The sequence below is a fragment of the Haemaphysalis longicornis genome, unplaced genomic scaffold, assembly GCF_048455015.1.
Source record: "Haemaphysalis longicornis isolate Haplotype H1 unplaced genomic scaffold, Haemaphysalis longicornis Haplotype H1 scaffold_5, whole genome shotgun sequence".
In the NCBI taxonomy this organism is placed as follows: domain Eukaryota; kingdom Metazoa; phylum Arthropoda; class Arachnida; order Ixodida; family Ixodidae; genus Haemaphysalis; species Haemaphysalis longicornis.
In genome coordinates this window covers 33,137,030-33,267,224 of record NW_027526385.1, presented here as the reverse complement: position 1 = coordinate 33,267,224, position 130,195 = coordinate 33,137,030, and the positions used below count along the sequence as shown (strand labels likewise).

At 45.7% G+C, this 130,195-nt stretch overlaps 1 protein-coding gene across 2 annotated transcripts; it reads left to right on the top strand.

Annotated features, from left to right (window-relative positions):
* The first annotated feature begins 13,823 nt into the window (after nucleotides 1-13,823).
* On the top strand, nucleotides 13,824-129,350 carry LOC144138040 (fatty acid synthase-like). 2 transcript variants are annotated; one of them, XM_077670095.1, is made up of 29 exons: nucleotides 13,824-14,053; nucleotides 66,515-66,652; nucleotides 67,602-67,928; nucleotides 69,770-69,970; nucleotides 70,523-70,645; nucleotides 71,917-72,150; nucleotides 76,139-76,440; nucleotides 77,273-77,662; nucleotides 80,693-80,882; nucleotides 82,447-82,676; nucleotides 83,125-83,328; nucleotides 83,751-84,008; nucleotides 87,291-87,507; nucleotides 94,478-94,732; nucleotides 97,651-97,824; nucleotides 98,624-99,842; nucleotides 100,554-100,708; nucleotides 102,713-102,925; nucleotides 103,973-104,302; nucleotides 106,214-106,333; nucleotides 107,586-107,947; nucleotides 109,115-109,468; nucleotides 111,759-112,002; nucleotides 113,697-113,933; nucleotides 116,091-116,312; nucleotides 119,229-119,473; nucleotides 121,328-121,591; nucleotides 126,724-126,981; nucleotides 127,981-129,350. In XM_077670095.1, exons 2-29 carry the CDS (start codon nucleotides 66,520-66,522, stop codon nucleotides 128,092-128,094), a joined length of 7,575 nt encoding a protein of 2,524 aa, XP_077526221.1. In that variant the 5' UTR covers nucleotides 13,824-14,053; nucleotides 66,515-66,519; the 3' UTR covers nucleotides 128,095-129,350. The 2 variants fall into 2 exon arrangements, with proteins under 2 accessions (XP_077526221.1, XP_077526222.1); XM_077670096.1 differs by lacking the exon at nucleotides 13,824-14,053 and adding an exon at nucleotides 35,791-35,931.
* Nucleotides 129,351-130,195: the final 845 nt, after the last annotated feature.

Here is a 130,195-nt window from a genome sequence, read left to right as displayed (position 1 = left end):
CGTTTCTCAACGCGATAGTCCTGCATTACCCGCCGCAAAATGGCAGCAACGCCTACGGGCGCATTCCGCGAACGTGACTGCTTTGGGGCTTTGGAGCGAAGATAAACGCCAGAGAGAAGCGGAATGCGTCCGCGCGTTCACGGTCCAAGCTACGACTGCCTCTCGTGTTCCACAAACTGAGCTCGTCGCAACCGTCTGCCGTACACGCCACGAAGCAGGACAGAAGTGGTCGCACCTTTGCCGAAGCGACCCGCCAGCAGGACGTCGCTAGCCAGGCATATACACAAGACAGCCGCCGGCCTTCAAATCATACTCCTTTAGCTGCAGATTTCGGTGCAAATTTCACTTTCGTGTTTTTCCGATTCGTATGACACAGGAATCAACCACAGTTTTAGGTGCGGAGTACCGTACCTTAGGACCGCACCATGTCCGTCCGCGTCTGTGCGCATAGCATTTACAATCGCAAAAATCACACAGGTACCGGCAGGATTCGAGACTGTGTCTGGTAGACCAGACAGAGTTAGTGTCAGTCGTCTTACCCATTGGGCTACTAGCGTGAGTTAGTACCCGAGAGTCAAACGGCTTACCCTCTTGCCTGTAACGGGGCGGACTACCTTAGGACCTTCCAATGTCCGTCCGCATCCATCCGTGCGCACGCCACCATCAAGCGAAAATCAAACGAAAATCGATTTGAGCCGTGAGTTGCAGTTTCATTAGGGAATATTCAAGGTGAAACTCACGGCTCAAATGCAATGACGGTCGGGGCGCAATCGATGTCACTCGGGGCGCAACTTGGATGTCATTTCGAGTCTCCGTACTCTGCACCCTCGCCATCATCCACGGAGTGGAGAGGTTGCCATTTTTTTACTTTATTTTTGTAGCCAGTTTGAATCGCTTTGCACTTTTTGTTCGCTCTAGTGATGAAGGTGTCAGGGTGACGGCTAAATGACGATGCGCGGGTGCGCGCGTGTGTGGTTGTGTATCGCGTCTGGCGCTAACGGAAACTGTTGCGATGCATCGGAAAGCCCCTCTGATATGAAGCCAGCCAGCCAGAATGCCATGCATCGTTTTAAACGCAGTACTCTTTGCAAACCCTCCCAAAACCCCGTTTCAAGCACAAACGTACGTTCCTCAAAATCCGTTGCCCATAACCGTCTATTGGTCTCGGCACTGGCCTCGTGGCGACGGTTTCAGACATTGCTGGTTGTATTGGGGGATGAATAAAACACATTAAAAGAATAATAAAAGACATTTTCAGAATAACGGGTAACAGGCGACGGTAATTCAGGTACTGTCACAGCTGTCACGTCGCCTGGACAGCTTAGCCTTTAAGCGGCTGACATGTGCGTCCGAGCAATCCGGTTTGCGACGTGGCGCGGCAATTGGACGCGCGCAGTAACGGCCGATACGGCGGTCTTCCGGCAGCCAAACCGGTTCTCGGAGCGGCAGACGCCTGCGCAGGTGCCTGCGCAGACGTGTTTATTGCCGCTCATATGTTTCGCCCTCTACAAACCCCCACCTCATGAGCACTCTAGTAACCTGCAAACTGTCATACTAGCCAGCGAGGACGCCGTTTGCCACGCTCATGACTCAAGCAGATTTGAGGATTGGCTTGGGAAGGGATGCTGCTGGCCTCACGCCGTGAGGAATATGTGCAGAAGCCCCTCAGCGGAACTTGTTAAACAGCGCGCAAGCATCCTTTCCAGCGGCCCACGTCTGAAGATATACACTACATATCAGGAGTGACGCTTATAATTATGTACGGTGTCGCTCCTCGAACCTTTTCTAGAAGGATCGCACTGACCAGACCACTGCGCACACAGACATGCTGCACACCGTTTAATAAACCGCTTCGCCGTCATGTGACTGGACGTGCTGTGGCGTGGTCTGATGGCGGCCGATCGTGCCGCACATAAGACCCATCTGTAGGAGCTCGTGTATTATAAACACATGTATTCAGCGCATCTGCGTATACTTATGAAGCGCACACCTATAAAGCACATTAATTCTGTCATGCTCTACGGACGGAAAGACGGACGGACAGACCGACAGCTTTCGGAGTGAATTGCCTGGGCTACCTAAAAGCATATCGCTGAAAAACTGCAAAGGAAATTTGCCCCCCTTCAGTGACGTAACGTCGTGAACGATTAACCGCGACGCTGTCTGGCGTTTCCTAATCGCAAGGCTAATCTTCATAGAGCTTACGAAATCCAGCAGATAAATTCCCGTTTGCTCCAATTCATTTTTGCCGTTCTCCACTGCTGGCGCCTTGTACCGGAGCCTTCTTTTACTTTTGAATGTGGAACACTGCCACTAGAGGATTCCGCGAGCACTTTTTGCTTTTTCACGGTGTATTTTTATTCGATTTCGCAGACTACAAGCACCTATGAATTTATTTAAAATAACAATGCAAATATCACGTACCTATTGATGTCTTGACTCGCATATGCTTAATATTTTCTTTTTGCTCCTCCCCCCTTTGCCGCCCCCACTTAGGCCGAGTCGCCATCTTTATGTTAAAAAAGTTTCATTCATTCATTCATTCATTCATTCATTCATTCATTCATTCATTCATTCTTTTTGCTCAACAATGTGGATAAGTATTAAAATTGCCACCAGAGTTAGTATTTTAGGAAAGCTTTGCCTATATGAGCGTCTCGTTGAAGCCTTGTTGCTGCAAATTGCTGCAAGTATGCTTGGCACTTGTCCTACTTCTCGCTATGCTATGCCCTCTCTACATCGCTGCTACCGGGTTGCCACATTTGTCCCATGAAAGCACTACCAAGCACAGCTTCGCTGTTGAAACCTATTACCCGGATACTCGGACCCAAAACTTGGGTTCATGAGTAAGCGCAAAGCAATAGTAACCAAACGCTGAATATTTTGTCGGGTGTGCTTTTCCCTGAACAGACACGACAGCATGGGGACGTTCGCATTGTTCTTGCGCTCGGTTTGACACTGTAAAACCTGCGCCGCTGATGGTTGTAAGCCGGAAAATGTTTTCAAAGTATTCGCTCCGCTCAACCTTACGCGGGAGCAACAACACCACCGCCATAAGGATGGGGCATCGAAGCCAGTAGGAACGACATTCATGCACTGAATTTTGCCCCCACGCTCACATGACGCACATCTGCGCATGCGATCGAAAAAAGAAGCATTCACACGGGGATTGACGCCTACGCGTACGTTAACAAAACATATCATCTTCCCCAAACATATACTGCGCACACTCAAGGCCGGGAATTTATTACTCGCGTTTAAGCGACAAACAACTTCGGAGTGTACCGAATGAAATATCACACACAGAACATTATCGTCAACGCATTGCCGTACATCAACTTCTCTAACTGTAGGCTGTCTTCCTTTCTGGCTATCGTCTGCGATTTTTTTTGCTATTCAGTTCGTTCATTACATAATTTTGTATTTTATAGCTCCACAAGTTCAACTGCCCCTTCCATGCTTGGGAGTAATGCGCTTATATATTACTAAGGGCTGCATCGACAAGTAAGGGCACCGACACTTGGGTTGAAGGGGAAATAATGTCGGCTGTAGGCAGTGAACTACAAGGGACATCACTTTTGCTTCCGGCTTAAGCCTGAATTGCGCTTCTTTTAGCACGTTGATCATTGCTTCATAATAAGTGCAGAGGGCAAAAAAGGATAAGCATGATAGGAAGCACCGGAAAAGTTTAAGCCAAAAGAAAAATTAAGTGCAGACGGCCCTAAGCGGGAATAGCCGAATACATGCCTTGAAAAGGCGAATAAAACCCCTTCATAGCGGGATATCCGAATAGCCGAATAGCTGAACAGCGGAATAGCCATAGGGAATAGCCGAATACATGCCCTGAATAGCCGAATAATACTAGGTCGACCCCAGCTCCGCTGTTTCTCCGGCGTTGCACCATTAGTGCAAGCTGCGCTTATATTTTTGTTTACCAGAACGCTTAAACCTGGTAGCGGAGTTTACGCGCGCAAAATGAGCAGCTCACAGAGATGAGTAAGACATAAAACAAGCTGACAGGCGAAACCTTGGCGTATTTCTCAGCCTGAATACTGACCACTTTTTATGACACTAAATCTCAAATATTTCGAGGTCCAGGGGACAAAAAAGTTGACTTCGTTATAGACGGTGCTTGGTTAAAAAACGGGGATGATTTTCTCATCATGATCTGCAGTAAAGACCGCGAAAAAACGTCTAATAAAGCGGCCTTCAAATGCAGCAGTATCCTTATAACGACGACGTGATATTTTGGAATACCAGACCTTTAGAAGATGACAACACCTACTGGTGCCTTCAAACGAACACAGACCCACACGGTACGGCCACCCGCCCCACCTCCTATTATGCCACCTGCAAATTCGGCACCAATACCTGCACACCTTATTACATAACCTGAGAGTGCTCCTACACTATTTCCCTTGTCTCCATCCACTCCCCCAGCTATGAGCAGTGGGAAGGCATGCTGGCCAGCCCGGACCCCGACGATAGTTGTAAGCTTGCCACAAGGGCCGGCTAGGCAGGGACCGCCCAGGAAATACTGAACTAAGAAGACGTCCCATCGCCATGGGTTAAAAATAACTGAATGTTGGTTCACACACACACACACAAAATTCACGCATCTCTACGAAGTGAATCATGACGAGTAAGCGAAACACTGGGGATCGTTCTCACCGTAAATCACCCGTGGCATTGGCCACTCGCGCATGTAAATGAGTGACAACGTGTGTGTACAGTATATATAATTCCAATCCAATCCAATCCGATTCAATTCAGTTCAATCCAACCCAATCCAATCCAATCCAATCCAATCCAATCTAATGCTCCTCGAGCATGCGCAACACTGTACACGGACGCCAAGCCCCGGACAAAGCGAGGTCCTGAGGTGCTTGGCCCCTAATAAAGTTTACTTCTCCTCTCTTCTTCGATGGTTTTACTGGTTACAAATCTTGTACCCTTGCGACGCCTACATCTTCGTCTAAAGGCTACAGCTCTGAAGACTCTACTGTCACGAAGAGGGCATTCTTCTCTGATCGATCGGGGCCGGTGCACCAGTCGACGAGGAGGCTGACAGCTGTCAGTTTTCCTCGTCGCTGGAATGCGTAATCTGTCCTGTCGTTCCTACTCGTGCGCATAAATCAATACCCAAGTTCCAGTGCTGAACACGTGTTCTGCACTGAGCTGTAAGCGTACTGACGTAGACGGGGGAATAGGTCTGAACACGTGCAAAGGACGGGGGCAGTAAATCGGCCAATGAACTGTTTTTTTATCAACGCTCATTATCTTCCCAGTATTTTCTGTTATGATGTATCGAGGTGCTTTTAAAAGATGCAAAGCATTGTTATCTCGCACACCGCCTTTCCCTCTATATTTTTGCAGACAACGTTCGACTTATGTCTGAATAGTTACAATAGTTACATCGTTATCACACTTGCTTCGGTGTTTTATGGAATTGCTTGCGAACGAATGTGTTCCCTATTGATGCGAGAACACTGTTAATTACCGAAACAATCAGTAGTAAAGTCTTAAATACATAACTAAGTGACGTGGCAGTTGAGGTGTAATTATTAACGCAGGTGTTTATGTGCAACATAAGCAAATTTCATTTCCTTTTTAACTACATGGTTTCCCGATTGCCTTTACTGAAAGCATTTTCTTTCAATGCTCTCGAGTAGTTCTTACTATGTATTTGATGTTTGATGTATGATGATGTCAAGAGGTTTTGTCTTTGAATCGGGGTGATGGCAAATGTTGTCTCGCCTGCGGGGGTAATTCATCTGCTTCTGCTGATGTTCTTATAATCTAATATGAAGGATTCCTTTTGATTATGAAGTGAAGGTAACCTCCTTGTTATTTTCATATATTGCCGTAACAAGCACTACAAACTCTGAAACTCTGAACGTTACAGCAGGAATTGATGACATCGGGCCGTCCGAGACAAAGTCAATTGCACCATTTATCTCCAAAGTTTTGGCATATATATTAAACCTTACTTTGAGCACTGGTGTCTTCCCAAAAGAGCTAAAAGTTGCAAAAGTAACTCCCATATTTAAGAGCAGTGATCCAGAAAACCCATCAAATTACCGCCCTATCTCCGTGCTAACAACGCTATCTAAAATTTTTGAGGGTGGTATTTTGGACAGACTCGTTTCTTTCTTCGATATACATGGTATAGTAACAGACAGCCAATACGGTTTTCGAAAAGGGCGTTCGACTGAGGAGGCGTTACTTCTTATCAAGGACACAATATTAGCTAACATGGAAAATCGAAAATACACGCTTGGACTGTTCTTAGACATTAAGAAAGCCTTTGACTCCATACAGTATGACCTGCTGCTTAATAAGTGGTTCATTTATCGTGTACGTGGAATTGCCCTAGATCTTATTAAGTCCTATTTGCATGACCGTTACAAAACTGTGAATGTTGATGGTACAATGTCTTCAAAATTAATGTTGAAACAGGGTGTCCCACAGGGCTCGATTTTAGGACCTTTCCTCTTCCTTGCATATATAAATGATATTGTTTTGATACCCCATTCACCACAACTCATAATGCATGCAGATGACACTAATATTTTTTTACGTCTAATAATCTTACATCACTTGAAAGCAGCGTTAACGATTACATGCGACGCCTGAAAAATTGGCTGAAAAATAACAGGTTACAATTGAATGCAAAAAAAAACCACGTGCATCATATTTTGCCCTATAAATAAACCGTTATGCACCACTTGTAAAGTTATGTTCAATAACCAGCCTCTTGAAAGGGTTAGAGAGCAAAAGTTCCTTGGCGTTTGGTTTCAGGGGGAATTATCATGGAAAGCACACGTTGAACACTTATGGATAGAATTGGCTCGAACTGTTGGCACTCTGTACAAGTTAACGGCATTAATTCCGCTTTGGCTAAAAAAGCTTCTTTACCGGTCTTTGTTCTATTCAAAGCTCTGTTATGGTATATTAGTCTGGGGAACAACGACTTCCGGCAATTATACTAAAACAATTGTGCTACAGAAGAAAGTGCTTAGATGTTTTGAAAACTATCACGGAAACTACCAGAGTCTGCCGACATCTCCTCTGTTTTTGAAACACGACATATTAAAAGCAGAACAGCTGTACTATTTTAAGCTGCTGCAATACATACAACAAAATAACCTGTACAGGCCGGACGTAGATCACGATTCAGGTTATTCAATACGACAAAAAAAGAGGAGAATGCCAAAAACCAGGACAAATTATGGGAAACACACAACTGGATACCAAACACTCTTTATACTTAATCATTTAAATGGTAAAACAGATTTCACGCGTTCAGTAAGCGCGTTTAAACAGCATATTAAAAATTTATTGCAGTCACTGGGCCTCCACCATACCAATTGATATTGCCTGCTGTTTTTTTGTTCACGTGATCTAGCTGAAAATTTTTTCTTGCTTTCTTTGTTTTTGTGAATGGCGTTACCGTGCTTAGCGAAGCATTGTACACATTTGTATGGTTATACACTGTATTATGAGAAATGAGTTGTAAGCGTCTTTTTTTTGTATCGGTTGTATCAGCTGCTTTATATTATATTGTGAACTTGCTCGTATATATTGTGGATGTAGTTATTTTCTTGATGTTCTTTTACTAGACCAGTTGGTTTAGACTTTTTTTGCAAACTTGCTATGTACAGATACCCAAAACTGTCTATATCTTTTGCGTAAAATGTACACGCACCGCTGTCGAACTGCAGAGGGACAGAGTCCTCGTCAGGCGATTTAGCCTTTAGTCTCTGTCCCTGTAGCACACTATGTATTTTGGTTTCTTCGAATAAAGGATGAACGAATGAATGAATCAATACCCCGTACCTCCAGAATGTGCCGAGGAATTTCTCTGTCTACAGTGTCATAAGTTCTCTTTTGTCTTTTGTTTGTTACATGGTTATGTCCTGGCATGCCGAATTTTTGACGCACTCTTTGAGCCCAAAACTGCGGTCTTTTAAGTGGGGTCCTGGCCAAACCTACTCTGGAGTCCTCTCAACGGTTCTCTTTTCCCCGCCTACTTCCTCAGATTAGCTTTTGTGACTTGCATAGCAAGTATAAAAAGCACTTACATGTCAGTAATTGGCGTGTACAAACTCGCCCCGTCCTTCACTCCTTTGCTTTTCTAAATTACATACATGTTACCTTCGCAGCACTGCTTTGGAAGTTTGTTGGGCTTATTAGTGCGTTCAATGGCGCTAATAAAGGTCGTTTTGCTAGCTGGACCCAGTTTTGTTAAGAACAAACACACTGGCCTCTCAGATCTATAAGACAATTGGTTTTATGTTTACCGTTGGCCGTTACTGTTAAAAAAATACAAATCCTGATAAGTCTTTCTTCGATGTTGCGGACTTGGTAACAGCTCACAAAACATGTACAGTGCTTTAGTCGTACTCAGAAAGAAACCGAGCATCATTGGCGGAAGGGTTACCGTAACCGCTTACAAGTCAGCGTGGCTTTGGTTTGGCCTCCGGTGTTGGAAAATGCGCCTCTTTCTTCAAATTTCCACTAAAGGTGGCTGCGGACATGCATATGCACGCACCAATATTCGAAGATGGCTTGAGTGTATTTAAGCACTTTAAAGGCCCAAATGTGTTCGAACATTGTAACTGAATAAATTTTATTATGTGGGTTGGTTTTTCGCAGCGGGCTTGTCTCGCCCTGTCGCCGTTGGTTGAGCGATCAGTCCAGGGCGTCTCTGGCTTCTGCTGCATGCCTGACACGCAGGATCAGAGAACGTTATTCATGCTTGTTCTGGCTTGTTATAAAATGCTCCGCTCGGGCTGCACTGGGATCTGCGTTGGGCGTTAGTGCCTATTTGGCGCATTCTCATAGTGAAAAGTTTATATTATCTGCGAGAACTTGTTGAAACCAAACTGTCGGAGTGGCTGGCTTTGTTTCTCCCTCAGAGCCGTTACATAGAACCAGCTCAACGGTTTCGTCTTGAAAATGGCTACTGGAATGCCATCTGCATCTATGTGTTTTCTTATGGCGTTTTGAAGGCACGTGTCGCTTTGCGGCTGAGAGAGCACAACAAAATAACAAACTGCCGCATCCTTAATTTCTCTATAGAAGAAGTGACAACTGGGCTAGTTGGTAATGCATATGGGACATCTTGAAGGTAGCGCACTTAAACACGGACACTAGGGAAGAAACGGCAAACCACAGCGCTGACTCACAACTGATTTTTATTAGAACAGACACACACTTAAATACTACAACCTAAATCCATGTGACCAGACATCATGCATACGTCACAATCCAGCGTATCATTTCTAAAACATGACAGGCATGAAACAGACTGTGTGGATGAAGGCGCGTGTTATATTTAGGTTACAGAGCGATTTAAAAATTCAAACTCACTCTCATGTAAATGAATCGACGGCACACTAAAGCACCACACCCCCTTTTTTCTTATATTATATGCCTCAATAATCTCGCGTGTTAACTTATCCCTGTGCACAGATAAAATAACCGTTTCCTCGAACGGAGGCTCGCACTTGCACTTAGATACGTGTTGAGCCACGTGCGAGGAGGTGTCTCCTCCTAAAGACCTTCTGTGTTCCAGCAACCTGACATTGATACATCGACTTGTCTGACCAATATACACATAACCACAATTAAATAGTATAAGGTAGACAACACACTTAATTTCTCTTCCTGCTATGGAACACCGCTGGTGCCACGGGCGCAGTATGACACAGTTCGATTCCCCTGTACGCTTCAAAAAGAACGAGTCTGCAAAAAAACATGGTACAGATGTGGCTCGCTGGAGTGTCAAGCGGCTGCGCAGCTGTCGATGTACCGCACATATCTGACTGCGACGTGTTCGACTTTCAGTTCCACTAGGAAACCGTGCTCCGGTTTGTCGAAAAAAAGAAAGAAAACAAGCAGCTTAATCTATCCAGCTAATTGCCTGCGAGCGTCACCTGAAAAGTTGTTTCTCTCTCTCTCTGTGTCTCTCTCTCTCTCTCTCTCTCTCAACATTGCGCGTTGAGTTACTGTAGAAGGTAGAATAATGAAGGTGGCTGAACCTCACTGTGTATATTTCACAAACAAAAAAAAATGGCTCAGGTTTCGCGCTTTTGCATCTAATTTTTGCGAGCGAAAGCGAAGACTATGCGCACAACGTTTTGTCTCCGTTTGCCTTTGCCAGAGATTTCGCACCCTGCAGTCTAGCTATATCTACTGGCCGACTGAATTCAGCCTTTCGCTTTCATTGAATGACAGGCACAGGCAGCCCAGCCAGCGCGTTAGCGATAGCGGGAGTGCTGGACCAAGCACCGGCAGACGAGCTGTTAAACCCTCGACAAGTCACGTGGTTTGGTTGCTCTGGAGCACACGCACGGACGACTCAGTCGGCGCTGAGTGATCAAGCACAGGCGAAGCAGCCGTTTCAGCCAACGTTACTCACCTAGTGACGTGGTACCACGGCGGCGAGGTTCCGAGCGAGCGCAGCGATAAGACAGGCGCAGCTTGCGCGCCGCTGGCTGAAGCTCACCTGCGACGTGATGAATGACCTTGAAAGTTTTAGCCTAGTATAGCTTTCGCTCTATAATAACTCAGAACTTTATCGGGTGGAATGCGTTTGCCACATTGCTGCTTGGAATTTTGTGGTACGTTAGGCATTTGCTAAGATCCTTCTGATGGCCGCGGCTGGTCGAAGGCCTCCCCCATGGACTTTGAACCAAATGCGTGAAAAAATGCTTTCCCCGGAGTTATAAATGTACCTAATACATCGTACAGTTCCAAGCTTTATCATTCATTTATAGTCATCATCATCATCATCAGCAGCAGCAGCATCAGCTACTCAGGTCCACTGTAGGACGAAGGCCTCTCCCATCGACCTGCAACCCCTGCTTAAATGCGCTGCTCGCGTTCATTCTTTGACCACAGATTTTGTTATTTCGTCCCTCCATGGAGTTACTGGCACTCCCCTTCTTCTAGTTCCGTCTATCGGCATCCAGTATGTTACCCTGGTGGTGAACCGGCTGTCATTTTGTCTCAATGCATGGCCAGCCCAAGTCCATTTCTTTTTCTTTATTTGAACTATGATATCGTCAACTCTAGTTTGTTCTCTGATTCAGGTAGCTGTCCGTGAGGGTTAAGCCTATCAGTGTTTGCTCCATGGCGCGTTGGGCGGATCTAAGTTAGCTTTATAGTTGTTTAGTAACGTGCCGAGCTTCTACTTCGTATGTCATCACCGCTCGGATGCATTATTTTCATTATTTAGGAGTGTTGGCCAAGTGCATCCCAGCCCATACCTTTTCTGCGTCTTCTACTTGTTCTAGCGCTTAGGTATTCAGGCTAAAGAGGGCACTTTCAGCGTATTTCTTTATTCTTACTTCACATTTCTTCATGTTTATTTGCAGCCCCATGGCTAAGCTTTCTGATTGTAGTTCCTCAAGCATTTTTCCAGATGCTTTCCGACTCGCTGCGCAAGACTATATCCCCTGAAAGCCTCAGACGACTCAAGTATTCTCCGTTTATCGTTAGTCCTGCATTGCCCCAGTCAAGGTTCCTAAATACCCCCTCCATGCAAGCTGTGAACAGTTTTGGTAAGATGGGATCCCCCTGTCGTATTCAGCTTCTGATCGGGAACTATTCGCTTAGCTTGGGATGGATTGCGCTACGCCGGCATCCCTAATATATGCTGTCTATGAGTCTTATGTAGGACTCCTCTATTCCCTGGTCTTTCAATCCTTCAAGCACAGCTGTGGTGTTTACCGAATGCGATGCTTTTTATAGTCCAAAAATTCCGTGTAAAGGGATTACTAAACTCAGCGAATATTTCTATTACTTCATTGAATACATGGATATGGTTTGTTCATGAGTATCCTTTCCTAAATCCAGCCTGCTGTCCGGGTTGTTTGGAGTCTAGGCTGTCACTTTTGCGGTTAACTGATACTTTGGTAAGCATATTGTGAACAACCGAAAGTGAACTAGTGGTTCTGAAATTCTTAAGGTCTTTACTATCTTCCTACTTGTGAATCAGGATTATCTTGGTGTATTTACAGTGTGTGGGCACTTTTAGAGCCTTTCGGCACTCTGAAGATAGCGCAGAAACCTTTTCCAGTACAATCTCCCCTCCCTCCTTTAAAAGATTTACGGTTATGCAAAAAAATTACTTCAAAAATGAAGGAACCTCACACTAAGGCGTAAGACCTGAAGATAGCGAAGCTGTACGCAACCTTCGCGACCACCAAGATGGGTTAACTCTACTATCGCAGCCAATTCGCTTCTTCCTCGCTGCCGCAACGAGCTTTTCTCCATCAGTGTTGTTATATGTGTGATCTTTCATTTGTTTGGAAGTGATAGTCATTGGACATCACCTTGAAGGGGCGTACGCTATGACTTGTATTTATCATTCGGGCAAGTGTTGCCACGATAATGGCGAAAGCTGAAGCTTTGTTGGCCAATCTTTGCCAATATATCCCTTAGTGGGTATGCTTGGCTTGACAAACGGACGCCGCAGACGCTGGGCGATTGCCGTGAGGCACGCACACGCGAGCGCTCGGGATTTGCTGGGTATTTTTAACTGCAAACAGGAAAAATTACGATTTCCTAAACAGCTTCGCTATTAAAACGAATACTTTAACACACAGCGCAGGCGAGCGTTAGAAAGGTCCTGGACAATGTCGGTAACCTGCATACCACACACATTTTGCCCCGTGTTTACACTAACACTGTTCTGGTTTCACATCCTACCACACTAAGTACAAAGGGGAGTAAATATTTTGTATTTGGCCTTTACTCACCACTTTCTGGTGTGCGGGTTTCTACGCGAAGCACGCGCAGTCCAGGAAAATGCCTGCTCTGACATTTGTAACAACATAACAACCCTAGGAATAATGTTATAACCCAGTTGGCGCAGTGTAGTTCATTGCAAGAAGCAAGGACTTATCCCTGTCGTAACATGATATGAACCACCCCTTCCCCACCACTTGCGGCTCACACGCGGGTATACAGGAAGCAGAAAACCGCACATATCTGTCTGCTAAGATTTTGCTCCAACTCAGCCACTCTAAATTGTTATTTAAAAAGGGCTGCAGTTTAGTTTAATGTACCCTTTCCGCATGGCTACGGCGGCTCCCCGGTCACATCAGCAGCTTTCAACGTCATCCTTACTTCAGGTCTCGTGTGTCGTCACTCCCTGCATACCTTTGGCTATTGTAAAGCACATTGCAATAAAAGCTGCCATCATCTGCGCACGCGAAGCACCATATACAAAGAATCCGGAATGCAGTAAATTATCTGCTTTAATAAACGACTGTGCCTGTCCCGGGCTAATGGGGCAAATGTGCTCGAAATTCCCCCAACCAAATATCTACTCGCGTTGGCTTGATGTTCTGCTTCAAGAGGGCTAAAAGCTTTGACTTTGATGAAGGGCAGCAGGCGCCAGTGACATGCATAGAAACTGTTCTAAAAAGACATAAGGTGAAATTCTATATTTAAAACCTTTAATACCACAAAATGTGATCCTCTACGTCTACTCTGAAGCCACGTTGTATGCGAATTGTTTCAGTCAGCTTGCCAGGTACCTACTGGACCAAAAATAGGCATGTAGCGTGACCCTTATTGTTTTAAATATCCCACTATGGTAAAAATTTCGATCAGTACTGGCCGATTTTATATAACAGCATTCTACGTTATTCCATTCGCACCTGTTGAGAGTTACACACGTCTCGCGACAGTACAGCTACTGCCGACGCCCAGAGATAAACCAAGAGCTTATGTCTTTCCTTGAATCCGAAATGTCAACAGAACGATGGTATCCTGTGCGGAGGATATTCCTGGTTCATATGCAGTGTAGTAGGCTCGGGTGACGCGTGAATCGGATGTTTCAGTGGTTGGCTCTTGAACAAACACACCGGGAAGCAGATGGATGAAGTCTGCGCCGGTTGCATCAGTGGCAAACGACTCTCCGGCGACAGTCGGCAGCCTTGTGCCCCGGCGCAGAACAGCCACAGCAGCGGCACTCACGAAGAAGGATAGCGTGCTTGGCGTCGTCTGAAACAAGAAGCTGGAACTCTTCAGCCAGGTAAAAAGTATCTTTGCAGAAGTCAGACGTCCTGGAGGCTGATATTGTCTTAGTCGTTAAGATGTGAACGGTATAGAAACTCGGCATCAGTTAACCAGATGATGACTAGCCCGGGCTGCAAGTCATGTCGACTAGTTCTACTGACCAGGCTTTTGATGCCATAGCCATGACCTTAAATCCCAAATGCACAAGCGGCCAGAATGGTGTTGTAAGCATTCGTGCCTTTAATCAATTGGTAAATTGATGATGAGCTGTCTTCATAATTGTTCTGATAGCAATTCATTATGATGCCCTGCAGAAAGGGCCTCAGAAGACTTGAGTCAGTGCGTTAGCGTACAATGCAGTTCCATATGAAATGGTTTAAGACATCTCCAATACGAACATACATTATTACCGTGGAAAAAAGTAACGTATAATCGGAGCCGATTAATGTTCATGTTCCCTTATTTGGCGATTACTAAGCCACTGCTTGAGGCTTTCAATGTCGTTGTGGTGCGATAACGTTGCTTGAATGCTGACCACTGAGCTGAGTAATGTCTTGTAAGGTTTTTGTTTAAATAGTTGAACTCTTCCGTTTGAGGCAATGCTGTGACGGTGGCTTGAAATTTCTCTTCAAGCGGTAGCAACTTGCTTTCGTCTCCGCAAAGCGGCGTGATGGCTATCATGCCAAATGCCTGTACGAGGTGAAGTATGGGTGGCATGAAACAGTTTTCTTCTGCTCACTCAGAGTAATTTCTCTGTCATTGACATGGCATTTTCTTTTTGTCAACAATTGCCAAGAGACGTTAGACTTCTGCCCCGAAAGGTTCCAGTGGAAGGAAAAGATCAAGATGGGTGTTAGGGGTGTTGATATAGGTGTGATGAGCCATAAATTTGTCTAAAGCGGAGTTAAGGACCCCTACATCAGGCGTGCAGCGCTGGGACGGCATTAACGTTTCCGAAGAGCCTTGATTTTACTCTTGAACTTAATGGAGTTGATTGATGTCGTCGTTAGCTGGCTCTTCATTGCCACTTAGCATTTCAGTAGAACATATTACTGGCACATTTTTGGTGTAAAGGTACAAAATAAAGCGAGAAGACAAGCGCAAGGCGTCGTGGGAGCTGTAGACCTTGAGAGAGAGAGAGATAGAGAGAGAATAATCTTTAATGAAGTTTACCGACGTTAGCCGGAATAAAATGCCTAGCTTGCTACGCCAGTTGAGGACGTGCTGAACATTATGGCGATGATGGTGAGGAACTTGATGCGCACAGAGACGTCGAGTCATTTACACAGACTGGTCTAGACCTGTGGATTGCAGGTACTCTATCAGAGCTTTTGTAGCCCGTAAACACGTTTGGGACATGCCCACGGACCTAAAACGTCCTTTAGTTGAGTGTCCAGGGAAAGCGGCAGTACCATAGACACTGTGAGGGACACTATTTGCGCATTATATCGGTTACATTCACATAGCAGATGCTGTAGGGTTTACCCGCTTGGAGAGTCCGGGTGGCATTCTGAATTTGCAGTTCGGGTCGATGGAAGATTGCGGCACGTAATGACGTGATACGCAATCCCAGGTTGCTCGCTGCATGTTCCATGTCACGCTAGATGCAAGGACAGATGCATCTTTCCTGGAGAATGGTACGGATATTGCCGGTGCACGATGGTTATGCGCAATGGATGCAGCAATCTCTACCTCCACATTGGCATTTATCCCGCTATGGGCTGGAATCCAGTGGACTGCTATGTGATGGTGCGTTTGTAGAGCTTGAAGATGCAGGGAGCGTATGTCAGATACCTTATTATGCTGATACGACGGTAAGGCACTTTTTATCTCAGCCACCGCTGGTACTGTAGTGGAAGCCGGCTTCTGACAGGGGTACCCATTCCTATCTTCGACAATATTTTAAAGAAGCGAAGATTGCGACATCTAACGATGATAGTTTATTTTGATTATGGGTGGTGGCCGATTGTCGGAGATCGTGGTGCTGACAGCTGACGCGGTAGAACATCTGCTAGAATATAGTTCACTAACAAGACGCGGTGTCATGAACTGTGGCCTTCATTGCGGAGATGGTTCTTGCTTTAGCGAATGAACCGCTACGAAAACTTCAGCTTCACAATTTTATAAGTGTGGAGCGCAAAAAATGCATGAAACATATGAGCCAGTTTTGCGTGACGGTGAATGGAGGGCAAAGTTCTACGAGCAACATAATAAAAAAATTAGCGCAGCTTGCACTATGGGTGCAAGGGGGAGAAACAGCAGAGCTGGCGGCTCCTCTTCCTCCGTCGGCGACCCGGCTGTTAGACCTCACATCTATTTCCGAACTTGCCGCTGAAAGTTCTAGGCAGGCCCGGATCGTTTCGTCCGCAGGCTTTCACATCTCTCCTAATGTAGACCATGTTAGCACGCGCTCGAAACCGCGGCCAGATCCAAAGCCAGCGCCCGCGCTTTTAAACTCAAAGAAAATACTGTGCGGTCGGAATGCGATGATAGCTCAATCGGATAGATGCCGGTTCCATGCCGCGAGGGACCCGTGCTCGATCCCGACCGCGGAAATAGTTTGTGTTCTTTCCAATCGGCTGCGCATCGTAATGTTACCCGCCACTACTAACCCCTCACTCCTGGGGACTGTGGGATGGCCCAGTGGTTAGGCTGCCACTCTCACGGCGTAAAGGACGACCTTCCCAACTACATTTTTTTTTCTAGAGGTTTCGAGTTTTTTTTTTGGTGCGACGGACAGACAAAGATCGGCCTAAGCAGGTCTGCTGTTGAAACTCAATAATTGTGGGAGAAGTCCGATAGAAGCTTCGAGAAATTGGTGAAAGTTTAGCAAGGAAATGCAAATTACAGAAAGAAAACTCTTTCTGATGTCAGAGGTATGTAAATCCCATTCTTCTCTCCATTTGCTGAAATTGAAGAAAATAAAACGAGCAACGGAATGAGGCTGCTGAAATGTCGTGCCTAAAGAATCATGGTAGGAACCTATTCCACTTGGTTATAGTTCTGTCAAGTGGCTTCTTACTGTGACATGTCGCGGTTTCGCACCAATGACTCCGTGACGTAGTTATTGATGGTGGTTCGTACCATCGGGCTTCTGCCGTCTACCGAAGTAGTTGCTTTCCATTAACTGTAATCTTTCCCCTGAAGTATTGGTTGACCAAGTTCTGTCGCCATTACGTAAAAGTCATATTGTGGAATAGTCACTTATCATCAGATTGTCTCCAACACGTAGTGGCTGGTACAATCGGTCGCGATTTCACGTCAGTCATCTTGTGGGGTATTTTCTGGTCATGAATTGTCCCCTTTCTGCATAAGCTGTTGCTGGTCCCGTTCTGTCACCATTCCAAAATAGTAATCTAGTAAAAAAGTTACAGGTGATAACACATCACCGCTCTGCCAACCGATTTCGTGAGGTAGTTCCTGATTATAGTTTGCCGGCGCTCCGCACCAATAAAGTCCCAAAACAATTCCTATACGCTTTAACTTTGATGTGAATAAATCAGAAAAGTTCATTTTTCGTCCAATAAGATGCTTAAAATACCTAGCAGCAAATGCCGTCCGTGCATGATAATGTTTTAGAGCCATGTTTTTTGGGAGTCTTGAATGTCAAGTTCATTTGCGTTTGGTGTGGTCACTTGAATCTATTGTTGATTCTTTATTATAGTTTGTTTGCGTCTATTTCAATGGTTTATTTACGAGAGTATCGTCTGAAACTTTTATTCGTAGCGTATTTCGAATGTTGAAATAGAAGGACACCAGAATATGTTTGGGGGGTTGCAGGTCTACTGAAAACTTGCAACTACAGTTATGCAGGGATCTACACAGTTTTTCGATAGTTTGCTCTGCGGAAAAATGCTCCGCGATATTCAAGTATGGCAGGCTCCGTCCTCGGCTCAGAAAGACTGAAGGAACTGCTGTGCATCAGCATGTGTAGTGCACACAGCATACATACAGTGCCTATAGAATAACGCGATACGGGAACCTACCATTCACAAGTATCCTCACAGTGCAGCCCTGTTGTTGCCCCTCGCTTTTTCCTTTATGTTGGCTTGAAGATGCTTCCCCGAGGGAAGGAGGAAACGTTGGACAGAATTGTAAGGGCGACGAAGTTCTCGATACTAAAGACGAGTGCAGTGCATCGGCATATTTCTCCCTTTGTGCTAGGATCAAAGGCTAAGACGCAAAGCTTTGATACCGCTATGCCTCCATTCGGATGACCTTGTGGGTAACCGGGGTTGTCACATGGCATCATCAGCAGCTAGCCACAGACGAATACCAAAAGTAAAAAAAATTAACGATGATTTATTGTAGTGTAAATCAATTTACGCTTCGGAAGGGTTTGTTGTTTGGTTTGCACAGTTAAAACTTGAGAAATACGATCCTATAGTTGTTTACAACGGGTCTTCTAAAATATGAGCTGTTTGTGATTTCGAAGATAACAGCTACAACGAACAGCCGGCTGTGCTTCCAAGAGGGTGCGAGTGATTATTTGTACGTGAGTTGTGTTTAAATGTTTCACCGATAACGAACCTACTGTAGACAAGCTAGTAATAAAGCCTGTAATGGGGGTCAGAGCAAACTCCCTTCACCATGAGGAGGGTAGCCCCGAACTGCACGAGGTCCTGCCGGTTCCTTATGTGATGAACGGGTGAGCTGAAATTCGTGAGTGCTCCCGGGCAAGAGTTTACGGGTTAAATCATTATGAGGCAGAGACCATATTTTTGCTGAGGACAAAGTACGAAAAGTTATATAGGTGCAAGATTTTGGGGCCCACCAAAGGTATTCCGATTGTGTAGAGCAGCCCTGAGCATTCCAGTACAGCGTAGGTGTAGCTTTGGTGCGGCAAGTTCTGGATAAACAAATTACTAACCATGTTGTTCGAAAATATTGGCAACGTATGTTGAAGGTCTCTACACCGGCAACAAGTCAGAGTAAATGACCAAAAGGGGCAAAAGAATTGGGACTACAACTGCGAGAGTTGGAAAGCTGCTGTATTGATTAAAGCATGCGGTACATGGGAAGAGCACTACCGTACCTCTAGCATAAACCTGTTTGTAAGATTTTGGTAAAGCGCTATTGAGGGCATCATAAGTAAGGAAAAAAAGTTCTGGCGCCAGATTTCTGGTTTAAAGTGTTCCTTGTGACGTATGGTATTTAAGCGTGCGCTACGAACGTTGGGCAAAAATTGCATTTATGAGCTGAAATAGTTGTACGAGAAACCAGTTTTTAGACAGATTTGGTGGAAATTATGCATGTCCTTGATTACGTCTGTGTTTTAGACTAGACATTAATTTAAATAAAGGTACTTCTGGCAGCACCAAAATACTGGGAAAACAGCGAGAAATTGCCACGTTAACCGAAATATAAAAGTTTACTTAAAATTTACACAAGAAGCACTGAGTGACACAAGACATCAAACTTTTCAAACGCACATTTTACACTCGGTTGAAAAAAAAGTTCCCCGATTTCGTGCTTTATTCACTTTCCCCTTGTGACTTCTTTTTCACTGTGTACGTAGCACCAAAAACGGCTTTCGCAAATCCGGGAAATAGAATTTCTTACATCTATTCACAATCGGCAATTGTGGAACGTTGGGGTAGTCGGAAGAGTAGCATTACAAATATGAAAAGTTCCAAAATCATTACCGTGTAGCATGCAATAAAACAGAACCATATCCAGCCTTTTGAGTCGCCACGCAATACAGTCCTTTTTATACCATATCTTTATTCCTGAATGATGTAGCGTCATAGCTGTATCCCCACTAACATTTTTTTACCGCTCCACATAAAGTGCGATGAAGATGCCGTAACGTTTTCTAGTTCGCGACCAAACGGAAAAAAAGGTACAAATTGCACGGAATTGAGGCCATGATAGCATGCCGTAACGGCAGCTGTGACAGGAAGATCGTGGTCTGATTGTAACAGACCAATCACACCGAGCTAGAAACAAACAAAATAGGCTAGCCATGTGCGCAGGATGAGTCGAGTCCTTCCCTAGGCTCAAAAAACAGACTCCGGAAGCGTTGCGACAGCGCGGTTGTAATCGTCAAATGCGGTGCGGTACAGGCAAGGAAAAGCTGCGGTTCGTGATGCGTAAGCGTAAGCATGAAGTTAAGTATAGGTCAAGCGAACTGAACGGATTTTTTCAACAAAATCTGGGCGTGCGTTGCTGAGCAACCGAATCAATGTGACTGCTTTCAAAAGGCTTCACAAACATGCTACAAGGTCATGTCACGAACCCACGTCACGAACCCAAGGTCACGAACCCACGTGGGTTCGGTCCCCACTCTGGGCGCGTGTTTTTCTTTCTTTCTTTCTTCGATATATTAAAAAATGTTTACTTAATTAACCGTAGTGAAAAAGAAAAGAGCCTAACCACACCCCTATGCCTCCTTTGGCATTGTAGACTGCCGACCTATCTTTCTGTATTTCCTCAACGAGCCCTTCCTTACTATATATATATATATATATATATATATATATATATATATATATATATATATATATATATATATATATATATATATATATATATATATATATATATATATATATATATATATATGTGTGTGTGTGTGTGTGTGTGTGTTGAAGAACCAAGGCGAGGACCGCGGGACGTGAGCGAATCTTCAATGGCGGATGGATCATTACAATGACGGTGATAGTAGGAGGCAGCTGCCAAGCTACCTCTTCTTCCTCTAATATTTAACATCCTCCCGGCCGCGGAATAAATGTAGGAAGAAGTTTGACATAACGCCTAAAGTTCACTTGTCAGCAGTCATCCATTGCTTCTGCCTTTGGAATAGACAACAGCAAAGCCTTTTAGTCCAAGTTCATGTGAGTGGTCCATTGTGACCCCGATCGATGTCATGCCCGTATTAGCCGCATCAGGGTATTCTATACTTCCAACGATGCTTGGAGCGTCTGTGGAACCAGCGCATTGATGAATCCGACCAGAATAGGTTGCTCGTCTGGACCGTCTTCCGTCCTGGATAACGACATTGTAGTGTCCGTCCAAACTTTGTGGGACATCAGCGTGGGGTTGCCTGTCGTGTCTTAGAAGAATTCAGGTGTAGGCTGGGTCTTTTGATGTGTTTACCGATTTTTCTATGTAAGGCTTGTCCTTTCTTTCTTGACTTTCGGATCAATCGGCAGGTTATCATGCATTTCGGTGGATATTCATTTAGGATACGCGTACATGCTTGTGGTAGGTCCTTCCGGCTTCGCTGTTTTCGCCGTCTTCGTTTTGGGCTCGGGGCTATCAAATCCTCAACTTTGGCCTCGGCAAAGAGAATCAATTCTGTACTAGTGCTACCGCGATGTCGACATAAATTGGAACGCTTGGTGGATGAGTCTGGGGCTGCGTGGATGTGTCGGCTCATAATAGGGGGTTTGCGGTCAATGCTTTCTGCTTGCAGGTCTTCATGAGGTTGTCCGTTGCGCATTGTACTTCTTTTCGCCTCATGAAGACTACACGAAGCGGAAGCCTTTTCTGGTGCACCCACTGCGTTGTCGTTGCTCCGGTGACCAATTGGAAAAAGTTCGTTTTCAGGACTGAAATTGTCTGAACCAGAATCAGAAGCAGATGTCTCGTCAGGTGATGCCTTAATTCCTTGTTTGAATGAAGAACTCCGTTGCGTTACTGGTGTCCCCTGATGAGCTTCTTTGAAGGGTGTCAGCAAATCAATCTTCCTGTTGAGAGAGTCAGTGCTCTGTACTGCCGAGTCATTGTTGTTCGAGATACAATCCTGTGTTTTCAGTGATATTGTTGCATTGTTATTGTTGAAATGGTTTTCCAACTCGGGAAACAATCTGTTCATTCTAAATTTGGTTAACAGGATGGAATCTTCGAATTCTAATGCGATTTTATATTCCTCGGTTAAATGATCCAAGTCTACAAGTTCTTCAATACTGCTGTCAAACTTCTTTAGAATATCATGTGTTTCGAGTAGGCGTTTCTTTAAGAAAATGAGATTACAGATTGATGGTGACTCGGCGCTCATCTCAGTTTTGATGTCGTCAATCAGTGTGGTTACCATCTTTCGAACGAGGCTCCGTCTTTGGCAAAGGGCTTCCAGGTCCATTCTCGACGTCATTTATGTCTACGTGGTCGTCAGGAAGGATCACGGTCGGTGGAAGGTCGAAGCCGTTGTCGTTGACTTTTAGTGTCCGCGAGGCGTCCGCGGAGAATCGGTAAAAGTTGTTGAGGGCGTGGTATCCGGTACACGTTTGGTGCGTCCTCAATTCCTTGGGTTTCCTTCGCAGACGCTTGCGGTCGATGGTCAGGAGCCGTAGTTCCCTTGCAGCCGTGTCACTCACGTCATCGTTGATGGCGGTCCGCACACTCCGTTCTTCAACTGTGTAGATCTTCTTCTCATCCTGGTCACGGCACCATTTTGTTGAAGAACCAAGGCGAGGACCGCGGGACGTGAGCGAATCTTCAATGGCGGATGGATCATTACAATGACGGTGATATAGTAGGAGGCAGCTACCAAGCTACCTCTTCTTCCTCTAATATTTAACAATATATATATATATATATATATATATATATATATATATATATATATATATATATATATATATATGGCGAATCAGAATAGTAATTGACGGGCTCGTAGAAATAACACAGAAATAAGGGTTGGCAGCCAAGAAAACCTCGGAAACCTACTTCGGCTACGCCCCTCGTCAACGCGTCTACTCGCCACCTCCGCGCCAACGTTTTCCTCCTCGGGATGCTACCAACTTCCCTCCTGACTCGCGCCTGGCTAGACGTCGCTGTCCTTCGCCCTACCGTCGCTCTACATCGCCCTTGCGCCCGGCCTCTCACGTTGGTGAGAACCCTGCGGAAAACTAGATGCGGCAGTTTCTGGGGGTGAAACTGCGTCGCCAAGGAACAGTGCAAGTCCCCCTTACCGGCCATGGAATACGTTGACTGTTACAGTTGAGGGAATTATGGTTGAAGCACTTGTGGACACTGGCGCCAGCATATCTATAATTAATGAAAGTTTGTGCTCTAGACTACGCAAAGTGAGAACGCCTTACTCTGGTCCAGCTTTACGTGGTGCGAACGCCGCTATGCTTCAACCCTCAGGACATTGTACAGCGCGTGTGATCATCAACGGCATTCGTCATCACATTCAGTTTGCGATACTCTCTCCATGCCCTCATCAAATCATTTTAGGATGGGACTTTTTGCGATCTGCATCTGCTGTTATCTCCTGCGGAAAGCCGATGATTGACATCACCGAAACGGACCTTGCTAGTGTCGCTGACGAACCAGAGCTCCGCTTGACCTGTACTTCCGACTTTACCCTGTCTCCTGGCGAAGAAACCGTAATCTCCGTGGCTTCAGACGACATTGTTGACGGCGATTTGTTAATTGCACCAACCGGAAATTTCTTCGCTCGAGGACTACTAATACCTCCGTGCCTTGTCCGTTTTTCAAATGGGTCCGCCTTTCTCGCCGCAGTCAATAGTACAACCGAGACCATTTTGCTACCTCAAAACGCTACTATTGCTTTCGTTCCCCGCGATGACGCTACAGCTGTTCTTCCTCTCAGCTCCTTATCACCTACGAATAATTCATCGGATTCCAAATTGCAGTCTGCTCCTGCTGGTGCAGTTATCAACCCCGACCTTACTACAGAGGAAACCGGACAACTGTTGACCATGCTGGCCAAACACAAGACAATATTCGACTCTCACACCTCGGTTCTGGGGCAGACATCAGCGGCCACCCATCGGATTGAAACGGATGGTTCCTGCATCATTCGCCGACGCCCGTACCGCGTTTCGCCTAAAGAGCGCAAAATTATCCAAGAAAACGTCGACGACATGTTGAAGAGAAACATCGTTCGTCCTTCTGCGAGTTCCTGGTCATCACCCGTGGTGCTTGTTCAAAAGAAAGACGGTTCCGTGAGATTTTGTGTGGATTATCGGGCACTCAACGCAATGATTTGTACCCGATGCCTCGGATCGACGATGCTTTAGACACCTTGCAAGGAGCAGAATATTTTTCTAGTCTTGATCTTCGATCCGGGTACTGGCAGATCCCTATGAATGAGGCCGATAAAGAGAAAACCGCTTTCGCAACACCCGATGGACTCTACGAATTTAATGTCATGCCGTTTGGGCTTTGCAACGCTCCGGCCACCTTCGAGCGTATGATAGACAATGTTCTTCGTGGATTGAAATGGAAAACGTGCCTGTGCTACCTCGACGACATTGTTATCTTTTCGTCCATGTTTAAAGAGCACCTCCAGCGCCTTGATCAAGTTTTAACTTGCCTCAGTAATGCCGGCCTGCAACTCAACGCAAAAAAATGTCACTTCGCAAGTAAATCTATCAAAGTGTTGGGTCATGTTGTTAGCAAAGATGGAATTCGTCCTGATCCCGACAAAATTACGGCCGTCATTACTTTTCCCCGACCTCTCCGCCAGAAAGAGCTGCGCAGTTTCCTGGGATTGGCATCGTACTTCCGTCGTTTCATTCGCAACTTTTCTACAATTGCTTCACCGCTGCACAAACTCCTCGCTGCCAATTCTCCATTTGATTGGTCGGAAGATTGTGAGACAGCGTTTACAACACTCAAACAGGCCCTCACTTCTTCTCCTGTACTCAGCCATTTTGATGAAAACGCCCCAACAATACTCGATACAGACGCCAGTGGCCATGGTATCGGGGCTGTGCTCTTGCAATGCACTGCTTCTTCTATGGAAAAAGTAGTTGCGTATGCCAGCCGCACGTTGACGCAAGCCGAAAAAAACTATACCATTACCGAGCAGGAGTGCCTCGCTGTCGTTTGGTCTATTCAAAAGTTCCGGCCCTACTTTTACGGACGTCATTTCACGGTTGTAACCGACCACCACGCACTCTGCTGGTTGTCGTCCATCAAAAACTTAACCGGACGCCTTGGCTGCTGGATACTTCGCCTACAGGAGTACAACTTTACCGTGACATACAAGACTGGCAAGAAACACGCTGGTGCCGACGCTCTTTCACGTTGTCCACTGTCGTCCACGGAGGACAGTTGCTTAGCGTCTGCTCAGCAAGTGGCAGCTATCCCTATTGCCGTCGCGGAACATGTCAGCCCGGAACTCCCATCTGATCTCGTCTCTCTTCAGCGTTCGGATACGTACTGTCGCAACCTGATTGATCTTTTGGACGGTTCCGCTCGACCACCATACAGTCGCTCACGCCGCCAACTGAAAAAATTTAGACTCTTGAATGGTGGTGGCCTTTACTACTACAATTACCACCCTACCGGCGACAAGTGGGTCCCCGTCGTTCCGCGTTGTCTTCGGTCACACATTTTGCGAAGTTTTCATGACGACGCTACGGCTGGTCACCTTGCCTTCCAGAAGACATACGACCGCATCAAAAGCCGTTGTTTTTGGCCAGGCCTCTCAACCAGCGTCACCAAGTATGTTGCGTCGTGTGAACCATGCCAACGCCGCAAACGACCCACTTCGGCCCCAGTGGGGACGCTCCAACCTCTTCCGTGCCCTTCAGCTCCCTTCGATATTGTCGGGATTGACCTGTACGGACCTCTTCCTGTAACTGCAGCCGGCCATCGGTGGGTTGTCACAGCAGTGGATCACTTAACCCGTTATGCCGAAACTGCTGCTATTTCCTCGGGCTGCGCTTCAGAAATTGCTGACTTCTTTTTGCGGGCCATTTTCCTGCGCCACGGTCCCCCTCGAGTTCTCCTCAGTGACCGTGGACGAACGTTCCTTTCTTCGCTACTTTCTGAAGTGCTTCGAGCCGCTGACACCGCTCATAAAACTACATCGAGCTACCACCCGCAAACAAACGGCCTGACGGAGCGCTTCCATCGGACTCTTTCGGACATGCTTTCCTTCTACATTGGCCCTGACCGCACCAATTGGGACACTATTTTACCATTTGTTACTTACGCCTACAATACCGCTGTGCAACAAACCACTGGATTCTCGCCATTTTTCCTCGTCTATGGCCGTTCACCTTCTTCTGTACTTGACGCGTCTTTTCTCTCCGCACCTATCGCGCCAACAGCGAACCTTCCCGACCAGTTTGTTTCTAGACTGGCTCACTGCCGCAGTCTTGCCCGTTTGAACACGGTGGCTTGTCAGGAGAGCCGCAAGTCTCGCCACGACGAGAAGAACCGTTCGGTCACTTTTCAACCTGGTGAACAAGTTCTGCTTGCCACTCCCCTCCATGTTCCTGGATTGTGCGAGAAGCTCTTGCCCCGATTCATCGGTCCTTACAGGATCCTGGAGCAAACCTCACCAGTGAATTACCGCGTCACGCCTATTTCCGGTGTCACTGACCGTCGGTGCCGGGGAACTGAGATTGTACATGTTTCCCGGATGAAGCCGTTCATTCGCCGCGATTCCTCTATCTCACAGTGACGGCCAGGATGGCCGCTTCAGCCGAGGGGGAGTAATAGTGTGAGCGTGAAATTGGCAAAGAAGAGGGTTTGCAACAGGAAGCGGCCAATATCCCTTTTATGCTTCGTTGTCGTTTAGACATTGTGCGCGTTCATGATCACCTCATTTCATCTTCCTTCTCGTCGGTTGATCATCATCTCCGCGGCTGGAACGGTTGCTGTCCTTTGGTGTCCGTGCTCGGCGCTCGCAAATAAAGCGGACCTCAGGCGTTCCCGTCGACTCTCTCAATATATATATATATACGGTTCTGTGTTCTGTGCATTTGTATGAGTAACATATTCTAGCAAAAATCAGTTGGATTACTGAATCGGTGAAAGATTTATTTGAGAATCTTTAGGAACGCCGTTTTAGTTCCGGAATGCGGAATCACCTCGCTGGTGTAGGTTAGGGCGAAATCCAAAAACTACTTTTTAGGTATTCTTAAGGGCTACTTATATCAGCAAAAAGCGCGTCGATATGTGAATGGATGACCGAGAAAATCGCGAATTCGCGAAACCACAATTTCGCTCTTTTCTTTGGTTAAGAGGGCAATTTCTGAAAAACCCGCCTTAGTGAGCACCTACTCAATGAAGCAAATAAACTCGTGAAATTTCAAGTCTCTAGGTCTAACAGTTTAGGCTGGGCGTTGATGAGTCAGTCAGTCAGTCAGTCGGGCACTTGTTTTTATAGGTATATATATAGGAAAGGAGGGGCTCGTTGAAAATAACACAGAAATAAGGGCTGGCAGTCGAGAAAACCTCAGAAAGCAAAGGGGAGGATGTGGTAGATCATTGAAACGGATTAAACATTTGGAAAGAAAGAAAGAAAGTGAAGAAAAAATACCCGCCAGGTGGGATCCGAACCCACGACCTCCAGAATACCGGTCTGGTGCGATAACCACTACGCTACCGGCGGGGCGATTTTCCCATTCACTTTCTGGGGTATTTATGTTAGGTATGTTTGTTTCCTGTGCTTGGGGGTGGTAGCCAGCGCCATTCGGACTAATCGGGGTGAAGGGGACCTTCTTTTTAACCCCCGGGTCGTGACTCGAGTGTCTACGACATGTCCAGAGTGGTCGACCAGCTTTGAACCCTCTTAAGCTCCCTTTGGCAACAAGACTGCCAGAACAGAGGCCCTCGCTATGCATGTAGCGAATCAGAATAGGAAATGAGGGGCTCGTTGAAAATAACACAGAAATAAGGGCTGGCAGTCGAGAAAACCTCAGAAAGCAAAGGGGAGGATGTGGTAGATCATTGAAACAGATTAAGCATTTGGAAAGAAAGAAAGTGAAGAAAAAATGCCCGCCAGGTGGGATCCGAACCCACGACCTCCAGAATACCGGTCTGGTGCGATAACCACTACGCTACCGGCGGGGCGATTTTCCCATTCACTTTCTGGGGTATTTATGTTAGGTATGTTTGTTTCCTGTGCTTGGGGGTGGTAGTCAGCGCCATTCCGACTAATCGGGGTGAAGGGGACCTTCTTTTTAACCCCCGGGTCGTGACTCGAGTGTCTACGACATGTCCAGAGTGGTCGACCAGCTTTGAACCCTCTTAAGCTCCCTTTGGCAACAAGACTGCCAGAACAGAGGCCCTCGCTATGCATGTAGCGAATCAGAATAGGAAATGAGGGGCTCGTTGAAAATAACACAGAAATAAGGGCTGGCAGTCGAGAAAACCTCAGAAAGCAAAGGGGAGGATGTGGTAGATCATTGAAGGTCGTGGGTTCGGATCCCACCTGGCGGGCATTTTTTCTTCACTTTCTTTCTTTCTTTCCAAATGCTTAATCTGTTTCAATGATCTACCACATCCTCCCCTTTGCTTTCTGAGGTTTTCTCGACTGCCAGCCCTTATTTCTGTGTTATATATATATATATATATATATATATATATATATATATATATATATATATATATATATATATATATATATATATATATATATATATATATATATATATATATATATATATATATATATATATATATATAGCAGAGAAGGAATTCTTGGCTACTGTTTAAATATTCAAAAACTTGGGTGCGACCACTTGGAAAACACTAACAAAGACTTTATTTCGACAGTGTCGACCAGTGGCCTGGTCTGCTTCAGGGAAAATTACAAGTGACTGAATATGCTCTACGATATACACTTCACGAGAGAGGGGAATTTTGCCCTCTACCTCTCTTTCTTGCCAGAAAAGAAACCAAATAAATGAAAGCAAACATGTACGATAATCTCAGCGGCACATATACACGTCTCTCCCCAGGCGAGCGGCGATACAAAGCAAGGAGAGGGGAAAAGGAAAACAGGAGAAAAAAGGAGTATGAAGAAGGAGGCAATTAGAAATAGAGAAAAACTCACGCAGAGCGCGAAAAAAATAAGGTTAGTAGAGACGGAGACAAACGAGAAAGACGTACAAAATAGAAATAAGTTTACTGACGTTTCAGGGAGAGGACTAAGAAAGGGAGTCCTCTCCCTGAAACGTCAGTAAACTTATGTCTATTTTCTACGTCTTTCTCGTTTGTCTCTGTCTCTACTAACCTTATTTTTTTCGCGCTCTGCGTGAGTTTTTATCTTTTCAGACTATATATATATATATATATATATATATATATATATATATATATATATAGAAGGTCCCCTTCACCCCGAGAAGTCGGAGTGGCGCTGGCTACTACGTCTACCCCCAAGTACAGGAAAAAATTGCATTGACATAAATACCCCACAAAGTGGAGGGGAAAATCGCCCCGCCGGTAGCGTAGTGGTTATCGCACCAGACCGGTATTCTGGAGGTCGGGGGTTCGGATCCCACCTGGCGGGCATTTTTTCTTCACTTTCTTTCTTTCCAAATTCTTTATCTGTTTCAATGACCTACCACATCTTCCGCTTTGCTTTCCTTTGCTTTCCGAGGTTTTCTTGACTGCCTGCCAACCCTTATTTCTATATATATATATATATATATATATATATATATATATATATATAGAGAGAGAGAGAGAGAGAGAGAGAGACAGAATAAGGGTTGGATATTGTGGGTTTGGATCCCACCCGGCGGGCATTTTTTCACCACTTTCTTTCCGACTCATAAAATTCTTCATCTGTTTCTATGACCTACCGCATTCCCCCTTCTTTGCTTTTCGAGGTTTTCTTGACTGCCAACCCTTATTGTATCTTAATTCACCGAGCCCCTCATTCCCCGTTTCTGATCCGCTCTCTCTCTCTCTCTATATATATATATACAGAAAGATAGGTCAGCAGTCTACAACGCCAAAGCAGGCATAGGGGTGTGGTTAGGTTCTTTTCTTTTTCACTACTGTTAATGAAGTACACATTTTTTTTAATATACAGAAGAAAGAAAGAAAGAAAAACACGCGCCCAGAGTGGGGACCGAACCCACGCCTTTCGATTACATGTCGAATGCCTTACCAATTCGGCTATCTGGGCGACTGTGTTCTCCTTCACTTTCTGGGCTATTTATATTTACTAGAAGTGTATCTGACGCTTGAGGGTGGTAGCCAGCGCCACTCAGACTACACGGGGAGAAGGGGACCTTCTTTTCAACCCCCGGGGCGTGACTCAAACGTCTACAGCCTGTCATGAGCGGGTAACTGGCGGGAAGCCCTCTTATGCTACCTAGGCATCAAGGCTGCCAGAACCGAGACCCTCGCTATGCTTTCGCAGAATAATATAGTAAGGAACTGAGGGGCTCGTTGAGGAAATACAGAAAGATAGGTCAGCAGTCTACAACGCCAAAGCAGGCATAGGGGTGTGGTTAGGTTCTTTTCTTTTTCACTACTGTTAATGAAGTACACATTTTTTTTAATATACAGAAGAAAGAAAGAAAGAAAAACACGCGCCCAGAGTGGGGTTCGGTGCCCACTCTGGGCGCGTGTTTTTCTTTCTTTCTTTCTTCTGTATATTAAAAAAATGTGTACTTCATTAACAGTAGTGAAAAAGAAAAGAACCTAGCCACACCCCTATGCCTGCTTTGGCGTTGTAGACTGCTGACCTATCTTTCTGTATTTCCTCAACGAGCCCCTCAGTTCCTTACTATATATATATATATATATATATATATATATATATATATATATATATATATATATATATATATATATATATATATATATATATATATATATATATATATATATATATATATATATATATATATATATATATATACAGTTGAACACGGATATATCGAATTATTGTCTATATCGAACAGTGCAAACATCCCCTTGAAAAACCCATGCAAAAGTATAGGGCTGTTGTGCGCGTGTATCGAACTCCTGATCAAGGGCAAATTCGATATATCGAATTTCGCGCCAAAGGTGTCCCTGAAAGTTTGCTTCCTTTGATGGGGTGGAGTTGATGATAATGTTGACTCATCGCAGGAGCTGCCTGGCTTGAGGAGACAGAGGCGGCGTCGGCGGCATTATGTCCCTTCGATGGCCTTCAACAGCTGTTTTCACGCTAGCACGTCGGGCAGCTCCATGATAGCTAGAACGTGGATAGTGGTGGGGGGAAAGGACATAAAGGAGCAAAAGAAATTGACCGGAGGCACTCTTTTTCTTTGATTTAGCTGTTTGGTGGCTCGTGCAGAGGGACCGATGCGGGGTTGTATGTTTGTTTTGTCCAGGGCATTAATTTCCGAGCAGCTAAGGCGAGAATTCGTCGGGTGCAGGCTGCTTAAAAGATGTTGGTATAAAAGGCGTTCGGAATTCCTCGCAGTAGTTTTGAGGGCGATGCACGCATCAACGTTGACGTAAAGGCGAATGCAGCACAACCCGCCCCGGCTTTTCCGGAGCGTGTCGGGCGCAAAGCGACTTCGTTGCACGCCTCCAGATGGGGGAGGTGTTCGGTTCGGATACTGAAGTTAACGGCCCTCAGTGCCTGACAACGTTCCCAACCGCCTACTGCAGCCGAGATTACGTCAGCGTTAATCTCCTCTGTTGTGGCACAGTGTACAGCATTGATTTTCTCATTTGTGCGTTTTTGTAATCTTGAAGACAATTTGGCGAACTTTACGACGCAGGAGAAAAAAACAAGCGAAGCTCAACGACAATGCAATGGTAAATAAAGTGCGGTGGTCATCATGCTGCGGTTCGGATTTTCCGTGCTTTCAGGGTCAAAACGGTAAACTACCGTTTTCCACGACTTCAGAAAACTCTCAGAGATGTGCGGAGTTGTCAGATAATCTTCGGATAGGCTTATTTTATATATCGAATTATCGATATATCGAATTCTTTTGCGATCCCCCTGGAGTTCGATATATCCGTGTTCGACTGTATATATATATATATATATATATATATATATATATATATATATATATATATATATATATATATATATATATATATATATATATATATATATATATATGTTTATATAGACAGAAATAAGAAATGAGGATTGGTGGCAGTCAAGAATGCCTCGGAAAATAAAGGGGAGAGTGCAGTAGGTCATTGAAACAGATGAAGAATTTTGAAGGACAGAAAGGGGAGGAAAAATGCCCGCCGGGTGGGATCCGAACCCACGACCTCCAGAATACGCGTCTGGTGCTATGACCACTACGCTACCAGCGGGGCTGTTTCCCCTCCGCTTTCTTGGGGATTTATGGGAAGGTATTTTGTTTCCTGCGCTTGGGGGTGGTAGCCAGCGCCACTAGGACTATTCGGGGATAAGGGGGCCGTCTTTTTAGCCCCCGGGCCATGACTCATGGCCCGGGGGTTAAAAAGAAGGCCCTCTTCCTCGACTACATTGTATAGTTCTACTTTTCTGGGTATTTATGTGGATGTAAATTGTATGTGGTCCATGTAAATTGTATGTGGATGTATGTGGATGTTTGTGAATGTAAATTTAAATTGAGGAAGACTCAGCGAGCAATGGAATGGAGGATGATAGGTGGAACATTAAGGGACAAGAAGAGAGCGGAGTAGGTCAGGGAACAAGCGCGGGTTAATGACATATTACTAGAAACCAAGAAGAAGAAATGGGCGTGGGCAGGGCATGTTGTGCGAAGGCAAGATAACCGTTGGTCATTAAGAGCAACAGAGTGGATTCCTAGAGAAGGCGAGTGTGGCAGGGGGCGGCAGAAAGTTAGATGGGCAGATAAGATCGAGAAGTTTGCGGGGATAAATTGGTCGTAGTTAGCACAGGACTGGGATAATTGGAGATTAATGGGAGAGGCCTATTCCCGTAGGCGTACACGCGTTTCCTAGTCAGTACAGCCAGCCGTCACCTGATCTTGCTTATGGGGGTTATATCACAGCATAAACGTACCTAAAGCATACAAAACCACCCGAACTGAAATAAATAGCAGCCAAAAGGGACCTGCAATGGTTGAAAACCACGTCGTAGAGAAATATTCAACAGAAATAGCCGAAAACAACCTAAAAAGAGAAAACCCGCAAAAATGTACAAGAAGCAGCAGCTGAAATTGACCAAAAGGCAAAAAATACATGGAATACCATTTATAATGCAAAATGATGTCATAAATTGATTATATGCGTGATATCAAATGGTAATATTGAGATATTACAAACCCTAGAAAATGAAATAACAAAAGCGGTAACGCGATTTAAACCCGGGTTAGGATGTCTGCTTCGCAGGAGCGGAACTACAACACCACGAGAGAAAGCGGTTCTGAGCGATTAAATTGAGGGCCACATGCACGTGGACATAGCTTCAAACATGCCCCTAGATGGCGCCATATGTCGCTTGACTGTGCTGACTAGAAACGCCTATACGCTCCCCGGAGTGGGCGTAGATAGGCTGGTGATGATGATGATGATGATGAAATTGTGTCCTACGCTTAGGGGTGGTAGCCGGCGTCACTCCGACAACTCAAGGTCCGTCTTGGTTCTAGCAGTGTTGGGGCGACACGTAGCATACAAGGGTTACCCGCTATGCTCACCATATGTCGTAGACACTCAAGTCACGACCCAAAGGTTACAAAGCAGGCAACCTTCAGCCACGTCGACCCTCTTGAGGAACTGTCGGACGAAACCACACTCGGCTGAGGTGTACACTCTTAGGCAAAAGGGACTAAAAGTTCGTCCTTTCGGGGACTAACGGCCTCTGCCACAATCATTAGTCTCTTTGGGGACTAACTGCGAGGGGACGAACGGTTAGTCCCCCACCCGGATGGTCCGTTCCGATACTCCCCAAGGACGAACTGCGTAGAGTGCAGAAAAAAGAAAAAAACGCCAGCACCAGCAGGGATCGAACCCCTGACGCCCGGAATTATACACAAGGAACCCGACGCGCTATCCAATAAAGAAACATCCGCTAGACCACGCCACCGGGTGGTTCCTGCGGCAGGTAATATTCAAGTGTACAGCGTGCAGTTCTGTGCATAACGCAACAGATCCATTGCAACTGGTGCCCGAATTTCTATCTGTGCAAGCGAACGTGACCGCGTTTTGCGCCTTGCGCTTAGCGCTTTGCTAGGTTTAGGGACTATTGCTCAGTTCGATTCGAAGTAGAGCCTCACAACCATAGTTTTTTCGTAAATAACAATCAACTCGTCGTCGCCTAGTTGAGATAGGTAGCTGGGCGGTCGGACGACTCATTTGTTTCCGCACAAATTAGCCCAAGCTAAGTGCTTTCTTAGTGTTCGATACATATGTTAAGTGCTCTATGTAACGTATGTGAAAGGTGTCGTCTGTGTGAGTGTCAGAATAAGGAAACATGCCATATTTTCCTGCATCGGCGAAAGCGAATTTAGTGTTGCTTAGCCTGAATTCTTCAAATTCGCGTCGCTAGACGATTGCGACTGCGAAATGCAAGTGGGTTTTACAGCAGTTGCAGCATTGTCATAGCTTTGGTGCCCAAGGCAATTATGTACCGAGTGTAAAAGATAACTTGGAGACGCTTACCTGTAGCGAGCATTTTTGTTTTGCAGTTGTCATCAGCAACATGCGTTTTTTCTAGTCTGTTAAACATATACATATTCATTACTCTCAGGAATACACTTTTGCTATTGTCACTAATTTTTGAGTTACTGTTAAGGCGCTTGAAAGCTTTCATTGGCCGTTATTATCTCGCACGAATAGAATGCAACACAGCGTATCAACATAACCTCGCCGAGAAGCGTATGACAATCGCGCTTCGCCGCTCCTTGCCATTACCCGCCGCTCTACTAACCCTAGGCGATTTTCTTATAACTAACATCAATATTTTCTCCCGTGGCACCATCTAAAGCACCCAGTGACTGCAATGCCTTGTGTTTTGGAAATATAAAACTGTTCGCAGACATATGCGCGAAAGGGCAACGACGACGCCATTAGGGGATTAAGGACGCAACAAAGAGACTAACTGCATGCGTTTCGTCTTCCCGTTACTCCTTATAGATCGGCGGGGACGAGCAGTTAGTCCGAATTTATGCACACGGCACGTACTCTGCCGCAGATACTCCCTTTGAAGATGAACGGTCGCCCGCGAAGACTAACGGCTGTATATTAGTCCCTATTTTAGTCCTTTTTGCCTAAGAGTGTACTTAAGAAGAAACCTCACAATGGGGCGGGTTGTATTTGTCTCGTTAGACGGTGTTTCAAGATCCGTTTAGACCCTCGACTCCCTTTATTACACACTTACCGTTAGGTTCCGAGCGAACGCCCATCCCCGTAACATCACCCACCCCATTCAGGGGTGCAATATTCAATTTCCTAAAAGACCCCAGAAATCGTCCGCCCCCTCAAATCGATGTTTTTAGCGCCGATGAGCGAAAATATAAACGCGAATCATCTGTTCATGTGTTGATGCGGTCACTTGTTTGTCCTTTCCGCACTTGAGCCGAAAGTTCGCCCATCTGGTATTTTTCTTGATATCTCCACAGTTTTGGTTGGCGGTGCCGCCACATTTTGTAGTTTTTCGCACCGGACCCGAAAGATCACCGATCCCGTATTTTTCAATTGATATCTCTGAAACTTGGGTGGGCGTTCTTTTAAAACTTTACGGTAAGTCATTTGTGGTTGGGCATGTATATATTTTTAGTTTACCGCAGCACGCCACATAGGTAGCATCCACGCCTACTCGTGGTGATGCTTGTGTTTTCCAAACTCTGTCGGCGTTCTCAAGGAATTCCTCCAATTCTCGAAAACGATAGCACAACACTTAGCACTTAATTCATGGAAGAATTTATTTTCATAAGGTTACCCGTGTGTCGCGTTATTTTTTGTGCCATCAGAATCAGACGCAAGGCAATCTGCACTAATCTCTCACAGCCTAGCGTGGGAGGGTGATTTTCCGGTTTTTGTTCCCTCGCGTATAAGTGCACCTGTCCGTACTGGACGTAGGGCAGGCCTGTTTCGACTGCCTGCCTGGAAAATAAATTCTACAAGGCTTGTCAGAGCTGAGAGCAGCTGTGCGAGCAATTTGAAACGAGACTCCACAGAGTGCACTTGTGTAGTGAGTTCCATTTTCCAGTTCGAAGCACATCCACGCCGTCACTCGGGAGTACAGCTACATCAGTGAGCGTAAGTCACGATCGTTTATCTCAATGCGTGCATGGCGAAAACGCCAGTGGTAGCATCTGTGCGGATGTACTGATGGTAGCATTCAAGGCAGTTTTAACCAAAGTTATAATTATTATTATAAAAGGGACTTTTTAGATTTTGTTAAGGTAGATGTAATTGGTTCGTTTAGCCTTATCGTAAATATCTCTAGCGTAACGTAAATTATTAAAAATAATTGGACAGAACAAATTTTAGTTGTGAGATGTTGAAATGTACGATGCTACCTATTTCAATGAAGAATAGGTGATTAAAACGTTTGAAAAAAAAAGAATTATTCCATGAGCCTCTCTATAAAGTCTCATAACCCTCCAAGATGCGACGACAGAGTAGTGCTGTAGTTTTTAGCAAACATCAAATGGGTAATTCAGTGACTTTTCTTCGGGCACAAATGCAGTAATCCCGATCAGAACGGTGACCCCTTAAAATTAGTTTGACTGGGACTTTACACGGAATAAAAATAACCATAAGAGCAGCATTTCTTCCTGATTAACATAAAATAACTTTATCCGGTGTGTTTGCTCATTTTCGGAGACGAGTTTATTTTCATCCCTGTGAGTTTTACTAAACCGCCGTTTTTGTTGAAGTGGCAATCAAACTATTTGTAATAAAGCGCTTTTTATGCTTACATGTAAAGAAAGAGTGCACGTTATATAATTTATACTTACATATATTTGGTATTCATGACAACTAGAGCATGTTCGAAATACTCATTTCTTCGAAACCTGAATGGGTGTCTGTAATTATTGAGCTTTTATTCAGTCAACTTCAATGACACCAAAATAGCATTGCGTAGAGAGGCAAAAAGGAGAAGTACTCTCCCGAACCGCGGCCAACTTCCTCAACCCTTCCACAATGCACAGCTTTGACGACAATAAAAGAATCATGCAGGAAAATAAAACATTATACCATCACAATAAAAATCCTGGATTGAAAGCACCAAGTTACAATACAGCAAAAACCGAACTAACAGCACAGAAATGACCCAGGTAGAGTAATACGCTCCACAATACAATTCAAGCAAAAAATGTCGTTTTATAATTTGTTTTAGCGTGTTCAACGGGTTTGTTTGTTACGTTATGTGAGACATGACTGACTGGGTATAGAATGTTTTATTTTTTGTGCATTGTAATATGTTTTAAAAAATGTGGTTTATACGAGCGCGATTTCTTCGTTGTTCGTATATGGCATGGAACTAAGCAATGAAACGCGTCTCTCATAAATAACGCCTTCACTAATTTTCGATAACACGAAAAGCACCAATATTGGGCTATAACTTTAAAACGTTTCAGTGCAACAAGGTAATCCTGCCTTCGGCGTGCATCATGTATTGTGGGACCTTGGGTAAGCTTTGACGTCATCAATGCATATGCGAAACAGCAGCGGCCGAAGTATAGACGCCTGCGGTACACCTTTGGCAATTTTCGGCAGTTGTGGGAATACAACTGCGGCCAAAATAAGATTAATCACGTGAGGAAGAGCATCACAGACTAACGGATTATTAATTTCAGCAGGAGCAATCTTATTTATCCCTTGCGGCACATTCTTTTGTAATTCTGTAACTTAATTTCTAATTTTAGTAGTGTCCGTGTTCACAGAATCATAGATCGCTGCAATGTTGGCACAACCAGTGACACATGATCAAATTGCGTATATAAAGTAGACACTTCCCAAAATTAGAACCTGAATTCATAAGGTGGATGCTAATTAAATTTGGAAACATTCAGCCGTGAAGCATTCATCCTGGATTAATAACTCCGCCATGTCTCTACAGGTTATGGTAATAGTTGTAAACGTGTTCACAATTTCTCAAATCCTTGATTTATTTGTTTTCTTTATATATATGGAAATGTGTTGAGGTAATAATTATGATTGGAATGTTTTAGGCATGGTGGTAGCGTGTTTAAATACTTTTGCTACCTCAGAGCGTGCTTAAGTCTCCGGAGCACTAGAACTAGTAGTACAAAAAAGTTGGGAGTCCATCTATTGTTTTCCGTCCGTCAGTTACTACAAGCATACTGCATTATAAATACAAACTTTTGGTGTAACTAGCGCGCTCTGACCTAATTATTATGTTTAAGCTTCATTATTGTTAGTTTGTCGATAGGCATCCCCCCAGTGAATTTCTTCAACTGCGCCTTCAATCTGCGCCGATGATACGCTTATTTGTTGCGACTTTCATAATGATATGTCATGGGAACATGGAAAAATACTGTGAAATGACAGAAAAATCATCATGAACGACATATTTAGGTCTACTGCAGTACGAAGGCCCCCCCCCCCCCCCCCATTGACCTCCACCCGTTTGTGTCCTGTGCTGCCCGAGTCCGTTCTTTGCCTCCGAATTTTCTTATTTAATCTCTCCATCGAGTTAATGGCCTTCCTCTTCTTGTAGTCCCGTCTCTTGGTGTCCATCCTGTCAGTTCGTCGTGCCCCATAGGCAGCTCAAGTCCATTTCGTTTTGTTAACGTGGACCATGATATCCTCTATCCGAGTTTTCTCCCTTATCAAGATTTCTCGTTTTCTATTATTAGGCATTACTTTCAACATTATGGGCTCCATGGCACGTTGGGTGGACCTACGCTTTCTAATTGTTTGGTAGGCACCAAATTTCTGCTCAGTATGTCATCACCGGCATGACGCATTGATCGAATACCTTTTTTTTTGTAGGCGTAGAGGTATCTTACTCTTCGTTTTTTACGAGCGCTTGCGGACTGCGCCCCTACCCCGTCCTAACCTGCGCCAGATTTCTTCCTCGTGGTTTGGGTCAGCACTTATTCCAGTGTTTCGTCACCATTACTGCAAAAGGCGCGTTCAGCATGTTTACTTAGCTTTCGTTTTATTCATATTTATCCTTAGCCCCACAGCGAAGCTCTCTGATTGCAGTTCCTCAATCATTTTTTTGGAGTTGTTCTGCAGATTCACTGAGCAAGGCTATGTCATCTGCAAACCCCTAATGGCTCAAGTATTCACCTTGATGTGTAAGCCTACGTTTTCCCAGTCAAGCCTCCTGAATAGACTCTTCAGACATGCTGTGAACAGTTTTGGGGAGATTTTATCTGCTTATTGCACTCCTTTTTGGATGGGGAATTTATCACTTTGCTTGTGAAGGGTAATTCTGCCCGCGCATTCCTCATATATATGTCGCCTAGAATTCTTAGGTAGGTCTTCTCTATGCCTTGGTCATTTAAGGCGTCCATCACTGTGGCGGTGCTTACTGAATCGAGCTGTTTTTCATAGTCTATAAATGTCATGTAAGCTGGTTTATTATACTCTGCGCATTTTTCTATTACTTGATTGATGACACGGATGTGATCCATTGGAAAGTATCCTTTTCTAATCTCAACATTTTCCCTGGATTGTTAGAAGTCTAGACTGGCGGTTATGTGGTTACTTACTATCTTGCTAAACAGCTTGTATACAACCGATAGAAGGCTGATGGGTCTGTAGTTCTTACGAGCTTTGTTATCTCCCTTCTTGTAAACTAAAACCATGTTGGAATTTTTCCAGGCTTTTGCGGATCTTGAAGTCCTTAAAGATTGTGAGAATAGTTTAGCAAGTTTTCATGGTATTATATCTCCACCCTTATTAAGAAGGTCTACGGTTATGCCACTGTCGCCGGCAGCTTTCCCTGTTTTCATGCCCTTAAATGCCTTATCTGCATCGTCTTTCGTTACTGGTGGAACATCGCAAGCGAATTTCGTAGGCTTGGTAGTTTCCTCTGGTCCTCTGGACCCAAAATTAGCGCTTTTAGGGTGTCTTAAGGATCAATTTGTTCAACAGAAAGCTATCAGGGTAGGACGGCGTGTGGTCAGACCGGTTGGATGTTTTATTTACGCAACAGAATATAGAATAAAGTTCATAAAAATCTGCCTGATAGATGGCCCAACTCGCCCAACTTGCAGCTGTCCTAGATCTGCCTGATATATGGCGTTAATTTCATTCCGTTGTTTGCGCTGCTCATAATTTACGGAAGAGTTGCTTTTGAAAGGGGCATTTAGTATTCTGTCTATAGATTCTAGAAATTTCTCTTGTGCACTCGTGGTAGTCTACATGCATGGACAGCTATGGTTGGACGACTACACGGAACAAAGCATTCGATATCTTCATTTCTTTCTTTAAAATTCTAGCTCATAGGAAACAAGCGTGGCCTAGTAGATAAACAGATGCGTTGTAAAACAAAAACTACAGCACCAAAACAGCACGAAGATAAGCATTAATGCTTCAATTTACAGTTTAAGATATGTATTTATTAGGCCACATGTAAGTGTTTTCTTGAAATATACTGAACCGCCAGATCTAAAAAAAAAAAAAAACGAACAGGTAACGCTGACCACTGGTCCCCGTCCCCTTCGCCTAACAAGACGGCAAAGCGGCGAAAGCAATGTGCCTAATATAGTCTTTATTTTAATTACACGCCCGGGTTCTTTTCTAACATAAATTTCTAATAAGAGACTGCCCTTTGCAGATTAACGTTACTGTCTTGCTCCGAAGGGAGACGAAGTGATAGTTTGAGGACGATTTGCATTTTTAAAAATGCGGTGTTTGCACCGGATTGTGTTTTGAACATGATGTTTGCAGATATTTTGCTGGCTCGGGAAGTAAAAAAAAATGTGCTGAGCTCAACCACGCATATGAATCAGCGTGCTAGGAATGATCTAGTTTGCTTTGTTACCAAGAAAAAATAAGTCCTGCTCAGAAAAAATAAACGAAAAATTCTCGGCAATCCAGAATTTACCCACTTGACTTCATGCCATTGCGCACTACGCGCTGAAAATACCACAGCAACACAGTTATACTTAAAACTGCGCGTATGGATGGGACAAGGAGGAGAAGAGATAGGACGGGCGACAGTTTTAAGTATAAGTAATGTGAACCTACTAGTCCACCAACATGCTTTACCACAGTAACGTCTTCAGACAAATCCGTCACAGGCCTTACATTGAAGCTAAACACTGAACTCCTGAATATCATAAACTGGTGCCGTAATAACTGTTTGTACATTAACCCTGAAAAAGCGAAATATATGATCTTTAAGCCAGGCCAACGACAAGTACCTTCAGTTCCGTCTTTAACACTCGGCACTAATCTCAATGCCGTTTGCAACTTTGTTTCCTTTCTTGGTGTACTAGTCGACCCTAACCTGAATATAGCTCTCGCATGAGTCAGTTCAAGAAAAAAACTGCCTATGGTATTCGGGCCCTAATTGAAGCTCGACCGTTGTTTTACCTTCATGCTCTCTTATCGCTGTATTTTTCTTTCAGTCATAGCCCTTTAAAATACGGGATCGCATCCTGGGGGAAGCACGTATTAATGTCCTATTTCATTAACACAACCTATTTAAAATTAAGCCATTCGCAATAACGCTGGCAGTCATGGTCAATGTAACACCCATGCCACATTGCGCCATTAAAACGTGTTATCGGTTAAAAAGTTGTTTCAATATAAATTAACCTTCATATTTTTCAGGTCCATCTGTTTACAAATGCCTTTAAGTTTATCAACCTCACTTCATTAGCAAACCACAATATCCCAAGTTTTGCATAAAGCAGAAACTTTTTACTACCACGTGTGCAACTAATTACGGCAAAATGACGTCAACTTTTCCTGCAGTATCAATTTTGAATAGCTTACCGCCTGGTGGAATTATGAGCGTGTCGCCATTTAAATCGTCTTTAAAAGAACACCTTCTGTCCTATTAATTGGTCTTTGGTCACTTTTGCTCATTTATTGCTATTGGGAATTAGATATGCCAATTTTGTTCTGTCTAGTTTTGTCAGTTGTGAACTTTTCCTGTTTTGTTTGTTTACTTGAAATGAATTCACCCTTTTTATTTTTTGAGCGTGTTATATTGTTGCACTGCTGCTCCAAATGTTAGTTGTAATTATTACCTCTGTATTACTCATCGAAGGTTCCTGCAAAGTCACTGACTTTGTGACCGTTGTCTTTAGTGTCCTTAGTTGTGTACTTTTCTCACGTACTTCAATAAACTCCTTCTTCTGATTCTACTTAAATATTTTGGATACATTGTTCACACGGATCCGGGACTTGAGTATAAAAAAAGGTACAAAACGCTTATGCCGCTACCAAAACACCAAACCAGAAAGGAAAGTTGTGAGGTGCTATTTTTCACAGACCAAATTAGTCAAATGTGCTTCGCAGTCTTACGTTTGGGACATGCCATTAGAAAAACATGCTTCACACTTAAAGGTTGAGATACGAAAATAACGCTGATAGCATACTTATGTGTTTAAGGAAAGAGTTTCTTCAGGATATAACAGGAGGAAAAGGAAACAAAGACGAACAGCATTGAACATAAAAAACATTATCGCAATTCCGTATAACAAGGACGTGTCGCACAGAAACACCTTAGGCAATAGCAGTTGCAACGACAACATTAACCTGACGGAAAAGGACGAAGTTAAAATCGTTTCCTTCGAACTTCCAAAACTAAAAGGCACGAGCGGTAATGTGAACGGAAGGCGTTCGGCTAAAATAGGATGCCAGGTGAAGGAGGAGAAGGAGGACGAGGAGGAATAAATTTTATTTCTATATTAGTTCTGGAGTAGTGGCAATGGAGGGTCTTCTCAGTCCAGAAGTCCCTGAGCGGTTGCTGCCAGGCGGGCCATTTCAACCAGTCGAAGTTGATCGTAAAAATGTTTTATAGCCAGAAGTCTGTGGTGTGCAAAGATTCATTATGGTGGTGGAGAGCCTGCATTAGACGCAACAGACGGTGCATAAATGAACGCCTCGGGGAGCACCGATACGCAAACCAGCAGATCCGGGCGTCGATTAATGTATCTCTTCCCTGCAAAACCTGCGATTACCCCCATGTGTCCCCTACCATACACGTGTTGGCAAGCAGGGGATCTGGAAGCTTTTGGAAGGTGGGGACTCAGTACAATCGCTGGTGGTAATTTTTGTTTCTAGGTACTAGAGCGCTGTTTCTTTCTACGTACGAATTCTCAGCGGGCTAGGCCCTGGCTTTTCGCACCGAATCTTTAATCAAACAACATACATTTTAGTACCAGCTTTTTTTCTAACTCAAACATCCTACATAATGCAATAATTAGAGATAATATTTGTTTGGTTAGGGTAGAGCGATCGCATCCTCAGCGCGATATTAGGAATGCACTCGCAAAGGCGTTCACGTGTGGTGCAAGGGGCAGGGAAGATGGTATAATTTTTTTTCTTCTTACAGGGCAGCAGAACTCTAATGATAGTTAGTTCTTGGTAACAAGGAGAGTAGGAATAAAGCGAATGGCAAGACTAACAAGAAGAGGAGGAATAAGGCGAATGTTCAATGAAATGGCAGTTGGTCTTTGCAGACGGTACAAAAGCGTGTGAAGGGAGCAAAAAATAGGTCGTCTTCTTTCCTTTTAGGTGCTCTCAATTCGAATTCTGAGTTACGGCAACACGTTTAGCCGCTGCTGCTACTCAGAAAGGACATGTCGTTGACCTCGAGCCTCGTGAAGTCACCGGGGCACTTCCTGTGACGCACAATTCTGGAACCATTTCCTCTGTAGGGTAGCGCTGCCGTATGTAAAAAGACGGTTTGGCTGCCGCGAATCGTAAGTTTCCACGTTGCTGATGAACCGCTGCCGTCACCGTTTAAGGCCCGCTCAGGTGCAGCCATAAAACAATCCCACTGGGTATCGCAGTGAGGGATGCCGCACCTGCCATTTTAATTTCCACCAGCCGCTGTTTCTGTGCAACTCCAACTGCCTGCTACGACGAAAGAAGCGAAAAAATCAATCTCACCGTGAGTGCTCGAACAGTACTGCATGCGATACGAATGGCAGAATACTTTCTCTGCCTGGGAAATAAATCTCGTCGCTAATAGCCTTCCATGCACCAGATGCCAGGAAACAGCTTGTGCCCACAAAGCGTTCGAAGAAAGGAACCCTTGCACATATTACATTATTCCGGAACACAAAAAAAGCTATTTTAGTAATTCACGCTTTAAAGGGACCCTGTAACACTCTTTGAGCAGTGCAAGTAAACCTGCGCGACGTTTAGATTACACTGCCAGGAATACCTGAGCCAAATATTACACGTGCACGTGAAGCGGTGAGCGCGCAAATCGATGTGAAAGACGCGGAAAAACCAACCGCTCTCTCTTCAGTTGTCCTCATTATGCATGGCCTAAGGGACGTCACATAGGCCATGGCTGCCCGGTCGGCTGTCACTGGTCAACTTCGCGGCTAGATTCTCCCATTTCCGTCGTCGTCATCACTGTGTACGAACCTCTTCTATGCCTGAACCTGTAGGCACAGTTTTGCCGTTTCTTTTGTATTTTGAGTGCGCGCGGAGTTTGAGTGATGAGCTCAATACTTCCCTTTCAACGGGACCACTCGACTACAAACGTTTATTGCTTCAAAAACGCCCTACCAGCCCGAGCGCGCACTTGCGAGCAGGCACCTATGCCTGCTTTTTTGTGGCACCAGACCGGAAATAGGCCCCTCCGCGTTGCGGAGAAAAGGAGAAAACTACCCGGCATGTGATATATCGAAGGCCGCCGAAAAGAACGCCGCGAGCCGCCCCACTCTCCGAGAGAGAGAGAGAGAGAGAGAGAGAGAGAGAGAGAAAGGACTTTATTGAGGTACCGGCAGTCGGGGACGGATCAGGCCACGCAGGGCTTCACCATCCCGTAGTCTTCACCGCTCACCGCGGCGTCGGGCCGACCCCGAGGTCTGCGTCTGGTCGGCGCGGGCTACTTGGAGTGCCGCCGCTGTCGCCCCTAGCCCTCGCTCCCGCAGGAGGAGGCCGAGGGGAGTGCGGGTTCCCCTTTCGCCTTTGCCTGTCCAGTGCAGCCTCGAGCCGCTGGATGGCCCTTAGCTGCTCTTCTCGCCCCGAAGAGCGCACTGAGTCCGCAATGTCCGGTGGGAGGATCGGCCTCCCCGCACTTGAGTCGTGGTCCGCACATCCCCACATCAAGTGGGCCAAGTCTGCGTTCACACGCGCACACACACTGCACACCTCGTCCTCGTACATGTCCGGGCACACGTGGCGCGCGAGCGCCGGCGTAAGCACCATCCCGGTTTGCAGTTGTCGTAGAAGCACGGCCTCTCTCCTCGCGAGCCCCGGGTGGGGCGGAGGATAGGCCTGCCTCTCTGTCCTATACCAACACAGCATAGCACCGTATGTGGTCAGGGGCTCTGCGCCGTTGTCGTCCTCGTCGTTGCTTGGCTCCTCGTCGACGTCGGCGTCCGTCGCTGGCGCGGCCCGGCACGCGGCGAGATCACGGGCCGCAGCGTCGGCTGCCTCGTTGACGTTCCTGTAGCCGCCTCGCAGCTCCCGACCCATGTGGGCCGGAAACCAGCGCACGGTCGTCGTTGCGTTCTTGCGCGCGCCTTCCCCGATGCCGGAGAGGACTCGCATCGTTGTCTTGCAGACCGTACCCCTGGCGAGATTGGCGATGGCCGACTTCGAGTCGCTGAACACCGTTCGCGTGTCGGGGTGAAGCAGGGCCAGCGCTATGGCCGCCTCCTCCGCCTGTCTGGCGGTCTTGGCGCAGCTTTCGTCGCGTGGTTCGCGGTCGAGTTGAGAGGGAACGATTATGCGCGATTTCTCATCGCGCGTGGTTTCGTTAATTGTGAACGGATTTTCATAATTCTTGCGGGAGGAGATTTCTGGGACAATGTACTTTATCCCAAAACACATTACTAGTAGTCGATGGCAAGTGTTGCAGGGTCCCTTTAATTGCGTTCTTCGTACCACGGGAAGAGGCAGAACCAAAGAAAGAAGTGATGAGAGTGGCTATGAGCTAGCAACTTCAAATTTATGACGACGGTAATATCTATCGCAGTTGTTCTTGCAGTAGTTGTGCTATCCGTTATTGCATTTTCATCGTGCGGTTGCATTGGTTCTCAGCATAAATTCCAACAGGCTCTATTGACCTATAACCTCGTTTCAAGCTCTACTTCTTGGGCTGAATTCTTAGTTCGAAAGGAAGGAATCGCCTGGAGGCTGGATCATTATTATTAAGAAATCTTGTTATGACAGCCGCTCCACTGTTTAGTGACGTCATTACTGGCCCCTAGCATCTACAACAAATGATGGAGTAAACATGAGATGCCATCGAACTAAAAACGCACATCTATCTTGGTACTTACGTATCCCGAGTCATTGATGCGAAGTGTCCCAGGGCGCACCACAGTTTTGATATATACACTCACTAAATTTTCGCTCTCTCTAGGCACTCTTCATTTCTTGTCAGCGGGTGTAGGAATATGTTACAGCGTGAACCGGTTTTCAGTGATTGCCTTTAAAGGCGCGCATTTTTTTGGGTTTGAAGAATTACTCAACTTGCAATTAATCTTACCTGCGTTCCACAAAAAGGATCTCTTGATCTTTACATGAAAGAATATTTTCTAGCGAGTACGGCTTTTCGGCGAGGCATTTCTACCTTTTTGCATGAGTCATCTGCATCGCTACTAGGAGTTATTACTAAACGTCGAAGGACAGTGCTCAGCCTTTTAAAGGAACCATGAATACAAAATACAAGTTTGTTTTATCCGAAAGATTTCGTGTTTTATAGTATCCCCAGCACTTGCCTTGCAGCAAATGATGCCGTATTCACTGAGAAATTAATCAATTTAGGTTAAAACTTCGATTCTCCCGCCAAATCGTGTGTTTTCGTGACGTCTACAATGAAGTCATAACGGCGCGTATGCAAACGACCTTCCAGTGCGCCATTCCACTTGCAGGCTTGCTTGCCATCAAACCTCCCAGATGGCGCTAGCATACTCAGCACTACGCCGTTGCTTTGTTTTTGACCGTATTTACACCTGGCTTGTTTTTGTTACGGCAGAAAGTAATCGCTTCGTGAAACATGCAGCATGCTTGACAAACAGGGTCACGTAAGGCAACGTTGCTTGCGCCAATCGGCCAGCGTCGCATAAGACAACTACAAAGCGCCGGACTGCTGCGCAGCTAAAACAAGCACAGTGCGCCCAGTACCAACAGCAGCGCGCATCGGAACCGCTATGTTTACGGGTATTTTCGTAACTTTTGTTGTTTACCGCACCAGTCTTACTGCTGCAAAATGTATATGCATTACATTTAGTGGCAAATACTTTCTTTCGGCAAGCTTATAAGCTCTGTCTAATTTGCGTTTGCCTCCGGCCTCCGCCAATCGTAGAGCAGGCTGGTATGACATCATAGGTTCCGTTGTAGGAAATGAGCTAGTGGGTCGCATGGCAATTCCCGTTTTCCTAATTATATAGCTTATTTGAGCGAAGTTTACGTTAAAAATGGGGTCAGTATTATTCTAGCGAGGCAATCTTTTGAATAAACCAAACTTGTGTTTTGTCTTCATGGCTTCTTTAAAGAAGCCACGAAGACAAAATACAAGTTGGGTTTATTAGAAAGACTGCTTAGTCCCGATAACAATGATAGTAATATCATCGCGATCTTGGAAAAAATAACGGAGATATGAAAGAAAACGTGTGACGCAGTCGTGACCCCCTAGCCAATTTCCCGCAACTTTTCTATGACGTCACGAAACCTTGTTTGTGCGATTGGCGGCAGCCTAACTGACCTGTCGCGACGACACATGACTGGGCGTCTGTAATGGGGCCTCTAGTTCCATTTGACCGCATCACTTGAATGCTAACGTGCAGTTAACGCACTAAAAATTGTTTTATTGTTGGCCCGCGTGACGTCATTCTTGCTTATAACACGTCACTGTGGCGCAAAATTTGAAAGTTTTAAAAAACTTCTTGCTTTTTTTGTTAAAAAACATCTTTTCTGGCTGTAATGGAGCTGAGTGAGATACTGAATCCTAGTTCTTTCAAATTACACTTTGTATTTTCTCTTCATGGCTCCTTTAAGGCTAGGGTAGGCTTCTTGAGAATGAAGAGCTTTGTGGGCAAGTTTGCCAAAAACTATGGGACATGTGCAGTGTGCGTACAAGAAACAGGAACAATGCTGTGTATTGCGTTGGGATGTGACTGGGTTCATCCAAATTCGTACAAGGAAAATATTTGCACTGCCGAAACCTCAGGTCCTAAATGCAATGCAGATAACGTAAAATAAAGGTTGTGGAGGTAAGTCAAAGAAAGTTGGAATGGTGGTGTAGAAAAAGAACGGAGAGCAGTATAGCGCGGGCTTCAATTAATGTAATTCCAGCCCGCCTGTATGACATCAGCGCCTAAGTCAGAAAAGTGGTAAAACAGGGATACATTACCTTCTTTTGCTGGTAACATGCGTCATAACTACGATACCAAAGTAAGTTACCAATCAATCAATCAATCAATCAATCAATCAATCAATCAATCAATCAATCAATCAATCAATCAATCAATCAATCAATCAATCAATCAATCAATCAATCAATCAATCAATCAATGTTTGAGTAGGGAGAGTGTGAGTACTGTGAGTAGTCGGAGCAATGAATGAATAATGAGTATATGAATGAATGCATGAATGAATGAAAGAATGAATGAATGAATAAATCAATAAAAGTTTGAGTAAGGAGAGTGTGAGAACTGTGAGTAGTCGGAGTGGCACGTGTGCGTGCTTGCGTCTGTGCGGCGCTTCTTCGGTTAATGACATTTACTGTCATGCATGCAAGCCTATATGTTGTGCGATCTAAAAAAGGAGGCGTTAAAAACAGGAATTAGCAATCAAAATGGTCCACATGAGCAATGTCCTTGAAATAAATGGTTTAAATCAATATACCAGAAAGAAAGGGTCGCAGCATTAGGCTTTCCGTAAAACGAACACCCTGGCGGCAGGAAGACATCAAATGTTTAATTCAAGAAGCCCATAAGAGGCGCTGAAATAGATTTTATACGTGTGGCTGCCAACAGCATCATCCCGAGTCTCGTAATGTTCGATGTTCGAGCACCGTATACCGCCATACCTTGCGCGCCGCTTCACCGACCGGCAACAAATCGAACGGCATGGAAGCCGTACCGCAACGCAGCTGTGGGCAGGTCATGGTGTCATCGAAGCAGTGCGGTCACGCCAGGCTTGTAACAAACAAAATGGGAAGCGTTGCCCGAGCGCGATTGTAAGAGCCAAATGCGGCGTGCTACACAGACAAGAGAAAGCCGGGGTTTAAGCGGGGGGGGGTGGGGGTGCGGGGGGGGGGGGGGTGGAGGGAGGTCTGGCCTTTTTTATGTGCTCAATATATCTGCGCGAGCTAAGCAGGCTTTTTGGCATCAAGTTTCAAGTTTCAAGTTTGTTTACTTTCCAATTGTGGAAAGTGAAGCAACAGCTTGACAGAGGCTCTTGCTTCGCGGGGAAATCAAGCACTACAGCCATCAACACAATAACATTCAATTTCATACACACAAAAATATACTCGAAACGTGAGTATGGTGAGGGGAGTTGGATGAATACATATAATCACAGGCTCTCTCGTACAGCTGTAGAATACTTCAATACAACAAAAAATAGTTTGTAGCTTGTAAACAGACAACTTATTGTTGAAGGTACATATTGCATACATACAGTAAACATATAATAAATATAATAATACATTTACAGACAACAAATACCAATAACATGCAGATTAAGAGCATTCAATACAAAGTTGTAGAAGTATTTTCAATGAATTTGTTAGACAGCCGTCTGCTACAATCATAGTTTTCCTCAATTTTATCTAAGAGCCATAGCACCAAGAAATCAGTATGTTGTTTATCGGAATTAGTACGGATCTGCGGTGTTTTCCTAAGCCAACCACGCAGGAAGTACCGACTCGCTGGCTGAGGTGTAGTGGTTATAAAGGTTGTTATTTCTGATGTACTGTAGCAATTTTTAATAATATACTTGACTAGCTTGAAGCAAACCGTGTTTGGAAAATAAATAATGGGTTATTAAATCCTGAATTTTTCCATGGAAATTTTCAAAAATTCTGAGTACCTTTTTTTGCAATATAATAAGTTTATTGTAATTATGAGTGGTCGTGGTACCCCATACCAAATAACAGTATGGTAGCCTAGAATAAAATAGGGTACAGTACAGCAATTTTGTCAACCAAAGGGACATAAGAGATGCGATTTTGAAGAGGCAACCAAACAGGTTTACTTGGCTCAGAACACAGTTTTTCTACGTGGGTATTCCTGGATAGGTCAGTTCTAAACAAAATACTGAAGAATTTCTGGGTTTTTACTTTGCCTATTTTACAGTTTCAGAATAGTATCGTTAAATTTGTATTTGTTGATTTATCAGCTGGCCTAAATATTATATATTTAGTTTCTCTGGCATTTAATTGAAGTTTATTGATATGCAGCCAATTTGACAGAATATCGATGTATTTGTTAACGTTTATTTCCAGGTCAGGGAGTGATTTTGAGGAGAACATATTAGTATCATCGGCATACATGACTAACCGTGGGGAGTTAGGTATTGCCGACAAGCCATTCATATATAAGTTCAGTAGCAATGGGCCAAGTATTGAACCTTGTGGAATACCGCTTTCTATCTTACGTTTAGTGTATGTTGCGGTATGTATTGGCACATACTGGTATCTATTAGACAGTTTCTTAAAGTTCTAAAGCAATTCCACGTATTCCATAGTCGTGTAGTTTTTGTAGTAGGACTTCATAATTTACTGATTCGAATGCTTTGAGCAGGTCTAAAAATACCAAGTGTGTAGTTTTTGCTGTATATTGCTAAGAATTTCGTGTTTTGTAATCAATAGTGCCTGTTCGGTGGACTTGTTTTTCCGGAAACCGTACTGTGCATCACTTAAAACTTTGTATTTGTCCACAAACTCAGCCAGTCGAACACTTACACCACGCTCAAACAGTTCAGACAATACTGGCAACACGGAGATTGGCCTGAAATTATTTATAGTCTTGTCCCTTATAGTATTGATAACGTGAGCCAAAAGTTGGGAAATTATATCTGGAACTATTTAATTAGAAACGTCTTTAATATATCACATCCGGCAGCTGCAGTGTTATTTAAACTGTTTATTATTTGATCTACCTCTTGCATACTAGTGGGGAACCACGCTAAAGAATTCGCTACATTAGGTTTTGGCAAGATTACTTCTTCAAATTGATAACCCGTAACCGGGGTGTATTTTTCACTAGATAAAAAAATGTGCGTTCAAAGCTAATGCTGCCTGTTCGTCAGTCAAATTTCCTCCTGTCGAGGATATTTGAACTGTACTAGTCTCAGGATTCCTGTTAGAAAGATTAACTTCCTGCCAGATTTTTTTCGGGTCATTAGAAATTCGGGAAAAAAGCTTTTCGTGGAGCTGCTCCTTAGCTTTATTTATTTCTGTAGTAAGCTTGTTTCTAAATTTTTTAAACTCGGCGAATTTGGAGGGGTCACTGGATTTTATAAACGAATGATAGTTTTTTTTTGCAACCTCATTAAAAAGGTCAGCTGCTATCAACGGCTTCCTTATTTGTTTCTGCCGTTTATTTGTGACAGGCTTTAGAGGGAAAGCTTGCTCATAGCAATTTTTTAACCTTTAAAAGAGACCCGCCGCGGTGGCTCAGTGGCTAAGGCGTTGCGCTGCTGAGCACGAGGTTGCGGGTTCGATTCCCGGCCGCGGCGGCCGCTTTTCTGATGAAGGCGAAAAGCAAAAACGCCCGTGTGTACGAGATTTCGGCGCACGTTAAAGATCCCCAGGTGGTCAAAATTAATCCGGAGCCCTCCACTACGGCGCGCCTCATCGCCTGCGTTGCGTCGGCGCGTTAAGCCCTACAATCAATCAACTTTTATAAGAATAGCTTGTACGATTGTTGGGAGACTTCTATTTTTTGAACGAAATCCCAATTTTTGGCGATTGCGAGCAAAACGACTGCGGGTTAATGTCTCGGTAAAAGGCAGTGCAATGGCCTTTAGAAGTTATAGATTTACCCAACGGGACTAAACAAAATACAGGCAAATGGCCACTGATGTCTGCCCAAAAAAGACCGTTCGATATATTAGGCGCATGCGCATTGGTAATACACAAATCAAGAAGTGTTGCGCTTCCCTCTGCTGTACGCGTCGCAGTCTTGATAAGATTCGCACACCCGTATGACGCGACTATGTTATCTAGTTCGCTAGCATTTCCATCAGTGCCTAGCATATTTATATTCATGTCGCCCGTTATGGCAAACATTGAGTCTGAATGGGTTAGGAAGTTTAATATTTGATCCAGAAAAAGTAAAAATTGCGACTTATTGCTAGATGGGGGGGGGGGGGGGGTCTATATATTAGGACCACTGTGAATGATTTAAGGCTAATAGAAAGGCATTCAACATTTTCACTGATAAAAAAAAATTCAGGTAGTACAACACAAGTAAGATTGTTTTTGATGTACATTACCACACCACCACCCCGACTAGCGGCCCTTGTAAGGCCACAATTACTGTAATTGTAAAATTTGGGCGGCGTATCAAGCTCTGATAACCGTGTCTCAGAAAAAAGCAATAGATCAAATTTCAGATTGATGTTCACGAAAAAGTTGTTTAGTGTGTCTTTTTTATTTCTAATACTTCGTACAGTTAAGTGAAAAAGAGATAGGAACTTATTGAAATTTAAACCAGCATATGCGGTATTAAAAGAGCTATGGTCGTAATATTCTGATAGCATGGTCAAATGACAGCTACAGGGAAGAAGATTCCATTTATTTGCGAGTGTCTTTAATGCTAGTCATCTTTTCGAGGTCATCAATGCTGAAGATACGCAAGGAAGGCGATTCTTCGTTTCTTCTGGCATATATTTTGCCCGCAGCTGTCCACACGTACCTTCAGCGAGCCTCTTTCTTCTTTGTAATTGCAGCGCCCAACAGTTGCTTACCATACCTGGTCAAGTGCTCATTTACCAACACAGGGCTGGAGACCTCAAAACCTAGCATTTTTGTTTCCAATTGCACTTTTTTTTTCCTTAGCAAGAAAAGCATTCCTTTTGTTTAATCGAATCAAACGGACTATGAAGTTAAAGTGTTCATGTCTAGCGGTCGGAACTCTGTGGCAAGTGTCGATGTCATCTTCCTCAACATTCTCCTTCACAATCTGCCCTAACTTCTTGATCACATCCACAGGCTCACTGTCAAGCGGGGCACCCTTAACTTCAACATTGTTAGAACGCTGGTACTGTTCTAGATCCTCAACCTTCCGCATGAGACCTTCGTTCTTGCTCTTCAGCTCATGGTTTTCACGAAGAACCTCTCGAAGCTCCTCTCGTGCGGATTTAAGTTCGTTAAAGTCGTCTTTCAGCTTCTTGAGCTCATTGAGAGCGTCCTTAATATCCTGCAGCTCATCCTTCAGCTCATTACGGAAGTCTTCAAGTGCATCTTTGCTGCTCGTACCCTTTGACATTGCAACAGGAGTGAATTTTACAGGCCAAAGCAAAGACACAAGCAATCAAGGCAGGTTCGTCCGACAGCAGCGCACACCACAATACGCAGCAAAATATACACAGTTTACATATCTCACCTGCGAGAGCAGAAAAATTAACATAGTGCTCGCCGTGCGCCGTTACCGAATTGCGTGGTTTAATTGCCGTTCGCATGATTACGCATGCAAGACAGTCTGCACCTGCGCAAAGCTCTTCCCTTCTGTGACGCGCCTGCTGTGTACGGTGTTTAGTTCGACAAAGGGGTGGAGACACAGGAAAAAGTTATAACTGACACTATTTATTCTTGGCTGGCGTTACCGTAATCTGCAGTACTCGGAACCGCTATATCGAAACACAGAACAAAAGAGAGGAGCTATGCACCGGTCTTGACTTCTAGCATGCGTAATCATGCGAACGGCAATTAAACTTCCCCATTTGATATCTCGGACTACGGATGCACTAGAAGACTTCTGCCAATTGAGACTGCGTAGAAACACGATTGCGTCTAACGTTCCAATACAAACATGCCTGGTTACTGTAGCCCCTAAAAAGTTAAATAATCAATGTTAGTTAATTAAGCCACCTACATGAATAATCACCTCCTAATTATGTGTCCCCCTGGGCGCATAACCTCACTGTAGAGGTGGTCTTCGCGTAAATCTAAGTGCCTATTTTAAAAAAACCCTGCCGACTTAACTTTGATTACCCTGTATATGTATATATGCACATTTACCACCCTTACAACTAGTAACGTTTATACCTGTCCAGGCTTTACTATGCAAGCAAAACGCCGGAACATTGGGCAAAACGAAGAACAGCAGTGCTATTCAAGGTAGAAGTCCCTGTACAGCTGTTAAAAAACACCACGTGTAGGCTAAAAAGGTGGTGAAAAGAGGACAGATAACAACACATAAAAATATTACACCACGTGTTTCCAACTCGATCAGTACCGTTCGAGTAGTGCTGGCGGCATAGAACCTCTTCTAACGTACCACGAAATAACACAACATTACAAGCTTAATCGACGGACTTTCCCGCTACCTCACCCAAACCTCACGAAATCTCAAGAAACAACACTTAGACTCCTACAAACCAACACCTTCCCGCATCCAATTAGGCTTCACCGGATATCCCCCACCCAGTATCCAGCAGAATGCAAATACTGCCAAGAACCTGGTACACTACGACATATCATCCTAGAGTGTCGAAAAAACATGCACCTACCACCCCTTCCCCGCATTTCAAATCCCCCAGAGCAGTGGGAGACACTGCTGTCCAGCCCCTGCCTCTCGGACCAGCTCCTGCTTATCGAGAGGGCAGCCGCTGCTAAGACAGCTCATGGATTCCTGTGAAGAGGGAGCCACTCCTACAAAAACACCGTAAATGCTCTCACAATAAACGTTTTCTCTCTCTCCGGGCAGGCTCGCCCGACTAAGGTCAACTGAAAGGAAAAGAAATAAAAACATCTGCCACCCATTGTTTTCTTTCATTGTCCACATTGGACAACTGTTTTTCCACGTGTGGCATGTTTCGTTTGGCCATTGGATGTCTCGACGTTTGTTGAGGGTCGTGGAAATAGACTCCTAATCGTATCGCACAGGCTGTTTTCTCAAACGAGGCTGAAGGTAGCTGGCCGCGTGCACACTTACCGGAGTGAGTAATGCCTCACATCCCCCAAGAAAGCCTTCGGAAGGATCTCATCGAATCTTTTCCCGTTCGAGTTCGTATTGCACGCTTTTGCAGTATGCTCTATGGTGGCAGTCTGATAGGCAGCCCGTGTATGGCTTGCCGGGACCGTTATGTAAACAAAGAATGGTACGACCTGTAAATGTCTCGCCATGTAGAAAGATAACGGCTACGTAACGGTGTCCCTAACGGGATGTTTAACTTAACATGTACCTAGAGAGAATACGGGCCGCACAATTTTTATTGCGACAGCAATACATGGTTCGTTGCGCGAAAAGGCTAGTGTCGGCGTTATCCGGGGTTTTCAGCAGGCTCCTAAACTCCTATTGGCTGCGACGTGTTCCATAGCGCGTGCCTTCACAAGAAATTGGCTCCAATGCACGCTGTGAAGGGGGTTGGAAAGCAAAGCTATGAACGACCCTCACAGCAATTCCACATGCGACGTCTCCAATTCACACACGTGGCTCTAGACCAGAGATTCTGCCATTTATTACCTGGGATTCGCGGAGGTGGCGTCCCGAACACAGCAGCGTCGGCCACGGCCGGGCTCGAGCGGCGGACGACGCCGCCGCTGTAGCCCGGCTGAGCCGTCCTGATGTGCTAAATCGGGGCTACACCACCGCTCGACACATGCGAAGACACCGACACAATTCGGCATGTGAGCTTAGTGATTCATATTCGTTATTTAAACTAAATAGTTTCGTGAATTTGAGAAATGCGAGAAAGCTGACGGAACTTTTATCTTCGCTATTTATCAGAACCAGTTGCTCCATTCGGTTTTTGCAATACCTGTTAAAACACAACCGAATTGGTATTCTCAGTCCCATTCGTGACAAGCAGTGCGCAAAAGGTGGCGTTTCTCTAGCGGCCAGATGTCTGTAAGTTGTCTGTATACATTTTGTTTTCCCGCCCTGAAAACCAATCCTTAACGTATCTTTGTCGTACGACCATTTAACTCCGTCGGGTCCGGTTTACCCACGAGGCTCTGTCGAACAAGTTAATCAAGCCGTGTGAAGTAAGCGTGCAATGGACGCGAAGCTGCGCCAAAGCAGGCCCATCACCGTCGCTAAAGCAAACGAAGAAGCCGACGGAAGGGTGCCGCCGATGCGCCCGCCGGGGTGAGCACGGGGAAGGCTGGGTAATAGCGCCCTATCGCCGCGCTATCTACACTGGGCTCCGTGAGCGAAAAGCACCTCTTCACGTCCCCAGCCGCGTTGGGAGTTTCTTGTCCCGCACGCCACGAAGAACCATTGGCTGGTAGAGATAGAAAGCCTTGGTTTAAAACACAGAGAAAAGAAGTGTCCCGTGTGTTTCTACGCTCAACCAGCCCAAGACGCAGAAGGTGGTGGACCGCCTACAAAGTCAATCCAGGCATTTCCAACAAGGGAGATGCTACCGCCTGGGAGAAGCAGCACAAACTACTCGCGTCGCCCAGTTTCCCAGAATAGTTGCTGATGGCATGCACGTCAGCTTGCCGATTCCGCAAGCACTCTCGAAATTTTAAAGCGAAGCTGTATGTGCCTCACTTGCGCCGTACATCGTAACGCCAAAACGCACTGCAAGAAAACGAACTTTACCCAATGCGTTTCCAAAAGAGCACATGATGATGATGAGTGAAGCCACATCAAACTAAAAAAAAAAACTCCTACCGTAGTCGGAATAGAACCTGGCTCCATCGCGTTATGAAGCCGAAGTCTATCCCAATTGCGCCATTCTGACCCTTCTTTTTCTTTAGTACAAATTGTCTTACGAATTTTATGGGCTTACAAGGCGCACTCTATAAGCAGTTTACAAACATTCACAGTTTTGACAAGTAGAACAAGTCAAAAGTTCCAAATAAAAGTTGGGAAGGCACACACACCCATAAAAAAGGCCGAGCCATATTGGGGCTTCCTTAGGGCAACATACACGCTTCGTACCCGCGCACATTGCTCCCGAAATAGCTATTTCGTTGAACAAGGACGATCCTCATGACGATAGCTCATGAGGCACTCCCACAAACTGAAGTGCTATATAAGCAGGGAGAGATCATATGGAACTGCACTGTCTCTGTCCATCGGAAGAAATCGAAGAACATACAGGGTGATGTCTATGTCTTTCTTCAGTGTCCGTTGTAGAATGACCCACAAGAATACTTCGTCTCTACACATCCCAAAACAATGGTATACAGATGCACGTATATTACACAACCGACATCTCACATACCACAGTAAAAGGATTCCTTAGAATGTGGCCACGTTTGAACCGGAAGCGTTGACGTATGCAATTTTAAGAAGAATGGTTTAAGAAACATTTCATCATTCACAACTTTGGGTGGTCGGAATTGTAGTGCTGGGCAGAATTCGGACGGCGATCTGGCTTTCATGCTTTTGCTATGTTCTGTATGAATTGCTAATGCCCCTTTGTCTCAACAACAATGGTTGAAACTCTCAGCTTTCTCGTGAAGGATTCGGTCACTGCCGCTGGGGTTGTAGGGGTTCACAAAGTTTTGGTGACGGGGCGGTCACCATCATTGAGACCAAGAGATGCTTGTATCCACACGTTTATGATTGTATGCACACGTGCAGTTTTGTTTTTTATACCCAATTGTTTAAGGAGAGAAAGACTTCACTACTCTGTAAATGAGTATGCTCCTAATTACGTGGAAGTATATATTTACAGTGTCTGTATAGCTACATCTGTATTATGTGTAATTGATATTTCCCGCTTCTGTCCATTACTTTTCTTATTGAACCCTGCACTAGCCTCTGGCTATGGGTCCAATCAGTGTTTGTAAACTTCATGTGACAAATGGTAATAAACATTCAATCTATCAATCAATCAAAGCTTCGCTTTAAATATAAACCACTTCGACCGAGTCAAAATGGCGCAATCAGATAGACTTTGGCTTCATTACGCAACGAACACCAGTTCGATTCCGACCAGGGAAAGAAGATTTTCTTGAAGCGCTTGATGTGCCTTCGCTTATCATCATCATCGTTTTGTTAAACCCACTGTGGAAAGTTCGCCTTTCTGCAATGAGTTTTGGTGACGGGGCGGTCGCCATCAGTGAGGCTTGCAAAGCTTCGCTCGAAAACGCAAATTACGCTACCGCGAGTAATGTGTTTGCATTCAAGGCACTGTATAGTCTACTGATACAGGCCAACTAGTTTCCACGCTCTAGTGCCCCTTGAATTCACGCCAGTTCTCTAGCGCTTGTTCCTGTCTAGGCCACTCGGGTGTTTGTTTCGACCCTCTGTCTGCGAATTAGATTTTACAACGGTTGTCAGGTGTTGCGGGCAGCTGCGTGACCCATTTTAAGCGAGAATCCACTGAGTGCAACTCTGCAGTAATTTGTGTCCGCCAATTTGAAGCGCACCCAAGCCTTCCCTCGGGTCTACAGCTGTAGCCACCTGCGTAAGTCACAAACGCTTAGCCGCGTTGCTGGATTGGAAGGCGCCAGCAATAGGAGCTTTGTAAGCGCATGGAAGATATACTATTCACGGCAGGCATCCTTTAAAGCTGCTTCAAACAAAGTCATGTCTAAGAATCAGGTAGCCTTATTCAGGTTACGAAATGCTTCTGCTTAATTTGTGTTCAGGTTCAGCTCGAAGCTGTCTGAAGTATACAAAAATTTCAAAGAAGTTTGTGAGGGAAGCGTAGAAACGTTAGTTTGGAATATCAGATGTAGCTGTAGTTATTATTTATTGCAATCATCTGTAATTCGAAATTGATTGATTGGCAGTTCTAAATTGTTGGTGGGTGGGTTGGCGAGTTTATTCGGTGGAGATGTTGGAAGCCACAAGCCCGCTACTCCAGTGCAACAAATGAGGGGGGATTGATACGCTCACAAAAACTGAGAGAAAATTTTGCTGCGTCAATCACGGAATATCGACAGACAGCTTTTTTTTTTTGCGGTCGAGTTTTTTTTGGTTTTGACCTTTTTTGGGGTCAAAAATACTAGTACGTGGGAACTGAGCAACTGACTCATTCTGTGATGGATTGCTTCGGGTCGCCCCATCATGCACCATGGCTGGCAGCGTCAGTGGCAACGCCTGTTAAAGCAGCACACATTCATGCTTTCAAATCGTGCACGAATACACCCGAGCAGGAAGGCGCTGACCTGTGGGCATGTGTCACTTTGCTAGAGTGACAGCAGCAATTGTGTGGCATGACTCTTAGGTTAGGCGTAGCGTTTCGTTTTTTTTTGTCTTATACGGCTTTAACCGGCACGCGCAGCTTGACGTACATTTCCCAATGTGTATCAGTTAACGACGCTAGACCCAAAAGCGTGGCGTTAGGCCTAACGTCCCATGTTCAGGCCTGTAAACACCCTGTAAACACCCAGCTTCCTGTAAACTTCCTGTAAACACCCAGCGCCATCTACTGTTTCGCTTGAAACACTCTTTCTATTCTTGTGAGGAATGAGTAAAAGAGCTCCGCTGTTCGGCATCAGCATATATCCTAAGGGAAGAATGGTGGTTTTGGAGCGAATAGCGTGGGTTCGAACTCCTGTGATGAAAAATTTTGGCCAAGAGCTGTGAATTCTTCCTCTCAAATGTTCTCTTAATTAAATGCTATGCACTCTCTTCGTAAATGAGGGTATTTCGGTTATCTTCAAGGTGTTTTAGGGGCGTGGCGTGGCACATTAACAAGTTTAATCACTGTTCTGCATCGAACCGGAAGTGGCGGGCTGGTACCCGCCTTGGGACGTCGTATTGGTAGGACGCGTGAAGCAACGTCACACTTATTGCACTTTGCGCTGCGCGCACCGCTTGACGACGTTGAACCTCGAGGTGTGTTTGTCGACCAAATCTATAGCCATCATATTTTAGTTGCCCCGTTTCTTTGCTGGACGTGAGTCTTTGAGCAAGCGAGTTACAGACTGGAAGCTGCGGGAAGCTATAACTGTTTTTGATGATGATGATGATGATGATGATGCCCTCAAAGAATTTGGCACGTACCCACAAGGGGGGATTGGCAAGGGCTAAATCGGTTGTTAAATACGTGGGGTCTTCAAAATACTAAATTATTTCCGGAAAGAGGCTGTAAAAGGAAACGTAGTTACGAATAAAACCCGATTTACCCTTTAATTAGCACCCTTCAGATTTTCAAATGACTGAAGCAGTAAGAAAATTTTGAATGCAATTTTATATATCCCTTTTTGCAGACCCCAAATTTGATGCGCCAATAGATAATATAAGTGGAATCGAAAAGTCAACCTCAAACGCTCAATTGGGCCCTTCAAAAGCAGCTGTCTAGCTGTTGAGAAACGGCGGCAGTCGAGAAAGAAATTTTCGATTGTTTCAGGGACCTGGCACCGCACACATAGTTCCGTAGGTGAAAGTCCTTATCTGAACAGATAGAAATTAAGCTTTGGAATCCTGCAGTGCAGCTCAGTGAAGGTCACCTCGCATTGCCGAAAACCACAAAAATGAGCATCCCAGCCGAACTTTAAATGTTGGTACTCTTCAAATGATAAAAGTGAGTCTGAACGAGTAGCGTCTAAATGGCGATATCGTCTTAATCTTGAAGATGCAAATAGAGCCAGATTAGGAATTCCGAATTGAATGGGAGCTGTGACAGCGAGAGTAGCTAAATGGTCCGCTAGCTCGTTGCCTCTGATGTCCGTATGGTCAGGGACCCAAGACAAGCGTACCCCCTTCACGTACCTAGGAACAAAAAACTAATAGTGTGCGGAACAATGGAGAGTCGGAAGAGGAAGTTAATGCCGATATAACTGCCATCGAATCGGATAATATGATTATTTTTGATACATTCTGCGGTACTTTGCATAGAGCGAGAGCTATTGCTAAAAATTCGCCCATAAAAAATGGGTGTGTAATCCGGGATTCGTAACGAATAACTCCAATTTAGAGATTGTGAAAAAAATACCAATTCCAGCGTTCTCGCCATTTTGAGATGCATCAGTATAAATCACAGAAGAAGCAGGATACTTGGATAAATATTCATTTAAAATAGCTGCTAATAGCGAGTGGGGGGGGGGGGGGAAGTTTTGCAGCCGAAGGGAAGGGGTTTTGAAAGAAAACACTTTTTTATTCTTCTCATAAAATAAAGTTTCACTGCTCCTCCTCCTCAATTCAATGAACGAATTTCTACGTGCGGTGTAACGGATTAGGTAGGACCGTAGTTATTTGAACTAGAAAAGACTTCCTCGGTGAGCCATTTTATAAAATCTGCGCAAATGTACCTTGTAGGGAGCGACGCGAGGTTGCTGCGGATTTCAACTGCGGGCTAACTTATTATAGCCTGAAATTATTGACCCATCAAACTAATTATTTCTTCTAGCTTAATGACCAACTAATTGCAATCGATGTATGGAGATTATTTATTTCATTAGCGGTTTTAGCGAGTCTGGGCAGATTCTCTTTGGTTGGTAATCATTATGGTTATTATGTATTTGGGAGATTCAATGATTTTTCGGCGAACACACTTCACCCGTTCGCCTCTAAAGCAGTAATGACGGGTGGGCAAAGTGACGCCGTAAAACGTCAGTTTTGCAGGGTTTTAGATGTGACAGAAGCAATAAAAAGCACAGCAGTTTTTCTGGAGTAAAAATGAATAAAAATAAATAAACAGTGTCCGCTACTTCTAACCACTAAAAATAAAAATGAAAAAAAAAGTAAACAACGGTATCGGCTACTTTTAACCACTGAAAATATTTTGAAGAGAAGTTTGTTTCCATCCCTCTGGGAGGCAATTAATCTGCATTGTCTTGGAAAGTCAATGGGAAATTCTTAGCACGGCTTCATTCATTAAAGATCATGTCAGGGACCTAGTAAAACAGTTTAACAAAGGCAGTATCAGAATTGTATTAGAAACAAAATTGAAGGGGAGACATATATAATCTTACCTTATGTGACGGGGCACAGCGCAAATATTAAAGGGATATTGCAGACTCAATGGCGCAAAAAGCAGCGAAAGACGGCGAGTAGGCATACGCAACATAAAAAAAAATTGTTACAAAAGTGCTAATTGTTATTAGAAACAAAAAATGGACCAAACAATGATAAGAACAAGAACAAAATGGTTATATAGGTAGTTGGATATAAAGCAAACATTAGATTCCGAAATTTTTTTCTAATAATTATTTCGCCTCCAAAATAGTATCTGAATGTGACCGCCTTTATTACTTTTCGAGAAATTAGGAAGGGAGAACAGTGAATTAAATCACTGCTCACAAGATTGTCAATTTACACAAACTTATGAATCGATTAGCAAACATACATTACGCTAAATTAGTGAACATAAAGCTAGAATTCATCTATAGCTAGAAATTTTACGAAATTGTACGAAAAACAGTATTGCAATAGATAGTTCAATATGTTAAGTAATATTAGGCCTCTAATATTGTACATGATGATAACACGAGACGAACCATAAGTCCTCAACATTAATACAGATCTAATGGTTGGCCATAAATACTGAAGATTACGGAATACAAATTGTACCCCGATTGGAATGGGGACCACGAAATGCACGTAGTCATTTTATTGGCATTAGACCGGTCTTATTGGTCACTTATTTATGCCATTCCAGCTGTGGGACGCAGTGGTTCATCCGCAGTGGTTCATCATACGCTTCATCCACCCCTAAAAATTACTTTGTCTCAGATTGCCATAATTTATTTCATAATGCCGATTGTATTTTGTTATCTCCGTAATTGCAGTTTCGCGTTATACTTCGATGGTACGGGACGGAATTGATATTGTTCTTGCTCTCTTTTGTTCTTCTCAGAATTGTACCTTTCCAGTTGCGACAGCTGAATTTGTACAAACTAGATCCGTGAGGTGCTTTTCCGTGACGGCAACTGCATGTGCACGTGGACGCGCGGCAGGGCACGTCGACATTCCTGGCGCGTTAGCCCTGCAAGAGGCTCTTCAAAACACATGCGATATCTGCGAACCATGCCAGCTTTTGTGACTCGCTTCGAATTGAATATGTATCTCTAAACATACAACACTAGTTGCTCTAATACCACCTTTACCAGGGTATTGGCTTCTGAAATTTGTTGTATTAAGAAATTTCGCAAACGTCTACAATTCAGAAATAGGACCTAACGTTACTACTGTGGGGAGCTTCTTGTTAACGTGTCATAATTATGGAGAAATAAGTAGGCGGTATAAATTAAGCCTAATTAATAATGTTTTATGCAGAAATTAGTTGATTATGAACAAAAATGTTCACAGTGAGACGATAACGTTCGCCGATAAGCAGGGTAGATGTTAACCAGTAGTAGTTAAGCGAAGAAAAACCGTAAATGGAAATTGAATGATAAAGCAGTATACAGGCACTTCTTGAACCTTGACAGGTAAAACGAATCAAAAGATGCACGAGGACAGTGAGGCTGAATTTATATTTCACACAATGAGAGGAAAACAAGAATGGCATTATACAAGGTGCTTGTGCTGTGATCCATATTAAAACAAAGCGCCAGCGTACAAAGCAGAGGTTTACAGTGAAACACACAACTTTACTGATATCATACAATCGTTTTTCTGCCATTTTATAGTCGCTGTTTCTTTTGTCTAATGAGGTGAACATAAATTAAGTACTTGTCAATACATAGAGTTTATCATTTCATTTACTGTACCCCTAAAAGTTCCGTAGGATTTACTTAATGTTGTGGTAATAAAAACGAGTTAAACGGAACACATGGTTAACGCTAATAATAATAAAAAAACAAAAAGGTTAGCAACAAACAAAAGCGCTGCGCTTTCGTTACAGAAACAATTGCTGAAGATAAAAGGCAACGGGTACTACAAGACCAATAATAAACAAAAATGTCAGGTTCCTAAACAGAATGGTTTGGGCGTAGTGCAAAATTAATTTACAGCGATAGAAGAAGAAAGTATGACAAAAAGTAAGAAGTACGCCAAAGAGATGGAAGAGTCTCAGACACAAAAAAGCCACACTTTAGGGACCGCATGAAGTGTGATGTGAGGCACTAGGCATGCGCTGGGCGCAACAAATGCTGGTCATTTTGGGGTACCGTTTTACTTCCTAGAAGTGATTCCGAGTGTGTAAAGTCCCCAAACTGCTTTCCTCCACTTCTACAAGATGAGGCTCTTCGTGTTCGAGGAAGCGCCGATTTTGGAAAGATCTGAGAGCGTCGCTGCTCCGTGTAGCTCTCCTGGAATGACACACAGGACCACTGCAGAAGCATGGCTTTTGGGCAACCATTAGGCCGTATGTTGCGGTGGCATTGCTTGGCGCGGGTTGAATCGGACGCATACGGTTTTTTCATATGGAATATCAGGGAAAATATCAGGCCTTCTATTGTCACATTTTTATTTCACCAAGTTAACTACAAACAATTCATCAGTCCTTCCACCCTGCAAAGCAGAACGATCACCGAAACTGTGGTGTGTTTTACCCCAACCGACGCACCCATGCACGAAACAAACACGTTTGCTTGTAGTTTGCGACTGAGCACAGTTCCTTTTCGTTAGCTGAATTAAAATTAGAAGGACTGGAGTGTTTATACGGCGCTGTCCGTTTCCCTTTTGTAGAAGCCCATTATTGACGGTACACGGGACTTTTACACTATTCACAACTTCACTGTTTACTACGTGATTACTAAAACTAGTCGGAACTTGGCAAAATGGTACACTCATAAAAAAGGTTTTGGCATTCACTAACGGAACGCTAACAAGCTCCTTGTCCCAGCATACACTAGGTAGTTAGTAACTGGAGGTAGTAAATGCAGCGCCAGTCAGGGTTACTAACTGAAGCAGGCAGTAAGCACCACTACCTTCACTAGTAAAGTTCTAGCGATAACACCCTTCTGAGCTACGTGCGTTTACTAACTGGTCATGCATAACCTAATCATCAGCACCTCCTTAATCTAGACTACTTCCTACACCCAGTTAATTTCCTAACCATGCAGTTGCTAGTCGCAGAGCCTACGCACCGTACAGCGGGGTAGTAAGGTTCGTAAGGAGTTAGTAAATACGGCCGTTGCTACCCTTTTACGAGCTTTTTTATGAAGAGTGCAGAGACCTCTTAGTAGCTAATTGTCATATAATTTATTTCGGGATTGTTTACAGCGGTTTTCTGTAACCGTGCTCCATCCGTAGGTGGCCGTGCCTTAACAGCAGAAGGGCCTTTTACATCGCTACAACTTCCCTTTGAACTAACTATAAAAAGTAAATTAAACTAATCGTAACGATAGAGTAGTCCTAGCGACCATTTTCGGTGTAGATTAGATTGAGAGGTGCAGAACATGAACATCTGCTAGAAACTGAATAGAAACGTTTCTTTGTGTCGACGGCACGCGTAGACGGGGCGTGTAGCTATATCCCGCTCCGCTGTAAAACCAATACCATTTGAAAATACCATTTTACTTTTTTCAAAAGGCGGCATTGCGAACATGCTTCTTCATGTGACACGAAAATACATCTTGTTTTCGCCGTGATCGAATAAAGCCGCAAAAAAAAAACAAACAAAAAAAACGATATTGCGGCTTTCGTAACGGCTTCGTGATTGCAAAACAGAAGGCATTCACGTACGCTCCGCAAGTTGTAGATGCGTGTTTACGTTTTTGAAGTGAAATATTTATGTAGAGCTGTCAAACTTTCTGTAGAGTAGACGTAGCGTATTTTGTGCGTCATTGTAATTACATTCTCGTGCCAACGGCGGTTAGGTCGCTCGCAGCTGCTCAGGCGGCTGTGCTGTCCATGCGCCTGCCATGGTTTTTGCATTGTCCATTCGCAGAATCTCGCAGGCGTATAGCTTCGCTTTGAACGCTAGGGATTCCCGTGGTCACAATTGTGCACGAGGTACACGTAAAGGCTGTTTTTTGCCATCGCGCGTTATTTTCGTTTTGCGCAGCTGTTGTAACAAATCAGGTGGCCATCGAACAAGCCAGATACTATGTTCCACCGCTGATGTAAGTCCCTGGGAAATTGCGGATATCATCAATAAGCGTAAGTTCAGATGGGCGGGCAAGTGGAGGGTTTCACGAATGTTCGTCTGGTCGGAAGGATTTCTTGGAAAAACTAAAAGGCACCGACCAATGCGCAAAACAAGAATACGAGACGTGTTTCGGCTACCACGCGGGGCCCGTGTTCCTAGCTCATGTGTGTGAGCCGAAACGTCTCTTGTATTCTTGTTTTGTTCATTGGTCGGTGCCTCTAAGCTTCTTCAATAAGTGGGCAACATCAAAACAATTTGCTTTTTTTCGCGTAGTCATCAATGAAGAGATAAGGTTAATTGATGAGGTTACGCCTTATGTTTGGGCGAAACGCTTTGTCTTAGCTATTCTCGAAGATTACACAGTTGCTTTTAATGCGAATCAAACTTTGACATCCACCTCAATGCAGCCATCGGCTACAAGGGAAATCTATAAGACTTTGTCCGAAACTTCGCAGTTGAAGGAAAATTCCCCCTGAGAAGAAAAATCGAGGTGGATGTCACAATTTCCTTCGCAGAAACTTTCTCCACATTGGGGATTCCCATAACTCTGGTCGAGTTTAATTTAATGCCGCGTTAAGTATTAGCTTGGTGAACTGTTTTTGAAGAGCAGATCATCTAACCTTTGTGGCGGGATCTTTTCATGTTGTAGAAACCATGACGGACGACGACATTGTGATCACGGGCTTTTCCGCCTACTTTCCGAAAGCGGACAACCTGACCGAGTTCAAGGAAAAGCTCTATGCTGGTGTGGACATGGTCACGGACGACGAAGCTCGCTGGCCTCGAGGTACGTGTTCATCGATGTGACCTTTCTCGCGTTTAGCGTAGAAATGGACATGGGTAAAGCGCCGAGAAACATACAGGGCAGGGTACGTTCGCGTTTTCGGGCATGTCGCGTGTAGTGTGTGCTGTTTGTTGCCTTGCTAGTTGTCATTTTGACGAACAGTCTTGTGGAGCGCGATAAACCTGATAATAATTGCTATGTAGATGAAAAGTGTCGGATGCTGTCGGTGTAAATGGGGGAAAGGGCACATGGGAATTTATTCGGCTTTCCCTGAGTTTGTTGTATGCGCCAAGACTCTAGGAGCGTCCTTTGTAACCAATTACTTCCAAAAACATTCGGCTGGTTGAGGTGGAGGGCTCAGTTAGAAAGATGGAAGGCCGCTCTCTCAATTTCAGGGTTGGGAATTGAAACGATTTTATGATTCACATAAAAAAAATTACGATCCCTTCCTAGACAAAGTTGAGAGCGTAAAAGCTCTTTGACATCAAAAAAGCGTCAAAAAGTGTGTCAGAAACGTCGCTAAAGGCACGTCCAACCTCCGCTGAAAGTGCATCCACTTGACTGCCAAGCCTTCAAAGAGCCAAATCGCAAACGAAGAACAAAACCATGCGACGATTTTTCGCGCACTAAGTAAATGCATGCACGAACGATCTAAATGTATACCGATACGGGGTTTATGAGATAAAGGTATGCTATTGCGCTCCTTCATTATCGATGCGTGTATTGTCTTATCTAGAATAGTTCCTTTTTCGCGATTTTCAATTAACCATTTTGACACAACGCAAACCCCGTTTCTCGAACTACCTGTGTATCCAGATATCTGATCAGAGCTTTTTATCGACCAAGGGGTGTGTGGGAAAATGCATTAGTTTTTTCGACAGGACGCCATCTATCCCGCGAGGAAAGAAGCTTGCGCTTTAAAACACGCAGTTATTGCTCTGTTCTGTCGCAGGTCTCCATGGATTACCGCATCGTATGGGCACAATTCATGACTTGTCCAAGTTCGACGCACAGTTCTTTGGCGTGCACCCGAAGCAGGCGCACTGCATGGATCCACAGTCGCGCATTCTGCTTGAAACCTCGTATGAGGCCATCATTGACGCTGGCTACGATCCAGCTGTACTGCGCGGGCGCAGGGTGGGCGTCTTTGTAGGCGCCAGTGATTCCGAAACTCTCGATGGCCTGGGAGTCGATCCTGACAAAATCAACGGATACGGCATGCCGGGATGCGTCCGGGCCACGTTCTCCAACAGGATATCATATTCGCTTGATTTTCAAGGTATGTACGGCTGTTCAGGCTCTCTGCCCAGCGTCTCTCGTTTCGATGGCTTTCAAACAACAATAGAGTGTTAAGCGGGATATTTCTTTTAAAGGAATGCAAAAGGCTTGTGGTTATGTAAGAAATCTGAAAATCGGCGTAATTCATGCTAGAGGTAGTAACAAAGTTCTGGATATGCTTGAAGACAGATAAACAGACTGATAGATAGATAGATAGATAGATAGATAGATAGATAGATAGATAGATAGACAGACAGACAGACAGACAGACAGACAGACAGACAGATAGATCGATAGATCGATAGATACATACATAGATAGATAGATAGATAGATAGATAGATAGATAGATAGACAGACAGACAGACAGACAGACAGACAGACAGACAGACAGACAGACAGACAGACAGATAGATAGATAGATCGATAGATAGAGATCGAGAGATAGAGAAAGAGAGCGAGATATAAATAGAGAGAGAAAGAGAGAGATAAAGAGAGAGGAAAGGGAGAGGGAGAAAACTTTATTCTCTAAACAGCCCGGTTCCGGGCCGTCGTTTTGGAGAGGTCCGTTATAGCGACTGCGAATGCATCGCTATGCATTCCACATCCCAATCCAAACACCATCCACAGAGATGGTGTTTGGTTTATTGCTTAGTATTTTATGGAGCTCTTCTTCCCCTGTCTCTACCCTAGCTGTGTGGTGTTCGGGTGCCCGTTGCGTTGAAGTGATTCGATATTTAGCCTTGCGTGGATGTGTATTGGAATTGTGTAGAGGTGAGCAAAGTTGGTGTGGCGTACGGTAAATAACTCCTGGAGTACGTGACTCCTTGCGGTGGGTCGTGCGACTTTTTTGTACTGGCTTTTTAGGTGGGTCTCCATAAGTTCTTGAACTCTATATGGAGGGCCCTCGAGGCGGGCAATTGAGTTGCCGCGGATGACGCTACGTGTAATTTTTTTTCGTACGCATATTGAGTTCACCAACCCATTCTAAATAATTACTGGTTCGAATAAGGTAAGAGAGCTGCATAGGTCGTCGCGGCACAGCCCAGGGAGCCTTCATATCACCACTTTTGTTTTGTATGGCCGTTATAACAATACCACAAAAACGCAGCACAATCCCAGGACTCTACCGTAGCGTATACGCGGATGACATTACGCTCTGGGCAAACCAAGTCGGGGAAGCGCATACAGAGGAAGTCCTCCAGCGAGGCACCCGCATAGTTGTCGAAGAAGCCGCCACCGCATAATTTCAATCTCACCTTATAAGTCAGAGTTACTTTTGCTACCACCACAAACCCGTAAACCGGACAAGCCAAACATTAAGCTACAAATTCAAGAACGCCATATCCCAGAGGTCCCGAGCATTTTGGCACTTGGCTTACTTCTTCAAAATGACTGAAAGAAATGGAGAATTTACGAATAGCATAGAAAGAAACGCCACACAAACAGCCCAATTAATGGGCGCACTGCTATGGACTGCTATGCTGGCCTGCTGGCCAGTGGTCTGCTGGCCAGTGGACTGCTATGCTGGCAAACACACGACTAGTAAATTGTGGCATATTGCAAGACCGCTCCCTGTGTACTCCAAAAATCAATCAATCAATCAATCAATCAATCAATCAATCAATCAATCAATCAATCAATCAATCAATCAATCAATCAATCAATCAATCAATCAATCAATCAATCAATCAATCAATCAATCAATCAATCAATCAATCAATCAATCAATCAATCAATCAATCAATCAATCAAACGACGGCCGTCTGTTTTCTGCGCTAACAGCCGGCCGTCATCGCTTTTTTGCACATTTCTTCTTTTTGCCGTCTCTGCTGAAACACAGGGCCAAGCTTCACGCTCGATACTGCCTGCTCAGGGACGATGACTGCCCTGAACCAGGCGGTGCTGGCTATGCGAACGGGACAGTGTGATGCGGCCATAGTTGGCGGAAGTTCGGTCACCCTGAGGTTCGCATCATCGCTGCACTTCATGCGCATCGGCATGGTGTCACTGGACGGAAAGTGCAGGGTATTTGACGAAGAAGGTAAAGTATTTAGCAGGAGGTACTGCATCAACAGGAGTTTGTGCAACGAACTAATGCCACAGAATACGCGGAAGCGAAAGACGTACGCAACAAGATAAACACTAGCCTTCTTGAAAAAAATTGGAAGAAAAAACTCTTGATAAGCAGTATAAACTATTTTTTACACCAACTCATCCAAGACTAAAAGTAGTGTTACCAACTGAACATCGTTTGATAGTGTAAAACAGCTGCTCTCAATGCGTCTGAACTCATTGTGAATCGAATCAGTGATCGCTTGATATTTACTTTTGCATATTATATTCGCTTGTGTAGGACAAATAAGCTAATGGTGAAGACTACGTTCAGATAAATGAAGCCACTGTAGGATGCAACTTTGAAGCCTTAAAACCATGAAGCTTAGTGCCAACTTTATTGTTTCGTGTTTTTTGCAGCCTTAATAACTTCATTCAGGGCAGACTGAAGCCTCGCGGTTCGAGTTTTCTATCTTTCAAAAAAAAAAAAATGGCTTTGAAATATATTGCACAGAAGTCATCTCGCCGTCCGTACATGCAGGCAATGGGTACGCCCGAAGCGAAACAGTGGGCGTCCTCTTCCTTCAACGTGTCTCCGAGGCCCGTCGAATTTATGCCAGGCTGGTTAACGTGAAGACCAATTCGGATGGCTGGAAGGACGACGGTGAGGTGCTTTCTGTAAACAAGACGTTATGAGACGTTGTGTATCAAAGTACCAGCAGCTGCGTCATAAACGTTGATATAGAAGAATTTTTAACCAGAGGTAGTAATGTTTGGAAACCTTCAGCTTTCCATGGCAACGAAAGCGCAAAACTAGCTAGGACGAAGAAACGACAAGGACGAGCGCCCTCTAACAACTGACAGTTTATTATTTCGACAAAAGACCTATATACCTACAAATCTGCGCACCATCATCACAAAAAGACTTTCCTACAGCGCACACAGCAAACACGCGTCGGCTCCTGACATTACATGCAAGAAGATAGCAGTGATATTTCTTCGTCCAACAAAGCCACGGAAGGGTGACTCAGCCACTTGTTTTTGTACTTAGTTTTGTACTCACAGCTATCTTCTCGAATGTAATGTCAGGAGCCGACACGTGTTTGCTGTGTGCGCTGAAGGAAAGTATTTTTGTGATGGTGGGGCGCAGTTTTGTAGGCATATAGGTCTCGCGTTGAAATAATTAAAGTTCAGTTCTTAAAATTCGCTCGTCCTCGTCGTTTCTTCTTCGTCCTAGTTTGTCTTGCGCCTTCGTTGCCATGGATCGCTTCCAACTAGGCTAGCTCTCTGTGTCCCTTCAGCTTTAATACGTATTAAACCACGAATTGAGCTTGAAGTAATTTTTGAAATCATGTTCAAATCCACATCTCGCAACACTTCAACACAACAGGCGTGTCATGAAGTGTTCTAATGCTTTACACAGGGTTGTCATCCCGATCCCAGGCTTTGGCAACTGCGCCTGTAAGGCCCTCTACGTTTGCGTTGTTTTGGCGATGTCGTCACAGCATCCCATTTTTAACACGAAAGTGGTTTATTCCGGGATACACAAACATTTGAGTGACGTCATATCCGTCACGGAAGCGACGCCAGTACAACGAAGCAAGCGGCCGCAGGGTCTTCTTGCGGGGAAGCAACCTTTAGAACTAAGGAGTACGTTACACTTAGGGTTGTTCGTTCTCGGGTTTTATATCTTAGCACGAAAGGGTTTTATGCCGGGACACACCCACATTTCACTAACGTCATATCCGCCGCAGAAATTACGCGAGTACACCTTTGGCGAAGCGACCCGTAAAGGACGTCGCTCGCTAAGAACACCCACAAGAAAGCCGCCGACCCGTAAATAATGCTCTTCTGCGGATTTCGCTGCACATTTCACTTTCGTGTTTTACCGGTTCCTATGACAGAGAAATCAACCAAAATTTTTTCGTTTCGCAGGATTTACGTTTCCATCGAGCAACATGCAGGAGCGGCTTCTTCGCGAGGTCTACAGCGAGGCCAATGTGGATCCCCGGAGAGTGAGCTACGTCGAAGCCCACGGTACAGGGACCAAGGCAGGCGACCCGCAGGAGCTGGCCGCCATCAGCAACGTGTTCTGCCAACCTGGTCGCGACAAACCACTCAAGATTGGCGCTGTCAAAAGCAACGTGGGACACTCGGAAGCTGCCTCTGGTGAGAGAAAATTTTAGAGCAAAAGATATACTTCTGTAAGTACAAATACCGAAAAAGGCTTGTCCTTCTTAGCGTCCATGTGACCTTGACGCCCAGCCAAGGTCATTGCCAGTGCCTCGTGCGGATGCGCAATGAAAGCGTCTAACCAAGGCGGGTGCGGAAAGGCGGGTACGGGGGGAGATTAAGGGTGCGTGCGACTAGGAAATGATGCAAGGAGGCACCTAACGTCTCATGCGGTTGCGCAGTGAAAGCGTGCCATCAGAAACTAATACAAGGAGGCGCTGGATATATCCAAGCTCACTGAACGTTCGCGTCAGCAGCGTCGACTGCCCGGTGGAGTGTCGGCGTTTTGTCTTGTGGTGAAGTCAGGAGGCGGCCTCATAGCCTTGAAACCAGCGTCTGGGCTAATTCCGGTACTAGCGCCATAGTCTCCCCTGGTGAGCCTGGGGAAACATTATTGCGTGGTTATTGCCACGGCAACGCCGCCATCATGTTGGCCTTGCAGGCGTTATAATTGTCACGGCAACAATGCGAGGAGGCGCAGATTGCGTGAGCGAGAGTTGATGCTCTCGCCCTGTCATGCCGGTTTGATTCAGCCACCCCTCTCCCCAACTTCCGATTCCCACCCGGCCACTGCCACTGCGCTGCCTCCAATGGTCCACCGCCGCTGCTACCGGCGTGCTGCCCGGCGTACATCGGCTTGGGCAGGAACGACTTGAGCTTGAATATTACTTGAACACTTCATTCGCGTTACGTCCGCGAACGCGACGTGCGGCGAGAAACACTGACAGGCAATAAAATACCGACAAGGCGGCCTGTCATCAATCAAAGCACACGCACGATACAGGCAACACAGGTCCCATCATCTAGCTCAGCTTACGGCATACGAACGAGTTTCGCACCTTTCGCTAACACTACTACTCAAAAAGACGTTTTGCGACCCGTCCTGGTGTTGTTGGCGTCCCTTTTGCAGAACCATAATGTCCGAGAGAGCACACACGAGATCTCCCACTACATGACACGCGCGTCGGCCTCGCCGTGCGGCATCAGCAGAAGCGGTGACCGTTTGCACGCACGCGCGCCACGAGTCGCGCCGGGGAGAAGCGGAGAAAAAGAAAATAGAAAGTGGAGGAATGTTTCCCCAAGCCCGCTACCTTTAGGAGCGCAATAATAGAAACGAAACTAGGAAAAGTAACACCGGCCTGGTGCACTTGTGTGCGCGTTCACTGCGCTTTCTCGGCGCGAGTTCGACAAATTTAGTTTAACCGTGTGCACCCATGGCAAAGATGTTTTGCAAAGCGCGTCAACAATTTATATTGCAACAATCATTTTGTTCTATTTAAACATCCTTAACCTATTTCTTTGTACCGCGTGCGGTGACGGCTTTCAGACAAGGCACCCACAGGTCCGTTGCGAGCAGCTTCACTTAGAAAACTGCCCTCCGAAAGCGGTATAATTTCTGCGGAGTATTATCGTTTAAGGTAAATGTCGAGGCTGTACAGTGAAAATCTGAAGGCAGAGGACTCGCCAGCCGACATTTGACGTTGCTGCCAGTGTCACCGGCATGCATAAAGCTTTCCATACAGAAATGTGGCTAACCGAGCGCTGCAGCAACATGAAAACGAAGGGCGCACAGCGCGTTTCTGAATCAAGAAGTGTTTTCGCGAGAATCGTGCGCTCACCCCAACACGATACCTTGTAGGAGGGGACAGTATTCTCGCTTTTGTCTGAACTTCCCTCAAAACAAGCACAGCTATTTGAAGCAGCCATCTCCTTTATCGTTGGGAAACGCAAGACTGCGGAAGTGAAGGGATGAATTGGTTATTTGCGTTTGGGCGGAAGTTGACGAACCGAACGCATTTCGATTGATTGTACGGTTTAACGCACCGACGCAACGCAGGCGATGAGGTGCGGGTAGTGGAGGGCTTCGGATTAATTTTGACCACCTGCGGATCTTTAACGTGCGCCGAAATATCGTACACACGAGCATTTTTGCTTTTCGCCTCCATCAGAAAAGCGGCCGTCGCGGCCTGGAATCGAACCCGCGACCTCGTGCTCCACAGCGCAACGCCTTAGCCACTGAGCAACCGCTCGGCTCCGAACACATTTCCAATGAGGACTTTGAGCATTCTTAATTTTTTTACCAGCAATGAACATTCACCCTGTATTATCGTGCCCGGAGTAGTTGTAATTGTTCGTAAGTACCAAGCATCCACTGCTGTGCTGCACAATATCAACGCTTTGTAAAAGTTACCTATGAAAGCTACAGAAGGACAAGGGACAGGGTTGTTCGGGACCTTGCTGTGTGTGCATAAAATGTCCCCGATTCATCAAGCGTGCATCACTACTACGGGAACAGAGAGCCGTGGACGTGTGCCAACTCAAGAGCAAAAGAGGCAGTGTTGTCGCTGAGCGTAATTCTCAGCGATGGTTTTCAATTAACGTGTGCTGGCACTCGAGGGCATTAACAAGCGCAAGGGAGCAGTGGGAGGCCACTGTGCGCAGCGATGGCTCTGCCTGCCAGTGATGGCTGGTAGAGAGAGCCACAGTGGCGTTGAAGCCCAGTAGAATTTTGGAATTAGGATAGGTACCTCCTTTGCTCCCTCTTTTTTCCCTTTAAATAAAGATGTCTGTATTCAATGAAATATAGTATTTTGAGCGGTCATAAAGCTTACAGCATGACAAAGATTTTCATGGGCGGGTCATGAGCATGAACCGAACTCTTTATACTGTCAGGTAGAAGGCGCTTGTCGCTAAAAATATGTACGCTGAGTCGTAATCGGGCATTCCAGTAACTCGGACTGTAGCTTTTTCCTGCTGTCTGCCTTTATGGGAAATGTTATTCTTAGCGAAGTTTTTAAGCCTAAAATTTGCGTTTTTAACGCTTGTTCCCTTTAGAGCTTTAAAAGTATGCTCTTTTTTTTGGCAGTTCATTGCGTTGGCATCTTTGAAGTGCTGTTAATAAAGAGACCATGAAGACAAAATACTACTTTGTTTAATAAAAAAAAAGACTTTATTTAAGCGAAGAAACGCACGAACTATTGACAAGCTTTCAAATTTCGCGCTACAGTGACATCACATGAGCCAGCAGTAAAAATATAGTTTTCGGTGTGTTGCTGCACGCCAGCCTTCAAGTGGTGAGATCAAACGGAACTAGATGCCCCGATACAATTGCTCAGTCATATGTCTTAGCGATGGGTTAGTTCGGGGGCCACCAACCTCACAAAGATTATGTGACGCCATAGAAAAATTGCCGGAAAGTGGCTACTTAGTCGCCACTGCTTCACACGTTTTTTTAATATCTCTTATGCGGTGTTTGCAATAAAATTTATGTAAATGTTATAGAAGAAAGTAGTATTTCTAATGAGCCAAACGTATCTTGTCGTCACGGACGCTTTAATATTTATAAAAAGGGGCGGGCGCAGCCAGTATTACGCGCAAGCACAATGATTTTGATGCGTCATGAAATCATTCCCAATTCCTGATACCTAATGCGAGAAAAACAATGATAGGAGTAATCATTAGAGATATGAGGCGAGCTTCCTGAACTGGGCTACAAACTCGGGTGACAACATTCCAGCTCAAATCGAGGAAAGAAGTGAAGTTTGGCTGGATGTGTGGTGCGTGGACCTTGCAACCGCTGTGCCCCCATGTAGCGGAATGGTTACAGAAATTAAGGAATATAAGTAGGAGAGGCCCGATAAGTGGGTAGTGGTATGAGATAAGGAACATGCTTGAATAAATAGCTCCACAAAATAGCACAACAACAAACTTGACTGGAGAGGAGGAAGTTTATTGGCAAAGATTTGGCTCGAGCAGCGCAGGATAGAAGCAGTTCGAAGTCAATGGGGGAGGACATTCATGCAGCAGTGAATATAAACAGGACTGATGATGATGATTCTAAAAATGTTTGGTCTGGGATGTGATACCCGTCTTTAAATATCGGTGCTTTACGCGCGATCAAACTTTTTGCATCATCTACTCGCAGGGATATGCTCGCTGGCCAAAGTCCTCTTGACCATGGAGACTGGCCTCATCGCTCCAAATCTTCACTACAAGAAAACGAACCCCGACATTCACTGCATCCTGGATGGAAGGGTGGAGGTAGTCGACAAACTCACGCCCTTCGAAGGCAGCCTGATTGGAATGAATTCTTTTGGCTTCGGTGGCGCCAACGTACACGCTATCCTCGAGGCGAAGTCCGGACCTCACGTGGACAGCATTCCGCGCGAGAAGGAGAAGCTTCCCAGACTTGTTCTGCTCAGCGGCAGAAGCAACGAGTCACTCATGGTAAGATTGCCCGGCAATAGACGTCGACACATCCCATGCAGCTGATGCAGTTTTGTGACACAAAACAGCGCGTAGACGAGGACAAAGGAATCAATTCGCCAACACGACCACTGTTTGTGCTCTTGTTTTTGAATTTCCTTCTTCGTTCACATGCTGCGGGCTGTTTTTTGTCACAACGCAGCACAACCAAATGGTCCAAGTTCGAACCTTAGTAATCCTGAAATCATGGGCCATGATTTATACGAGGCCTGCAACTAGATGGTTGTGATTTTTCGAGGTACGTTCGGCCACCAGCATTGTTTGCTTCGCGCCTAGATATCTTATTTTTTGTAAAACACATTGTATATTTCTTAACTTTACTTTAAACAACCTATTGCCACTAGCTTGTTGTAAAACGATCTTAAAAACATCCGAGATATAGCTGTTTTCGACATGCTGTACTCTCAGTGTGCGTGCTTTCTTTACAAGAAAAGAAATGGCACGTAATACAATTAAAAATTGGTTGGTTATCGACATGCTTCCGTCGCGGCAAATGACGTAGAAAGAACAAAGCGGTCCTGCCTGTCCGGCCACGCCATGCCTTTCCACGCTCTCTTCCTCTCTTCTTCGCCCTCCTCTCTTACTCTGTTTACCACATCTGACTCAATATTACCTTCCATCTCTTATTCCTTTGTGTTCAAAGCCCGTTTACCCTTCATGATGGTTTAAGCAGTCTCGTATAATTAAATCACTTCTAGCCTCCACATCTACCGCTCTCTTACCTTGATTGGTGATACAAGGCCGCGTAGTTATCAGGCCCCACACTTGTCCTTAAGAAATCCATTTGACACAGCGCAGTCTGGAGAAGCTGGAAAGCCAAGGACCTTTGCCTGATTCTGCGTACGCCCTCCTGAACCGAGTCGGGCAGCGCAGTGTCGAGCAGTTCCCGTTCCGAGGCTTCGCGGTCGTTCCCGTGGATGGCTCCGGCAAGAAGGACGTCGTGAAAGAGGCCCAGCAGACTCCCGCCGAGAGGCGGCCGCTGTGGTGGGTCTTCACAGGCATGGGCTGCCAGTGGAAGGGAATGGCCCAGGAGATGATGGAGTTCGACATCTTCGCCCGCTCCATTCACAAGTCGCATGAAGTGCTCCGGCAGTTCGGGGTGGACCTGGTCACCCTGTTGACCAGCCCGGAAGTGGACGTCAATGACGTGGTGTCACCATTCGTCTGCATCGCAGCTGTTCAGGTAGGATATATTTGATACTCTTGCTACAAGTTTCTTATATAGGGAAACACAACGGCAGCTCTGGTTTTCAGGGAGGGACACAAATCGTAACGATGCAAAGAGAAAGCTGTGAGCGCAACGCTTGCGGCACATTTGCGGCATGTTGGTCGTCGTACTATGTAAATTCATGTGGGAGCATGGGAGGCTCGAAGTGATCGTATGTATTTGCCTCTTTGAGTGGAGGCTTGGCATCGCGCTCCAGCAGTGGGGTGTGTGGCGCCACCACCGAAGCGCCGGCGTACCAGCCTGGGTGCAGAAGCACGCCGTGCGCAAAAAGAACTCGCGTGACAGCCTGGCGAGCGGCACTCCTAATGTCGTCGCGTTGGGTGGATGGTCGTAAAACGAAACAAAGGTGTTTCAGAAGAAGCACCGAAGGCAGGAGAAGGTGTCTCATCAGAACACAACGAAGCGCGTGTGAAACGGTTATTGAGCAAAATAAAGTGTGGGGTGGCTTCCAGTTCCAGAAATCCACAGGCTATCCTGATGCTGGCTGCTCGGTTAACAAAGATAATCTGGTGGGCGAGGCGAGGGCTGGATAACATGCTCTCCCAATGCTCACGGGACGGGTAGGGAATGGGAGGAAGGTCGGGGTTTCGGTCGCACTCCCAGACGATGTGATAGATTGCGCCTAAATTGCCGCAAAATGTACACTCCAGGAAGTGTTCTCAATAGACTAGAAAAACGGATCCGCGCTTCCACCCCAGCTTTACTGCGAAGCAGTATATAACTAACCCCCCCCCCCCCCCCCCCCAAAGTCTTCATTCCGGAGAAGCCGCTTTACGCGGCTCCAATCCGGCGTTCCTTTTGCCGGTGTCTTTCGTGTTTAGGACCGCGCATTAAGCGGTTACTGGTTTATGCGCTCACGTGCAGGTAGTGGATGGAGAAAGGGTTATGTGAACGCGAAGCTACGGGCTTCATGCCTTCCCTAATGATCTGTCCGTTCTCTGGCGGGAGGATTACACGTTAACGTCAAACAGCCAAACGCGACCTGTCTGGTGTCTTCACTGGTCGAGGGGATTGGGTTGTGTGTTACACAGACACTAAGACGCCTACGACGTTGGAGAGAAACAGACAGGCCCATGTTTGTTCGCTAGAATAAAGCTCGAGCCCTTCGAAGTTTCATTGATCTAAATATGGATAGAAAAATCACAATCAAACGTGGCTTGTTTCGTGCTCTCCGTCGACTGCGTCCAGCTTCGCAGGTCATCCATGTTCACACAATGGAAGGGCACTATTTTTTTTTTGCGCGCCGTAATAAAGAGCTACAGCTTTGTAAAAATATTGAACTGCAAAGTTAGGGCCTCTTATAGCGTGGGTCAGAACTTGTTTCCCTGTACGAATCGTCACGCGCGATGACAAATGGTGGAAGAGTCGCGCGTGTAGGAGATTAAGGGTTATGAATTGGTAGGGGGATTAGTAAAGATTGATATTAATAGCCTCGGTACTAACAGGGGGCAAAAAAGGATATTAGTGTGAGCGATCGCAAGCTTCTCCATTCCCATGTTTACCCGTCTAGAATGACGCCTATCAGGGCTAACTGGTCGCAAAACCAGCGCTGTACCCTCACCTTTTTTCATTTTTTCTTGTGCTTCTTTCCTGATTTACATTGCTAACTGTCTAATTCCGTGCTACCAGGTTTGCCATTTGTGTGTAAACTTAATAAAACACAGACATAATTATCTAGAAACTATCTAATGGGCATTGCCATATATTGCGTAAACATGCTTTCTATGGTCACATCTCAGCACAAAAAATCTGTAAGTATCCTCATCATGGAGGCCCCATGTTCTGCGCCTAAGATTTTTTGTACCACGCAAGTGCATGTTGTGTGTCCTCTGCAGTCGGTCCTTGCATAAAAACAAGAAATATTTATGGAAATAAACTCAGTATTAGTAGTACGAAGCACCCTCCATAACAGCATTTGAGTTGTGTGCTAACGAACGCCTTCATTGCTCTGGAATTGTTTTACGATGCCACGTTCAGCCCTCAAAATAAAGAGCGCCCACTGTAGTGGTCCCTAGAAGAAGTCACGCGCTCATATCACTGTTTCTGGCAATGGCAATACATCACCGATCATGCTGTACTCTACACACACACTGGTTACTGTCTCAGACACACTTCGTGCTGCTTATCAGGCACTGTACCGACAATTGCGCGGATCCTGAAGTTCGGCCTTCATAAACTACCCCATACCCGTTCTGCCCTGTGTGAGGCTGAATCAAATAGACGGGCACCTGTGGTCACAGGAAGGAGCACCATTTATAGGCCCTCTACACTATCAAAGTGCCCCTGCGTATTTGTGGTACAAGTGCCCTGCGTCCATTTTTGAATCCGCAGATAGGTACTTCTACGCGCGGTTTTGTGTTTGCGAAGATTGTAACGTTCAGAGGCACGTTGCAGTCACACAAACTTAAGTCAGTTCCACTGAACGTGAAGGCTCTCGAATTGCGTAGCAGTGATTCGCCGAGGGGCTGTGGCGCCATATCTTGGCTAGTTTCAGTGTCAGCCTGGCGTTGATACATTAAGTAGTAAGGAGAGGGCCCTTGAAAAGTTTTATATGAACAGACACTAGATTTAGTATTTATGAATTTGGGGTAATTGATGCACTAATTCGTGATGTTGTTCATTTTTATTTTATTGTGTACTTATTTGCGGCCTAGCAACAGCAGCGTTCATGGCAACCACGCCGCCTAAAGATCTCCCCTAACACTTTGCGTTTGAGTAACGTGTGCCTGTATGGAGGAATGGGATAGACATCAGCTATACAGGGGAGATACATCAGATACATCGTCTAGACATACATCAGATAGACATCAGATAGATAGATAGACATCAGCTATACATCAAATATACATGGGATAGACACCAAGGTTTGACTTCGACCAGGGGAAGCGGTTATCTCCGTGACCCCGTAGAAGTTGCAACGACGTGCCCTGCCCCGAAATTGCTTCGCACTTAAAACACATTTGTGCTTCTGTGCTTCGCCAACAGGTTGCGTTAGTGGACACTCTTCGCGCACTGGGTGTTCAACCAGACGGCTTTGTTGGCCACTCTCTGGGAGAAGTGGGCTGCGGCTACGCCGATGGAGGCCTCACTGCTGAGCAGGCGATTTTGGTCGCCTACTGGCGAGCCCGCTGCGTTGAATTGTCTCGCCTACCCAAGGGGGCCATGGCCGCTGTCGGTAAGTGCATTACATTCGCTTCGCATTGTAAATTTTAAAGGGACTCTGCAGCCCTTTCAATAAACGCTTCCTATAAACGCTAAATCAAACTATAGGTCCCAGAAAGCCTTATCCAGTTATTAGGTGACTGATACACTCCTTTGTTAGCCTAACTGTAAGGCAAATGCTTTTTCCAATATGCTAAGTTTCGGCCGCACAAGAGAAAGATGGTTAAAACGCAAAGCTGTCTCCTGTGCAAAGTGAGTCAAAGCCATATTCTAAAATTCATTCTCCCAAAGTCTAAAATCTGATCTTCTAAAGGCCACTTCAACTCAGCCAAAGTCCAAAGCCAACGTCTAACCTCACACCACCGAAGTCCGAAACAACAGTTTAGCCTTGCTTAGAGAATGTATTTCGTTAACATCGTCGCTTTCCTGCAGTATTTTATCAATATCATTTATTTTCTGCAGTGCGTTTTGCTCGGAGGAACGACGTCATCAGTGACGCATAAAAAGCTTCGCTTTAAAAGATGCCATTTGTTGGTTAAGGTATTTTATTGATCAATACTCAGCTGATTACTACTTCGAGTGATACAGTCAAAGGGAACTAGGAGGCCCCGGTACAATTTCCCAGTCATGTTCCTTTGCGGTGGCTTAAGCCGGCAAGTGCCAAGGGCACAAACAAGATTCTGTGACGTCATAGAGAACTCGCCCGAAAGTGGCTGGGGTGTTACCACTGCTTCATATCGTTTCTTTAACACCTCAACAGTTTCAAGTGTGAGATCGGGACAAAACAGTCTTCGTTAATGAACCAAACTTGTATATTGTTTCATGGCCCCTTTAAAAGGACCTGGAACCGATTTTTGTGGAGTGCATGCCTGTTAGGTCACATGAAAGCCAGCGTTTTAATTAGTGGGGTAACCACAAGCATTTCAGAAAGAAATGGGCGGAAACAATTTTCATTTGGCACTAAACCTTCTCAAGCCTGAAAGGTGGTGTCATGTGGTGTGGAAACGTGACACTACAGTACGTGTCCCGGTCACGTGACGTGCAAACACTGCAGCTACTTAGACATTTATTCACTTATTTAAAACCTTTTAGCCCAAGTTTTTGTATAAGTTTAGATTGTTATCTCCTGTTTGCCATTTCGGAGAGCGCGGCAAAACCTTAATCACGTGCAACGAACAGCTCAGTTTCGGTTTCGGAAATCTAGATTGGCCGTTTGCGTCGCGGCTCTTTATAACGAGAAAAAAGAATTTGCAATGCCCGAATGAAAATAAATGTAAAAAGCATAAAGAAGCCTGCAATACATTATTTTTTAGCTAGGGAAAAGTTTTTAATATCGCTTTGCATCTCGCATACATACAAAAGTATGTTTCCGTGGTGCTGTATGCCATGGTAGCCAGCATTAGTTTTGGCAGGGCACGCAAGGCTGGTAGGTCTAAAATTTAAAACACTCTAATACGCCATGAAAAAAACCGTTTCGGAATAAGGTGTTGCAAGTGAAGCCCTTTTACTCGTGATAGTCGAGAAAAATCGGTTGTTTGCCCCTTTAAGCAACCTTAGGCGGAAACGTTCGCTTGCAGGCCTGACGTGGGAAGAGGCGACGAAGCGCTGCCGGGATGGCGTGGTGCCGGCGTGCCACAACGCCGAAGACTCGGTGACAGTGTCAGGCCCCGCCGAGGCCGTCGCCAAGTTGGTGGAAGAGCTCAAGGCTGAGAACGTGTTTGTCCGTGCGGTGGAGAGCATGAACGTGGCCTTCCACAGCAAGGACACACAGAGCGTTGAGGATTACCTGAGAAGCACCCTCCAAAAGGTACAGTAAGGGCTCAGTAAAGCGCGTTTCCTGAAGCGTAGCCTTGATATAATTTGAAACAACCCGCGAGGCCTCGTCGACCTCCACAGATATACACACGTCAAACACTTGAGTAATTGATTCGTGCGCCTGGCTCACCGCGAGTAAATCGAACAGTTGGACACATTGCATGCTTTCCCGGCCGAGCGAAAGGCGGCGCAGATAGCGGGCGCAGACCACCGCGCGCTGTTTACCGCAAGGGGAAAGATGACCGCGCGAAAGGCGCGTTCTGCGGCGTGAAGTTGGTGCATCGTCGCCTAGGCGCACAACTGCTCATAGTATCCACTTAACTTTCGTGTGTCTATTTTTTGTCATATCACATCGTACCATTTTTGCCCAATATTTAACAAGAGACGACGTCTTGGTCACTTTAATGAGTTTGCTCTGTGCTCTTGGATACAATAAACAGGTGATTCCTAATCCGAAGGCACGGAGTAACCGCTGGATCAGCTCTTCGGTTCCCGAGGGCCGCTGGAACGAGCCCATCGCTCTCAACTGCTCAGCCGAGTACCACGCCAACAACCTCGCGTCGCCGGTGCTTTTCTACGACGCGATACAGCATGTACCCAAGGATGCGGTGCTGGTGGAAATCGCTCCTCACTGCCTTCTTCAGGTAAAAAATTCTTTCACTCACTCACTCGCTAAGTAAGTGGAACTTTGACAAAAGTTGAGATAAACATCTGCTTTTTTTTAACTCAGCCTTTCCATTAATTCTCCCCGATACGTTCATCACAAATAAACCACAATAAAACTGCGAATATGTTAAATTAATTCAGATAAATCACGTAGGAGTAGTTTTCGAACCCTACCAGGAATGCCGCAGGATGTTATTGTACTTACCAGTAATACCCGGCAATGCCGGGGTGGGCCATTATACTAATGACCCTAATGGGTACAACACGTGTTCAGGTATTTGTTAGTTGTCATAATTGGCTAGTTCATCGTGAAGTGGTACACAGGTGCTTGGCGCATGTCCGCTCTAGAGCAGGGGGGGTGTGGTCACGTAACAGAAGGTTTGCTTTTCCACCTTTACAGTCCGTCTTGCGGCGGGCACTAGGCCCCACGGCCACATGCCTGGGCCTGATGAAACGCAACTCGGACAATCCCACGGTTTTCCTGAGCGCTCTGGGCAAACTGCACTCCCTCGGCGTCAAGCTGGACCTGACTCCTCTGTACCCGCCTGTGCCGTGGCCGGTACCGCGTGGGACGCCCAACATCTCGCACTTCGTCAGCTGGGACCACTCACAGAGCTGGACAGTGGTTTCGTGGGACGTCTTTGCCGCCTCAGCACAGGTGAGACGAAGTGTACATTGCCGAGACCTGTTTCCGTGTCCGCGGGTCGAATCGGCGTAAAGAAAATGCTTTGCCAGTGCACATGTCATGAGCGCGGTGCGTGAACGAAGTAGTGTCGCAAATTCGATGCTCTTTATCAGGGGTGGCGTGTTATTTAGCCTTACACTGACGTCATTGGCAGGATGGAGCGATGGTACACAGAGGCGTCACACATTGCTACAGTGTACCAGAAGAAAGATGTGTGTCGTTCAGGGCCAGTTAGGGGGGTCCCTTTTGCGATGAAAATTTCTGTTGAGGAACTCGTGCTGTAAGCAGCGCCCTTTGCGGCCCCTGCTTACCAGTTGGTTTCAAAAGTTTTGTTTACTAAATTAATCCTCATTTATTGCCGCAGCTTGTCTTATTTTATGATATAAAGTTTTATAAAAGCGGTCCAATAATTGTTGAGTTTGATTTAAAAACATATAGGTGGCGCTGGCTGCAACAGGAGTTCTCTGGGCAACGCCTGCGCTCCATACAATTTTTTCATTGCAAAAGGGACCCGTGCTCTCCATCGGTTTTTTACCCCGCGCGACACACTATAACATCGCTCTTCTCACTAGCGAGTCCGTTCACTACGTAGATAGTGAAGAGCCATGTAAGGCGGCACTGTCTATCATCGTTCCATCCGGCCACTCCCGTCGGTGTTGTGCTAAACTAAGTGAAATTAGAGCAGAATTAACGGTTTTTCTTGTTGATATGGACAGCGCTGTCATTTCGTTACGGTGTTACATCGTCCACGGCCGCTCGATGGAGACCTAGTTTCCATCGAGCGGCCGTGCATCGTCCATTGAGCAAAAAAATTGCACCCATCTCCCCGAAGGGAACCATGAGTAGGATGCGGAGCGTCATGGGGGTTCCGTTTGCGTTTCCGTTATGTTGGTTAGCCAAATTTGGTGGAAATGTAGTGAACCCCGTAATGCTCATATATCCTACTCATGGTTCCCTTCGGGGAGATGGGTCTACTTTTCTTTATTGAATGCGTATATACGCGAGTGAGACGAGATTGAAGTGGTAAAGACGAGATGAAGGTCTTTATTTAGGTTTGCACGTCTTCTTACTTTGAGTATGACAGCCTTATGGTCGCTGAAGTGCACAGTCAGTGGATCTCGTAGCAGCGGTTGTATGTTGTCGTCGCCGTTGCAGTTGGTAAAGACGAGATCGATACACGTTCCGTAGATTGTAGTTGGCTCTCTCGATACGCACTGCAGCGCGTGACGCGATGCCATGTACTGCACTATCCAATCGCTCTTGGTGATGTCGACATTAAAGTCTCCCACGAGAACGAACAGATGCACCGTGTCTGTACATTTCTTCTTGTAGTCACCCATTGCCTCGTCGATGTACCTTTCCACGTTTGTACGCGAGAGGTTGGGAGCGAGGTACATTGTCATTGCGGTGATGCTCTCACTTAATTGCGTCAGCACACTCACTGACGGGGCTGTTGCATCCATCCTACTTCATCTGAAGAATCACGGAGTCAAGCTCAAGCACAACCGCAGTTGTTGTTGTTGTTGTTGTTCCTCTTCTATGGCACGTACCCACGTGGGGGATTGGCCAAGAAACGGTGGTGTGCGGACGCCGGACCACCGCCGACGCCGCGGGACATACCCCCGAGCATATGGGGATTGGCCAAGAAACGGTGGTGTGCGGACGCCGGACCACCGCCGACGCCGCGGGACATACCTCCGAGCATAAGACGCTCCGCATCTGAAAATCCGGCTTCGGCGTCTGTACCAGCAAAGCAGCTCCTAAACCACGTTTATCTGCAGTATTCCATAGCTGCGATGCGTTCCGTAGCACGCGCTATAACTCTGCAGTTGCTAGAGGAGGCCGTCCACGGCGATACACCGCAGATGTAGTGAAGGAGTGGAAGAATGCTTGCGCAGCCAAGCGAGTGAACAGACAGACAGGGAAATCGTCATCTTGAGGAACACCGTGAAATAACAGGCACACAATAAGAAAGAAGCGAACATAACAAGCGCTGATTTTCAACTCGATTTAATGAAAAAGACGTCTTAACTACTTATACATGCACAGAATCTCCCTCCCCCACGCCTCGTGCCCACACCAGCCAATGACATACTAACACGACGAAAACACTCCACAGTTGGCAAGGGTGCGTTGTCAACTGTGGAGTGTTTTGGTCGTGTTAATATGTCATGGGCTGGTGTGGGTGCGTGGCGGGGGAGAGGGAGATTGTGTTTGTAAAAGCAGTTAAAACGTCTTTTAAGTGCCCAGCACTTTAAGCGCTCGCCTTGTTGTCCTAGCTCGCTCGCTCGACCCAGGTATGTAGAGCACCAAGGCGGCGTCCCGGGGTAACGCTGTTGTTCGCGGCGTACCCCAGAGGCTTCGAAAGCCAAGCAGTTTATATGGTCATAAGCGTTCGAAACTCGTGAAATGCTGGCGCTTGTCATGCATCTTCCCGTTGTTTAGCGCAAAGAAAACTGTAGGTACATTTGAGGGAAAATACACGTAATTAACCGGCAGCGCCTGCCTTTCTTTAGTTAAGGACGCCCATTGTTTTGGTTTTTGTGACAGTAAACGCAAAATGTGGCAGTGCAACATCGCCACATGCGGGGAGAAAAGCCCAAAGAGAACAGAACTCCCGCTGGCGCAGTTTCAGGCAGGGTGCGCGCGAGCACTGCGAAGGCGGGAAACTTGAGATGCTGTGGGTGGCAGCAGTGAGCGGATAACGGCGCTGCATCTCATTATGGCGAATCACTCCTCTGCACTTCCGACAGCTCTCACATTGAGTGAAACGGCGTTAATTTTTTATTCATTCGAGTTGAAAGTCAGCGCCTGTCCTGTTCAGTTCATTTTATTGTGTCCCTGTTATTTTGCGCTGTTCCCCAAGATGCAAGTGCACCAACTAGCCCAACTTGTCACCCTGCTGTAGGGAAATCCTCCACCGTCGCCAACTCTCAAAATACATGGTGGAAAGAACGAGCAGCGGTGAAACGCGTAGGAGACAGATCGGAGCCATTCGAAAGTGTAAGGAGCACGTTTATCGTGCAGAGAATAGCCGGAAGCGCTAGAAGGACAAAAACCTTCTAGTACGCTTAGCGGAAGGATAGATTCGGAGGTGTTAAATTGGAAATTTCCGCTTTCGCATTCAGAACCGTTGAAAGTGTTGTGTAACTGTCCTCTGAGTTTTTTTAGGGGCGACACAACAACGCTAAACACATGATCTGCGAAAACCAGCCAATGCAGACTGAATGACGTTTCCCCTACAATAATGTCCAGGTGTCGGAGGAAATCGTCGAGATCGACCTCCAGTCCAACGAGAAAGACGCGTACTTGGCGGGTCATCAACTGGACGGCCGGATCATGTTCCCGGGATCTGGGTACATGGTTCTCGCGTGGAAATCTTTCACAAAGCGTTCAGGCAAGCCCCACGACCAGGTGCCCGTAATATTCGAAGACGTCGCTTTCCACCGGGCAACCATGATTCCAAAAAGCGGTGAGAAAAACTTTTCGTTTTTAGCCCTCCGATATCTGCGTATATTTCTGTGGGGGGACGGAAACACGATGCTGTATCTTGCACAGTTTTTACAACGAAAGTAGTGAATACGAGAGGCAAGTTCTTCCCATGAGCATTCCCGCGTAAAGGGGGAAAGAATTAGGCTTCAGTACCTCACTGAGCGACATTGATCCATGAACTACCTTTTATAAAATAAATAACAAAAACGCGAGAAGTACGGAAAAACCTTGAAATTTTGCATTACAGGAGCGTGTTAAGGCAATGAATGATATCCTATGGGCCAGAGGTACAACATTTTTATCAGTGGCACGTTAACGTTCAAGTGATGCAATCGAACGGAACTACAGCCCCCACTACAATTGTTCAGTCTTGTGCTTTGCCGATGGTTTAGGTCGAGGGCCGCCAGTCGCACGAACAAGATTCTGTGACGTCATGAAAAATTTCTGGAAAGTGGCCAAGGGGTCGGCACTACTTCGCGTTATCTTTAGCATCTCCGTTGTTTTGAACTTTCCGATGAAATTGGTACCATTGTTTCTGGGACAGAGCAGCCTTTTTATTACCTAACTTTTATTTTGCCTTCATGGTTCTTTTAAAAAAACCCTGCGACATTTTTTCCAAATATTTTCTAAATCTGAAAGGCTTCCAGAACACAGCCAACAAGCGTGTGCAGGGCTTAGAAGAGGGTTCACAATGTACCTCAACAAAAGATTACTGCTCTACGCCTGTTAGATAGCTTAAAGGGACCCTGCAACGCTGTTTTTTAACTTTTTGCTAAATCAAAAGGGCTGCCAGAACGCAGTCAACAAAGGCATCCTATACTCATATACTTATAATAACGCGTCACAAAGTACCTCAGGCCAGAATTGCTGCTATATGCCCACCAGGCAACTGAGAAACTTGCCGGAAATATGTTCCCCTCTTTCCCGGTCTTGGTGTTGTTCGAGTTCCGAAAAACGTCATTACGTCGACGTAGCGGCTATCGGCCAGCTTCCTTTTAGTTGCAACAATAAACGCATTCGGTAGAGCCTGTAAACAACGGCACAAAAGCAATGCATAAACGGAAGGCGGAGCTCCTGCGACGAGCAAATTACGCAGAGACACTTCGTGCTGGCGACAACTATAGCTTGCTTTCACAATGCTTCCAAACGCGAAAGAAAGCGTTTATAGGAAGTGCTGCAGAGTCCCTTTAAAAACTTTCTCAAAAGATTTTTGTCTTTATTGAACTTGGCGTGGCTTGCGCGCTCGAATTAAGTCATTGAGAGGTGTCCGGACTATTGGCTGGCTTTTTTTCAGTGGCAGCAATGAAAATGTTCAATAGTCATTCAAAAAAAAAAAAAAAAACGCAACAAAAGCAAAGCAGAAACTGGAAGACGTATCTGCCGCGACAAGCAACTCACGCGGTGCCAACTCAAGGGAAAGAGGGCTTCCAACACGATAGAGACGGGGAATGCCTTTATCAGCAGGGTTGCAGGGTTCAATACCGTGCTCGAACAAGGGTGTCCGAAAGGGCGTGCTCACTTAGCGGTGATCCCGATTGGCAGCGGAATTACTAAATGGTGTAGCCTTTTTCTAGCGACAGTCTTGCCTGCTGGCAGGCGTGGCACTTTGCCGGAAGATTATAACAATTTTTACGTCTGCAATGGGACTGGCAAAAGTGTCGAGAAAGTTAGATAGCTTACCAACAGCGGTACTAGAGTGAACTAGAATATTGGAAGAGTGGCAAAAGCAAGGGCATTTTCAATGGGAGGCAGTGAGGCCGAAAAACTGGAAATCCGCAAGGGGCGCTGCCATCGATTACTAGAGGGTAAATAGTGTAGTGGATACAGTCACCGCCTGCCACTCGTTGTCCGTGGGTTCGAATCCTGACGTTGCCATTTTTTTTATTTTTTCAAACCCAGGAACACGAATAAAAGCAAATGCTCTGTGCTAAACACCGACTGATTGAATGCTTGTGTTGATTATTGGCAGCGAAAAAATCTGCAGAAATTTACAGAATTGTCTATTAATGCCTAGCGTTCTTGTGATGATTTGATTCTGGGGTTTAACGCGCCGACGCAACGCAGGCGATGAGGCGCGCCGTAGTGGAGGGCTCCGGATTAATTTTGACCACCTGGGGATCTTTATCGTGCGCCGAAATCTCGTACACACGGGCCTTTTTGCTTTTCGCTTCCATCAGAAAAGCGGCCGCCGTGGCCCCTAGCGTTCTTGTGCTACTTGTGTTGAGTGTGAGTTCTTTGTAGCCAAATACGAGTATGAGTAGCGAAAGCCGTTGGTTTATTTCATTATTTGTAAGCTTTGTTTGTTTCTTTTCTCGATTAATGCAAATTTTAGTATTAAAGTGATGAAGCGCCTTATAGCTGGCTGATAATACCTTTATCCGAAGGTGCAAGGCGTACTGCAGAGTTGGAGCGTTTACGCTATTTTTTATGAGCATTTCTGACGTTCTTTTGCCGGCTTTTTAGTTTATTATTCGGTTGTGGGAGGAAATGTACAAGATGCATATTTTTGATTTTGTGAGATAATGTTTGTGAAAATTTTATTTTTATTTTTTTATCTTTTATTTTTTGAAATGCTATCCGACTAATTATCCCCATTTACGCTATTGTAACAATGAAAGCTGTTTTTTTTTCGACAAATCTGTATTTTGGTGGAAATGCAGGGGGTTACTTGGTCCTGGCTGCGGAGGTACTCAGCAAAAGAATGCTATTACATTTTGGGCATTGAGAGTCGCATAGTCTTGCTCTCGGCCAAGTGGTTTAGTGGGGCGTAAGCAGATACGACGGTTGTACGCTTTCCCCAATTGCCATTGCCTCTATTCCCCTACCAATGGCGCCTACTTGTAAGAGATATGGAGTATTTGACTGAACTGTTCCCAAGCAGCTTTTGCTTCTCAAAGTTGCGCTCGGAAGAAAATTCATCCTCAAGACCTCCTATGACAAGCTCTCATTCGGGATGGCCTACATTTTCTGTGGCATTCCCAATCTGCCTTCCTTCTCGCGTTGAAACAAAAATGAAGTGGAAGGAACACTGGGCCGCGCAGCCTTTTTCGCGGCAATGGTGGCTCAGGGTACACGCACGTTCAGGCTTTCGAGCTCTTGTGACATCCCATAGCAGGCACGAGCATTTTTTTCACAAAGCATGATGAGCTCTACCTAATGAAGGAATAGTTTTGCAGGGGCGACGGGTCCCTCTGTTTGGTTTTCTCGGGGGTGGATGCAAGAATGGCACGCCCATCCTTATGACGACCGAGGCTTATTTTTTTTAAAATCGATGCAACAAAAGAGAGCTTACACTCCAACTTCCGCCACAATTTGATCCGTCATCGTACAAAACGTTCTTGTTAGCGGCGCCAAGATATCTGCGCGAAGGAGCGCCAATGAACGAATCCGTGTTAAGAAAACATGACTTGAAACGCACATCGACGGCAGAGCGAAGTTTTTATCGAAGGTTTAAATTGATGTCATTTATAGTTTCGTGTTTTAATTCTGTTCAAAATTATTTCTTATTTTCTGAATCATCCTTAATTGCCCCAACTTCTCTAAGGTTGCTTCGCGATCTCCTTCCACCTTCCGGTTACAAATGCATTCGATCAGTCTCCTACACGTTACACCGCTGCTTGTTTCCTTAGGCCATTGCCGGGTTCAAGCACGTGTTTCAGGAAGCTTCGCGCTTCAACGAATTTGGAGCCTCTGAAATAGGCGCACAGCCATGAACTTCTCGCTTTTTTTGACGCCTCGCGCATTAAAAACATGCGCATAAAGTTGGCTTTGCCGCATGGCGTCTTGATTTGAGGGCATCGAGAGAGAGAGAGAGAGAGAGAGAGAGAGAGAGAGAGAGAGAGAGAGAGAGAGAGAGAGAGAGAGAGAGAGAGAGAGAGAGAGAGAGAGAGAGAGAGGGAAAATAGGAAGAGGAGGGGGGGCGGAAATTCATAGGGCCGCCGCGACATGCAGTGCCCGCGACGAAGGGCATCGAAAAATGTATGAAATCGTAACGTAATACAGCTACGCTATGAAAAAGGACATATTATCCTGACCTTAAGTGTGGTTTAGGCATCTTGTTCGTGCGCCCCATGCACATGAAAAAAAAAAAAAACAAGTTGTCCCACACCGAAATTCGAACCCATGAATGCTGATTGGAAGGCGGGCACTCTATCCACTACACTACGCCCGTCCAGTATTCCGCAGCAGCGCCCCTAGCGGATTTCCGTATTTCTGGCTTCAATTTTCCTGTGCCGCTTTTGCCACTATTACAATATTCTAGTTCATTATAGCGGTACGGTAAGCGTCGCACAAGAAGGTTCAAATTGTTGTCGCTGTTGTCCAGTACTCAAGCACGTTGTTATATTTCTGTGCAATGGCTCCCTACATAAAGACGTCACGAAGATAAACAAAAGCTTTGCTCATTAAAAGACTGCTTTGTCCTGACAATAATGATGCCTTTTTTGTCGCGAAATTTAAACGAATATTTCATATAGTGAGAAGAAAATCCCGGGCCATCTCCACTAACGGAAACCCTGCGGAGGGGCGAAGCACGGAGTGTATAAATGTAGTCTTGGCGCCTTGGCGTTTTCGCCAACGGACATGAAACCGTTGGGGGGTAGAGGTATAGAGCTTTGCTGTAAAAGTCTCTTGTCTTTGAAGCACGAAGCTCTCTAGCGCAGGGCGTAAACGAGTGTCCCAGTGTTTATTTAGTACGCATTACAAAGCGCTCCAGCGCAAGGCGTAAACGAGCATCCCGGTGTTTTTTTTTTTTTTTAGTACGAGTTACGTTTTAGCGCGAGGCGTAAGCGAGTTTCCCGATTCATTAGTACCGTGACTACATCAGACAAACGACGATTACGACGACGACGACGACGACAGGCGACGCCAACAGCCCTAGCCCTCAAGGGGCTTCTCCCTTAAAACCAATGGAGCAGCGGCGACTCACCACACACTCTCGGGAAATTGTTCTATGACGTCACAGAATCTTGTTATTAGGATTGGTGCACGGCGCCCTAATTTACCCCATGAAACATGACCGGGCTATTGTTGTAGGGCCTCCAGTTCGGTTTAATCGTATCAGTTAAATGGTGGCCTGCAGTTAAAGAGACCCTGTAACACTTTTTTCAACCTTTTTTGAAATCAAAAATGCTTGCAGAACGTAGTCACACGACACACCCAGTACTTAGATTCCCATCAGATAACTTGGAAACTCGCTCAAAAAATTTTTCTATCTTTCCTTGTCTTGACGTTCCTCGACCGCCTGAATTACGTCACTAAGGCCATGTAGCGGCTGTTGGCCAGTTTTCGTTCAGTTACAGCAATGAACGCTTTGCGATAGCAACTTCAAAAATGAAGCCACAAAAACAAAGCAGAAATGGAAGGCGTATCTGGTGCGACGAGCAAATCACGCAGTGCCGCTCCGTGCTAGCGATAAATGCAGCTTTCGCAGTGCTTCCAGACGCGAAGGCAAGAGTGAAAACGCTTATCGAAATTGTTTCCAGGTCTCTTTAACGAAATAATAACTATTATTTTAGGGCTGTTCCTTTTTTACTACCCCCGTGCTTCACTGGAGCGTCACTGTAGCGCGATATTTGAAAGTTTTTAAATATTTCTTGCACTTCGTCGGTTCGAAAGTATCTTACGCCGCTAGAATAAAGCTCAGTGAGTTAACAAATGCTAGTTATTTGGAATCGAATAAAGTTGTAGCTACGGAGAGTAGCCACGGTCTTTATTATCTGCCGGGGTGGCTGCTTTTCTGATGGAGGCGAAAAGCGAAAACGCCCGTGTGCAGGAGATTTGTCCACACGGGAAAGATCCCGAGATGGTCAAAATTAATGGGGAGCCCTTCACTACGGTGCGCCTCTTAGCCTAGGTGTGTCTTCGGCGCTTCAAACCCCACAATCAATCAATACGGACCTTATTGCGAAAACGTCTAGCGAGCTTGAAGTTTGATGATTGATTTGGTAAATGTATGGGTGGTTGAAATCCTTGTTCGACATAGATCGGAGAGTTCGTTTCTTTAACATACTGTAAACATGCACAATGCTGACGGCGCATGTCTGTACCAACCGTGTAACTAGACTACATATGTGTTGCTGATAACGTGCTACACTTGGGAACAAGATAAGAACAGCAATAGCTCATGTACAGTATCACTCCGCGTAAGCGACGGACCCAGATCTCAACGGCGCGCGAGTTTTAAAAGGAGGTTGCTATGAATGCGTAATATCGTCCGCATTTTCTCATGTGGTTTGTCTGTCGTCACTGCAGCAGTTTGTAAGCATATTAAGTCCAAAAAATCATGGAAACGGTTCATGCCATATTCAAAATATTCCCAATAACGCACTACTCGCGCCGCGCCGAATAACACCCGGTTGCGGTGGTGAGGCACAGCGGCAACTTCCGTTGCCATTCTTAACTTGTACCCGAATATAATGTTTAACTGACCGCAGGTAGTTTCGGGGCAATGAAAAGGGTATGACTGCAACGTTGTCTCCTATGGCGTATTCGGTTGGGCGTTTACGAGTGCTCTGGAGTGCTCTGAAAAGCGGCCGCGCATTTGGTTGGTAGAATTCGAGCGCTCCAACTACCTTCGGTTGGTTCTTTCGGAGCGTCGGTATCCCACTCGGAGCGCTCCAGACCGCTTTGACTTCGAAGTGAGAGCGTGGCGCGATCTGGTCGTAAGGACGGGTCACGTGACACAAAACGCCGTGGTTTACCCGGCGGCTTCTCGCGCTGGCTGCACGGTGGCGCTACAGGCGCGCTGCTCCGAGATCGCCGATGCATTCGGTTGGTACGCTGCCTCTCGCGCTCTGATTGCGACCCGCCTTGGCATCTGGCGACTGCGAGCCAGAGGACCGGAGCGACGAACCGAATACGCCATTAATAAATGTGATTTATGAAGCCCAGGCTGGGGTAAAAGCTTTTCCAGAAACGTTTTAATAGTCTGGTGTGCCTGCTCTTTTCAGGTACCGTACGGCTCCTGGTTAATATCATGCGAGGTACGGGCGAGTTCGAGGTGTGCGAGGGTGGCAGTTTGGCTGCAAGCGGTCGCATCCGCGTGCCTGAAGATGGCGAGGTTGTCCTGGACGAAGACGCCCCGGGCCCACCGGTCGAAGCAGTGTCCTATGAACTGAGCACCGAAGACATTTACAAAGAGTTCAGGCTTCGAGGCTACGACTACCACGGAGAATTTCAGGGCATCCTCAAGGCCGACATTAAGAGTAAGTCTTCATAGTTACTATTTAAACGTGCCTTTTTTTGCGCAATGCCCTTCCGTTCATCGACGTACTAGACTTCGAACACTTGGGCAGCTCCTAAATAATTTGATAATTTTGGAGATAGGTCAAATACGTGTATGTATCTCTCTTGGTATAAACAAACCTGGACGATGGATCATAGCTTCCAGGACAAGTGATTTGCACTTAAAAATGCATACAAATACGCAAGGACAAAGGCGTACGTGCTTTACGCTGGCGTGGTGTTCTAGGGCTTGCGAAAGAGCTGTGAGGCTGCGCATATCATCATGATCAGCCTATCTACGCCCACTGCAGGGCAAAGGCCTCTTCCATAGACCTCAAATTACACCGATTCATCCCCACAAACTTCTTGTTCTCATCTGCCCATCTAACTTTCTACTGCCCCCTGTTACGCTTGCCTTCTCTAGGGTTCCACTCTGTTCAAGTTAAGGACCAACTACGGATATAGTCATTGCGTAATAACGATTGTCAGGCATCAACAGTGGCCGGCCATAAACAACTTAGCATCAGATTATTCGTCTGAATAGAGTTGTCTGTATCAGTTAGTGCATTGAAGATGTGAAGAGTTTTTTTCTAAATGAGTCAAACCCATGGAAGCTTCATTTCAGGAAACATCGAAACTTTGTTACGGGACCCAAATGCAACGCTGTCAAGGCTATTATGTGAGGGCTTGGCTAATGTTTCACATTTCACCTGGGGGACGTTTCCGTACACGAGTAATTAAAATTTGTTTGGATAATAATTCTTAATTTTTAGTAATTACTTAATATTACCTTAAGTTATAATTCATCCCGCCTGACAGTTAGAACTGTCAGGTGGGAACTCACAAGGAGGATACCATGTTGGTTATGTGACGTCAAACAAAAACGACACTCCCATCGGGAAACTAAATTTGGCTCATTCCGGCCCGGACCACAACAGGACCATGCTCATTTTTGATTCCAAATACGATCTGCGTACAGATTCTCCTGGCGATATGTTACCTATTTTGTTGTAACATGTTTTCTAGGGGAAAGTTGCCCAGTTTTTCTTGTCACTAGAGTTCGTATGATTTAGTTTCGGTTTCTCGATTTAACTCATTTCGAAAAAAGAAATCCTCGCGTAGTCCCTTGGGTGCAGCAGCAGGAATCTGCCTGGTGACGGAAACACTTAAAGTGACTATAGAGATTGCGTAGGAATGTCCCCCATGTGGAGTACATTTCCGTAACAAGGAACGATTATAATCTGCGGGAACAGCTACCGTAAAAGGCTAGAAAAAAAAAAACCCTATGGCCCTCTAGAAAGCTTCACGCTTCAAACAAACAATAAAAAATGGCCGTATTGTGAAGTCGAACATAAGTCTTTGAAAACGGGATCTGACTTTCTGTCGTAGCCGAGTGGCTGGAAAAGAATGAATCATCATACTTGGTTCTGGTTTGCCTGAGCTCACGGCAAGGTACGACGAACACCTCTCTCCTCTACGAATAATATTACCGTATTTACTCAATTCTAAGCGTCACCTTGCTTCCGCGATCGCGATGCCCAAAGTAAAGGGGGTGCCTAGATTAAAAAAACCTAAGTTCCTACCCCCACCGACACTTTTTTTTTCATGGTTGTATCTCGACAAGACCGGAGCAACGAACAATGTTTTATTTGGTGAACATAAAAAAGGTACAGGCGGAGAACCCACTGCTTACGTCTGATAGTGAGTCCCTCTCACTACCATTCGAGTCTGTCGCGCCGCTTCGGCCGCCGGTCTTGGCGTCCCCCAGCAGGCCTCTTCTGTTCCGTTGGTTTGTAATTCAAAACTTCATAAATTACTTAGCCACAACGTCAAATCGGGCCCGCTTCCACGCGTCTGAAATCTACCTTGCGACGGTTGCTTAGAAAAGAGGGCTCTTGGATTCGGGTGCAAACTTTTTTTTAAAATTTTCCCCCGAAAGTAAGGGAGGGGGATCCAAATAAGGGGCTGCTTAGAATCGCGAAAAATACGGTATATTTTTAGCTTATGGGTTGAGATAATGCTGGCAACGAGAAGTCGTCATTAGAAAACCGGTGAAGGATAAAACAGTATGTAGTGCCCCGCCGGCGTAGCGAATGCATACCTATTTCTCCGTCATTTACCCTGTGTACTGCCAATATGTACTTCTTCGTGTATCACAGGCTATTTACTAAAAATGTTTCTGTGTAAATAAAAATCGTGTGGTCCGGTAATGGGGAAATATTTCACGGGGCGCAGCTTAAGACAGATATGTTTTTGACGCCGCTAACGGGATGTTTTCCGAACAGCAACTTTAAAGGGACCCTGCAACTCTTCCGATAACCGCTTTCACTCTTTCTGTCACGTCTGCAGGCATTGTAAAAGCTATAGTTATCAACAGCGGGGAGCGGCACTGCGCGGTTTGCTCGTCGCAGAAGAACTATCAGCCTTCCGTTTCTGCTTCGCTTTGTGGCTTTCTTGCTAAGCGGCTATCGAATGAGTTTATTTCTGCAACAGAAAATAAGCGAAAAATTGTTGCCACATTTCTGTAATGACGTAATTCGAGCGCCCAAAGAACGGCAAGACTTGGGAAAGAAAAAAAAATGTGTTGAGCAGGTTACCAAGTTATCCGATAGGCACAGAGCAGTACGTTTTGGCTGAGGTACTTTAACCCCCAGTGTAAGTACTGAATGTGTTGGTTTACTACGTTCTGAGAGAATTTAAGATTTAGAAAAAAGTTGAAAAAGTGTTGCAGGGTCCCTTTAGAGCACGCGGCAAAATTATCTCTAAACCTTGTTCTTGCAACTGTTTACGCGTTGCAAAGCAAAATTCGCATCTAGAAACATTCGTTGAGGAGAGTACTCACACCGACTAAATAATGGCGGCACAGAATCATTTCTTCCACCTCAATTATTTTTTCCAGATCCGTACGGCAAGCTGAAGTGGGATGGTAACTGGGTGACGTTTATCGATACCATGCTTCAATTTTCCATCATTGGTGATCCCCTGCGAACCTTCGGTCTGCCTCTTCGGATCCAGTCGTGCCGTATCGACACCAACGTGCACGCGCAGGTTACGGAGAAAGCTGCAGAGACAGGTTGGGGTGTTTTTTTCTTTTAATTGATTTTATTAAGGCCAGTCTGCCGTATCGAACGTCGCTGCTGTAGCTAAGGCCGCCCCACGTTTTGTGATTGTTTAACATAATTTTAAGCTCAGGCAAAGCCACACATTAAGAGCTCCGATATTTAAATATTTCGTTGGGTACTTTAGTAGGGCCTAAATATCTAGTGGGATGGTTCCCGGCCGCGGCGGCCGCTTTTCTGATGGAGGCGAAAAGCAAAAACGCCCGTGTGTTTGAGATTTCGGCGCACGTTAAAGATCCCCAGGTGGTCAAAATTAATCCGGAGCCCTTAGTCCGGGTGTGGAATGGTGGGTTTCGGAGTTAACGGCCTGAGTTTGAGCCTCAGTAATGCATGATTTTGGTCAAAACCGCTCACTTTTCTTACCGTAAGGTGTATTCTTAGCTGAATTTCTCATATACGTTTTGTAAATAAGGGTGTTGTTTTGGTATCTCTTACGTCGGTTTTGGAGCAGGGCGTAGCACAGCAACAAATTTAAATACGTTCAGCATCGCATCTGCAGTGCCGGGCTTGTACCCATCTCGGTACGGTATATCGCATATCGACAATCTGTCCCCGTTCAGAGTGTATAGTGTTAGAAGCCTGATTATTTTATCATTTTCACTTTCTGCAACAAACCGTTAATTAATTCGTTGTATGGTTCAAAACTAAATGTACATAAATAAGTGAGTAGTGGTTTTGACTTAGCAGTGCGTTGCGATATATAGGCAAGGTATGCTGCCTGTGCACTCTTTCGCTCTTTTTGTTTCCGCGCAGGCGTAGACGTCGTGTACAGCCGTCCCCTCAACACGTGCCGTGCCGGAGGCGTGACCCTCCGAGGCCTCAAGGCCGGAATTTCTCAAAGGCGGGCGGCTCAACAGGCTGTCTGCATCGAAGAGTACCGCTTCGTGCCGTACATTGACGACGATGCTGCTAGACAAAATAGAGAGGCTCAAGTTCGAGAGTACGTCGAAGTGTGCTCCAGCTTGACACGCCGCGTGCTTGAGGCGGGCTCTAATGGCCATAGTCCAGTTACTTACTCAATAAACAGCTTCCGGGAAGCACCAGAGAACGTCCTCAACCATTACTTGGAGAACCCAGGCGAAGACCACGGCCTCTTAAAAGCCCTGTCCGCTCTACAGCGAGATGCTAGTGGGTCCGCTTGCTCTCTCGTCACAGCCGTAAAATCGGCGCTGAGTGCCCACAAGAAGGATCTGCAAAAAGATGTCCTGAACACAGCCCTGTTTGAGGAGGAACCCATGAGGAATCTTGTCGACGTTGTTGTCGAGAACACGGGTGGTAACAAGATTCGAGTATTGGAGCTTGTAGCTCAAGGTAGCACGGTTTTGGCACCTTGGATGGCACCCCTGATGTCTCTGTCAAATGTCCTGCTGAAGACTGAGTACAGCGTGGCTCATTCATCCCTGGAAGGTGTCAGCCCGGATCAAGTTCCAGAAGGCGTCAAGGTCATCAGATGGGACAGAAGTTCCACAAAAAAGGAGCTGTCTGTAGCCGACTTGGTCGTGGCTCACGATGTCCTCAGTGCATCAGACGATATTCAGGACTCGGCGGAAGAGATTATGTCCCACTGTAGTCCACGCGGTTTTGTCCTTCTCGCCATTCGCACTGCCTTAACCCCGGCGGAAATGTTCCTGTCGAAAGTTGGTGACGCTCCCAGTCCAGTTCACTCTATCAGTGCGATTGAGTCAGCTTTCCGCGCTCGCGGACACTGGCTCGTAGGACTCAAGTCGAACAACACGTCCGCGTTGCTTCTCTTCCGGAAGCACTCAGCCCTTGTCGAAGTTGAGAAGCAGGAGCTGATAACAGTGGCCCGAACGAACTTTGATTGGGTGAATAAGCTGAGAGAAAAGGCGCCGGAATTTGAAAGTAGGCCTGAGGGTGAGAACATCTGGCTAATAGCTGCTGACGCTGGAACCAGTGGCATCGTAGGTTTGACAAACTGCCTACTGAAGGAGACGGGTGGAAGGAGGATCAGGTGGGTTGAAACTGGGTTCATATTATTAGGGCGGCTAAAATGTTACTCTGCCACGAGACGTAACTAATAGCCATAAAGCTTAAAGTACTTTTGAGCATGGAATATTTTGTGGATAGCAGTTCTGTGACAATATTAACTATCATATAATAAAAAGTGAAGGCAATAAACCTTCCAGTAGAATGTGCTGTCGTGAGCTATGAAAATTTGGCTTGCGCACACTTTGATGTGCTACTGCATACGCAGGTGTAGAGCTTGAACGTTTATTTATTTATAGTTGAAGAACGCCACTTATGGAGGCAGACAATCTTTTTGTTACATTTCCCACCTTTAAAACTGTGATGCTGACCTGTGCTTGAAACTTCTGATTTCAAGTAAAAATCCAGTGTCCAGACCAAGGAAAGTGGGTGGAACGACTTTCGTTTTTGTATCGTAATGCGGAAGCTGATTTTTAAAAGAAATTTCTGGAGTGTTTTATTCAGGTAATATTAGTTTGTTGAGGTAATGCGAGTCACAATAATAAATGTGCTTCTGTATTTTGAATGCTGTCACGTTAGTCATGTGACTAGTAGTTTTGGTAGCGTCGTTTTAACCTAAAAACTATATACGACAAGCTCTGCTACCTCTCCTTTACATAAAAACACAAAATCAGATTGTACTCTATCGCTAATTACATGAGTAAATATTCTATTTGGCAACCGTTTTCTTTTGCAGATGTGTGTTCGATGCTAGCCTAAAGGAATCGAACAAGCTTGCTGATTTCAGCCCTAGCAACCCTGCATATAAGGATCTGTTAGAAAAAGACCTGGTTATGAACGTTTACCGCGATGGACGTTGGGGATCATACAGGCACCAGACCACAGACTGCAGTAAGTTTTTTCTGCCGCGTTTGCTGTTACTGTGATGTCGAACTTTACTGAAGAACCTTACTTATAGTTGCAGGGAAACTTTTGTTTTTACGTTTACTAATTTGAGACGCAACTAAAATATGAAGTGCCGAAAATGCGGAACAAATTAATGGAAATGACCGGGATTAGTGCAATAGGTTTTAAATTCTGGGGCTCCGCTTTTTAGGTTTTTAGTTTTAGCAAAATTCGAAGGGTATTTTTTAGAGTTCTTTTTGTAGCAAAATTTTGGTGTTTTCATAAATAGTTTATATCTAGTAAATACGCAATTCTCCGAAATTCAAATTTTATTGTACTTCACTTTAAATGCTCCAAATTATAGATGAAGTGATACCTGAACACAGACACCTCAGAAAGCTCGGAGAAAATTTCAGTCTCGAAGGTTTGAATGGCGTGCACACATATATAAGAACACAAGTTCGAATAGTTACAGACAAAACATGTACGTTTCTCCTGTTACAACCTTAAAAGTTGTTGTAATATGCGCTAGCATAATTTACGACATTTTAGATGCAACGCATCTCTTTAACTCGCCTTGTCCCGCGTCGTTGTCGCGGCGTAGTCCGCATCCTCGGCGCGGCAGCTGTGCGCTCCGCCACTCTCACCGCAGCGCCATCTGTGCGTCAGCGCGGTAAGCTCGCTCTCGTCGCCGTGCCAGTTGTGCGTTAGCGCGCAGCTTGCGCTCGCGCTTGCGCTCGGTTAACACATGCGCATGCGCTGCTATGCGCTGCTCTCTCTCATTCCGCTGCATATAAACGCGGTAAGTGCGCCGCTCCGCTCAGTCGTTCCGCCGCCGGCGCTCAGATGACATCGTCCGATGATTTGAATAACGCAACGGCAACCCCCGATGCGTCGCATCTACCCCATGGTTCCCCTCGCGGGAAGATGGTGTAAATTTTTTTTGTTGCTCAATAAAGCGCACTCCTTTTGGTTAGCGATTCTCAGCATAGAAAATGCCGTATTAATGTTTGCGCTAGAAATGGTAGAGCGAGAAGCCTTTGCGCGCATCAAGAAAGCACTGGCCGTTGCTCAGTGTGAATTCCCAAAAAAGGGAGGGGTTCAACAATGTTACTTGTTTCATAGCTCTGGGAGTCTGCAAAATCTTTCATGGCCTGGCTTGTATCAAAGTCGATAACCATTGCTCAAATAAGTGTGCTGGTCTTGAAAGAGGACGAAGGAGCTTCGTGGTGGGAGCGGTTGCCATTCGTAGTTATCGCCGAAAAGTGCGAACAGCTAGTGGTGGCGATACTTACGGGACATCGCGCAGTCTGAACCTCGATCGTCATTTTTTGCCGCCGTTGTGCTGTGAAATCGGCGTTCATCGGATAAATTCAAAGTGCCCAAAATTTTACTGGTGGGTGTTTCTCGGTTTTGTTTCGAATTAAGCTGAAAACCCAGAGCCCTATTTATAACTAAGCGGACGCGATTAAAGACCCGGTAAAATTAGGGGCCAGCGTGCAAAATGGCCAAAAGAGGCTGTGCTGGCGGAAGCTGATAGGGACCGTTGTCCTTGTTTTTTTTTCTTCGTCAGTTATGGGCTCAAGAAAGCCAGTGGCAACGCAACGTCGAGAAGTCATTGCCCCAAAAAGGAGGAAAAGCGTGTTAAATCACTTTACTTTAACTTCTTGGCTGGTCTTTTGCTGACGTACATGTTCTTGCTTTGTTGTCCACTGCAGACAAAATATGGGTCGCTTATTCCCCTAACACATTTCAAGTACACTTAGTTGCTGTTAACAGCAAGGAAAACTTCCCGCATGCGGGCCACTAGTAATTCATCGTTCCTTCATTGAACGAAGAACCTAAAATGCTAGGCGGTGAACTGGGAAATGGATATAAACTAGAAATTTACATTCTGTAAGGAAGTAGCATTCAAAGTGGAGCGAACAGTTTCGCAAGCGTGTCTTGTGATGATGGGACGTACGGCCGGTCCTTAATAATTTGCGCCATGCCATTGGACGTGTGCTGCAGGCAATGGTCCCAAAACGACCACGGAATTTGCCTCCCTCAACGTGCAAACCCGCGGGGACCTCTCAAGCTTACGATGGTACGAGTCACCGCTACGCTACACATCGCAATCCAGCACTGAAGACTACCGGCTTCTTTGCAACGTGTACTGTGCTCCCATAAACTTCCGCGACATCATGCTAGCGACGGGGAAGCTTCCACCCGATGCCCTGTTCGGTGAGTGCTCTATATGAATAACTCGACATATACTAAGCCCGTAGTAAAACACTTGCTTGGCGTCTCGAGGGAAGCTAGTCAGGTTGAAGTGGTGGAGCAGCCGTCATGTGTGAGTGCCTTGTGTTGTTCATTATTACGTTTAACAAAACTGAACACTTCGCTGTCTTCAGGCTTTCGTGTGATGAAGTCATCACCAAAAACTGAATCCTGTTGGTATTACGTGAACGATGCTGCCAATGCACAATCCCAATAATTACAAACGAATTAGAGGGGGTAAACTGCCAAACTATCTGAACAAAAAATCTAGTGATGTTGCGGAAATTGAAATTAGCGGTTTAGTGACAGTGTCATCATGTAGCAAGCACTCACATTCTACTCTCGCTTTGGAGCACATTGAAATGTTTTCTTTGTCTCACATCCAGATAGGGGACAACCACAGGCCGTACATGCTTGCTGTTTTCTTCTTTTTGTTCAGTCACCAATCTTCCCAACTCCCCACGCCGCCCACGCTTGTCACCGGCATTTTCTTTTTGTGGACGGTGGCTGCGGGTGGCGGAAACCACCACTGAAGAATGTCATCGTATTCTGTGTCAACGAATCCCTTTCTGCAGAATGAAAGAACCAATTTCGCCGTACAGTTCGGCGGCCATCATGTACAGCGTGCTCCTTTACGGGAAATTTAAAATTGGTGCAGATGGATTGCGTTGTTGCCTACCCGCTGTGCGAAAGCCACGGGTAGTCACAACTGCGTAGGAAACGAGGACACCAAGAACGACGTCTAGAACATTAGTTTTTAATTGCAGAGTGATGTCGTTACATGCCTGATGTTTTAACCATCTTTCTTACTGCAGGCAGAAATTTCCTAATGCCTGACGGAACATAACCCAATAACGTCACTGTTTATTGCCCTGAGCACGAAGTTAAAATGGCTTTGTTTTACTAGTATCGGCGCCTTGGCTCTTCACTTTTTCCGGATGAAGGACGCCGATCGACGACAAACCCGACTGGGCATTTGTTCTGAAGCGTTGTTTGTACACAAATGCGCAGGCAAAGCGGGGACTTCTGAGAACGTTCTGGGACTGGAGTTCTCGGGTCGCGACCCCACCGGCCGCCGTGTCATGGGCATGGTGGAGGCTGACGGCATGGCGACCGTGGTCGCAGCTGACCCGTGCTTCTTGTGGGAGGTTCCCGATACCTGGAGTCTTGAGCAGGCCTCGACGGTGCCCGTTGCCTACGCGACCGCCTACTACGCTCTGGTGGTACGGGGTAACATGCAACAGGGCGAGTCACTGCTAGTCCATTCGGGAAGCGGAGGCGTCGGGCAGGCCGCCATAACCATTGCTCTATCCATGGGATGCACTGTCTACACCACCGTTGGTGAGTGCTGTAGACCTATTCACAGCGCCACTACGTCAGAGAGAGGGGTTAATGTAGTCGGCAGCAATGATGGTGTTTGGGATGGCGGTAGCCACAAAGTTGAGGAATCTAGTGATGGCGTCATTTGGGACAGTCACCACAATAATGGCAACTACAAGCTGTGAACAAAAATAAGTGGGTGTTTGCCGGACACCCTAGATATTTATTTACCCTCGTGTATAATAGGTGTGTTGGATAGCGCAAATAACTCTGTGTTTTGAAATTTAGACACCGAGTGTAGCTAATATAAAGGGATAGGTATTAAAGTTGCACGAGAAGATATGGTACAGCTTTGGAGCCATTCATGCGTGATACCAGGTGAACTTCTGTAAGAAACAAATTTTTGCTACCCAAGTGTCACATGAAACAAAAGACACTAAAGCGCCCTCCTTTAAATGTTACATTCAGACCGATGGTTTCAAACCCTACCCTGCAAGAGGAAACATAACATGATAAGCAATCACAAAAATACCCAACATTACAGTGACCCAATTTGTACCTTTAGCATACTCATATCTTTTTTTATGTGTTGCCATATTTAACAAATTGCACATCCTTTGTGATAGAACTCTCGACAGGCGTTAGTGAGTTCACTTCAAGTCAAATAATTGATTTGGAGCCACCTACACTACACGCAACCTACGTTACTTCTCCGTATTACGTGTACTTATACGTTGTGTATAAATGTTCGAAACGGGAGTTCGCTTTTTTGGTGCAACTAAGCATGACGGTTAGAGCGAAATCACTCGATCTCCTTCATCACCAAGCACATTATCCTCTGCCGTAAAGGCGGCAGCGATTGTCACTCTTTCTAGCCAACGCATGTGGCGCAAGCGTGATGCGGTGAAGTAGCTATCTAAGGCGTATACCAATACTTTCACATTTAAATCTTACATTGGCGTGAATAAGGGCTTCGCCCTAAATAATTTTCTCAGGCGGTGATACTTATTTTGCAGTAATTCGCTCTGCCCGTTGGCTTGCTGTGCATTTTAAGCCTCGCAACACTGGGATGTCCCATTTCAGCTCCCGTGTCCGCACCCTGAGTTTGTACTGAAAATGCCTGCTCATACTTCGAGAGGTTACTGCAATGCTGCATCCGTGATCGGGAGTGATACTTATTCTCTACGCATTCTCAAATTCACTTCGTCACTAATTATAGTCGCCATCGCCTTACTCCTCTGTACTAATCGCGGTAATTTCTTCTTCTACCAGTACTTTTTCATAGCGAACCTGGCTAAAGAAACTTTCATCACATGTAGGCACCTTAATTAGTGAAACAGTTTGAGGCAAGCCTCCAAGGTTGAGTAAGTTTCCTTGTAAAAAGTTGGGATGTCAATAAAGTTTTTCTTGAAATCTGAAGTTTGCGGAGAAAGTGGCGTAGCTTTCGTTTGCAGCCATTCAGCTGCGTTTAGGTGGACATGAAATCTGTGTTGTGAAATTTATTTATGCTTGCGGAATTGCATAATAAGGCTTTTTTAAAAAAGCTTATCGCTCTGCTGAAAGTTCCATTTTGCAGATAGAGGTCAAAAGCGCCTTTCGTGCTCCAAGCACACTTCACCTGGAATCAGTTTCTCTCTCACAGCTGACAGCAGAATCCGTATGACCTGCGTCTGGGAGACATAATGTTTCACCTCTTTTTACTAACCACACAGCAGCGACCATAGGGAAGTAAAGAAGGGGATAAAATCTTTTGTGTGGGGTTAGGGCTAGATTTATTAATTCAGCCACAGGCTTTCATCCTTATGAAACTAGGTTTGGTCGCTTTATTTTCAAGATTTGCATAAATTATTAAACAAGTTGGCTCATCGATTGTAGCGAAACTAGAACACTCAACGCATCGCTTGTCATCTTGTACCTTTTGCTTTGTCACAGGTTCTAAGCAGAAGCGCGAGTTTCTCAAGCGTCGGTTTCCGCAGCTGGAGGACCGCCACTTCGCCAACTCCCGCGACACCTCCTTTGAAAAGCACATACTCCTACAGACCAAAGGAGAAGGTATGTAAAGGACGCCTCCATGAACTTCCTTTATTATCTGGCTTACATTTCTTTACCGCTTGATTTGTTCCTCGCACGTACTGAATACGTCTATTCATACACGCAAATACTTCGCTCCTACGTTTTAATTCGCACTCTGCACTACTGCCTCCTCCGCTGAGGGTTCCGACCCCCGCACCCACACCTCTTCCCGGAGGTAGGCCACACTCTGCGCGTCCTACAAACACGGACTTTCGCACACAAAACGCAATTGATACACACTTATCCACGTCTCCGTACTGCCCCTACCTGTTCAGTCCACGGGGCACTCGACACTCACTACCATTTCCTCTGTAAGTGCCCTAAAGACATATACCCCCCCCCCCTCGTTCCCTACCTTCACCTTTGGGAGCAGATGTTGCTTGAACGGTGGTGTCAGGCCAAGTCATGACCACCTCCCAGGCCATGGCGGTCGCGGCGGCCTTCTGAGCCTCCTTCACACGCAACGCCTGATCCCGAAGGAAGAAGTAACGACTTTTTCTCTCTCTTGCCGAGTATGCACGAGGTAACTGTAGCTTGTGAACTCGTTTTCATACGAGCTTGAAAAATTGTGCTTTAAGCGTGAATTTGCACACTCGGACTTGATCACGACGGATATAGTGAGTAGCAAGATCTACTCCCTCTTGTCAACTCGAACAGGCACAGAGCGGGCGACGGCAAATTTACGAACCGTTTGGTATCTGATAAAGATAGTGCACAAGCTGTCTACGGGAGCTTGCCAATATGTACGTTTTGTTTGTATAGAATCGAAACCTATCATGCCATGGTTTCCAACCTCCTCATCAGATAAAAATGACATGCAAACAGAACTCTGTCTTGAGGCCTCCTCGGTTATAGAATAAATGCGCTATATTTTCCAATAAGCTTCGGTAAACCACGATAAAATGTATGTGTTGTGGGTGAAGAAGAGGGAGGCACTAAGTGTACCTAGCAGTCACGTGGCAGTGAGAATGGATGGTATTCTATTGACATTAGACAAAATACATTGTAAACGTATGCCGACTGAGATAAGCTGCTATAAGTGTCCCATTTGCAGTGGAACCTGCGCCTTCAGATTTGCCTATAGCTTGTTGTCGCTTGCCTTCTACTCTCGAGCTGTGGACCTTGTGCTGAACTTGCTCAGGTTAACGTGGATAAGCAGTGCGTTTGCAGCATAAAAGGAGTGTCTTCAGATTTAAGTGTAGCTCGTTGTCGCTTGCCTCGCACTCTCCAGGTGTGGACCTCGTGCTGAACTCGCTTGCTGAAGAGAAGCTTCAGGCTAGTGTCCGTTGTCTGGCTGCCCACGGTCGCTTCCTGGAGATCGGCAAGTTCGACCTGTCCAAGAACTCCCCGCTTGGCATGTCCGTGTTCCTCAAGAACGTCACCTTCCACGGTATCCTGCTGGACGCGCTCTTCAGCGAAGACGGCGGTGGCTTCGTTGCCGCGGAAAGGCGCCGGGTTGCCCAGCTCGTTCGCGATGGGATCGCGAAGGGAGTCGTGCGGCCCTTGGACGTGATCCGCTTCAAGCGGGACCAAGTGGAGGAGGCCTTCCGGTTCATGGCCTCGGGAAAGCACATCGGCAAAGTCGTGCTCGAAGTAAGTCTTGTAGAGTAAGGTCTCAATCGTTTCGTGCAAACGTTCGAGTCTTGAACTTAGCACACGAATAGAACGCGCTCACACAGTATAGGTTGTGTGGGAAGACTCTGTAAATCGCTTAAATCACTAAGGATCTGTAATGCATTCTCCAGTGCCTGTCACGGGGTTTAGCACAACTGGTCTGAACGGCATTCGCTAGGAATCGATACAACGGGCGGCGACCTCAGCCACATTTTTCTCTTGATTACGTTTAGTACGTTACAAAAGTGGCAAGGTTCCGACAGAAAAGATTACAGGTTATTCACTGCCAAAAAACATCCATTGTCACGAGGAACGCTGTTCTGCACTATGAGGTGGAGGCAAAACACAGGGGTTTTATGTTGGGTGAAGACAACACTTATTGTTGTTGATGAGCTTTGCTAAAACATTCCCAAAGTCCGGGGGCGTCGAGATAAAAAATAGAGAAGTTAACCCGGCAGACATGAGGACCTGACAGATGTGAGCCACCAAATTCTGCTACCAGGCAACACTGGCTTTCTTAAAAAAAAAGGGATGGGGTGTGATGCAGCGATTCCGGTGGGACATGCGGGGGTGTAATACTGAAACAGCGCACGCGCGGGAAGGGAGTGCGCTTAGAAGGTGGAAGTGGGCATACTAGGCAAAATATTTCCCTTGGACAACACTGTGCTCGTTTAGGCTTAGGGTTCTGTAGAAGTCTAATGCGCTTTCTGAAATTACGCCTTTGGTGAGGTTCGATCAATATAACTGAAACAGCCAGATCTCAATATGAGACGTGATAAGCAAGTTTAGATGCAATATCAAATTTATGAACTTACTGGCTGCACGAAGGTCGCTCCTACTATATGTGCTAAAAGCCGGCAGCTTATAAGATGTCATACAGGTTGTGCATTAGAAATCTCAATGCCAGAGGGGTTAGTTATTGAGGAAAGATGTAGCGTATTCTATTGCTCATAGTTGTAAACAGCCTTTGAGGTTTTCGTGAATCTTTTCTTTCGGTAGAGTGGACGTTTTCGAAAGCTCTGGGAAAGTCAACGCTTGGATATCCAAAAAGTGCATGTCCTTGTTTTGTTGTTCACCCGCACGTCAGGTGACTTCGGATGATACTGTTACTAAAATATTTCACCTTCTGCCTTAATACGCGTACAGATCAGGCCGGAAGAAAATGAACGCAATGCAGTTACCCCTTCACCTATCATGGTAGACGCTGTGGTGCGCACTCGCTTTTTCGAGCACAAGACATACGTGATTACCGGAGGCTTGGGTGGCTTTGGCTTGGAGCTTGCCGAGTGGATGGTGGCTCGGGGATGCCGGAAGCTCCTCCTCAGCTCTCGGTCTGGAGTGAAGACGGGATACCAGCGGCTGTGCCTGCACCGATGGCGCAAGCTGGGTGCTACGGTTCTCGTCAGCAAGGCCGACGTCTCGACTGAGAACGGAGCGCGGGAGATCGTCGAGCAGGCGAAGCTTTTTGGGCCCGTCGGCGGGATCTTCAACCTCGCAATGGTGAGTTCTGCCGCTTCAATAAGCAAAAAAATATGCACCCCTACGTGTAATGACGACGATCGTTGAACGTGAAGCTTTCTCCTGGTGGATTCTGGGGTTGGCCAATCCCGCACTGCGAGCATGTGGTACTCTGGTGGTACGAGCCACTTTTCTAGAATACCCACAGCAACTCTCGGGAGGGCAATCCGTAGGCCTAACGTGTCGGGTTTGAAGTGTACGGAGCGAATCGGTACCTGTGCTGCTTGGCACTCGGTTGGACCATGTCGAAATGGAGCAATCGGATAGACGGCGGCTTCATAACCCTGGGTATCCAGGCTCGATTGCAGCCACGGGAAGCTTATTTCTCCCTCACTTCACCAACGATCATTCGTCAGCATCTGAAGAAGGTTGGCTTTTCTGCGCGGCCTCTTGACGTAAAACGGCGTCAGTGAGGACAATAAAGCTTTGCTATAAAAGCGGGGGGTGGGGGGGGGGGGGGGTTATTTGGATTTCTTCTTTGATCTGAGAATGCATGCGCATCACTTCACTGTAAATTGTAAAAGCATATGTGGGAGTGAAACGCGGCGTCGCGGCCAATGCAGTACCGCCATGCTATTTTGTCGATGCTTGATACAAGTTGGAGAACAAACTTCTGTGTTGGCATATGGTTGATCAGGTGCTACGGTATTTGTTAGAAAATATTGAAGGGCCTAAAGTGAATGGAGGTGGTTGGCCTTCTGATAACGGCCAGATAAACCAGTTATCCGTCTGATCAACACTGAATCGATAACAAGGGCGTGCCACATTAAAAGGACTCTGCAACACTTCCGATAAACGCTTTCAATCTTTTTTCTGCGTCTGGAAGCACTGCGGAATCTATTGTTATCGCCAGCAGAAGTGGCACTGTGTGAGTTGCTCTACGCAGCAGATCCGCTTTCTGTTTCTGCTTTGCTTTTGTGGCTTTCTTTTTAAAGTGGCTATCGAATGCGCTCATGGCTGAAACTGGATGAAAGTGGGCCAATAGCCGCTAGACCGCTGTAATGACGTAATTCCAGCGGTATGAGAACGCTAAGACTGGGAAGGAGAGATAAATCTTTTGAGCATGTTTCTAAGTTATGTAATGTGCACAGAGCCGTAAATTTCGGCTGAGGTACTTTGAAACACCCTAATCTAAGTACTGGATGTGTTGGTTGACTACGTTATGCAAGCATTTATGATTTCCAAGAAAAGTTGAAAAAGTGTTGCAGGGTCCTCGTAAGAATATTGTACGCACAGCAGACTTGTGGAGCGATTGCGAGTGATTGAATTAAGTTGCTCCTTTCTTCGCAAGCGTTCTTCGAGGCGTTGCTAGTTTCGTAATGCTTCGGAGATGTTTGCGGAAGGTTTGCTGTGTCACAAGTTTTCGAACAAAATTAGTGCATTCATTAAGCACACATCACACCCTGTTTGGGCGTCGGTGCAAAATATGGGAATAAATATCCCTGCTACTACTTGCTCACGCGACTCCGTAAAATCAGTCACAAGTATAGTACGTAAAGATAACCTTGAAAAGCTGTAAAAGAAGGTGAATATTCAATTTTAAATTATCGCTTGTATACCAGCTCCTGAATTTCCAGCAAATTATCTTCCTTGTGGCGACGTACCTACATTAAACATCTGCCTTTTTTACAAAACCACGAGTGCAAATAAAAAAACGCCTGTGGGATCTTTCTAAACAAGAAAATGATTCATGTTTTTGCCATGAATGCACTGTGTTAACTCCCCTTGCATTTGGTCGTCAGGAACGTGAAATTTGAATAATCTTAGCTGAACTTGGGGATATTGTAAATGGTGGGCAATAAAATAAGTAATAAAGCCCAATTATATCACTTATTAATCTTGATGTTTTGCGTACAGGAATGTCTGTCTTGAATACAAACACGAGATCAAAAATTGATTGATTGATTGTAGGGTTTAACGCGCCGACGCAACGCAGGCGATGAGGCGCGCCGTAGTGGAGGGCTCCGGATTAATTTCGACCACCTGGGGATCTTTACGTGCGCCGAAATCTCGCACACACGGGCGTTTTTGCTTTTCGCCTCCATCAGAAAAGCGGCCGCCGCGGCCGGGAATCGAACTCGCGACCTCGTGCTCAGCAGCGCAACGCCTTAGCCACTGAGCCACAGCGGCGGGTCAAGATCAAGAATTGCTTTGGGGTGCTAGGAATTTTTGTATAATTCGTTTTCAAAACTTGTTGCTCCTTTTGGCATGTCTGCGGGGTTTAAAGGAGGCACACTTGGAAAACCTAGCGGGTTCGGCCTTATATCTACAGGTGCTTCGAGACGCACTTCTGGAAAACCAGACGCCCGAAGCGTTCGATACCGTGTGCAAGCCCAAAATTGACGGTACCCTGCTCCTGGACGCGCTCTCCCGCAAGTTGTGCCCAGAGCTCGACCACTTCGTCGTATTTTCATCCGTGTCTTGTGGGCGCGGCAACGCCGGGCAAACGAACTACGGCTACGCCAACTCTACCATGGAACGCGTCTGTGAACGCCGTGTCGCGGAAGGGCTTCCAGGTGAGTCCTTGATAAGTGAGCTGATGATTTCGCCTTCATAAGAGCTTACAGAAGACATTAATTCATAGTTGCGACCCCGGGAGATAGTATTCTTGAATAATCTCTCGAGAAGCGCCCGCCCGCCCGCCCGGACGCACGCACGAACGTCTGCACATATGCAGGGTGATCAAAGTTAAGAGGACAGGTTTTTTAAAAATTAGGCACTTAGATTCACGTAAAGACCGTTCCTACATTGAGGTTATGCGCCCAGGGGGACGGAGAATGAGGTGGTAGTTATTGACTTCGTTGACCTAATTAGCTAAAATAAATAAGTTTTTACTGGCTGCGGTAAGCAGGCATGTTGGTATTGAAAAGTTACGCGGAATCGCGTTTCTACACGGTTTCCTTTGGCAGAATTCTTCTCGCGCATCCGTACTCCGAGGTATCGAATTACAAAATTTAAAGATACCCCGCAACACTTTCTTGAACTTTTTTTGAATTATTAAATGCTTGCAGAATATACCCACCCAACACATCAGAGTATTTAGATTAGGGGGTCGCAAAGTACCTCAGCCAAAAATTACTGCTTATGCTCATCAGATAACTGGGGAACTCGCTCAAACAATTTTTCTCTCTTTCCCAGTCTTAACGTTCGTCGACGGCCCTAATTACGTCACTGAGGCCATGTAGTGGCTGTTGGCCGGTTTTCCTTCAACTGCAGCAATGAACGCTTTTCGATAGCAACGTTAAAAATAAAGCCACGAAAACAAAGCCGAAACCGAATGCGTATCTGGTGCGGCGCGACGAGCAAATCACGCAGTGCCGCTCCATGCTGGCGATAACTGTAGCTTCCGCAGTGCTTCCAGACGCGAAAGAAAGGGTGAAAGCGTTCATCGAAAGTGTTGCAGGGTCCCTTTAATTGCCGTTCGCGAAATTACGCATGCAAGGCCGGAGCAGCGGAGACGGAGGAGTGAAGGTGTGTGCCGTGCCGCCTGGAGCGGCGGTGAGCCATCTAGCGGGCGACCTACGAACTATTGCACAGCTGCGCCTCTAGCGGTCGCCTCGAGAACTAGTGGACACGGCACGCCGAGGGACTTGCCCCGAGCAAGAGGAGCTTCGCCCCTAAAAAGAAAATCTGGCGATAAACACTCGTGGACAATGACCAGATAGGACGGATACAGGCACCCGTTTCTGTAGCATCTTGTCTTCGTCAAATCACGTTTTGTTTTCGTCAGCTACAAATTTCGCGGCGGCATATTACCCGCCCAGTCATACGTCCTTGGACTGCGACATGACCAACGTCAGTATACAATCACGCACTGGCTGCTGTTTCCCCGAACGCGGCTACCACAGGACAGGGAAGATTGCGGCTTCCTCGTAGCTCGTAGACACGTTAATGCATAGTGAAGAAAGCAAATCCCAAAAACTGCTTATAAATCAAATTGTCATGCCAAGCACAAGCCAAAAGGGGGGTCTTCCCATAAACCCCCATGACCACGCGGATTACCAGGCGCAGTTTCTTCTCTAGCATACTTATTAAGAAACTCTACGCCACTAGCAATGTCGGCAGAGGAGCGACTGCAGCACCACCGCAGCGACGCCCTCTTTCGTTCGTTCTCCCTTTTGTCGTTCCGAGAACGGCTCGACTGCAGAAGCGTTTGCCGACACGCCCCATAAGTTGTTAGCACAATAAGACCGCGCTTTTCTTGTCGCAGGCCTGGCCATTCAATGGGGTGCTATCGGCGACGTCGGCATTCTACGGGACACGATGGGCTCTGACGTGGTGGTGGGAGGCAGTGTACCGCAGCGAATAGCTTCCTGCATGTCGGTGTTGGACCGATTTCTATGCCAGAGTCACCCGGTCGTGTCCAGCTTCGTCAAGGCGGACCTCTCGGTCAAGACAGACAGCAAAGGGAAGCCGGACCTTGTCGCGGCTGTTGCGCACATACTTGGTGAGTACGAGTGATTGCAGTGGCTGAATAGGTGGTATGCAGTGAAAAGTTTAGCTGTTAATTTCTTCGCTTGGCAACACTGAAATGGCCACGGACATGGCCGAATCGCCACGGGCATTACGCGGCTTATGCCACTGCTCCCCCACGCCAAAGAAAAAAAAAATAACACCGGTATGCGTCGTCTGCTCCGTTTCAACCCGATTCTAAACGGTGGTGTCAACAGAGTTGTTATTAATCGCACTCACATTTTAGTCAAGGCATTACTTTGCGTTCGGCGGGCTAGAGCTTGGAATGTCCAACTCATATCATGCGCTTAGCACGGACAAGTACCGCCATCCCGCGGAGCCCGACGTAACCAGTGACGGCGTATTCACATGGTTGCTTGCATGCGTGCCTCGCTATTGAATACAGGCTATAGCTCCTTCTTTTTAGGGGCCACAACGTATATTAGATAAACGATTCTAGGTTATTATATTAGTTCAAGTGTCGCGTGTAGAAGCAAAAGTGTGATTCTATATTTGATAAGATATGCGAGCAGTCGAGCTGCTGCATGGGCCGCTGTATTCTCGGAGAACGTAGCTCAACTAACGCTACAAGAAACTGGAACAGGCAAGTATGACAATTTTTCAGAAAAAATGAATACTGTATAACTTGCACACAAAAACATTACATCCATAGATTGGGTTTTAACGGGAAGAATGTACAATGCGCCACACAATCGTACATAACAGCGATTTCAAATTCAACTATTTACGTCATGAAAACTGCCGACACAAACTCTTTAGAATGATGTGCGCGAAAGGGGCGGGCTAAGACTTCAGAACACCGTAGTAGTTTTCTTCAAATCCCTCTTTGCCGAGGCAGGATAAGGCTAAAAATACGAAAGCTGCAAGTATGTTTCTCTCTGTACGTGAAGCGTTTTACCGCGAAGGTTTATAGCCCTATGTCTGTTTCGTATGACTTGAAGCTAATTACTGATAACCTGCATTGACAGTTTTTTCAGTTAGGCGGGACGCATGTGTCTATCGGGGCATGAATTCGTTCGAGCGAAGAGAAAAGGCTATAGACAATAGTGCATTGCTACCTTGTAGTGCCTCTATTCTTTCTTCTCTCATTAATTAAATATGATATCTATGTCGTCAGCGGGTAATCGCAAACATATTTATAAGTTTTTCGCGACATGGAAATTTTAGAGGGACACAAAACACACAAGCACGTGCCTCCATCAGTAAATTGGAGCTCCGTTTTACAAAAACACCAACCGAAGCAGTAGCTGCCGCCAATGAACACAGGGAATACTAAAAGCGGGAAAAACACATATGGACACCCCCATTCTCTTTCTGCACTACAGTTTGTAACATCACGCATAGCGAATGCCAGGGGAAAATTAATGGGTGAATCTTGTCGATGTGGTTTTATGAAATGATCCCTCCAATCAGGGAGATGTACAGATAAAATAAGTGCCTGCGGGAACTTCTTCGGATCATGTACCTTTAGTGACAGACACCATTATCAAACCTTACTAAATAGGTTGCTTCACTACTGCCAGAAGGTTTTGTCGCAGTATCAGCTTCGTTGAAACGTTCCGCCTTGCAGTACAAGCTCTGCCAATAAAGGTCGCGTGGTGAACTGAGGTGAACATCCAGCGGCAATAGGGACATGGCGGCAGCAAACTGCATTTCAGACCCATTGCGCATGTATTGTAAACACTTTCGTTCAGGCACCTGCACCACATGGGAAGCTTTCACAAGAGCGACATAGATGAACGTGGCTTGATGGCAGGCTTTGCCTAGGCGCCGTCACAGCAGAATGGCTCCAAAATGCCATATTTTGATTGGCCTTCAATCTTTGCAACAAAAGGAAACAGCAACGAAAAAGGACTTTCAGAAAGATGATGACGATAGTGTAAGGTCAAAGCGGGTCTCATCCAGTGTAGTTTGTGACGTCCTCCTAAACGTCACAAAATAAAAAACAAATGGCAGAGAGATATGTCATGCTAAATGCTTAATTTCTCAACAAACAAGGCATCGTTGGACGCGGAACAAAATCCGACAGAATTACGCAATGCGTGATCTTTCAGTTAAAACAAAGGGTTATTCATTTGGTGTCACTTTAAACAGGTTCGCTGCTTCTGTGATTTCACCTGTGATGTTGCAGGCGTGAAAGACCCATCTGGCCTCAACCCTAACATGAAGCTTGGTGACCTCGGCATGGACTCTCTTATGGGAGTCGAGGTAAAGCAGACCATCGAGCGTGACTACGACTTGTCACTAAGCATGCAGGAGGTCCGCCAACTCACCATGAACCGGCTTCGGGAGATCAGTGGAGAAATCGGCAGAACATCCAGTGAAGGTGCTGTTGCGCCCGAGGAAAAGAAAGGTGAGCTGCTTCCGCACAAATCTGGCCGTGTGGGACTACGGGCATTACATGACGTGTGCATGGGTGACGCGAGTGGCAGGGGAAGGATAGGAAAAGGGCACATCACTGTCTTGTGATGAAGAGACCCGGAGAAGTGGCGACGGCAATTATTCTGCAGGGCCATGGCGACTGGGAAAAATTTCTTTAATTATCTGTTCCTGAATACCTGACTTCAGAAACTTGCTTTCTCCAACTGCCATTCGACTGTTTTGCAATCAGTTATGCGAAATTGTGTGCCTTGCAAGTGGGCATTGAAACTTATGAAAGGTATCCGCAAGCTCTCTTTGTAAAACAGAATGACTGTAACAGTAAATTGACCAAATTATCCAAGCCATTTGGCGTGATGTCAAAGCAACATCACGCTCGGCTGCGTAGAGAGCGGGAGCGATGAAGTCTAACAATATTCGCCATTTTACGGATAGGAGCCAACTATACTGAGTAGTTTTGACGCAATGCTAGTGCAGGCAAACCTCGTTAATACGTACCCACCTAATCTGTAATTGCAGTTTAAATGTAGTTGCGAAGATTCCCCCGCCAAGCCCCAATTTAACCTCATGTAATGGTTGCGCGTTTAAACCATAGCCGCTTACTGCGCATCAAGCGGTCAGTACGTACTATTTTCTTTTTTGTTCTACTTGCACAGACACAAAATTGGCGAAATCTTATATGTGCAGACGTTTCATGCTTGAGTTGCGACGCGCTGACGACAGTTGCCAACGATAGTGACGTTAAAACAATGTCACCATGACGCATTTTTTCCTCATACATCTTTTGCCGATTGCAGCGCACAAATCGGACCTTCGAGATCAGCGCACCTTCGAGATTAGCTTCCAATATCACGAAGAAGCTGCCGGGGGGGGGGGGGTGCGAATTCACTCTTGCCGTCGCATCCAATCGAATCCATTCAAGAAGTAACCGCGCAGAAGCGCATTTTAACCCGAAAGTGGTTTATTTCCGGATACACGAAGATTTCGCCGACGTCATATCCGTCACGGAAGGGACGCCAGTACAACGAAGCAAGCGGCCTGTAAAGTGTGCACCCCTGCCCACAGGGGCTTCTTGCGGGGAAGCAACCTTTAGTACTAAGGAGTACTTTATACTTAGGGTTGTTTGTTTCCAGATTTTATATTTTAAATTTTAACACGAAAGTGTTTTATGCCGCGATGCCCCAAGATTCTACTGACGTCATATCCGTCACGGAAATGACGCCAGTACACCTTTGCCGAAGCGACCCGCCAGCAGGGCGCCACTCGCTATGCACACCCACAAGACAGCCGCCGACCCGCAAATAATGCTCATCTGCAGATTTCACGGCACATTTCACTTCCATATTTCATCGATTCCTATGACAGAGAAATCAACCAGTTTTTTTGCCTTCATTCCGCCACTGTGTTTGCGGTCGTGTTCCGGGTGTAGCGCTCGACGGCCTCTGCTGCGGCGTGTCGGGTCCTTTGTCTCTTTTTTCTTGTTACGTGTGTGCCTGATGTGCAAACTGGCTCGAGCCCTTACCGACTTCGAAGATGCCGCCATCGCGGCGAGGCCATCGCGGTGGCAAGCGAAGATGGATTTTTTGCTGCCTAGCCGCAAATAAAGCCTGTCGGAGTGTGTGTGCCTGTTTGAGAGCAATGTGTCGTAGTTGTTTTCCAGCCTCTAAAGCGCCGCTAAACTGGTGTTGGTGGCTAATCCGTACATCGTTTAGTGCGTATCTAAACGTTTTTCCTTGCCGATTACGTTTTAACGGGGTTTGACGTATTTAAGAAACGCAAACTATCCAAAATCACGTTATTGGCTCCGGATAAACACATCAGCTTTGGTTTTCGTCGCTGCAGCCTTGAGGAGCATACAGCTCAAGCGCGCAGGAACATTTTTCGTAAAGAGCCTTGCATGACATCCCAGCCTCACGCTGTACATAATGAGTAATGAAGCCTGGAGATAATGAATGATGCACTGTGACCCTCTACGACTTGACAGAGGAGAGAAACGTCGATCTCTTTTTGCAAGAGCGACAATGGAGTGACAAGAAACTGCTGCCCACTCCCGCCAGAAGAGAGTTCAAGGTTGTGTGTAGACAGACAGACAGACAGACAGACAGACAGACAGACAGACAGACAGACAGATAGATGGATAGACGGATAGACGGATGGCTGGACGGATAGACGGATGGATGGACGGATAGACGGATAGACGGTTAGGCGGATAGACGGATAAATGGATAGGTGGATAGGTGGATAGGTGGATAGATAGATAGATAGATAGACAGACAGACAGACAGACAGACAGACAGACAGACAGACAGACAGACAGACAGACAGACAGACAGACAGACAGACAGACAGACAGACAGATAGATAGATAGATAGATAGATAGATAGATAGATAGATAGATAGATAGATAGATAGATAGATAGATAGATAGATAGATAGATAGATAGATAGATAGATAGATAGATAGATAGATAGATAGATAGATAGATAGATAGATAGATAGATAGATAGGAAAACACAGAAAGGTTTGCCGATATAAATTCGCTCACATGCTTCTCTTCAGGGAAGGGGGACAGGGAAAAAGGCTGTGTAATTACGTCCGTGCTGGTTTCCGTTTTTTCTGAATGAACCTTTCGTCATACTCAAGGTTGTCACATGCGCCAGCGCCTGTGTTGTCTATTTTTCCGGTGTCCCGGTCATTTTATCCCTGTTCTGCAATAGAACAATGCCAAGTACTTCGGCTTTAGTACTGAAATACTCAAAAGTTCTGACCGGTTCCTTTGATGGTGGAAATTACCTTGACTGGTTTCGTTTGCTCCTTGTCTGCCAGCAGGACCTCCTTACAGAGAGCCTAACTGACGCTCCCCATTTTCGCACTTTTTCTCCTGGCAGAGCTCGGGGCTACTGCGGCTATTCCGAGGATGGTGCTTGTGGAGAAACTTATCTGCGACCGCGTCCTGGTGGAGATGAACGGTCTCCAGGGGCCCTCCCCTGTGTTCATTGTGCACCAAATTCAAGGCCACGTGTGCGCCCTTTCCGAGTTGGCTAAACAACTGCCAGTGCGCGCAGTTGGTGTGCAGTGGACGCCCGAAATTCTTACGACAAGCATCGAAGAGATGGCGTCGAAATACATGAAGGTATTGTTATTCACAATTGTTGGAAGTCTCAAAGAGGGGAATAGCTCAACACAGACAAAACACACGAAGAAAGTGACAACCACGAGCTCTGTTCCTCTCTTTGTAATTATGCAGCAACTCGCCCAAGCCTTCATTATTGGAAGTCTCGCACACTTTGAGCGGAGCGTAGTAGCGGGATGGCCACTGTGTCAGCTGAAAAATAATGAAACAATGAACAAAGAGAACAAATTGAAATTTTGTTATATCACTGTGCTGGTTATGCGGTCAATTTGATCTTAACGAGGAGAAGGAACAAGACCCTTATACCTGCTTGCACGCGGCTGTCTTCAGTACAATGACATTTTATGGTGTATGCATTACTCGACAAGAACACTATTGAGACAACTGCTATGCCCTTTATCTGCGCAAAAAAATATGCGCCATTGGGGAAATGATTGGTGCAATTAAAGACTGCTTACCCACGTCCTGAATATTCTCATCCGGTAGTTTGTACGACATTTCTAATGTTTAATTAAGCATTTTTAGGTGACTCTCCGGAAAATCTGTCCCCCCGTGCGTTCGTAATGCGTGACACAATACACCCGTTAGGTATACACGAGCCGTATATGGGTATTTCAAGGATGCCCAATTGGCTGTTCGTACTAAAAGAACCTGTAATGTAGGCCCCGAGGCCCCCAGGCCTAAGATACGCATACGTCTATGTTAGGACATATGCACCTAGAGGCAGTGGCGTAGCCGGAAATATTTTTTTTGTTGGTGTTGTACATCGCCAATAAAAATATAAAAAGAAAAGGAGCCTGCACTCTCACGATATCTGAGTCATTATTTTGCTTAAATAAAGCCGAACGATTAGCTGTTTTGTTCACAATAACGTTTACATAAAAATACCAGTAGGACCGGAATCCAACGAGTAACTTTCATAAAAAACACCGATTTTTTCACACACAGAAAAACTCTCGTACGAAAAAAAGTCGTGGTTTTTAGAACAGATACGTTTTGTAAAGAAATCCGCGCTCCTCTTATTTTGTTGTTAAATTTGAATATATTGATGCGGTGTGCAATAAATATGGAGAAAAAGAAAAGGCCAGTGGGAAGTAGAAGGGAAATGCAGCCCACATAACATTTGGGGGGTGTTCTGACACCGGAATATCACCCTGCCTACCCCCCTGCCTAGAGGCAATGCCCACTTAGGTGTTTCCCCCAAAATATTTGAATTTGCACTAGGGATGCGGAGTAAGAACTAAGAGCATTTCAAACACTGGATTTGTGATAGCGTGAGAAAACATTCCAGGCCAGAACGGTTTAAACTGGCAGCAAATAGAGGCGCATGAAGTATTTGGCCTTTGCTTCTTGGAGGAACATTAGCAGGCGGGTGCTCAAGGTGGTACCAATTCACGAGGCAAAGTTTATCCCCCACTGTTAATAAAACAGGTTGTGAAAAATAGTAACGGCCGTATTTACTAACTCCTTACGAACCTTACTGCCCCGCGGTATGGTACGTTAACTCTGACACTAGCAACTGCATGGTTAGAAAATTAAATCGGTGCAGGAAGTAGCATGCACTAGATTAAGGTCGGGTTTATGACTAAATTATGCATGACCAGTTAGTAAATGACTGTAGCTCAGAAGGGTGTTATCGCTAGGACTGTACTCGTGAAGATAGTGGTGCTTACTGCCTGCTTCAGTAAGTAACCCTGACTAGTGCCGCGTTTACTGCCTGCAGTTACAAAGTAACCAGTGTATACTGGGACAAATAACTTGTTAGTGTTCTGTTAGTGAATGCCACATTTTTTTTAAGAGCGCCTCGTTAAGCCTAACTCAAGGGCTCGTCCTACCCGCCTTTCTCCTATTTAGAGACTGGTCGAGGTGCAGGCGAAGGGCCCATACCACCTGGTGGGGTACTCTTTCGGTGCGGCGGTTGCCTTCGAAATCGCCACGCAACTACAGGCCACTGGAGCCTCCGTGGCTAGCCTGACCCTCTTGGACGGTGCGCCTAAGTACCTGGCCGCCAATTCACACCAAATACGGTCTATGTTTGGTGCGGGCACGAAGGAGGAGGAAGAGACTGCCCTCTTCTGCTCTTTCCTCATACAGTACATCGACATCGACGTCTTGGAGGTGCGTAGACGTCCCCTGTGTTGGCACCACCGGTGGCGCATTGACAAACCATATTGAGTAGGGACTCCCACGTGGCCACAACGCGTGGCGCCATCTATAGGCTCGTTTGAGCATATATGCCCGTGACTTTTTATATTTTGTTTAAACGCCATCGGGCTGTCTCGTTTTGTGATATACGGGTTCCACAATAAAAAAAAAAAACCCAGGCCATCTCCACTAACGTGAAGGGGCGAATAATGCAGTGTATAAGTGTATTCTCGGCGCCTTGGCGTGTTTGCCCACGGAGATGGAACCGTTGGGAGGTAGAGGTATACAGCTTTGTTTTAAAAGTCTCGTCTTTGAAGCGTGAAGCTCTCTAGCGTGAGGCGTAAACGAGTGTCCCGGTGTTTTAGTACCGTAATTAGATGAGACGACGCTTACGACGACCACATGAGACGCCGACAGCCCCAGCCCCTATTGGGCTTCGCCCCTAAAAAAATCCGTTTCTGGCTATCACTCACATCAGTCAGCTTCAAATCCTACATGTGTGATTTTTATATTTTGTTTAATTAAAGGCCGTCGGACTCTCTCGTTTTGTGGTATAAAGGCTCCATTTCTGGCTATCACTCGCATGAGCCAGGTTCAAATCCTTCAGGAGCCGTTTTTTTTTCATTTTAATTGGTTGGTTTACCTGAAACACATTTCTTGTTATCACGCGCGGCATCTTTTATGGCAGCTTTGTGCATTATGGAAAAAGAAACCAGGAGGTTTTGTTCCGCTCAGACCCGTCAAAATCTCGTCCGTCACTTGTTTTGTACTTTTCAGTGGCTTGGTTCCTTTAACGTAGGTTTGGGTTACTTCGTTACTTCTCTTGACGATTGTTGTACGTAGCGGGATTTTATCCGTGGTTACGTCGGTTTTGGTCCAGAATATTTAAATTTGTATTGTCATCTACCTTTCAGGTAGTTTTAACTGTACAAGCTAGCTATAGTGAGCGTACGGCATGATTGTTTTAGGGGCGAAGTACCTTAAGGCCGAGCCTTGTACGTCCGGCGTGTGTGCTCACGGCACAGCACCGTGTAAATCGAAACATCTGTGAACAAAAGGTTCACAAAAGGTTAACAAGAACAAAATAAAATACTCACGAAAGGTTACACAGAGAGGGAGAGTGGTCCTGGAGAGCCGTGCTGCGCATGCGCGAGGAGCATTGGATTGGATCGGATTGATTTGGATTGGATTGAAATTGATTGGATTAAGTTAACTTGAATTTATTGGATTGGAAATCATTTTAGCAGCAATAAGCACTCTCACGGCTGATTTACGGTAAGAGCGATCCCCAGTGCTTCGCCCAATCGTCATGATTCAGTTTGTAGAGATGCATGAATATTGCTACTGTGGTTTATTTTCCCCGTTTTAGGTAGATTTTGCGTATTAATATTTCGTTAGGATGCTTTTCACCTGCAATAATTAGGTTCCGGCTGCGAAGCGGGCCCTAAGTAGACGCGGTCCCCTACGGGATATGGTTTGTGAATACGCCCACAAGTCAGCCACCAAGAACGCCACCGTTGGGAGCGTCGCTTGCTGGCTGGTCGCAACTTTCTCGCTGAGCAAGGTTTATGATGCGTGGCTTGTATAATTGCGTTATTTGCCGCTGAACACGCTATCTGTTTGTTTGTTCACAAACCCGCAGTACGTAACAGTACGGGAATGTGCAAATGGTGATTTGCACACTCTTTATGCAAGTTTTGTAGAGAGCGCGTCAGGCTTGACTATATAGCGCAAGCGAGTACGCCGCTGCGGAACATGCTGGTGATATGTGTTTGGTGGCTACTGGCTACTGGGTTGGAGATAGCAGTCTTTTGCGCGTTCGCGTATCTCGGACAGTGTCGGGCCGGTTGTCGTCTCGCATGGGCTTGTCTAATATGCAGACCCACCACCCACGGGAGGCGCTTCTATTCCGCAGCGCCAGCGGGCGATCGGCTCGTCGTTTCACGTGGTGAAGTATCACCGTAGGCAGTTAGGAATCAGAGGAAATGTTCGACGGAAAGCGCTGCTAGCCATTCTTGATGCGTGCTTTTATTTTGATACGTCTGCGATTGGGAAAATTAGCACAAGTCGTTTTGTGCGATTGCGTAACTGCCTGCGATGGTATTGCACGGGTTGAACGGCGCGGTTATCCCCCGTGTCACCGCTAACGGCTGGCACTGCGAAAGAGATGCGCCCCTCGTGGGTGGCGGAGTCTGTAAATTGGGCGGGCCCATGTGAAGTGACGACGGGCCCTACGTTGCCCGAGGTCTGCGCACGCGCAATGGCCAGCTATCTCGAAGCCCGCAGCCACCAGGAGATGTCGCCATCATGCTCATCGAGAGTTGTGCGCTCGTTTGCCGCTTCACACGCACTGTACAGGTGTTTGTAACATGTAAATTTTAGCGCGATAGCGTTATTAGGATCATTTTTAAAATTTGCCGTGCCGGCTAGCCGTCAGCTTTTAGCTGTGCCTATGAAAGTGTCCACGGAAGTACGTCATTGGTGGTAACAGGAAACTACAACTGAGGTAGCCAGATATGAGGGCTCACCGAAACCGGAAGTACAGAGCAGCGCCGTTTTGATGGTGGAAAGGAGGAGAATTATACTACGGCTAGTCAAAAAAAAAAAAAATGATACGCGATTTGGCTGGCCCCACGCCTGTGCAGTAAGATTCGTTCTACGTGCCTTGTGTAGTCGCATGCTGGGCAGACACGGTATCCATCCGTGCCGCAACTTACTCCCCCCCTCCCCCCACCCCTCCACCGGAGCACCTCTCCGATAACCAAATGATGCCGCCACCAACACTGTGTCACCTAGTTGAAAGGGGCGAGAGATTAACGCCAGGTTCTTAAAAACCAATGAGAGCATATGTCATATACAGAAATAAACCAAAATGTGTCCCAATAACGAATAAAAGCGAGTATATGGCGTCTAATTTCAAAAATCTTAAAATAACTTTCCGAATTTTCCGTGGCCCTGTCACTATCGCGAGCTCAGTTCGGTAAACTGTGAATGGCGCCACGCGGTAAATTAAGCAAAACCCCTAAAATAGGTCACCATGCATGCGATCCAAGAGAAAAGTCCCGTAAGAATCCTTGGCATGACCCTACAGAGAACATGCAGAGCCCATCTCACAATCGCGACAATATAGGAACCTTTGACCATCTGGCCCACAGTGTTGAACGCCTTTACAGGGGAAGAGCGTGAATCGAAGGAATGATAAAACTTACAAAGGCACTGATCATGAGCCCGACATTGTACACCCTGCCGTACAAGATACATTCGTGCACTGAAGGAGGCCAAATAAACACAATCATCAGGGCAGTATATAGGCAGGCCTCACCCTCTCAACGTTTACGGTCAGAGGAAGGCTCTTTGTATTGTGTATTGCAATACTTTTAAAGAAACCAGAGAGGCCACTGTCCTAGCGCAAAACGAGCGTCTGGGAAAAACAAAATTTGGACCAGTCACTCTATCTAATGTAGGCATACCTCCAGGGAAAGGACGGCTGGATGCCACGACGCATGTGTTAAAAGCTTCCCCTACCGAAAAACATAGATCCAAATAAAACTAAGGAGTGGTGACAACCAGGGATCACATTACTTCGACAAAAGTTCACAAACCATGAATACGCAGTATGCGCGGACGCCGGGGTGTCCGAAAGTACGAAGACAACAATTATGGCAGTGGAGTATACCATGGCAATTGCTGGACTCCATTACCCTCCCACACAAAGAAACGGAAATAGCGAAAATTGGAGCCACCCCCTTGGCGATTCGTGTGGCAGAACTATGAAATTGATGCTTAAACATCATTACACACGCTTAAAAGTCCACAGTCTCTTCGCTGCAGGCACTGTGCCTAAACAATTTAGAAAGATTCTCCAATGCACAATGAAGAAAGTTAACACCACATTCTGGAACGATAGGAGGCAGCCTATCAAGATCCACGCGAACTCGCATACCATGCTTCTTGTTGGCCACGACTACCACACCGCCTTCCCCGAGAAATAAGGAAAACGTCTCCTTATCCTACGCCTAGGAACAGCAACCCTCCCCATGCCACACATGATTCTCAGCACCGATGAACTGCAAATTCCTCGCAGGATACGCACCAGCACATATAGCCACCACAAACCCTGATCGGCTAAGAATGTTGGGAGAAGACGTCCGACATTATCTTAAAGCTGTGCAAAATACCAGGAAATACCCACTCTTTTCTGCGACATTTGGGCATATCTAGGGATGTGCTCAGGGGTAAAAAACTAAAACATTACTTACTCCTTCTATATCGACCCATCGAAGAATGTCCTGCTCAACTTGTAACCTCAAAATTAGCGTGAGCTGATTCTAGGGCCCAGGACCTCGGCTTCAACCCTTGAGGCCTACCGTTTCATGATCCATTTTCGCAAAATTTCACTAACTCTCATTGAACAAAGATCGCTCTCTCTCTCCATCTCTGTGTTATAAAAAAACCAAATGTTTAGCCAGGCCACGACGCTGGAGAATCAATACTTTTAAACACTGACACTGTAGTCTTCTCGCTCAAACTGACCAAAACCCGCAGTCGCAACTTTTCACGCCCACATCTTAAGAGGGCCATGCAGACAAAATACAGCTTTTGTTTTATTCGAAAGAGTTCGTGTTTTATAGTGCCCCCAGCGCTTGTCCCGCAGCAAGCGATGCAGTATTTCCTGAAAAATTAATCAATTTAGGTTAAAAGTTTGATTCTTCCGCCAAATCGTGTGTTTTGGCTGGGGAATATGCCTAAATATACATTTACCGCCCTGGTGAAAAGTAGTAAGAATAAGTATTCATGGGTCTAAATGACATTTTGCTTTAGTCCGACTTGCTACTCTTGGGTGATTTAGGTAAGCCTTTCGAAGTTACCAAACTGGCTCCAGCCGTGGAATAGCCATTGAAAAAATCTTTCGAAAAAAAAGTCGCAGACAATTGTTCCAATTTCCCACGAAAACACGGCATTGCAATGCTTTCGCTCCACTCGTTAATAAATTGAGAAGGTGGCGAGACAATGGGGCTCGCAAAAAAGAATGAAACCGAGAAGGGATGCAGTATTAAGGATACGAAAGTTTCCATTTATTTCAAATTTTGCCGGCTTTTTCGCAGGTCCGCAAACAACTGAGTCAGTATCCGAACTGGGAGGCCAAGCAGGAAGCGGTCACCGACATCCTTCTCAAAGCCTCTCCAGATGTGAGGCCCAGCCGAGAAGACGTGGCCACTGCCACGCAGGTCTTTTACGATTTCATCAGGGCGAGCGAAGCCTATTGTCCACGGGAAAAATACCATGGCGACATCGTGCTGGTCAAAGCGTCCAGGCCCCAAAGCACGGCACGGGACCTGCCACCCGACTACGGTCTGTCGGAGGTGAGCAAATGCCTAAAAAGTGCAGTCGGATACTCTCAGCATATTTAAACAGGGAAGAAAAAGCGACGCATAGCAAGAGCTGCAATTTCATGCTCGGCAGCTTTAGCCGGAAAAGTACGCCTTGCTGGTTCCTAGTGGGACCGTTACATCAAGATCATCATTCGCCTATAGCAATCCTATGGCTCGAATGGAAGAGGAACAAAATATTTTGTTGCGTTCGCCGAAATTTCTGTTTATTTTGATTCCATAAGGAGGTGACCATGTAGTTTAACTTGATGGCTCACATTTGTCGGAAACACCACGGAACCATCCTCTAGGCGTGAAACTACTCATAGAAATAATTTACGAGACCCGAGCCATGCATTATACCTTAACAAACAGTCGAGCACTTTGAAGTGAACAACAGAGAAATCCGTGTAGGATGTAAAAATATCCCATGTGAGAAATGTGGCTTACATTTGTCTGAAACACACCGGGACCATCCTCTAGGCGTGAAACTACCCACAGAAGTTATTTCCGCGACCCGAGCCATGCATTATACCTAGAAAAACAGTCGAGCGCTTTGAAGTGATTAACAGAGAAATTAGTGTAGGATGTAAAAATATACCATGTTGGAAATGAAATCATGAAGTGATAAAGTAATGTTCACTATAAAATGAATTCACAATATATTATGACAAAATATTACAATACGATGGTGGTGAGCCGTTGTGTTTTCTTCAGAGGGAGATTATGCCTGCATTTGTCATCGTCACAAACATATAAGACTTTATCCTGTCTTTTGCTCAAAACAAAATAGTCATATTCTAGATGGTAAGGGATGTTCGTTTTGTAGGCAACAGCTTCTAAAATAGAAGTCTGAGTACAGACAACCCAGTAGCTACATTTCTAAGTACATGCTTGTTGTGTTGAGGGGTAGAATGCGGTGGGTAGAATGCGGTGGGGATAACATTTTCCGGCGCTTATTCCGGCCTTTTCCCATCTACTGTTTTGTTTCAGTGCTGTGACGGCAAGATTGAAGTCAAGGTGGTGGACGGTCTTCACGAAAACTTCATCTTAGGCGAAGGAGCCCGCCGGTGTGCTTCCATAATCGGCGACCAATTGAAAAAGTGATGCTTGGTTTTCGATTTGTCGGGAATTGAAAGAAAAAGAAGAAATATCAACGTTTGTTACTTTGGGGGAAATCATACTTTGGTATGGCGCAATGTTTGTCGTCTTTATCACACCATCGTCGTTGCGCCTGTAGAATACGCAGTTGTTTTAAACTTCTACCTTTGTTATACCATCAGTGGCACCATCTGTCAATCTCAACTTCGGCAGAGATGGACTGGACCTCTTCAGAAGACAGAAACAGACAGAAAAACTAAGTTTCGCACTACGACTCTATTTCTCCAAAATGGTACTACAGTGCATAGTATTGTAACGATCCTGTATTGATGTAAGAAGCCCAAGAAGGAACAACGTCTTATTGTTGCAGGAATATTTAATTTGCTTTGCGCCACGGTATGGAAACATCGTTGCAGTAAAACTGAGTTGCTGCCAGTTTAGACAACCAATATTGGAAACGCGATTTCAAGTTCAGACAATAACGATATCCCAGTAGGCGCAGACGGCAAAATGAGTACAAATCTACTTTTGACTTTCATACCCTCACCTCACGAACAACATATATATCTTGAACAAAGCTGGAACTTGCACAGTCACTGGCACAGATGGTGGTGTGGCAAAAACAGCTGCTGACTTTGCTTTTTATTCACAATGGGTCCACGTGTCCAACAATAATTAAGTACTTTGTGTAAGTTTACAATGTCAGTAGTTAGTGAAGTCGATCGTTTTTGGTGCGCGGCTTTGTACACGGTATGGTGTCCGTACATATCTGCGTTTAGCCTACCTAAATTCCAAATCTTCCCTCAAAGCAAACACAACCACATGAGCAAGGATTACCGGTGGACAGGGAGCTTTACGATAATATTTCTCAAACTGATCTGCGTGGATGAAAGGCCATCTGGTTTCTATTCGCGAAAGCGGGAGCGTTTTACTTACGGTTACATGGTTGTTGCTGACTGCCGTCATCGCATTGTATACGTCTAGATAGCAGCTAATCTACCCATGTATATTCCAAATGAACAATGAAACACGCATTACAATTTTCTTGGAAAGAAAAGTATCTCAAAATTGCCTATGGCACCAACACTAACGCTATGGTGTGCGTTGCTGTCTTACAGTGTAAAAACGCGTAGCGAACAAGACCTTATCATCTCTAGTGCTTGAACCTGCATTGACCAAGATGACACCTTTATGTTCTTCGACTTTCTTTGCTGAACATGTAAAAAAGTACCACAATAAAACTTAGAATATTATGACGTAAAGTGTGTCTTCAGTGTTTTTGCGAAATACAACAAAACTTTCAGTGTCTGATCAGCACAAAAATGACATTTATACGGCCCCATCGAATGCTCTTTCTTCAGAGATGTGAAACACGAAGAATTTTACCGAACAATATGCACGAGTATCTGATTGCCTGGCCAGTTTAATAAAGAGCCTGGTAAGGCCAACAAGAATTGTCAGACGTAGACGTCTTTATCTACAAAAGTCAAATCAGCGTTAAAGACCCTTGTGAAGAGTGCACGTATTTTTGGTATATAGCACTGATGGGAAAGCAACTCTGGTATTTCAGGCATGTGCTAGTATGCCCTTACCATGACGCAGGTGTCTGCAAAATTTATTCGGAAGAACTCATGGAGGTTTCGCCCTAGTTCAAAAAGCAAAATTGACGTGTAAACAAATGTAATTCTTCTAGGTTCGTTTGAGCAGTCGAGAAAATTTTAAAGGAAGTGGTATATGCATATTAGGGTGAGCTCAAAGCTGTAGCTATGACAGTAAAGACAAGTTGGCATCATTGAATAACCCACAGTATGACTGAGGGAATAACTGATTTACAGAATAATTTTTTCCCAGCGGCAACCACGAGGCTTAGAGACTTAGTTCAGCAAGTGTATGTATTTCTTGAAGCAGTTGCGAAATCAGAACAATCTGCAAAAATTCAACCCATAAAGACTTGACCACTGCTTATGGAATTTTTAAAATAAATAATCACTGCTCACTCTGGTTATCGAACGGGCGTTTGCTTCTGAAGACGATTCATAGAACTGTACAAAAACAAGCTTCACGCTTCTCAGAACTTTCTTTCCTTAATATTTTCTTAAAAATCTCT

Excerpts from the sequence above, each read along its gene's own strand:
- LOC144138040 (XM_077670095.1), top strand. The coding sequence starts at position 66,520 with ATGACGGACGACGACATTGTGATCACGGGCTTTTCCGCCTACTTTCCG. Across the intron at positions 70,646-71,916 it reads GGATGGCTGGAAGGACGACG|GATTTACGTTTCCATCGAGC; the intron begins GTGAGGTGCTTT and ends TTCGTTTCGCAG. Across the intron at positions 82,677-83,124 it reads TGAGAAGCACCCTCCAAAAG|GTGATTCCTAATCCGAAGGC; the intron begins GTACAGTAAGGG and ends TACAATAAACAG.